The sequence below is a fragment of the Acinonyx jubatus genome, chromosome E4 (genome assembly GCF_027475565.1).
Source record: "Acinonyx jubatus isolate Ajub_Pintada_27869175 chromosome E4, VMU_Ajub_asm_v1.0, whole genome shotgun sequence".
Taxonomy (NCBI): Eukaryota; Metazoa; Chordata; class Mammalia; order Carnivora; family Felidae; genus Acinonyx; species Acinonyx jubatus.
The window spans coordinates 4,518,928-4,642,690 of NC_069395.1; the positions used below are offsets into that span (position 1 = coordinate 4,518,928).

At 56.4% G+C, this 123,763-nt stretch overlaps 5 protein-coding genes and 1 long non-coding RNA gene across 17 annotated transcripts; 1 reads left to right on the forward strand and 5 right to left on the reverse strand.

Annotated features, from left to right (window-relative positions):
- Positions 1 to 5,461: 5,461 nt before the first annotated feature.
- Positions 5,462 to 32,468, reverse strand: CFAP45 (cilia and flagella associated protein 45). Of its 5 annotated transcripts, none has more exons than XM_053209218.1 (12): positions 32,325 to 32,468; positions 26,604 to 26,679; positions 24,072 to 24,208; positions 21,553 to 21,697; positions 21,094 to 21,264; positions 19,590 to 19,768; positions 17,441 to 17,570; positions 13,182 to 13,328; positions 10,645 to 10,758; positions 9,866 to 10,059; positions 5,959 to 6,183; positions 5,462 to 5,652 (listed from the first exon to the last, which is right to left on the reverse strand). In XM_053209218.1, the coding sequence occupies exons 1-12, from the start codon at positions 32,441 to 32,443 to the stop codon at positions 5,574 to 5,576; spliced, it is 1,716 nt and encodes a 571-aa protein (XP_053065193.1). In that variant the 5' UTR covers positions 32,444 to 32,468; the 3' UTR covers positions 5,462 to 5,573. The 5 variants fall into 5 exon arrangements, with proteins under 5 accessions (XP_053065193.1, XP_053065194.1, XP_026904259.2 ...); XM_053209219.1 differs by having other exon boundaries at positions 26,604 to 26,729; positions 32,325 to 32,449; XM_027048458.2 differs by lacking the exon at positions 32,325 to 32,468 and adding an exon at positions 31,940 to 32,058 and having other exon boundaries at positions 26,604 to 26,729.
- A 15,271-nt stretch (positions 32,469 to 47,739) lies between these two features.
- TAGLN2 (transgelin 2) lies at positions 47,740 to 54,745 on the reverse strand. Of its 2 annotated transcripts, none has more exons than XM_027048723.2 (5): positions 54,588 to 54,745; positions 49,744 to 49,950; positions 49,167 to 49,341; positions 48,741 to 48,843; positions 47,740 to 48,488 (listed from the first exon to the last, which is right to left on the reverse strand). In XM_027048723.2, the coding sequence occupies exons 2-5, from the start codon at positions 49,921 to 49,923 to the stop codon at positions 48,347 to 48,349; spliced, it is 600 nt and encodes a 199-aa protein (XP_026904524.1). In that variant the 5' UTR covers positions 49,924 to 49,950; positions 54,588 to 54,745; the 3' UTR covers positions 47,740 to 48,346. The 2 variants fall into 2 exon arrangements, with proteins under 2 accessions (XP_026904524.1, XP_053064867.1); XM_053208892.1 differs by lacking the exon at positions 54,588 to 54,745 and adding an exon at positions 54,451 to 54,471.
- Positions 54,746 to 56,181: 1,436 nt separating this feature from the next.
- IGSF9 (immunoglobulin superfamily member 9) lies at positions 56,182 to 76,453 on the reverse strand. Of its 7 annotated transcripts, none has more exons than XM_053208889.1 (21): positions 76,370 to 76,453; positions 71,614 to 71,868; positions 71,192 to 71,380; positions 66,340 to 66,492; positions 65,498 to 65,652; positions 65,132 to 65,249; positions 63,023 to 63,164; positions 62,780 to 62,925; positions 62,543 to 62,685; positions 61,302 to 61,442; positions 60,764 to 60,880; positions 60,435 to 60,585; positions 60,109 to 60,232; positions 59,691 to 59,866; positions 59,180 to 59,430; positions 58,920 to 59,004; positions 58,637 to 58,813; positions 58,370 to 58,412; positions 57,196 to 58,056; positions 56,808 to 56,935; positions 56,182 to 56,643 (listed from the first exon to the last, which is right to left on the reverse strand). In XM_053208889.1, the coding sequence occupies exons 2-21, from the start codon at positions 71,669 to 71,671 to the stop codon at positions 56,462 to 56,464; spliced, it is 3,540 nt and encodes a 1,179-aa protein (XP_053064864.1). In that variant the 5' UTR covers positions 71,672 to 71,868; positions 76,370 to 76,453; the 3' UTR covers positions 56,182 to 56,461. The 7 variants fall into 7 exon arrangements, with proteins under 7 accessions (XP_053064864.1, XP_026904520.2, XP_026904521.2 ...); XM_027048719.2 differs by lacking the exon at positions 76,370 to 76,453 and adding an exon at positions 73,829 to 73,968; XM_027048720.2 differs by lacking the exon at positions 76,370 to 76,453 and adding an exon at positions 73,634 to 73,720.
- On the forward strand, positions 62,921 to 64,145 carry LOC113596246 (uncharacterized). The gene is made up of 3 exons (XR_008292976.1): positions 62,921 to 63,069; positions 63,305 to 63,374; positions 63,479 to 64,145. It is a non-coding gene; the product is annotated as an uncharacterized LOC113596246 (long non-coding RNA).
- A 2,256-nt stretch (positions 76,454 to 78,709) lies between the features above and the next one.
- Positions 78,710 to 91,158, reverse strand: SLAMF9 (SLAM family member 9). Its single transcript, XM_053209712.1, is given in 7 exon segments — positions 78,710 to 78,921; positions 79,304 to 79,436; positions 79,439 to 79,584; positions 80,384 to 80,845; positions 81,161 to 81,272; positions 86,732 to 86,923; positions 91,117 to 91,158. Coding segments are annotated over 7 exon segments (1,299 nt in total).
- A 914-nt stretch (positions 91,159 to 92,072) lies between these two features.
- On the reverse strand, positions 92,073 to 97,672 carry LOC113596198 (Fc receptor-like protein 6). The gene is made up of 4 exons (XM_053209713.1): positions 97,622 to 97,672; positions 94,542 to 94,594; positions 93,096 to 93,520; positions 92,073 to 92,697 (listed from the first exon to the last, which is right to left on the reverse strand). The coding sequence occupies exons 1-4, from the start codon at positions 97,670 to 97,672 to the stop codon at positions 92,129 to 92,131; spliced, it is 1,098 nt and encodes a 365-aa protein (XP_053065688.1). The 3' UTR covers positions 92,073 to 92,128.
- Positions 97,673 to 123,763: the final 26,091 nt, after the last annotated feature.

Sequence of the window (123,763 nt, forward strand, 5' to 3'; positions counted from 1 at the left end):
GTTTTGGGAACTGGGCCAGGGCTCGGGGACCGAGGTCAGTGCTGCAGGGTCAGGGGTGGTGGGCAAGAGCTCCTGACCCCTGCGCCTCCCCGAGCCCCTGCTCAGGCCTCCCGAGGCTCCACGATTCCTGCTGGTCTGCCCAGGAGAAGGGGGGCCCCTGGGGGGGGCCCAGATGTACCCAAATCCCTCCCATCAAGCGATGGCCCAGACTCACGGGAGCAAGCAGCACAGAGGGGTCCCCAGCCTCTAGCGGAGTGGCCTGCCCACTACCGTGTCAGCACGGCAAGGCAGGGGGTGGGAGTGGGGGGTTGAAGGTTAGGACCAGACCTGCTGTCAACGGAACCACCTGGAAAGAGTATTTGAATTCCCGATGACAAACCGAAGAATTAAGAGACTCTGATGATAAGATGGGGCGCCTGGGTGGCTCCGTCGGTTGAGCGTCCGACTTCGGCTCAGGTCATGATCTCACGGTCTGTGAGTTCGAGCCCCGTGTCGGGCTCTGTGCTGACAGCTCGGAGCCTGGATCCTGCTGCGGATTCGGTGTCTCCCCCTCTCTCTGCCCCTCCCCCGCTCATGCTCTGTCCCTCTCTGTCTCTCGAAAATAAATAAAATGTTTAAAAAAAAATTTTTTTAAAGAGACTCTGACGGTAAGAACTATGTTCACCTCAAGGAGGTCAACCGTATGCACCAGGACCCTCATCCACTGGACAAGCGGGCTGGGCCCTGAGGAGGCCGCGATTAGCACAACTTGGTCTGGTGGGGACGGCAGCGAGGAAGGGGGTGCCAGCTTGCTCCCAGGGTCACGAGCTGTGGTGATGTGCGGCAAGCCCCCTCACCTGCTGGAAGTGACCTCTGAACAGCTCTGGGGGTGACCCGTGATGGGCCCGGGGCACCGCAAGCGGCTGGGGGAGCATTTCAGTCCCTGGGAAAGAAACCAGGGGACGGTCCAGCAGGACACAACTCAGAAGAGCAGAGCCAGGAGAGCCCGCTGATGGTTACTTTTGCCCCGAAGGGAAGAGCCTTGACGGCCGGATCTCTGGGGACCTTCTCCCCATTCCCGCAGAACATTCACCGGGGTTGGAGCCAGGCCTTCAGGATGGCCACACAACTCAGACCGGTCGTCCGGGACCGCGTGCACGTCTGTGTGCGGAGAGACCTTGGGATGGGTTCATTCACGCGTCCGGTGGGACTTCGAACTTTGAACTTATAGAAATAAAATTGCCTTTTGATTCTGCCGTGTGGATTCCCCCCAACACTCATGGCGGACGGGTACTGTGGTCCCCCTCGGTGCCCGGGGGGCCGCCCCTGGCCCGCCTGGCCTGCCTGGCAGTTTCCAGGGAGGTTGTGGGGAAGCTGGCAGGGGCCGAGCAGGGCCGGGGGCGTGTCTGCCTCAGCCTTCCCCGCTAAGCCCGCCTGGCCCGCCCTCACTCTCCTCTCCCTGTTTGTTTCCGTTGCTGGGAGAGGGGAAGGCGGTGCCCGAGGGGTGGGGTTCAGGGGCAGCCGGACCAGGGCTGGCTGGGACCATGGAAGTATTAACCATCAGGAGAGCTAACTGCCCAGCCCAAGGGATAAAGGTTCCCTGCTCTCCCCCGCCCTCTCCTTCCAACAGCCCACCCCACCCCACAAAATGCTGCAAAGAGTCCTGTGTTTCTAGAATTCGAATGCTTGCCCACGTGGCTGCATGAGGTACCTGAAGGGGTGTGGTATAAAAAGAGCCCGGACTTGTTTCGTGTGGTCCCGGCAGCCAGGCGGATGCAGAAGATGACACTCGGACCATCGGGGCTGATCTGAGACCGTTTGGGTTGCCTTTTGAGGTAATGAGCATCCTGTCTCTCAAGGTGTGCAAGCCCAAACTGTCCAATCGTTTGGTTAGAGGTTGCAAAAGGGATTCAAGCGTGAGAGGGTCTCTGCGGCCCCTTCCAGATTTGAGACTCTGATTTGGTGCTCACCCCACTAGCCCCGGGATGGTCTCTCCCCAGGGGCCATGCAGAAAAGCTCCTTAGCTCTGGGCACTTTCTCACGCTCTCCACTCCCACCCGGTGCCTTGACTCCTCTTTCCAGGAGTCTCCTGAGAAAGCCACCCAAAATCTCAACCCTATTCCTGTCCCAGCCTCAAAGTCATCAAAAGGGCATTGGGGTGATGGGCACGCCTTGCCGAGAGTGCATGCAGAGCACAAGGAAAATGCAGAAGCGGCACCGGGACCGAGAGTGTCCCAGCAGGGAGGAAGCTTAGAGGGAACGTCTGGCTGTGTAAAGCCAGGCAGATCAAGAACCACCTAGCCTCTCCTGGGACTGGAGATTTCTGTGATGTTGGAAATGAGCTTCTTCCGCGTAACCTTGGGTGATTTGCTGGGATACATCCCAGAGTATGGGAGGGGGAGGAGAGGGGGAGAGGTCGCCCTCTGGTCTGGAGTGTTACCTGCCAGGCTCCCCCTCTGCAGGGGGAGCGGCCAGGATGGGCAAGAGGGGGAAACAGTGAGGGACTTTGTGGCCTCCACACCTCGACTCCTTGTCTGAGACTCCAGCGTCTCCGCTCCACTGTCACCCAGGCAGCTGTCACCCTTTCTCACCCCAAAAGCCCTGTCTGGCTTTGAACCCTCTGAGCCCCTTTCATCCGAGCCGAATCAAAGTGCTTTTACTGAGACCAATTAATGTCCGGCAGTGACCCGAGTCACAGACAGGAATGCTGAGGCTTTGGGGGTGCCGAGGACATCCCAGCACCCCGCTGAGTCAGGGACAGCCGGGCTTGGCCACCAGGGAAGGCTGCTGAGTCATGCAGCCACTTCTCCGGCAGGTGCGGGGGGGGGGGGGGGCTTGAGCCCGCCTCCCAGCCCGAGCAGAGGGTGACGCAGGGGGCAGGTAGGGGCACGGGGCCAGCCCAGAGCCGGGGGACATGTGCCCGCACGGCGGCCGCCTGCAGAGCTGATCCAGGGCTCTGAGGTGGAGCCCCACCCCTGGATTTGCCAGACTACACCCACCCGGCCTGACCCTGCGAGGACCCAAAGACCCAAGGGGCAGAGAACAGGCAGTGGGAAGATGCTCGGGAACCCAGACGACAGAGTCAGGAGCTGGAGCTTTGCTTTTCTCTTCTTTCTTTTTTTTGTTTTTTGTTTTTTTGCATTTACGTCAACAAAGACACACCAAACAGCACTTCCTGGTCCCCCAGCCCTGCTTCCGCACACGCTTCTGCCTCAGAGCAGACGGAATGCTAGAGCCTTCCCTGGGAGAAAGCACAGCCCCCCCCCCCCCCCACCAAAGGCCCGATCTCTAGCTGGTTGTTCCTGAGCTGTGGGCCCCCCGTCCCCAAGTCCTCAGGAATTCCAGTTTTCTCTCTTCCTTGTCCCCCCGCCCCCCACTCTGCAGAGCTGGGCTCACACGGTCCCCCCCTTGGCTCTGCCCCCATCCTCATGCGGCCTGACCCCACCAGCCCCCACTAACGCCAGGGACCTCTTCCCTGCCATCATCCCCCCTGCCCTTCGCAGTGAGAGGGGCGGAGGGTATAAAAGACGTAGCCCGCATGCAGCTGGCATCTGAGGCAAGCCGTCAGGAATGCCCCACTTCTAGAAGCCGACTCGGGCCGGCCCTGAAGCCTGCGGGAGCCTGTGCAGGGTGTGGAGGAATCCCAAGAGCAGCAACCAAGCCCGTCTCCCACATCACGGGCCGATTCCTGGATTCCTGGAGGGGAACGACTCCCAGACCGTCTGCACCTGCCCAGAGGTGGCCGTGTTCCCCCATCCCCGAAGCCAAGCCTTCATTCAGACCTGCCACCCCCCCCCCCCCCACCGCCGCGGGTCTAGGCCACGGCAAGATGGTCTCGTTCTTAGGCTGCGGGAGCTGCCAGGCCCCGCACACCCGCGGTTTCACGAGCAGCAGTTGTGGTGAAACGCAGACCATGCTTTAAGCCTGTGAACTCTGCCCGCTTCTCCGCACGGGGCCTCACAAGTCAGCAACGGGCCTGGAACACCCTTTCTTCCCGATCCGCACTCCAACAGGGCCCTTGCCTCCTTGGCCCTCAGATGGGTGACTCAGGAAGGGATCTGGGCAAACTCCAGGCACCCGAGGCGGCCCTTTCTGGCTTTCCTGGCAAGAGGTTGCCCCGGCACGGGTAAGGGCTCACACTGCCTGGTCCCCGCAGGTAGTAACCGCAGTTGAGGAGCCTGAGGAGCTAAACCACCACAGAAGGCGCCGGAATCCTCAACGGCGTGCGCTGAGGTCAGGGGGTGTCTCCCGTCCTGGGAGAGTACCACATCTTTCCAAGACGGGGGAGGGCGCACTCAGGGCCACTGAGCAGGAAGGAGGGAGCCCCCCGCCCCAGCAGCTAGCCTGGGCAGGGTGGGGCAGGCGGACAAGGTGCCTGGGGAGGCTTCCCTGACGAAGACGAGGCACAGGGAGAAGCTTGCCTGCCCACTCTCCCTGGGCCCTATGAAAAGAGCACTCTTGCCCGAGGCCCTTATAACCTGGCGTTGCAAACAGCCAGGACGCGCCCGGCACTGCCCTCTGCCTCCTCTAGTGCAGGGCCCATGGAGGGAAGCAAGGCTGGGCTGTGGATTCGAGGCCTAGAGCACCGAGGGGGCGGGCTGGAGCCTTCCCCACCCCCCTGGCATACAGAACGGGGAAACGGCTCCACCCCTGGGCCACAGCTCTGCAGCCCACAAGGAGCCTGGTGAGCGGGGTCCTTCCAGAAAAGGCTGAGACTATTCTAGAGGCACAAGACATTTGGCGTGGGCAGCCAAGGGAGGAGCAGGAGCAGACTGGCCAAGCGAGAAGCTTCCGGGAGGGTGGACCCAGGTCCGCTGCACCGGGTGCCTGGGGGGTACCCAGCCGAGGCAGGCGCTCAAGAAGCCTTTGAATGCGTGAATGAATCAGAGTGTTTGGGGGAAACGGGAGGCAAGCTGTTAGTCAGTGGCCTTGGGGAGCCCCAGCTGCCAGAGTTAGGAGAGAGCAGGTGACGGGGCAGCCGGGTCTGGGTGAGGAGCAGGGCCCTGGGTGGGCCTGGGGGTGGACAGGTGTCCGTGTTGAGGCACTGCCTGGAGTGTAGAGGGTAGAGCAGGAGGGTGCAAACACCACCCCCACCCCCCACCCCCGCCACAGGAGGTGGGGTCTGAGCCACAGGTGGGGGCCCAGCCCGGGTCCCTCCTGCCCCAGCCCCTCCCTGAGAGACAGCTCCAACCGCTGGCACTGAAATACCTCTAAACCAGGCGTGGGACAGGGGCAGAGCAAGGCTGTGCTGAAGGAGGACACGAAGGCCACATGCCGGGGCCCCAAGAAGCCCAGAGGACCCAGGGTGAAGGGCCGAGAGGCTGGGATGGACCACCTGCAGAGGGCACCTTTCGGTCCCCTGCCCCAGGCCATCGCGCCGCCCTCGGCCCTGGCTCCGTTCAGTACCCTGCAGCAGACACAGCCACCCCCCCCCCCCCCCCCCGCTACCAAGAAAGCTGAGCCGTTCCTTAAAGAAGTGGGATAAATTTAATCTGTACCTCTAAAATGTCTAGGCTAGCGGCAGTCATGGACGCCCAGAGACTGGGCAGAGCCTGTCCCCTTGGAGGCGTCCCCGGGGACACGGAGGCCCCCCCTCAGTTCACACAGGCGGCTGGCAGGATGTTGGCTTTGCGCTCCGCTTCCACACAGTACTTCTCAGGGAGGCCGGTGGCTCTGCAGGGGGCAGGGGGCGGGACAGGCGTGCATGGGCCGTGGGACCAGACAGGAGCAGCAGGAAGCAGGCCCCGGTGGGGGTTCCGGGACCTGGGGGCCCGCGCCCCCCATCCTGGCTCCTACAATCCGTCCCCCAGACGCGTTCCCGTCAGGGCTCCGGCCCCTGCCACGGATCCAGGAGGCCCCGGGGCCCGGAACCTTCTGCGGCAGCCCCCCCCCCTCCGGAGCCGGGAGTCGCCCCGACTCCCGCACACCCCGTCCTTGGGAGAGGGGGGCACGGGGCGGGGCGCAGGGATCCGGGCGCACCTCAGCTCCTGAATCTTCTTCTTCTTGAGGTCATCGATGCGCTCGCGCCGCTTCTGGGCCTCCTCCTGGAGACGCCGGCCCTCCTCAAAGGTGGCGATGCGGTCCTGCACCTGCTTCTGCTGGTTCTCGCGCACTTGGCGCCGGAGCTCGTCCGCGTGCCGCAGGCGCCCCGCGGCCTTTTTCTCCGCCTCCAGCCGCTCCTTCTCGATCTGCTCTCTCTGAGCCCTGGAGGAGGGACACCGGCTGCCTAACGGCCCGTCTGGGCCGGCCCGGCGAGGAGAGGCACCCCGGGAACCTTCCGGAAGGGCTCCTCCGGTGGACATGCTTCAGAGACCGCAGCCCGGCACACTGCGGCCCTTTTCTGGGGCTCAGAGACCAGAGCTGCCCCCAGGCATGCCGCCCCCTCCTCAGCCAGGCCTGGCACCGCGGGCGGGCTCCGAAGGGCCCCGTGTGCGCTCTGGTTCTCCTCCATCACTGTTCCGAAATTTTTATTTTTTATTTTTTTAATGTTTATTTATTTTCGAGAGAGAGGGAGACAGACAAAGTGTGAGCAGGGGAGAAGCAGAGAGAGGGAGACACAGAATCCGAAGCAGGCTCCGGGCTCTGAGCTGTCGGCACAGAGCCCGATGCGGGGCCCGAACCCACAAACCATGAGACCTGAGCTGAAATCGGACTGAGCCACCCAGGCGCCCACTGTTTTGAAATTCTTAATACTTTTTGAACGAGAGATCCCGCATTCTTATATTTCACCAGGAGCTGGCCCGTGCTCAGGGTTTCGCCCACTGGAAGCTACTGTTCCAGCTCTTTCTGTCGTACAATGCAGAACTCGTCTCTGGCTTGTTCTAAGATAGTCTCTCTCCCTCTCCCTCCCTCCCTCCCTCCCTCCCTACCCACAAACAATAACAATGACATTAACAAAACTGCAACGGGGATGCTTAGAAGTGACAAGGGCTGACACCTGTCGTGCAGGCTCTCGTGTTTGCGGGAAGAAGGCGGGAGCTCGCCAAATTCCCCACAGGGGCCTCCTCACGAGGGGACTTTACAGGCCCTGATTTCCCTGGCCAAGCAGCCAAGCAGCCCGTGTGGGCCAGACAGGCTCCGGAAAACTCAAAGGTACTGTGTTCACATCCCAGGGGGAGCGCGGTGCTAGGCCACCCTGGACTATCATCTTAGTTCTTTTTTATTTTTATTAAATTGGTTTTTTCATGTTTATTTTTTGAGAGAGAGACAGACAGAGCATGAGCAGGGGAAGGGCAGAGAGAGAGAGAGAGGGAGACACAGAATCCAAAGCAGACTCCAGGCTCTGAGCCGTCAGCACAGAGCCCGACGTGGGACTCGAACCCACGAACCTCGAGATCATGACCTGAGCCGAAGTCAGACACTTAACCAACGGAGCCACCCAGATGCCTCTTGACAGAATCAAAAACCAAAACAACATGTAAAATCATCTCAGGCAGGGATTCCTTACCTGCCCCCCTGCCCTGAGGGTACTCATGTCCCCGACAAAGCTTCCAAAAGCACAAGTCACTTACTCATCTCCCCAGACCCACAACACGCAGCATCGTCTCAACTCTGGGCACGTCCCTTACACCGGCGGGCACCTCCCAAACCCTGCACCTGCCACGGAGCCTCCCAGGCTGTCAGGAGACACGCGCTGGCTTCCTCACCCCTCTGTATTTAGACTCCAAACCTCCACCGCTCAGACACATCTGTGACAGCAGGAAGCCTTGCCTCTTTGCCTTGCCCTTATTTTCCTAGATGGATAAGGGTTTTCTGTTGTTTTACATCCTGCGAGACAGGGTGGAAATGGGAAGCTGCTTGTGTCACTGGAGATCCCCTGGGCTGGCAGGCAGTGAGAAATCTGAGTGGGGAAGAGCCTGGTCACTTCACGGGGTTAGGGCAGTGACCTTGGAGCCTGGGCCTCACCCCCGACCAGTTACATCAGAATCTGTGGAGGTGGAGCCCGGGCCACAGTACTTGGTGAAAGCTCCAAGGCAATTCTCAGCACCACGGGGGAGGGGAGGTCAGCTCTCCCTGCCTAGTCGGTGAGCTGAGAGTCAAAGGCATCCCTCTGTCCGGAAGCAGGAAGCCCACGTAGAGGCCATCCACAAGGTCATGCTTTGAAGTAGGAAAAGTTGCATTGCTGGCTACGGGCAGGGACATTCCTAGCGCTTGAAGACACCTGGCCTGGTGGTCACGTGGCCCTGGAGACACCAGGTCTAGATGCTAACCCAGAACAGCAGGTGAGACCGAACATCTCCGAGGGGCTGGTCTCGCTTTAATAACTGGCTGGTGCATATGCTTCAGGCAAACAAAGCAAAGAAGGGACAAATGGGTCAGGGGCAGAAGGAGGACCTTAATTTCTTTCCATTAATATTTATTAGTGCCTGCTAAAGGCATGTGGCAGTGAGGGCAGGCGTCTGAAAGGTAGTTTGGAGCCCAGGGGCAGAATCTTCGGGGCCATTAAGGAAGCTGCCTTCCTCGGCAGGCTTCCGGAGACCACGGCATGACCCTTGAGGGCAGGCAAAGGCCACCGCGGCTGGGGGAGCAGGCGCAGGGGGCCCAGGGTCCAATAAAAGACCAGGACCCCGGCCCTGGCAAGGACGGAGATTCCTACAGATCTGCTCTGCCTCTGGCGGGGGGCCCTGGGGTCTGGCATGCAACTAATGGGGTCAATACCAAGGAGGACCTCTGGCACATAGACCAGGTAGACGAGAAGGCCGGGCCGCACCTCTCAGTCTCTACTCACCGGAGCACGATTTCTGTAATCTCGTATCCACACCCCCATCGCAATTCGGTTTGTTTCTTTGAAAGCTGCTGCTATCACAGAGTCCGAACCAGAGCAAGAAAGGAGTCACTCCTGGTGAGCCCAGAACACTTAGCCCAGGGGGTGGGGTCTGGTGGCGGCAGGTGACCCCGACTGACGCCAGAGCAGCCGTGACGGCTGGCGGCTCTGGGGGTGAACGACGGGCAGGGAGAGCGACAGTTGTGAACACCTCACTTCCACTTACAGGTGGGAATTATCGCGGAGACAAAAGACAACGAAAATAAAAGGATGACGAGCTGGCAGGAAAGACAGATGGATACAGGGGAGGTCAATCCAAGTAGGAGTTGCTCACATCCTTCCCACAGCGATGGCCAACGACAGTGTTTTGTTCACCTCCAATATGTCCCACGGCGGAGCCTTGAGTTTACGTGTTGGATACTGTTTATCGAATGAATGGCAAAGACACCCCCCGCCCCCCGGAGCTCTTCTCCAGTGACTCACAAGCTTGGTGTCCGAAGCTCTCTCTGTTCCTCGTATTCTCCCCCACTGCCTGCTTTATCCTCACCCCTAACCAGCGGGGGTACGTCGAGGCAGGGGAGGGCAGAGGGACCAGATGTATACTTTTACTTACGCCTTTAATCCTCCGGGACAAACAATCCAAATAATACCCAATTCTTTAGACTCCTCCGGGTGCTGGTTTCCAAATCCCTAATCGGAAAATTCTTGGCTCCTGGGGCTCCTGGGTGGCTCAGTCGGTGGAGTGTCCAACTTTGGCTCAGGTCATGATCTCACGGCTCGTGAGTTCGAGCCCCGCGTCGGGCTCTATGCTGACAGCTCGGAGCCTGCTTCGGATTCTGGGTCTCCCTCTCTCTCTGCCCCTCCCCCTCTCAAGCTCTGTCTCTCTCTCTCAAAAATACATAAACATTAAAAGTTCAAAAAAAACCAAAAACAAAAACCTCTCAGCTCCCCATTCTTGTCTTTGAAACATTTCAACTACCCATCCATTCAGAATGGCTCCACCATCCCGGGCAAGAGGAGAGCACCTCTGTCTGTGCACCTGCCAGCAGGGTCCTCCCCCCAGTGCGGGCCATCCCTGCCGCAGGCCAAGAAAAGGAAGCCGGGGTGCCCGGCCCCACCTACCGAAGAATCCTCTCGAAATCGTCCCGGTCCCGTTGCACCTGAACGGCCAGAGCGTGCTCCTTGAAAGCCACCTGTTCCAGCCGGCTCTGGCGCAGTTTGGCCTCTGTCTCCATCTTCTTCTGCGCGTTTTCCTTTTCCTTCCTGCGCCACTCCCTGTCCGCAACCTCCTGGTTGCGCTTGGCCCGCAAGGCGTCCTGGGAAAGGAGAGGGTGGGGAGACCAGCGAGGGTGCAAACCGACCCCGAGACCCAGCGGGCACCTCAGGAAGACACCGGCTGCAGACTCCGACACGGCCTGCTTTGAGGCGTGGCGTGGATTTCTCTGGCGACGAGGTCATTGCAGGGAAGAGTACACGGAATCTCGTAGAACTTTCTGGTCCGCAGATACCCCGAGGGGTCACCTTGCCCTCCCTCGCCGCCACCCATCCCAATGCTTTCCTCCCCAGACCTCGAACACCTCCAGGCGGTCCTGCGATTGCCTCTCGTTTTAAAAACTGCTAATGACCGGGGCGCCTGGGTGGCTCTGTTGGTTAAGCGTCTGACTTGGGCTCCAGTCATGCTCTTGTGGTTCGCGGGTTCAAGCCCCGCATCGGGCTCCTGCTTCAGATTCTGTGTCTCCCTCTCTCTCTCTGCTCCTCCCCGCCCTCATCAGACTGTTCAAGTCTACGTAACCTGCATCCCCTCTTCCGCACCTCTGCCCTCCAGGGTGGTTTCGCAGGCTGTCAAAGGGGGTAGTTAAGGGAGTGGGGGAGGCACAGGGGAGCCGAGACTGAGCGGGTACCTGCTGTGCCTGGTGATCCTGCGCCTTCTCCTGCATGGCCCTCAGCCGGGTGATCTCCTTCTCTTTCTCCCTCCGGATTCTCTCCTGCTCAGCCTCAAACTCTGCTTCTCGAGCCTGCCAGGAAGCAAAGGTCTCGTAGAGCAGCCCCCACCACTGCAGCCTTGCAGAGACACGAAGCCCCCGCAACGGTCAGTCCGGGGTCTCCACTCCCTGACTGCTTTTCGGGTTGGACAAAACAAAGCTAGCGACGCACGCAGGCATCCCAAGCCCAGCCTTCACGCTCCATCCACTGCGTCACAGACCGTGTCCGAGTAGCGAGGCCAGTGGGCCGTCTCTCCAAGTACCAACCCCGGCATCCTGCGTGTCGTGTAAAACGCAGCAGGTGGGGGTTACCCCATTAGTCCCTGGGCACACGGCCAGCCATGCTTCGGGCAGTCCTGCGGGGGCCAGCAGATACCCAAGGAGCGAACCATCAGAGTCGGCGCCCTTTGCCACTTCTCGGAAAGAGCAGACATATCCCTACAATCTTCCCAAACCCGGCTTCCCAACTAGCATTCTTGGGTATTCATAAGACTAATGGCTTGGGTCGGGCGGACACGTGATCCTCCCATAAAGAATGCTCCGTAGCCATCATTCTACCTGCCCAGCCTTCTGTGAAGCCCAGTGAGTTGCCCGCTTGTGAGTTGTGCACGGGGGGCTGTGTGTCAAGCTGGCCTCGGTTTCACCTCGCCCCAGATGGCAGGGCAGGGAACTCTGGAGACTTCCACAACCAGTCTCTGCCTTTAGCCCTAGAGGGGCAGCCCCGGCTGCAAGAGCAGAGGCCCCTGTGAGGTGAGTCTTGTGACATGGGCTGTGGGCGTGCCCAAGCGCCCAACCGCTATGCCGGTCGCCAGCCTATCCCAGCTCCGCCCCCCCCCGGTGTCCCTTCCACATGTGAAGACCAGCCCTACTCTTCTCCTGCTCGGAAATCTCCGGTGACTTCCCCACCAGTCCAGGCCTCCAGCCTCCGCTCAAGGTCCAAGGGGTCCCCAACAACCGCTCTCAGCTCCCCGTCGCCTCGCCACCTCATCTCTTGTCGTGACGGCCACGGGCTCTGCAAACTGTCCACCAGCTCCCACACGTGACCGGCTTATTACCACTACATCCACCCATTCGGGGAACCAGTGGCTGAGCTCTGCACAAAGTCCACGGCATTCCAGGTACGTTCGACCCAGTCTGCTGTTGGACACACAGCGAAGCATTCGGGGTATTTTGCATCAGTCAGTGACAGGGCTTACAAGGTGCTGTAATGGTTCAGTGAGACAACAGCTGTAAAGCACTGCGCACAGAGCCCGTGCACAGACTGAGCTCCCGACGTACGGCAGCTCTGTGATCACTGTGATGCCCCAACCATCCCCGCCCCCAACCATCTCTGCCCCCAACCTCTGTTCCTGCTGTTGCCTGCATCTCCTGGCATCTGATAAGCAAGCCAAAGCCAAACAATAAATACATTAAAAAGCTTTGTTGAGCTTCATTTTCTGTGGCTTGCATTTGGAGCATACAGGTATATCCGATCCGCCGTTTTCAGAACACGCCCGCGATGCCCCCCTGCCTGTCATCCCTACTACAGGGAAGTAGGGCACGTTCTCTGTCACCACGGAGCCTCGGAGCTAGCAGGAGGGGGCACGCACATGCAGCACTGAATGCCTTTCCTGCCACCTTCAGCCCTTCCTTCTCGTTTTACCTAACTCCACGTTCTCTCCGTCTAAGCCACGTTCGCTCTGTTTTCCACTCTCCACTCCTCACTGACCCTGGTCCCTCCGGTTCTCAGCCCGGCTCCTGAGTGAGCCCACGTGGCGTGAGCCGCCTCTCCTGGATCCCCTGCTCTGCGCCACACCTGTGGTTGTGGCTTCCACAGCCACTGCGGGAGAAGGCTCTATTTTCTAACACCCAGGACAGGATGCCCAATCTAGGAATTTTCACAAGAAAGTTATGGGGCGGGTGACCCATGATTACCGGGGATATAATTACGCAGAGGCCACCAGGAATCCACAAAAACTTCACTTTCCCCGATAGTTTTCATTTTGTTCCCTGCCTGTACCTGACCCTCATCCAACTTCTAATCAAAGGTGTTAACAAGGATATAACACCCTAAATTGGGTGTCCCTCGAGCCTGCTCTCTGTTAATGAATAAGTGAACCGGCCAACATGAAGAGGAAAAGGAGCCAGGTCCTTGAATGAAGGACATCCGTTTTGAAAGGGAGGCATGGCTGCCTGCGGCGAGTCCCCTTAGATCTCAGGCCTGCCTGTCCGTGTCGTAGATGTTTCGCTCGTGGCCACAAGCCCCAGGCCTCGGAAACCTACCGTCTTCAGGGGTGCCTGGGTGGCTCAGTCCGTGGAGCGTCCAGCTTCGGCTCAGGTCGTGATCTCGCGGTTCATGAGTGCGAGCCCCACGTCGGGCTCTGTGCTGACAGCATGGAGCCTGCTTCGGATGCTCTGCCCACCCCACCCCCACCCCTTCCCTGCTTGCGCTCAGAGGAAGAAAGAAAGAAACCTACCATCTTCTTCTTGGTGAACTCCATCACCATCTGGTCGGCCAGCTTCTCCTGGGCGAGCAGCTCTGCTTTCTGTCTCTGGTTTTCGTCGTTAATGCGCTTAATCTCGGCTTGCATCTTCAATTTTTCCTGGTGCCTTCGTTCCATGTCCTGAAGGAAGGAACCTCCAAGTGGAAGGGGGCAAGACCAGGAGACACTGGCACGTGGGGGCAGAGAGAGGCAGGGGGACGCGCGCCATCTGCGGTCTAGCCACCGCCGCTGGCCCCTGGTCAAGGGGCCCTCCAGCGTCGCCGGTGACCCCTCGCAGCCCCTCCTTGCCGTCTGTACCCTCTTGGCTTGGTGGTGGTCCTGACACTCTTGATTTCTATACACTCTCAGGGAAGCAGAGGCTCTTAAAACTCCACCCGGCGGCTCCCACGTGTCCTGCGAAGTCCCACCCGCTGTTCCCGGGCTTTTCCCCTGCCTTCAATTTCCTTCTCTTAGGCAAACCCTAGCTTTTGGTCTTGACTCAATGGCGATGACCGAAATAATAAAGCGTTGCCCTCATTGAGTATGTTCTACCCGTTGGGCACTTTATGCAGCCTGGCTCCGAAACCTAAATGCACCCCAAGACCCTGAAGGGTAAAGCTTGTTATGTCTCTCCTGCAGATGAAGACACTGAGGCCCTGAATTTAAGTGACTTGTCCGGGGCCATCCAGCTAACAAACGCCAGTTCCAGAATTTTGGAACCTGGTCTTTCTAAATTAAAGTTCCAGTCTTCCCTGTCGGTTCTCTCTGCACCTCTGAATCCCCTCTGCACTCAAGACGGTGCCACAGCTCAGGCACTGCCCCGTGGGTCCCCATTCATTCTTGTGGGTTTACTCTGTCCCAGCCAGGGGACGGCAACCATGTCACATTTCCTGTCTTCCTGGCAACATGCGGCCCAGTGAGAGGAAAACAGCAAATACTCAATAAACTAGAACAGGGATAAAGGAGAACCAAAGTGAATGGCGTGTGAGCAAAAGAAAAAAAAAAAAAAGGTAGACACAGAGAAACACGATGAGTGAATGATGGCGGTCAAGGCACCTGACCCTGAGGGACGAGATCCCTTCTAAGGAAGGAGCCTGAACTTGCAAAGCCCCCCATGATCTGACGGAGCACATTCTCAGGGCCCCATGCGGAGTCTTGTGCACAAGACGGAACGTTGGAATCTGGCCCACCTATACTCTCCCAGGAATCTCCATCTCTTTGGGCCCAATTCTTCTACCCATCAACTCCCGCCGTGTGCTGTTTCCAGTTCCTTCCATCTGTCAAAGGCCAGGCCCCACCCAAGACTTCCAGCTCCTCCCCAGCCGCGCTTCTGACCTGACTCATCTGAGGCAACTCTGCGGGCTCTCCCCAAGCTTGACTCACAGCCGAGTTCAGGGCTCCCGGGAAGCCTCGTGCACCAGATCAACACAGCACTGACTGCCCCCCCCACCTCCCCCCCAGGCCTGTGATGCATGAGTCATGGCCGTCAGCGCTCCCTCACTCTCGCCGTGTCTACCTGTTCACTCACCCCACTTTTCCCCACCTGGCCCAGCGACTCTGCACCCCTTTCCCCCTTCTCCCTTTCTTCCTTTCCTTTCTATCTGCTTCCCACCAAAGCTGGGGCTGCCACTGGTACCCACGCACTATTTAATCCCTTGACCCGCTCAACTAGAAAACCCACCGACTTCCCATCCACGATGCACACAACCATGCATTGACTCACGTCTTTGCCTATTTATTTACTTTTCAGTTTGTTGTTTTTGTTGGCTCACTAGACTTCCAAGAAACTGAAGGACTTTCACTGTCTCTGATCTCTAAAGCCATTGCAAAGCAACCCCAGGAACCCCCCCCCCACTGCCCTGCTCTTCTCCCTCTTGCTAGCAAGGTGGGGGGCACTGCCCTGCACCACCCAGAGATCATAAGGCAGGTCTGAGCTGGGAGACACACGTTCCTCCTATCTTAAAATTTTTTTTTAATGTTTGTTTATTTATTTTTGAGAGTGAGAGAGAGAGAGAGACAGAGCACGAGCAGGGGACAAGCAGAGAGGGAGGCACAGAATCCGGATCAAGCTCCAGGCTCTGAGCTGTCAGCACAGAGCCCGACACGGGGCTCGAACCCACGAATCAGGAGATCAGGACCTGAGCCAAAGCAGGACGCTCAACCGACAGAGCCACCCAGGCGCCCCAACACATTCCTAACTTCAAGTCGCCTAAGAACACTTCCTGGAAGCTCGGAAAGTGCCTCTTCGAAGGACAGTACCAGTACGACGAGACACATCAAGCAACGGTGTTGACTCACGGATGCCTGGAACTTTCTCAGGGAGTCCACCAATTCCCCCTCCGACAATCTAGCCAGATCTCCCGGCCTTCCTTTCGCACCCCTTCCCTGCATGCTGAAGCCCTGTCTCCTCTTCCGGGCTCTTTCCCTTGCTCCCTGAGCCAGGAGCTCGGCCAGGCCTCTCTGGCTTCTCAGCCCAGCTGGGCCCCCTTCTCAAGCAGCTCACAAGGCTGCCTGCCCCCCCCCCCCCGCCCCAGTCTTCCTGACTCTCCCAGTGCTCCTCCCCTCACCCCCCACACAGGCCCTCACACTGTGAGGCACTCTGAGAAGCCTCCATAACTGTGAGGCTGCCCCCAAGACCCCTCAGGGACCCCCATCCCTCACCGCCATCACATCACAGGGTGGGGGTGGGGGGGAACGACAACCAGCCATCTTAACGTGGGGAATGAGGAGAAAAAGGAAAGAATGCACACTCCACAAGTTAAATGACACCCTGAGGACATAACCCGACAGGCCGGAAAGGGGGATGCTCCTCAAGTCTAGCTAGCTTGGGCGCTCCAAAATACCGGTGCCATAGCAATGAAGGCAGGAAGGAACCAGAGTTCTTCCAGGTGAAAGCTGACAAAGGAGGCCCAAGTGAATGCAAGGTGGGGACCTTGATTGGATCCTGGTTGGAGCAACAGAAGACAACTCAAGGCACCTTCAGGGAGCCACTGGGGGACTGAATGTGGATTCGGTATTAAACGATATCAGAGAATCATTGGATTCCGCTTTTCGACGAGGGGCTGTGAGTGTCGTAGCGTCCACTGGACAGAGAACGTCTCTGTGCTTCCGACACAAGGGCTGCAGCATTTAGTAGCAAAGAGCCAAGACACCTGCAGCTCACCGCCGAATAGCGTAACAGTGACAGAACGCGTATGTGCTCCGAAAAGAGACAAGCGAGCAAGGCAGACTGGCAAGCGGAAAGTCTCGAAGTCTCGGCCCCGCGCTGATGGGTGTGACACAATTCTTCCAGTTTGCCTGTGTGTATAAAAATGTTCGCAGGCAAGGGGCGCCTGGGTGGCTCAGTCAGTTGAGCGACCGCCTTCGGCTCAGGTCATGATCTCACGGTTTGTGAGTTCAAGCCCCGCGTCGGGCTCTGGGCTGACCGCTCGGAGCCTGGAGCCTGCTTCAGATTCTGTGTCTCCCTCTCTCTGACCCTCCCCCGCTCATGCTGTCTCTGTCTCAGAAATAAATAAACATTAAAAAAATTTTTTTTGGTTTTTTTTTTAAATGTTCACAGGCCAAAAAAACCGGAGTGAGGAGGGGAGAACAAATAAATGTGCCAAATGCTCGCCAGCGAGGGGCCTCTGCCTAGTCCCAGCAGACCAGACCGGCAAACAGGAGAGGATTTAAGTCTCCGTAGTTCGGGCGGGTAGTTCGGGCGGGTATGTCATCGCTTCTTCTGCGATGGATGTGCCCACGGGTTTTATTTGGACGAAGGGGTTGGGGGGGGGGGATTGTGGGGGCGGCAGGGGGAAGGCTTGGCTCTTGCACACAATTAATCACACTGGGGTGCCCTGCGCTTTGAATGAGGGAACCGCGGGGAGCCTGGGCCGTGGACCCCGCGGTCCACCTGCCCGGCGCATCGTGTCCCCGGATAATGGCAAGAGGGCTAGAAAACATCCCTACGGGCTTGCGTGTGCGAGGCAGACAGCCATGCATTTCCTTTCTGTGTCCACTCACAGACGCGTTGGTGTCGGACCCCGTGACCCGGGGAGGGGGGCGGGATGCCACGAGTCCAAGTCCCTGCCCACCCCCGCCCCCCAGCGTGGCGCCACGGCCAAACGCCTGTTCAGTGCGGCCGCGACGAGCTAAGGGCGGTGATGTGAAATGCACAGGTGCCTCACAGAAAAGCAGTGCACGCCCCAGTCCCCCGGATCTCGAGCGCCTTGGCGCCGGAGCCTCTGGGAGCTGCGCTCGGTCGGGCGCGTTACCCGCAGATCTTCCTCCTGAAGCTGCTGCATGGACGCCAGCACCTGCTCCTTCTCCTGCTCCCGCTGCTCCGCCAGCAGCGACCGCTCCTCCCGGTTCTTTTCCATCTGCTGCACGATATGTCGTCTGCCCCTAGGAGCGAACGGCAGCGCAGGGGCTCAGAAACCCGGGCCCGCGCTTCTCTGCTCCAGCCTCCACCCACACAGCCCCCACGATGGGAGGTGGCAGTCACAGGGACAACTCGACGAGCGCCCCGTAACACGTCGCCGTGCTTTCTGAGACCAGACTGTCCTGAGGGGGCCGGTTCCCTACCTTCCAAGCCCCCTTTCTTCTAAAATAATTTTTTAACATTGATTTATTTTTGAGAGAGACAGACACAGAGACAGAGCGCGGGCAGGGGAGGGGCAGAGAGAGAGGGAGACACAGAATCCGAAGCAGGCTCCGGGCTCCCGGCTGTCAGCACAGAGCCCGACAGGGGGCTCGAACCCACGAACCTTGAGATGGCGATCTGAGCAGAAGTCAGATGCTTAACTGACCAAGCCCCCCCAGGCGCCCCAAGCTGCCTTTCCTGAGATTCCCCTTCTTCGTTTGTTTGCCCACGAGTGCACCCCAGATCGCAACGCACCTTCTCCCTTTCAGTGTGTCAAGGGCTTCTGAAATCCTATCGTCGCCCCCCCCCAAGCCCGCCAGAGCAATCGTGGGGCACCGGCCCCCCCATGCTCGCTTCAGTTAGAAAGCCCACGGTCTCCTTCCTGTGCTGCCTCTTGCTGCGTCCTGTCTTGTCCCCCAGCCACCTCCCCCGCCCACTTCGCTAGCCATCCGTCTGTCTTATGCCCCGGCCCTCACCGCCGATGGACAGGGCTGGGTGTGAGCAAGCCTCTCGGCTCAGCAATGCCCTGGCTCAGCTCCACAGTAAAAAGCAGAGAACCCAGAGTCTGCAATCAGCGTGGCCGGTGACTCCCTGTGTGTCGTTGGGGTGACAATAAACCCAGAGGCGTCCAGACCCCATGACGGATGAGTAAAGGCAGGGACAATGAGGGAGGACACAGGTCAGGGTGAGCATGGGGAGGAAGGACTACGAGACTCCCATCCAGGTGGAGCCCTTGAATGGCTTCCTGACTCCAGATGAAATAAACGGGAGGAATGAGTAAAAGAGTCTCAGGGAGGCAGGGCTGGGGCTCAATATAAGGACCAGCTCAGATCATTAGAGCGGCCTAATGAGGCAGGCAGAGATTTTTTCCTTAATTAGAGCCGTTTGTGCAGGAGATTAAGAACTACTGAGCTAATAAATAAATGTTTATAGGGAGCCTACTGTAATCTGCCAGGGACCAAGAGAAGAACAGGGATGGATGGTTCCAGAAGACTGAATCAGACAGAGAGAGACACCAGCCAGTCAGTGTGGTTCAAGGACTGTTTATGGAAATATTTCTTGCCTTCCATGGTGGGTGTTCTATCTAGATCTGGGACACCATGATTCTATGATTTACCTCCTCTGGGGCTTGTCCTTTCCTGCAAAGGGAAGGGGACTGAATTTATTCATCCTAACAGGTGTTAACCACCGGCCACACTCTCTGCGAGGCCCGGGAGCTACGGAAGTGAGTTAAGACGGGGTCGCCGTCCTCAGGGAGCACGCAGTCTGGCGCGGGCCGGGGAGCCGTGGTGCGAGAAGCATAACACAGTGTGTGGGAGACCACACCACGGTGTGGCCGGGCACCAGAAGGGAGCCACCGAGCCTGCCTGGTGAAGGGAGAGGGGTTTCCGGGGGAGGTGACGGCAAAAGTGTCACACACGGAAAGAAGAGAAGGCGTTTTCCAGGGGCAAAGGGGGAAAAGAAGAGGCTTCACAGCAGGAGGAAGGACAGAAGCGTGAACTGTGACAAGCCCAGGGGTGCTGGGGGAAGGGGGTGGGGGGGATGCGCAGAGGGGACGGCAGGAAAAGGTGGGGAACGAGGCTGAAGGGGGGCCAGGTTGTGAAGCAACCATCTTGGGAATCAGCCTTGAGAAGCTCTGCGGTTCTCGGAATCCCTTCCTCAGGCTCTGAGATGCTCACAGGTGGTGATCGTGACCATTTCTCTTCTCCCTTGGCAAGGCTACCCGCACCCAAAGAGCCACGGAAGCGCCAGGGAGGGAGGCCCCAAAACCACCGCTTTACCGGATTCTCTCCTCCCTCCTCTTCCTGTCCAGCTCCTCCTGCCTTTGAATGGCCTTCTGCCGTTCCACTTCCATCATGTGATCCAAACGCCTCTCCTCCGCGTCCAGCTCTCTTTGAATCAGCTGCTTCTCCAGGATTTGGGCATCCCGGATGGCATGGCACTTGGCATTGAGGATGATCTGGAGGCGGGGAGACGACAGTGGCCCTGGGTCAAGGCACGCGGATCGGGCGGGATGCGCCAGGGGGTGTGGAAGGTGGGGGCGAGAAACGGGTCCCGCTGGGTATGCTGGACACGCGCACAGCCTCGCGCAAGCCCGGGAGAGCGAGAGCATCCTGTGCTCGCCCTCGCCTCGGCGGAGCTCCACGCCGACATGCGCCAGGCCCCTGGTCTGTGCGGTAGCGCCTTGCAGGGTATCGGGCCTTCGTGTCCGGGGGGTCATCGCGCTTCGAGAACATAAGGAAAGCTACGGACCCTGTCCTCCTTAAGATTCACTCACACACACGCACGTTACATTTCCATGAAACTTCAGAGGTTCGAGGTTCCCCCTGGGGGACCCATGAACCCCCGTATTCAGACCCTCTGTCCTACTTCTCAGGGAACCTAAGACACTCTTGCAGAGACCAAGCCGCTAGAGTTTTAAGGGGGAAGAGCCCCACGTGACACATCAGGGGACGGCCATCCGTGAGAATGAGCGAGAGAAAGTTCTGGAAAATAAAAGGAGGTGTGAGGAGAAGGTGTAGATGAGGGGGTTGGGGGTCGGCGGTGTGCATTTGCTTGGGACCCACGTGCAACTGAGAAACAAAAGTCCAAACGAGCCTCGGGTCTTCACGCTCTGGGCTAAAGGAGGCGCTTTGGTGTCTTGAGAAGAAGCCCGCTGGGGGGGGGGGGGGGGGGGCAGGGCGCGCGGCCAGAACGGAGCCAGCAGGACAGACGCGGAAGTCGCGTCCTCACCCTCATGTGCCCACCATACTTGGGAAAGCCTCTGCTGTGGGTTAGCCCGTTCACCCCCGCCAATCACCCTGCTAAGCGGTTTCACCACTCTCGCTCTACAAATGAAGGGAGCGAGGGGCGCCTGGGGGGCTGGGTCGTTGAGCGTCCAACTTCAGCTCGGGTCACCATCTCACGGTTCGTGGGTTCGAGCCCCGCGTCGGGCTCTGTGCAGACGGCTCGGAGCCTGGAGCCCGCTTCCGATTCTGTGTCTACTCCTCTCTCTGCCCCTCCCCCGCTCATGCTCTGTCTCTCAAAAATAAACATTAAAAAAAAAAAACACACAAACAGATGAAGGAAGTGAGTCCCAGGGTGGGTATGTGACTTGCTGGGGGTCACACAGCTAGCCTGTGGCAAGGCCGGTCCTCCCTCTGACTGCAGCAACACGCCCCCTCCATCAGCCCCTCACCGGTCACCCCTGCTTTCCCCACGTCCAGCTGGGGCGGAGCCTGTCCGATAAGAGGAGGGAGGGGGTGGCAGTGCGTCCTGGGGGTGCGGGAGGGGCGAGGCCCCCACCTTGCTCATGCCCCTGAGCTCCTCCTCCTGCTCGGCCTGCAGCTGGCTGGCTCTCTGCAGCAGGTCCTGGGCCCTCTCCTTGGCTGCCTCCTCCAGGTCGCTGAGCTTCCTGTTGGTTCTCCACACCATCTCCTTGTGCTTCATGATCTTCTTACGTGTGGCCACTGCGTCCTACGGGACGCAGTCTGGATCAGTGGGGGGATTGCCCTGGGTGCTGGCCCTGCTACCACGGGTGACCCAGTGTGACCCCTGGGATGGCTTCACCCCGTCATGCCCTCGGAACCCAGAAGTTTCTCCGCCTGGCTTCCTGCTCGCCCCACCCCCGCCCCCAGCAGCGTCCACACCTGGCGTGCGCTCTAGGGTCTCCAGGAAGCACACGTGGGCGCCTCCTGCCAAGGCCCCCTGACCAGAGCTCCCCGCTCCCATCGGCAGAGATCGGGGCTCGGGGAGGGCAGCTACCATGATGGCCTCCTTCTCCTTCTGGAAGGCCTGCTCCCTGGCCTCCAGCTCTTCTCTGCTCAGGACGTGGGACGCCCACCTGATGCGCTCAAAGTCCTCAGGGCTCATGATGAGGGACTCCCCCGAGGGATCCTTGGCGGGAACACTGACGCAGGGGATGAACAGTCAGTGGGGAGGAGGGGGAAGCTCTCAGCACCGCTCCGCCCTCCCCTCCTCCCTCACCACTGCCAGCGTCCCCCAGTGCCGCCCCCCCATGGGCCCCCTGGGGAGAAGGGGTCCCAGGCAAGGGACGGGCCAAACAGAGACGTTTTAAGGACTTTCGCTAAGAGGTCTGGTGCATACGTTGCCCTGTCTGTGCAGCCACGAGCCCCTGCGCCATGTGCACAGACGTGCATCCCCGCACCGGGCTGGGAGCTGACCTCCTGGGAGCCCACGCGTGCGGCTCCTGCTGCCTGTGCCGTGGCCCCACGGGTGCAGCCTGTGTGCTGGGCCACACGCTCCTCCAGGACTCAGACTCTGCTGACCGCACGCCTGGCGGCCCAGGCCGCGGCACAGAGCTGGGCCCAGAGGCAGAGCTCAAAACGACGCCGGCGACCTGAACTCCAAAAATAGCTTATTCCTCTAGGACGACTTAAAAAGGGCGAGGGGACGCTGGACAAGGTCGAAACGGATGCTGTGAGAAACCTAGGCATCCCTGTCCATCCGGCCCAGAGAGAAGCTTTGAACCCTAAATATTAATTAAAATCTCTGATCAACAACAGTTGGAGGCACGTCTGTGGCCCTCTCCTCCTAGCCGCCCAGCACATTCAACAAACCAATAGTTAATTATAATGATTACAAACAAATGACATACATAGAGGATGCAGGCGGGAGCAGCAGGGGCCAGGACTAAAGCTGCTTCTGGGTGAGGCCATTTAACAGGGACACGGCAGCGAGACGCAGCCGGCCTGAGGCAGGAAGTGAACCTCATCCCATAAAACTTGTGTGCACACGCGTGCGTGTGTATGTGTGTGAGCACGCGTGTGAGTATAAGTATGTGCGTGCGTGTGTGTGTGCGTGTCTGCGTATGCAAGTGTGTGAATCTGCCTGCGTGTATGTGCATGTGTGAGCACGTGACTATACGTGTACATATGTGTGAGCAAGTGTGAGTGTATGTGTGCAAGTGTGCATGTATGTGAGCGTGCTCAAGTGTGTGTACTGTGCGTGCACGTGTGTGCATGCATATGTGAGAGTATGTGTGTGAGTATATGTGAGTGTTCATGTGTGTGTGAATATGTGCATGTGTGTGCATGTGTGAGCATATGTGTGTGGGTGTGTGCGCACGCACGTGTGCATTGTGTAGGTATATGTGACCATGTGTACACAAGTGTGTGCTTGTGTATATGTGTGCACGCATTGTGTGTGTGCGTGCAGGCCTGTGTGCACGTGTGTGCACATGTGTGCATGTGGCAGGTGCGTGTGTGTTGCAGGTGTGGGTGTGTTTGTGCACGTGTGTGTTGGGGAGGGCCCAGGAGGAGGCCCGAATGGTGTATATGTGTGCAAGCATTGTGTGTATGTATGTGCATGTGTGTGCACGTGTGTGCATGTGGCAGGTGCGCGTGCGTGTGTGTGCGGGTGTGTGTGTGTGCGTGCGCGCGTGCCCATGTGTGTGTTGGGGAGGGTCCGGGAGGAGGCCCGAATGAGTGATGGATCCGGGACGTGGCCTGGGACCTGAAGGACCAGAAACGGTCGCATCTGAGACGGCATCCCGGCCGGCAGGACTAGACCCCTCCAGGGAGGAACGCTGCCTTGGGCCCCACCAGCAGCTGCTCTGCTGACCATAAAGGGCCATCTGACGCCAGGGGCTGAGCCGACCGTGCTCGCAGAGCCGTGTCGCAGCCGGGCTTCCCCCGCTCCGGACGCGGGCGGCGCAGCGGGGAGCTCCAGTTCTCCGAGGTGCGGCCAGAGTTGGGAGAACGGTCCCGAGGGTGCAGCCGGGCCCCTGAGCGAAAGCTCGGTTCACACTGCCGAGGGGGAGGCCTAACCCCAGGGCGCCCGCCAAGGAGGCGGCTCCAGGCAGGAAGCCAGGGGCGTGCGGGGCCGATCCCCGAGGAACTTGGGAATTCCCCTTGGGAATTTCCTCTTCTGGCCTCAGAGCCCGGGAAGAAGCCCGGGGCCTGAGCAGCATCTGGGCAGTTCCCCCTTACTTCAGATTCTCGGTGCAGCCAGAGCAGTAGGGGGGCTCGGCCGGGACCCACCGAGCACGGCCCCTCTGCCAATAGGTCCGTCAGCAGCCAGAGGAAAGGGAAAAGGAAGATGCTGGGGGTCAAGGGTAAAGGCAAGAAGAGATACAAAAAGAAGAGAAAAAGAGGCCAAAATGCCGAGGAAGGAGAGCTAGGAGGCAAACGGGGAGACGAGTAGGAAAGAAGCGGGGGCCAGACCAACTTCATGAACCCAGGGAGCCCCCTCTCCCCGCACGGGTCTTCGGCAGAAGGGCAGGCTGGGACAGGAAGGCCGGGCACCGCGCCCTGGGCACTCACATGAGTTTCCGGACCATGTCCCGGGTGACGACCTGGATGGTCTCCGGCTTGTGGTCCAAGCTCAGGGCAGCGAGAGTCTTCCGAATGGCGTGCTTATCTCGGAGCAGCACGGTAGGACTGTTGTCCTGGGTCAGAGGCTATGGGGTCAGGAAGGACGGCTTAGAAGCTGGTCAGCCCACACCTGCCAGTCAATCCTAACTTCTTCAAGGGTAGCCTTCCCCTCTTTCTTCCACCCCAGCCGGTGGCAGAGAAGGCTGGCCGGCACCCGGTCCTGTGGGGACCGCCGAGAGTTGCTGGGGCACTGAGAAAACAGTGTGGTGTTCTGCACTTGAACCTGGCTGCATGTGTTCTGTACTGACCAGCTTCTCTGAGAACAAGCCCCCCCAACCCTCCGTGTCTCGTGCAGACACTCCTGGGTGGATGGGGAGGGGAGTGCCTAGTATGTGTCCATTCCCAACCCCAAACCATCAGGAATGAAAATCTGGGGTCTCCGGGGTCCTCTCCCTCCATGAAATATTTACGAAGAGAGAATGGTCCCTCTCGGACGCACGGTGGGTTCGAGATAACACACTTTGATACAGACTCATCCAGTCTATGATATTTGGGAGTGTTTAATCTTTCCTTATGATTAATTTACTTGGACTCCCCCCCCAAAAAAAATCATATGGTGGGAGTTAGAAACGGCTAAAGGGCCTGGTAGAGACCTGCTCTTACAACTAACGTGGTGAGAAAGTCAGGGAGTCAGAATTAGCAAGAATACATATTAAATGTATGATTTTTTTTCCAAAATGTTCCAACCGTGAACGAGTCTGATAATAAGAACGCGAAACCACTGGGGCACCTGGGTGCCTCCGTCAGTTAAGTGTCTGACTCTTGAAAATAAAAAAATTAAATTAAATTAAATTAAATTAAATTAAAAATTAAATTAAATTAAAATAAAATAAAATGAAAATAAAAAAATAAAATAAAATAAATAAAATAAAATAAAACAAAACAAAATAAAATAAAATAAAACAAAACAAAATAAAACAAAACAAAATAAAATAAAAATAAAAAATAAAATAAAATAAAACAAAATAAAATAAAATAAAACAAAACAAAATAAAAATAAAATAAAATACAATAAAATACAATAAAACAAAATAAAACAAAATAAAATAGGGGCACCTGGGTGGGTGACTCAGTCGGTTAAGCGTCTGACTTTAGCTCAGGTCATGATCTCATGGTTTGTGGGTTCAAGCCCCGCGTGGGGCTCTGTGCTGACAGCTCGGAGCCTGGAGCCTGCTTCGGATTCTGTGTCTCCCCCTCTCTCTGCCCCTCCCCTGCTCACACTCTGTGTCTGTCTGTCTCTCAATAACAAATAAGCATTAAAAACAATTTTTTTAGTAAAATAAAATAAAGTAAAATAAAATAAAAGCACTTATTTCAGGAAAATTTTGAGCACAGGAGAGAATTTCACTTGTCCCAAATGCAGTAACTGTGATCCCAAGTGGAGGCAGGGGGATGGCCTCAGTGGAGGTACTCCGGGTCCTGAGCTCACTTTGCAGGGACGTCCCCGGGGTGCTGCTGCCCCCTGCTGCCCATCTGCCGCCAAGAGGGCGCAACTCAGGCGCGCCGCGGGCCGCGTCTGCCCCCTACTGCCGGCTCGGAGACTTCTGACCACCGCCCCCCACCCCCCCTCGGAAGAGGCCAAAGAAATGGGCCAGGAACGGGCATTTTTCCCACTGCCCCTCCCGCTAGCCAACTGGACGACTCCTGGAGAAGGCGGCCCTTTCCAAACCTATCTTCGCTGCAACTAGGAAACCCCCCAAGGGCCCCAAACAAGAGCTGCCTGCAAGTGACAGTGAGCTCCTCCGATTTTCCCTTGTCCGTGGGAAACTGCTGCAGGTGGGGGTCTCCTAATGGAGAGAGATGGCCGCCTTGAACCCTCTGGAAAGCCCTTTGCGGTTCACGGTGAGAATAGCAAGCGCAGACCCTCCCCACCCCACCGCTCCCCCCACCTGCCTGCCGCCCAGGTGTTCACAGCTGGTCTTTTCTCCGTCTCTCCGTCTCTCTCTCCTGGCCTCCCTTCTTCCTTCTTACCTGCTGCACGTCCCCAGTACCAAGAATATCTCGAGGCCGCTCTAGCTAGCTCTCCCTCTCGGCACCTTCTCTCCTTTGCTTCGTGTGGGCGACATCAGCACACGAAGACCTGCTCGGGGGTTTCCCAAAGCTCAGTAACCCTGCTGGCTGAGCCCCCGGGGTGGGGGTGGGGGCTGGGTTTCTCCCTGACGCTGTTCTTGGATGGAGGGGAAACACCTTACTCCCTCCCCATCTGCAAACTCGACCTTGACCCTCAGACGTCTCCATCCTGGGGCACTGACTGGGCGGCCATCTGCTCTCGGCAACAGAACCCCCTCGACGTGACACCAGATTTGACACGCCGGGCGGACGTGAGGCTGGCAGGGGTGGGGAAAGCCACGTGCCGCTGTTCCCAGGGGCTGCTCGGGTCTTCCTCGGGGGGCCACCTGGAAGGGGCTGGGCGAGGGTTACCTTGACACCTCCGAAGAGGCTCTCGTCCGCCTCGGAGCTCACGGCTTTGGTCCGATAGCGAGTTTTATTCCTCGACCTGTTGGAAGTGGTGGAAGAGGAACTCAGGATGCCAGCGGCACTCAGCGGCTGCAGGGAGAGGCAGAAAGTTGGGCCCGTCAGCACCCAGCACCGTCTGCACCCTGGGCAAGGTAAGCCCTCCGGCAGCCCGTAGCGGGGAGAAGCAGGTGGAAAACCACTGAGGGAAAGCAGCCGGGACACCCTGAAACGTAGGAGACACCCCACAGAAGCAGGGGATCCTCTGGGTAGGAGCCGGGTGAGAAGGCCTGAAGGAGGCCAGGTCCCCGTTGTGGCACCGAAGCAGGGAGGAGGAACATGGGGATGGAAGGAGGAGGACGTCATTGTCCTCCCGGTCCCAGTTTCCCACAAGGACACTCTCTCGTGAGGCCACTTGGGCTGCCTCCCCAGAAACGCAGCGTCCTCTCCACCGCCCAGCCTCTCAGCCTGAGCTCGGAGCCCCCTTGGCAACTAACACGGCTCTCTGCCCTCCTCCATGTCTCCACCAGCTCACGAGGTTCCGGGGGGGACCAGAGGACACCGAGGATGGAAAGGCACCTGGCCCACGGCTTGGCGCGCGGTGGGTGCCCCGTAAACTCCAGTGGATCAAAGGCTCCTCTACAATCAGGCAAACTGCTTGATGGTGTCCACACTGTGGCTTTCACTCCTGGGAGCCCTAAAGCTTAACCACCCAGTATCTCCCACTATTTGGAGAAGTCTTCATCTAATGAGTTGTGAGAGCTAAGGCCCATCTCCGCCAACTATAGATGCTAAAAACACCAGATACACATGCGCCTTCTGAGCCTGGGCAGAGGGCCTCGGCTTCACCGATCGGATCCCCTGAGCCGGAGAACGGAGGGGAGCTGGCGGCCCAGAGAGGTGCTGGCGAAGGCAGCAGCAGCAGCTGCACCCAGCGCCTGGGGCCCTGCTGATAAGGACGCCCACAGCAGCACCCACCAAGCTCCCCGTGCGTCAAGGGTCCTTGCCAGGCCAGGTCCGGGTTGTGATTTTGGCCCCGGTTCCGGCTGCAGGATCTCCCTTTGTCGCCGTTTTCCAAGCATACTTTCCCAGCCGGGAGCTCTCCCAAATCCCCTCAGTATATGCCCTTGTACTCAAAGTAGAGTTCTGGCCCTTGGCCTGCAACCCACGAGACTGGCTAAGACACCCTCCGCGCCCAAGGCTCAGCGAGGCTTCAGCTCTGCCCGGAGGGAAGTCTGTCCCCAGGAGGCGGTTTCTGTGAGAACTGTGGGGCGACTCCAGGCTTCATCTAAAGCTGATCCAAATCCCCCTTTGGAGGAGCCACGCGGTCCCACAGTTCTCTAAGCTGGGCCGTCTCGGGGGCACGAGCTACCCACTTTGGGTCTCCCGAGCCTGGGAATCAGCAGCCGTCCAGGGAAACGGACTCTGTCGTTCAAGGTCACCAGACCCTGGGCAGTGTGTTCTAAAAGCTCTCTCCGACCTGCCCTGACCAAAAAGACAGCCCAGGGCACCTGTTCCACCTGGATCAGGCTTTCACACCAAATCGGGAGATTATTCTCCAGCTGAGCGCACCACCTGGCTTCCAGTGGGAGCCTCCCTTTACAGCCTCAGGCAGCCCCGGGGACAGCAGAGCAGGCAAGCTTGGATTTATTAAAAGGCAAATATAGCAGGCCCCGAGGATGCCTAATAACAGAGTCTGAAGGGTTATTATATGGTAAGTGGTGAGCAATGGCTCCCCTTTCCACCAAAAATAGAATAAGAAGAAATGAATAGAAGCTACAAAAGGGAGGAGGAGGGAACGCATTGGGAGACCTGGAAAAGGTGGAAGGCGTTGGCTCAGCAGGGATGGCGAGAGCTCTGGGTATAATTAAGGGGAACGGTGTGGGGCCTGGCACACAGTAGACGCTTAGGATGCATTTGATGAAGAATGAATGAATAAAACCCGGCCAGGTGACCTCCACGAGGCCCAGAACACGCCTGGCTCCGGGTCACTACACCGCTCCGCGTTTTCCGAATCACTGTGGAAACGAATGTATGTGAGAGGGCTTGGAATACAGATGGAAAGTATGATTATTGTTTTGCATTTGTTTTCCCGGTTCTTTTCAAGGGCTCCTGCAGGTTTTTTTCTTCGCTCAGGTGTCCACGAGACTACAGGTTCCTCCAGGGCTGAGGTCCAATCCCCTCTTTCCTGCGCCCTTGGGACCCGGGTCCAGAGGAAGTCACTCAAGAGACACGAGAGCCTGCCTGAGCCTAGAAGGCAGATGAGAGGAAGGAAAAGAGATGACCACAGGAAAGTGGCCCCTGGGCAGGGCAGAGGGAAGCACTGAGCTCTCTAGGGTTGGGTGGCTGAGAAACCTCACGGGGGAAATGCTGACTTTGAAGCCACAAGCCACGCACCATGGTTAGCACAGCCAGTTTCGCCAAGAGTTATAAGGACTAGGGAGGTCACCGTGTAAAAGCACTAGGAAAAATGAAGAACCAAGCAGAAATGGAAAGTTAGATCCCTCTAGGCCAGAGACGGTAGCCAAAAGGTTCTTTCAGGAAGTGAAGGGCTGGTTTTATTTCTTGCATGACCAAATAAATATCCCCAAGAAGCTGAGCGGAGCCCACAGGGGGAGGCGGCTTCCGAAGGAAGGGAAGGAAGAGAGACCGTTAAAACTGGCTATAGCTGGGGAGGCAAGAGCGACTGGGAGGATCGGGGACCGATAAAAATGCCAGCCCCGCTTTGATATTTTCATCTTGCTGACCTAGCTGACTCTCTCTCTCTCTCTTCAAATACCATCCCACCCCAGGACCACAGGAATTTGGCCTCTGCTAGGAATCTGGGGAGAGACTCTGATGCAGAAAAATTAGCTGGTCAGTCGGATGGCTTTCACTTTGTCATCGATACAGGACAATCTCCATAATACACCAACTTTTGCAGAAAGCAGGTTATAAGAAACGTGCAAGTTATTCCTGCGGAAATGTGTGTTTGGAGGGCACACGCCCAGAATGCGTATCTACAAAAATGTTGGACAGAAACTTGGGGTGACCATTAGTATCTTAAGACGGTTCTTGTAGTGGATAGTTTTCTGCCGTGGAGCAGGTAACTATTTTTATAGATAACACACTGTATTTATTTGAGAACAAAACAGGGCCGTGGGCCTGATGCTCTGACTCTGAACACAGAAAAGTGACGCCCTTAAAAACTTCAGATCTGGTACGTTCAGCTCAAATCCAGCAAGACAGCTGAAGCATGGATGACGCGGACGGCTGTGGACTTTCTCTGTCCTGTTACACCTGTCAGCTGAACAAAGACCTTTCACGCCATCTCCTGGACGTGCTCTCCACCCCGGGTTCCAGTCCCTCTTTTCATACAGGTTCGCACCACAGGCCGGCAAATGCAGACTTCCAGCTCTTGGCCCGATTTTTTTCCCCTTCTGTGGTCTTTGGTGGCCAAGAAGGTGGGGATGTCCACGCACCAGGCACCTGCCTTTTGCTGAGTGATCCACTCAGGCCACCTCTTTCGCCAGCCGGGACACAAGGTTGGCCATCTGTACTGAGGTTCCAACCCTCCTTCTGAAGGGTGTTGCTGTTTATTGTTTTTGCAAGAGTCCTGGAAACCTGCCTAAGTGTGACCCCTACCTTCCTGCGGCCATCAGCACCCCTCCCAACCTCCCCACTCCTCCAAACACTCTCCAAAGCTAGTGAGCAGCACCATACACGCGCGTGAGCACACACACACACACACACACACAAGGCCTGCCGAAAGAGCAGAGATCACTCACTTGACCCACTACTTCTCAAAGGTGCCCACATGCCCAGTCCTGTCCAAGGGAGTTCAGCAGGCCAACCCCGACCCTGAGTGGCCCTTAGGTGAGGAATCCCTCATCTGAATCCTCTAAAGACGACAATTCTGGGGGCACCTGGGGGGCTCAGTCGGTTAAGCATCCAACTCTTGATTTCAGTTCAGGTCATGATCTCCTGGTTCCTGAGTCCCAGCCTTGAATCAGGCTCTGTGCTGACAGTGCGGAGTCTGCTTGGGATTCTCTGTCTCCCTCTCTCTCTCTCCCTCTCTCCCCAAAATAAATACATAAACAGTAAAAATTTTTTTGGGGGGTGCCTGGGTGGCTCAGTCTGTTGGGTGTCCGACTTCGGCTCAGGTCGTGATCTCGCGGTCCGTGAGTTCGAGCCCCGCGTTGGGCTCTGTGCTGACAGCTCGGAGCCTGGAGCCTGCTTCGGATTCTGTGTCTCCCTCTCTCTCTCTGCCCCTCCCCTGCTCATGCTCTGTCTCTCTCTGTCTCTCAAAAATAGATAAATATTAAAAAAAAAAAAAGAAAAAAGTGATAAATGAAAAGGGATCCCCCACTACAATACCCCAGGGAATCCTCAGATATGGGGAGCTGGTCTTTGTTGGAGACTTGTTTTATAATTAACAAACCTCTTCTGAAATTCCTACTTGGGGACGCTGCATTTGAACCACTGAGCCCTAGAAAAGCAGGGGGACCTATGGGCATGAAATGTGTCTACGATACACCCAGGGCAGCTGGTGTGCCCCAGAAATTCTAAGGTTATTTCCCACACCCAACCAAGGCTCCACCGCCTGTCCTCTGCCCCTCGCCCTTATCCCTCAGGGACCAACACAGTCCTCGCCGGAACCCAGACACCCCTTCACGGCTCCTCCCAGGCCTGGTGCACCTGTCAACCTTCAAGACTCTGTGATCCTTCCCACCTTCAGGACTCCGTGATCCTTCCCACCCCGGGGAACCCCCAGGCCTGCCACAGCAGACCCAGTCCCTCTCCAGGGCTTTTCAAACCTTTCATTCACAAATGTTTGTTGAGTACCTGCTGAGTGAACCAAGCCGCGCCCCCCCCCCCCCCTGCTATCCGCTATCCGAAGAGAGAAAACTGAGGCTCGGGGGCCCTAGGTGACTTGTGCATTGTCACTCTGCTAATCGGTGGCCGAACTGGTGCTATCACCCGTCACGTGGCCTCCTCACCAGTGGTTTTCCCACATCACGGTCCACAGGCCCCAGCCAGTGGGGGTCCTAGCCTGAGGGACAGGGACGAGAACATCCCTTTCTCCGCAGCTCCCCCGCTCAGCACCACCCCACGCTTTCAATCCCTAGCGACCCCACCCATCATTCCTCCTTTGGAGCCCCCTCAGGACTTCCCTTGTTTCTTCTAGCCTCGCTCCTGGGCCTTCCTGACCCCAGACCTCGACACCACTTCTGCGCTCCCCAGCCCTCCGCTCTCCCCGCTCGGAACCCCAACCCAGTTCAGGACACCTGAGGCCCCCCTCCTTGGTTCTCCCGGGACCTCACCATCTCAGCCGCAGGCTCTGGCTGCGCGCCTCCGCCGCCTCCAAAGCCCACACCGCCACCAGGGCGCTGGATGTTGATGCGTTACCATAGCAACAAGAGCGCGCGGGCTCCGGCCCCGCCCCCGGCCCCGGCCCCGCCCCTCGGCTCCCGCGGACGCACCCGGTGTCGGGCGCGGTCTGGGGACCCGAACCCCTAACCCCGGGTGGGAACCGTGACCCGCAAAGGCTGAGCCGCGCGGGCGCCCCCGGCTCTCCTCTCCGGCTCTGGCTGGACCGTAGGGTCGGAACCCGAACCCTCAGGGGCCTGGCATAGGCCCAGGATGTCTAGCAAACGGCCCTCCTGCAAGAGCCAGGCCCCGGGACACCCCCTGGGTTACCATGGTTACCGTTGCGCCGGTGCCCCGGAGGTGCCCGCCAACCGTGGATCAGAAGAAACAAGTTTCACAACAGGAGAGAGCCTGGTTAGACCACAGAAGACTTCCCGCCCTGAGGATGTGTGTGTCATTTCAGGAGCAGTTCCTTGAAGTGTGGGGCCTCTGACCTCCAGCTCGGAGACCGGGGAGTTTATTCAAAAAAAAAAAAAAAAAAAACGCATGCCCTGTCGACTGTCTGAATGGAAATCTACGGAACCGGCTTTGGGAAACCTGCCTTTTAACCGCTTCCCAGTTTGTGCATGGACTGTTCTAGAAGTGTTTTTAGAAGTTTGATGATTTTCCCAGTCTGGTTTGGCCTCTTATACCTCCCCAACCTGCAGGGACGAAACTGAACTTACCCGGGCAGTCTGTGTGCCCCAAGCCTCACAAAGCCTCTGCACCGTCCAAGTACGTTTTCTCCCCCAGGCCCGGTGAGCAGAACGGGGGCCGAAGCGCCATGATGACTCTGTGACCCCGTGAGCCGCTCTCCCCCTCGCAAACCTCTCGCCGGTCCCTGGCAGCCTGCTGGTCCGGTCCGAAGCTCACCGCCACTTGACTTCTGTGCTGCAAAGCCACAGGGTGCATTCGAGACACTCTCTGGGCTGAAGGGTGGTCTGCAGGGGCACGAGTGCTGTTCACAGCCCCCGGGGGAAGGCAGGAAGGGAGCTGGGGTCACCTCTAGTTGTTCTTAAAAGGACCTACTCCAGCAGGCTCCACATTCTTTCTCTGGAGTTCCCAGCCTTGTCTCCTTTGGGATCCTCAGAAGAACAAGGGGGGGGGGGCGGTGGCCACAGCCTTGGAGGTGGGATCAGGGTGGGGGTGATCCAAGCTAACATACCCCGCAAGCCTGAAAGGGGGAGCACGACCCTGCCCACAGTCAAGTGGGGGAAGGACTTTTCCAGGCACCTCTCCTCTCCCAGCCTCTTCCCAGCAGCCCCAGGAGGAGCCACGACAAAGTCAGCAGCCTGCTGACTGCTGGCTGATGCTTCCCGTAAGCCCACCGAACCCTCATCCCTGGGGGGTAATTATCCGCATCGCCAAAGAGGAGACTGAGGCCAAGAGAGATCACTGTCCAAACTCACAAGTCTGTGTTCTCTTCTCAACCCAGGCCGCCTCTCTGAAGGAAAGGTGTCAAGTCAAGGCAGAAAGGACAGGGTGACAGTGTAGTGTCAGGGAATCCCCTGCCAGGCTTTCTCTGAATATACCCCAAAGCTCTCAGTGCTTAAGTTTCAGGGCTTCCCTCAGCAGGAGCCCTTGCAAGACTCACATCAGGGCTCGCAGCCATGTGTCTCCTTGGCCGTGTGTTTTGTAGATTTTTGGATTTCTGTGAAACCTGTGTGTGTGGTTCTCCATCAGCTGCAATAGTGAAGTTGTTGCCTACTGTCCTGCTGGCGGAATGGGTGCCTGGAACATTCCCTCTGCCGGCCTGCCACGCCACCTCACCTCACACCAGGACCCGGAAAGTGCCAGCCGTATTCTCGGTGGGAATAGGTGCTGTGGCACCCAACACCAAAAGTACGTGCAAAGCAGAAGAAAAACAAGGGTTGACATTGTTTCAAAAGCCAGAAGCCAGTCTGTGAAAAACTTCCAATACCCCCCATCGTGTGATATTGTAAGTAGAGAGGCCGTTCTTCTCACTGCCTGGCCAAAACGGAAGTTCTCTCTGGCCAGGAAGAGACCCAGTAATGCAGCAAATATAATTATGAACACATCGTATGCCTCACCAGAGAGAAAGCTGCCTCCAGAGGACCTAAACTTGTCGGCTACTTCTGTTTTTCCAACAGTGATAGGAGTTTTCCTTTTTACATTCTTCTCCGAGATCATCTCAAACACATAAGCCCACTTGAACTTTTCTGAGTAGAAGGAAACAGTCTTCCCATTGAAAAACGTTTCAGGCCTTGTGTATTAGTTTTCTACTCCTGCTCTAGCAAACCACCACAAATTTCCTGCCTTAAAACAGCACAAGTATATTATCTTACCGTTGAGGAGCTCTCACTGGCCTAAAACTAAGGTGTCAGCAGAATTGTGTTCCTTACTTACCAAGGCTCTAGAGTGAATGCTTAATCCAGTTTCTGAAGCCCACGATATTCCTTGGCCCGTGGCCCACTTCCTCCATCTTTAAAGCCAGTAGCCCTTCGTCTCTGAGCACTCTACATGAGTCACATTTCCTTCTACTGGGAAAGTGTCTCTGATTTTAAGGACTCCTGTGATTAGATTAGGTTGAGCTCACCAGGATAACCCAAAAGAATCTTCCCATCTCGGGATCCTTAACGGAGCCATATCTGCAAAGTCGTCTTACCGTGCAAGGTAAATATTTAGACGTTTTGGGAATTGAGAGATGTTTGGAGGAAGGGAGGGGCCTACCACACCTTGCCAGGTAACAGTGACCTTTTAAGGATCTGAAACATTTCTTGGGAGAGAAACACAAAATACAAAATGCAAAAAAAAAAAAAAAAAAAAAAAAATTACTCAAAAAGTTGTTACAACTTGAACATGCCTTTTTTTTAATATGAAATTTATTGTCAAATTGGTTTCCATACAATTTGCGCTCATCCCAACAGGTGCCCTCCTCAATGCCCCTCACCCCCTTTCCCCTCCCTCCCACCCCCCATCAACCCTCAGTTTATCGTGCCTTTCTGAACTGCATCTTGGAAAGTCTCTTTGAAGATTTAAATAATACAAGTGAGATTTAACAGATATGGGCAGATGTCAAGAGTACATCCTCTTCAGGATGCCTGGCAGGCACAGTGGGAACAGCATGTGACTCCTGATCTCAGGGTCGCGAGTTTGAGCCCCACACTGGGCACAGAGCTTACTTAAAAAAAATTTTTTTTAATTTTTTAAAGAGAGTACATTCTCTTTCATCAACTTTAAATGTATGTGTTGAAGAACAGAAAATTTACTTTAAAATTAATGAGCTTGAGGCTCCTGGGTGGCTCAGTCGGTTGAGCGTCCAACTTCGGCTCAGGTCATGATCTCGCAGTCTGTGAGTTCGAGCCCCGTGTCGGGCTCTGTGCTGACAGCTCAGAGCCTGGAGCCTGCTTCGGATTCTGGGTCTCCCTCTTTCTCTGCCCCTCCCCTGCTCATGCTCTGTCTGTCTCTGTCAAAAATAAATAAACATTAAAAAAAATTAACGAGTTTATCCTGTACAGAAAAGGAAACGATCAGCAAAATGAAAAGGCAGCCCACTGAATGAGAGAAAATATTTACCAATCACGTAGCTGATAAGGGATTAATATCCAAAAGACACAAAGAACTACAATGTAATTGCAAAAAAAAAAAAATCCAATTAAAAAATGGGCAGAAGCTCTGAGTAGACATTTTTCCAAAGAAGACATACACATGGCCAACAGGTACATTAAAAGGGGCTCAACGTCAGTAATCATCAGGGAAATCCAAATCAAAACCACAATGAGATATCACCTCACACCTGTCAGACGGGTCATTATCAAAAAGAGAAGAAGTAACAAATGTTGGCAAGGATGCAGAAAAAAGGAAACTCTCGAGTGCTGCTGGTGGGAATGCAAATTGGTGCAGCCACAGTGCAAACGAGTATGGAGGTTCTTCAAAAACTTAAAAATAGAAATACCATATCATCCAGCAATCACTTCTGGGTATTTACCCAAAGGAAACAAAAACACTTAACTCAAAAAGATATATGTACTTCTATGTTCATTGCACCATTATTGACAATAGCCAAGACATAAAAACAACCTAAGCGTCCACTGATGAATAAATGAATACAAAAAATGTGGTACATAGGGGGCACCTGGGTGGCTCGGTCAGTTAAGCATCCGACTTTGGCTCAGCTCATGATCTGGTGGTTTGTGAGTTCAGGGCTCACCCATTGGGCTCTGTGCTAACAACACGGAGCCTGGAGTCTGCTTCAGATTCTGTGTCTCCCTCTCTCTCTGCCCCGTCTCTCTCTCTCTCTCTCTCTCTCCCTCTCTCTCTCAAAAATAAATAAACATTAAACATTTCTTAACACAACCAAAATAAAATAAAATAAAATAAAAATAAACAATAAAATTCTCTCAAAAAAAAAGAAAAAGGAAAAAATGTGGTATATATAGACAACAGAATGCTAGTCGACAATAAAAAAAAAAAAAGAGTGAAATCTTGCCACTTCTGATAATATGGGTGCATCTTCAGGGTATTATGCTAAGTGAAATAAGTCAGACAGGGAAAGACAAATGATATGATCTCACTGTTGGGGGAGGTCATCAAAGACCCGACCTCGGTTGACCCATGAGCTGGACCTGGGCAATCCGAGGCTCCTTAGCCCCTCCTCTGTCCTTGGTTTATGGTTCCGCTTGGCTTTCCCCCTCCCAGAGGCTGCTCCAAGGACACAGCCTTGAGATAATGATGCGGCCCTGAGAGCATCTGGCCAGTATATGTGACCGAACCCCGTTAAGCCTTCTATATAAACTATTACGATTTGGGGGAAGCGGGGCGGGATCTACTAGTCTGGCTCCCATCCTCGTACGTAAGTTCCCTCACTCTTCAACCTGCCACCTTCCAACCTGCAGTGCTCGTTTCTTTCTTTGGTCTCTCTCTGCCCTCCACATACAGGGCCAGTTTGAGATTCCATCCAGGAAGCTCCTGAGAGGGTTGCAGAACAACACTCACTTCTGTGTAGAATCGAAAACAACAACAAAGAAACAAAACCCAACTCAGAGGTACAGAGAACAGATGTGCGGGGATCTGTGTGGCTAGACGTGGGGAGTCAGGGCTGGGGGAATTGAGCAAAGATGGTCAAAAGGCACTAGTTCCGAATTATAAGACAAATAAGTCATGGGGTGTAATTATAACATGATGGCTATAGTTAATAATACTCTATTGTCTATTTGGAAGATGCTAAGAGAGGCGATCTTAAAATCTCTCATGATGAGGAAGCTAACGGATGTTAACTAGCTGTACAGCCGTGATCGGTTCGCAATATATACAAGTACTGCATCATTATATTGCCCACCTGGAACTGATGCAATGTTATGTGTCAATCATATGTCAACAAAAGTACTTCATAGGTTTATGAAACAAAAGCGGTAAAAATGAGCCATGAAATCAGTGCAAATTATTCTGAAATTGAGAAGTAAATTGGAGCAAAAGTTCTATCAAAAAAGGCAATTCAATAAGAGAAATAGACAGAGTTTGAATAAACAGGCACTTGGATTGTTTAATAATCCAACTAACAAGAAGAAAATCATAGGAACACATTGGGGATATCTTACATTTCTTACTGGTTTGACATAAAATATCGCCACTGATAGAGCTTGCGTAAACCCCTCTTAGTACACAAAAACTAGGACCTATGACGAGTTGGTGAATGAGTGCCATCAATTCAAAGAACATTTACGACTAATTACTGAACAATGTCCTGAAATTCTGCAACTCCTATAAGAAATTTAGCTCAGATTTTCCCAAATTCGACAATTATAAAAATTGCTATTTTGCCCACAGCAAACTGTGACATGAAAGAAACATCCTAATCTATTAATAATAATAAAAGTGTCGATCAACCCCTATCAGAGGAAAGAATGAATTATCACTGTATTCTGTCTGTGTAAAATAATATTATAAAATCACTGTCATTTGGAGAGACAAAGAATAAATAGCCAGATGGGGCCCCTGGGTGGCTGAGTCAGTTAGGCATCTGACTTCCGTTCAGGTCATGATCTCACAGTTCATGGGTTGGAGCCCCGCATCGGGCTCTGTGCTGACAGTTCAGAGCCTGGAGCCTGCTTCCGATTCTCTGTCTCCCTCTCTCTCTCTCTGCTCCTCCCCCACTCATGCTCTGTCTCTCTCTGTCTCTCAAAAATACATGTTTAAAAAAATTAAAAAAACAAAACAAAAACAGGGACACCTGGGTGGCTCAGTTGGTTACCCGTCCAACTTCGGCACAGGTCATGACCTCACGGTTCATGGGTTCGAGCCCTGCATCAGGCTCTGTGCTGATGGCTCAGAGCTGGAGCCTGCTTCGGATTCTGTGTCTCCCTCTTTCTCTCTGCCCCTCCCTGGCTCACCCTCTGTCTCTCTCCCTCTCTCTCAAAAATAAATAAACGTTAAAAAAAGATTTTTTTTAAGAAGGCAGAAAAGGTAAGGGCGACAGCTATCTTAGAGCTGAATTCAGGGAATTCACGCAGATTTTACGTGACTCTTTCAGATGTTACAATGTTTATAGTATTTGCCAGATTTGAAAACACTTCTAACTTGTCATGATTTGTTATTCTAAATAAATGTTTACTCCTGTAATTGATTTTGTCTTAATAATTTTGCCTTGTCTCACTTCAATGGGGCTTCCAAAACTCTACAAGCCTGGGGCCTCACAAAGCCGGTTCCACCCCGATAAGTAGGGAGGCGACCTTCCCCTTCTCAGCAAAACTTGGCTGCAAAGTGCAGCCATATCCGGTGGGGTCGGGGTGGGGTGCCCTTGCTCTCCCCTCCCAGCCTCAGCCAGCTCTGCCCACTCCTCCCTGCCTTCCTCTCCCACCTTCTCCCCTGCGCCCCGCCCTGTCCTGGCCGTACTCCCTGTTATGCGTCTGGGTCACCCGCCTCCTTTGGGTCCCATCCCCATGCTCCCCTTTGCTCCCGTCCTCTACTCCGCCCCTTTGCGGCCGGCCGGACTGACTCCAGGCCACCCCCGGGCCAGAGCAATCAAGGCTTAAAAGGGCTAAGAGCCTGAGGAAGAGGGCAGGTCCCCACCCCCGGGCCCCACTCCCAGGCTCCCTGACCCTTCCTAGCCAGTCACCACTCCCAAAGGAGCCTCAGAGTAAACCCTGCGTGTGGTCCCAGACCCGGGCCGCGCTGGGTCCCCGGCAGCTCCTTCTCACCCCTCTGGGCCTTGAAACCGTCCTGGGGCTTCACCTGACCCCACCCTGCCAGCCTCCAGAGGTACTCCCACCCGGGCTGAGGCCACAGGGATCAGAATTTTGACTCTGCTGGATAAGCACATGTCAATGGGAGGAGCCTGGGAGATGAGAGCCATCAAAAGAGTCATCAAGTCACAGTTAAAATGAAAAGTCTGGCCTGTCGCTTGAGCTGGTCTCCCGTCCGTCCGGGAGCCAGGAGAAGGGACAGTGGTTCCCTGCTTCTGTCTCTCTTCCTCTTTCTCTCTCTGTGTCTCTCTGTCCTTGAAATGCATCTCGGAGGATCCCTGTAGCCCAGGGATCAGTGAGGCTTCTCAGAGTGGCTTGGGGACAACTGGGCCACATACAGAGAACAGCCAAGAGAGTTCTCCTGTGGGAGAACATAGTTCTTCGTTCGCTAATGTTGTCTCTGAACTCCTTTGATACGTACGTCTTGGGACTTCTTCAAAATGGGGGCCCCACCTCCTTCCTCTGGACCTGCCCCGCCGCCCCAGCTTCTGCAGCCTCCACCCCTCTTCAAACCCAACTTCTGCTCCCCATTGGAGCAGTGACCATCTGTCTGAGGAGGGAATTCTGCAATGTTCACTCAGTTCTCAGTTTAGCACAATTTCTTCCAGGCTGCCTCACAGCCAAGAAAAGTCCCTCCAAGGGGCAGCTCCGAAGAAGCTCTCCTGTGATCTGTGCTCCCTGGGTGGCACAGCGAAGAAGGAAAGCGGGACTCATTTTGGAGCCAGACCAGCAGGGTTAGGACCCTGGCCCGGCCACTGGCAGCCAAGAGACCTTGGGCCACCTGCCTAACCACCTGGGCCTTTGTTTCCTCTTGTGTGAAATAGCCCCAAAGAGGGCTCAGAAATCCATTTGCACGGGGCCTGGTGGTTTTTCGTCCCTTCTTCTCCTTCCCCCAGAGCAGAGGGCTAAGCAGGAAGGGGGGGAGGGCGGATATCTTCATCCTCTGTAGTATAAATACGGTCAGGCATCCGACTGTAAATCCTCTAAGTTGCAAGGGTGCCTGAAAGCCTATCTCACTGCCCCCTTCTTCCTGGAGCCCTTGAACTCTCGAACCGGCCGTCAATTCTTCCCAAAGTAGAGTAGAGCCGAACACATAAATAAACGCTTGAAGGCACGAGTTGTTTCACTCAAAGTATTTGCTGCCTCCCCTCTTTCTTCAAAACTCGCTCTCCCATCCTTAAATACTGTGGGGCCTCCCTGCTGCAGCCACAGAGCCCAGGCGTGGGGCCGGGAGTGGGGAGAGGGTTTGAGGACCCCGGGGAAAGATGCTGAGCACCAGGAAAAGAGCAGAGGGGAGAGGGAAGGTTAGGATAGTGTGGGGGGGCCCGGGGTGGGGGTGGGGGGACTGGAGGCCCTGGGTCCAGAGGGAAGAAGGAGGGAAGGAGGGGAGAGGACACCGGCCAGGAGGCAATACCACCTTCGGGGCTGGGGGGGATGGTGGGGAGTGGGGCGCTGAACCTCCAGGGGACTGACAGAGACTTCTGGCCACACATCGCAGCCTCTACCTGGCCAGGGTCCCCCTGGGCGGACAGCCCCCGGGCCAAGGAGAAGGACGTTAAGCAATCTGCAGCCTCCACCCCTCTTCAGAACCACATCCCCACGCTCCTCCCTGCCCCAGGACCTGGGGCCAGCGTTTCCCCGGTGCCCTGAGTACGCCTCCACACGCCTGGCACCGGCTTCCTCTCCTACGTGACCAGCACAGACCCTGGACTGGGTGGCGGATGTTGAGATAAGGCCAAGGAGGGAAAGCCGCCAAAGTCAGGAAGTTACACAGCCTGTTTCCCCTGGCAACTCAGCCACAGTCGCCAAACAGTGCAGGGTGGGGGGTAGGGCCAACTCCCATCCAAGGCCTCGAGCCAGGGCCCTCCCAGACCTCCGTCTTCTGGTTGGAGAAACTTCTCTCTGCATCCCCTACGACAGGGCTGCCTAAGAATGATGGGGGGAGCCAGTGTAAAAAGCAAATTCAAGAGGCGCCTGGGTGGCTCAGTCAGTTCAGCCTCCGACTCTTGACCTCAGTTCGGGTCGTGACCTCACGGTCCTTGGGCCCGAGCCCCGCGTCCGGCCCTGTACAGAGCATGGAGCTTGCTTGAGTTCTCTCTCTCTCTCCCCCTCTCTCTCTGCCCCTCCCTCTCTCTCTCTCAAAATAAATAAATAACCTTAAAAAAGAAAAAGACGATGCAAATTCAAGACAGCACCCGCATCAACTCCACCAAATATTCCCAGTCTAGCAGTTCTAAAAGGACAAACTGGGCTCTGCATTTCGAGCCGGCACCCTGGGTGACTCCAATCTTGGCCGTCTGAGGACAGATGTCACTGAGAGAGCAGAAGAGGTCTGAGCAAGCTGGGATTCCTTGTGGCAGGCCTGCGGAAGGCACAGGACGGGGAGCAGCGTCGCCCAGCCCTCTGTGTCTGCTTGAGTCAGCCCCAGCCCCAGGGATGGTACGCACTTTGGGTATTTTCAGTGTCCACTGAGCGACCAGGAGTCCAGAGATCTGGGTTCTAGGACATGCAGAAGCAATTCAAAACCATGAACTTCCCCTGAGCCACCATCTGGGCCGGGTCGTACGGGGCCAAGAACCATGAGGCATTCGAAGATGCAGAAAGTGTGCAAGCACCCAGGGACCTTGAGCATGTCGCTCCCGGTGTCTGGGTTTGTTTTTCTCTTTTTTCCAAAGGGTATAAAAATACTAAAGCCCCGGCGGCGGCTGGGTGGTTCCATTGGTTAAGTGTCTGACTTCGGCTCGGGTCATGATCTCACAGTTTGTGGGTTCGAGCCCACATGAGTTCGTGAGTTCAAGCCCCACGTCGGGCTCTGTGCTGACAGCTCGGAGCCTGGAGCCTGCTTCGGAGTCTGTGTCTCCGTCTCTCTCTGCCCCTTCCCAGCTTGTGCTCTTGCGCTCTCTCTCTCTCTCTCTCAATAACAAATCAATAAACTTAAAAAAATATTTGAAAAAAATCCTAAAGCCCCACCAAGAGGGGACAAGTCTGTCCGGATCTAGTAGCTATGGGGGTCCCTTGAAAGTGCACCTCTCCGTACATCGTGGGGGTCGTGGTAGCTTTTGTTGCTGGAGGTGAACGCTGGGCCGTCAGGAAGCTCCAGAAAGTCAGAGAGCATTGGGGACGGGAACCCCGAGTCACGGGATCCAGGGGCTGGGCCTCGGGGTCCCTCCATTAGTCCTTTTCTGAAGCTGCCAGATCTTCGCTGGCCTTGGAGGGGCGTTTGCTGTGAGCTGAACTTCCTGCACGGCTCCTCAGGCCCTGACGTCTCCCTTCCTCACTGTGGCCCCGGCCTCCACCCACAGAAAAACCGCAGCTCCTGCTGGCTGCCAGTTGAACCCTTCCCGGGGTCAGCGAGCTCAGAGGGGACCCCTGCCAGGGGCAGGCAGTGAGTGTGGACGGCTTTTGCCATCAACCCCAATCCCGGTTCGGCCGCCAGCTGGGTTCTGAAGCTTCCGTTACTCTTGGCCTCAGTCTCCTCACCTGCAAAATGGGACAGAAGGAGAATCTGTGTGGTGGTGTCCAAAGCAGATACGCTGCTCCTGGATTTCCCATCCCAGAGACGACACCGCCCTTACCTGGTTGCTGAAGCCCTCTTCCTCACTCGCCACAGTCAACCAGAAGGCAGTGACCGCCCCCCGCCCCCAACAAAGCCACTCTCAGTCCAGCCTAGACCAGTGCAGTAGCCTTCTAAGGTCGACCTGCCTCCGGAGTCTTCCTAAGCCCAGGCCTATCTCTACCCTACAGCCCGAGGAAGCTTTCTAAAGAAGACACAACTCTCTTCCCTTCCGCCCCCTGCTTAAAATTCTTCAGGGGTGCCTCAAGCGCTTGAGGAAGGGTCTAAAATCTTTCAGTTGACTTTGAAGCTCCTCTGAAGGGCTGGTCCCGACTTCCTTTCTCAACTGCACTCAGCCTCCAAGCCCATGTTCCACAGTTGGGTTCCGCCCGTTCTCACCTCCAGGCAGTGCCCACGCCGGATCTCCGCCCGGAACATTCTCCTCACTACTGTGGGCCACCCCTTCAGGTTTCTTCCCGTCCTTAGATCCCCCGGCGCAGACATCAGCATCTTCCAGAGATCCTCACTGATGTCCTCCCCACAAGGCTGAGTGGTCCCCTCCTGTGGGATCACATGGCACCTATGCTCCCCTCACCACGCCCCGAATCTCATTATACCTGGCTCTTTGCTTTTGCTTTTCTAGCTCCTCCGAGGAGGCCAGAGATTCCACCTGTCTTGCCAAGGCTACGTCCCCCAGCGCCCCCAGCACCCCCAGCACCCGGTGCATACCTTGCCCTCAGTGGGTGCTCAAGAAATGTTTGCCGAAATAATTAAAGAACAAATACAAAATACAGATAAAGCTCGTAGCTCCGGGACCTGCAGAAGGTGGCAATGAATGTCAGCATCCCCCCCACGATGGCCCAGCCCACACCGAGCCCCACTCTTTTTTCTCTCATGGAAACACAATTCAGAACTCAGGTCCTGCCAGTGGCAGGGTGAAATGGTGAGACAGCCCCAGCATCCGAGGAGTTGTGTGATTGTCCCCCCATCCCTACCCCGCGACCTTGCTCTGTCCCGACCCAGTCTCTGGTTCGTACCCGACTCGGGCCTCTTTGCCCACCCCCACTCCAGGCTGGAAGGGAACAGCCCCTCACCCCCCACTAAAAGTTGACCTCTGATCACACAAGCGAGTATGACAGCACCTACCCGACCCCCAGAATCTGCTCAGGGGAGCAGATCCCTGAGATACACAGCCTCAGCTCCCCCACATCACCACTAGCCTCCACTCCAGAAATGACCCGGGGCTGCGGGAGGTTGGCATTTCTCCGAAGGCACTTACCGCTGGCTTCCTGAATGATCACCGGCTGGGCTCATATCCATTTTATCTCCCCTCCAGGACTATGTGCTCTGCAGGCAAAGAAATCATGTATTAATAATCGTCACATCCCCCGTAAGGCCTGACACAGAGAACCCCGAACGAATACATGAACTTAAAAACTGCATGCATGTGTATGCGTTCCCAGGCAGAATTGCCCACTTTCCACCTTAGGATGGGATGTGTCCTATTATCGAAAACATTCCTCTTGACCCTGAGGAGATCCCAGAGGCTAATAACCTTGGGAGTCAAGAGGATCGTTTTTCCTCGTCTAACCTAAATTTCTCTAGATGCAACCTCAGTGCGTTTTCTTTTAATATCCCCCTCTGTAGCCACTGGGACGAAAACTCATTTCTCTGCAAGGAGACAGTTACTCACTTACTCTTCAGGCTTCTCTTCAACACATTTAATCCCAGACCCTTTACAGTTCCCTCCCTGGGGCCCCGTTGTCCAGGCTTCTCCCCTGTTCTGCGGCTCTTTGGGCCTTTTGCCAAGCTCTCAAAGGCCTCCCCCCACCACCCTGCCCGCCTCGGCTGGAATGGGGCATACTGTTCTCCACGGAGCCATGTGCAAACTCACGGATGCTTACATTCTGCCTACGCACACGGACACACACCTCTCTGCACCCGGAACCCCCAGTCCTTGGCAGACACAGCCTCACAGGCGGCCTCCACACGCGGTCAGATTCCTCTGCTCCCACCTGCTCCCCGGAGCCCCTGCCCCGTGAATTCTCACACACCTAAACACACGCTCACAGGCGCAAGAGGAGGCCACACAGACCTCGCCATGCTTTTACCCCAAGGGTGAGCCAAGCTAGGCCAAGCAGGGGGAGCCATCTTCCTGCTCCTCCCCCCCCACCCCACCCCCCATCTTTCTTCTCCAGGCCTTTCCATTGGTCAAAATAGGCCTAACCTGCTTTCTCTCCACCTCCGAGGTGATTTTTCAAGGCAAGGAGAAAATGAACTGAAGTTGGCTCCTCCCTCCTCCCGCCCCTCCCTCCCATTTCTCCCCCCAAATCCTCAGTGTGACCTCCATTTGCCCAGAACACATCCCCTTCCCAACCCACCCCTGGCCTCCCCCACCCCCAACACTGGATTCACAGGTTTGCACCTGTTAGAAATGAACCATGAGGGAGCATTGGAAGCTGACAAGACAGAGGAGCCGGGTCCATCTCAGACCCAATGACAGGCTGGCTGACTTGCGACCGTGGTCTGGCTGGGCACCATGTCACTGGGGCAGGCGATTCAGGAACGTGAGCGTAGGGTGATACTCATTCATTGGCTCGACAAATATTTATCCAGCAGCTACAACATGCCAGGCACCTCGTCGCATCCACAAAACCAACACAAACCTGCCTTTTCGCGGTGTACATTCTGTGGGTGGAGAGAGAAAATAAATAAGTCAAATACACTGTGTGTCGGGTGGTGATAGGAGAAAGCAGGGAAGGAGGACAGGGTGCAGGCGGAGGGTGGGATGTGCAATTTTAAGGACGCTGGCTGGGGAAGGCCTTACGTGGAAGGGGACCTTTGAACAAAGACCTGGAAGAAGGAGGGAGCCGTGGTGAGGACGGGAGGGGGACAGTCCCTGGGCGCAGGGCACTGGGAGACACCCGTGTGGACAACCTTGGAGAATGAGGTGCCATTCAGAGGGGCTCTTGCCCTCAACCCCAGGGCTGGGACCCCGAAGTGAAGGGATGGGCAGGAGAGACAAAGGAGGCCATATTAGGCACAAAACCGCAGCCTCCCGTGGCCACGAAAAGGCAAACTGAAAACAAGGCGAGTTTGGAGGTGTCCGCGCAGGCCATTTCCAGAAGGAGGGAGGTGAAGCTTCGTTGAGGGGAGACGGGGGTTTCCCACAGAGCTTGTGGGCGGGTGGCGGTCACGGGCAGAAGCAAGGCGCACCCTGTGGCCAAGCCTTTCTCCAAACCCGCCCATGTTGGCCTTGAAGAAGGGGTTATTCCCGGGGCGGGGAGGGGGGTAGAGCTCCCTGAAGCATCGCTGAGCAAGATCAGGGCAGCAGGACGGTCAGGCGACACCAACCCCAGCGCAGGGGCCCCACAAACCCCACTGACCCCTCACTTCCGTTTCCTGGGTGCTCGCTGTGCCAGGGACGTTGCCCTGCTTTCTGCACGGGGCCAGCAACACCCTCGCAGCAACACGAGGAAGGAGCCGGTGTCTTGAGTCCTCGGGTGAGGGCCACCCCCACCTCCACACCCCTTTGGGCCATCTGTTCTTCCCCAGCCCCGCTCCTTGCTGAGCAGAACCACACAGGCCCGCGGCCAGGCCGACCTGGGCTCAAACCCACGTCCCTCCGTTGACTCCTTACGTGGCCCTGGGTCGCCCTGAGACCCAGCACGCTCATCTGGGGACCAAACGGGGGAAGCGACGCAGGAATAGCCACCTCGGGGACCGCTGTGGGAATCTGCCCCGAGAAGGCAGGGACTCTCAGTCTTGGCTCTGAGACAGGCCGAGTGTCTCAGAAAGTTGTGAGGCGTGCGGCCAATAAGCCGTAGCTGTAAATAGTTAAATCAGGGAAGGCTTGGTTTTTTACGTAGAACTGTTAGTGAATTCAGTGTTGTCTCTGCAATGACATCCCTCTCTGGCTCCGGCATCCCACAGAACCTCCACAACCAAAGGGGCAGGATGACAGCTAATCCCCTGGGAATTTGCATATAAACTGCAGCCTATCTTATCTGTGTCTCAGCCTGAGGGACCACGGCCCCCAAGCAAATACCATCTCCCCCTGCAGCATGGCGTCAGGATCAGGGGCTAATGTCCCCAGGCACAGAGCCTAGCACATAGGAGGTACTCCTTGGCAGAAGTCGCCACGACAGGGCAGTGAGAGGAGAATGAAAGTCACCCTTGGGCACAATGCTGTGGCTCTGCCCCCCTCAGGAAACAGCTGCCCTGAAGGAGAAAGCGGGGAGGGAGGTACCCACTGTGGGGGGCTGGCCCGGGGTCTGTCCAGTTCTCCGAGGAAGACCCAGGGTGTGACAGGGAGGCCGTGGGGTAAAGGCGACACCTGGGAGCTGGAAACCACAGGGCGGAACGCCCATGCCTCGGTCAGGGCCAGCTCAGGACAGCCTGGCCCCAAGATTGGTTATCTTGGTACGAGGCCGCCCACCCAGAAGGGAAGCGCTCCCGCCTGCTCTCCCAAGCACGTGGGGTCAATCAACAAGGCTTCCTCCCTCCAGCCACCACCACTGACTACTTCCTGCTCACTCAGAGCCTGTCAATTCCTCCCCACCACTGCACCCTTGGCCCCTAGCCCCCAAGCTGATCTGGCCAACTGGACAGGGGCCACCTTGTCCCAAGCCTGCCCGAGGGGCCTCCCGCCCAGCCCCACCCTCCTCTGGCTGGGGGAGGGGGCCGACCAGGAGCACCAGGTGGGATGTCCAGTCCCTCGGCTAGCTGTGGGCACCTCCCGCATACCCTCCAAGGGCAGCTGCGAGGCCCCGTCCTGAACCCCAACCTACCCTCACCTAAACCACGGGAGCCAGAGAACAGGGAAGAAAATCACAGATGGGGGTGAGGATCGCAGCCTTCCATCCGAAATCCCTCTCCCCTGTACCGATCACCACGCTGCCCCCCACGTTTCCTCCCTTCCCAGTGGAGGGCTCACGGCCCTAGACACAACCAGAGTCCATCCAAAAAAAGGCAGAGATATTTATTCAAATCAGCAAACTCAGGTTTTTCAAGCCCCAGCCACAGCAAGGGGAATGGAAAATGGGAAGCCAAGAGGACCCCTGCCAGGGGCCGGCTGCCTTGATGTGTGGTGAGCGCAGCCCGGCTGTGGCTGGGGAGGCGGCCGCCACAGGCCTCTCCCTATAAATTAGGTCCCTGCAGCCACAGCTGGGGGCGAGGCTTGCTTGCGGAAGGAAGGCCGGAAGGCGGCGTCCCTGACCCCCGGCCAAGGAATGGATTGAGGGCACGGAGCTCAGGGGTCGTGGGGAGAGAAGCCAAAGGGCAAGTGAAGAGGTATGCGGCTGGGGGGTGGCGAGGCCCCCAAATTTTGGTCCCAGGAGAAAAGAGGCCAGTTGTGGTTGGTCCAGTTTGGGTGGGTTTGAGGAAGGGAATGTATTAGTAAGCCCAGGGGGAGAGCCCGCCGTCGGGTGCCCCCCAGAGGAGGCAGGCCAGGCCCCCGCCCTGGCAGAGGGGAGTCTGCGAGCCCCAGGGGCTCTCGGGGAATGTCACTGCTGAAATATACATATATATTAACCATCCGTGGGAGGGCGGGGCAAGGCGCAGTGGGATCAGAGGATCTGGCGGGGCATCCCGTAGCCGGTCATGCCTGCCTGGGACGCCCCGCGGTTGGTACCCATCTGTAGCCCGATCACGTTCTTGCCCTCTTGTAGCTGGTTGTCCGAGAAGTTGCGAGGGTTCTCCTTGGATTTCCTGGGCCGAGAGAGAGTGCTGGTGAGAAAGGGGCTGGAGGCGGCCCCGGCGAGTGTCTTCCCTGGGGGCTCGGGTGCTGCCGCCAGCTTCGCTCCCCCCGGAGCCACCTCCCTCCCCGTGTCTCAGAAGGGACAGTCCCTTGCCGTCCCAGGAGAGCAGCGAGGACTCGGGATGGTGAGGGATGTAAACGTGCTTTGAGCGGGACCATTTTCTAGGGACAGGGACAGGCCCGGGACGCCCCGCGATACTCACTTAGGAAACCAGTTGGGATCTCCAGAGAAAAGCCCATCGTCCCGGGCTACCGCCAGCCCACCCAGGTTCATCAGCGTCCGCTGCACACATGCCATGTTCTTTCCTGGGAAAGGGAAGGCGGTGTGTTGGTCTCGGCCGTGCCGGGGCCCTGGGTGCCGGGGTTCCACCTCCACCCACGTGGTCAGCAAGCCTGGCTTCCCAATTCTTCTCCTCTTCATCCCCACACCCTCCACCACCCCAACCCCCAACACGGCCCACTCCTCCATGAAACACACACACATGCACACACACACACACACACACACACACACACACACACACACACCCCTGTCCGCGAGGTGCCAGAAACCCGCCCCCTTCTCCCTTCAAGACTGCCTAGCCCAGCCTCTGGCCTCCAGGGTGATGGCGCCCCCGGCCCCGGCCCACCTTCCCAGAGGTCCACGGTCTGGAAGATGTCAGTGGTGTTGATGCCATAGCGTTCGGCCGCCTGTAAGAACTGAGAGATCTGCTCCATCTGCTTGAAGGCCATGGTGGAGGCCTGGATCTTCTTCACGGGGGCCTGCCCCTCGGGGTACAGCCCGTTGATGAGCTCACACAGCACCTGGGTGAGGACAGCAAGGGTGCAGAGGTGAGGCCGTGCTGCTGCCAGAGACGCTCAGCCCCCACGGTTCCTGTCCTACCTGAAGGCGCTCCGCCTCCACCGGGAGGAATGCCCGGGCTCCCGCCCACCCAGCCCCTGCCTCTGAACCCAGAGTGAAAGCCTTGCTGTTCCAGCATCACTGCCTAGAACACCCCCCCCCACCCCGGTTCTTCCCTGTGTCCCCTCGGGTCTCCCTTTGACTCCACGGGAGGGAGGAAAACACAGGTCCTCTGCAAGATAGGTGCCCGGGCTGAGGAGGAAGTGGGACGGGTGTGCCCACAGTTCCGCAGCTGAAATAACCCCAGGCGCCCCCAGGCCTGGCTCTGTCCCGGGCACTTGCAGTCAGAAGGGCCCAGCTCTCACCGTGCCATCCTTCAGCCAGTTCTGGAAGTTCTCGCGCCCAGGCTGGGGCCGGCCCACATCCTTGCGGCACTGGGTGGTGATCCACTGGATCAGGATCTGCTCCAGGTCCGCGTCATACTGTTTCTCAATCTTCTGCTGCACCTCCCGGCTCAGGCCGTAGGCGGGTCCCCTGTTGGCCATTCCAAAGGGCAGCGGTGGCTGTGGGAGCTGGGGAGAAGACACGGCCAGGACCGCAGTCAGGTCTCTGCAGCCTGCAGGGACACACTCCCTATCCCCTCGAGACCCGCCATCAAAGGAGGGAACTTTCACCCTGATTCCGGGGCACAGGCTGAATTAGCACTGCTCAGAGCTCTACGGTTAAGGGGCCACACAGGCCATCTCTGGGTTCCCCCAACCCAATGACGAGCAGCCTGTTTATTACACGGAGTCCTCCCATTAGATTTCATTTGAACAGCCCCACTACTCAGATGAGACAGAAAACCCACTGGAATAGAATCTGGGCTAAATGAGGCCAAGCCTGGGGGTTCAGCTCCTCATTTGGGGTGGTCAGCTTTAGCAAAGGCTAGCTGGCCATTCTAACCCTTCAGCCCTGGGAAGGAAGATGATTTGGGGAGAGGAGGAAGACCTGGAATGGCTTGGCAGATCTCTGCCAAGAGCTAGAGAACTGGATATAACTGCCCTCACTTAGCCACTGGCTTTCACTGAGCACCTACTATTTGTGCTGGGGGTTGCGGGAGAGACAGAAGCCTTGGGTCCCAGAATGCCAACAAAGAGACCAAGTGAGCACCCAGGAAAGGGTAAGGCTTGTACACGACAAATACCGCACAGGCCTACACAGTCAGACCCTACATCACAGAAATGCAGAAGAGAGTGTGGGCAGAAGCAACCTGGAAGGCTTCCTGGAAGAGGAGGTCTAAGTAGGTCTTTAAAAGATTTCGGCAAGCAAAAGGAACCTCCCACGAGAAACCACTGGGCAGTCAAAACAAATTCTACTTTCCTTTCTAGAAGCTGCGGTGGGCAGAATCATGGCCCCCCAGAGGCATCTACACCCTAATTCCCAGAACCTGTGAATGTTACGTGGCAAAAAAAAAAAAAAAAAAAGCCTTGCTGATGTCACTGAATGAAGGGGAGAGTCCCCTGGACCATCCAGGTGGGCCCAGTGTCCTCACAGCCAGGGGTCTCTATAAGCGAAGGAGGGAGGTAGGCAAGTCAGAGCAGGAGAAGCAAGAAGAAATCAGAGTCAGGTCAGGGTCAGGGTCAGGCCCACGTCCTGGACAAGGCCCGGAGAGGGATTCTCCCCTAAACTCCCCAAGGAGGAACGCAGCCTCGCTGACACTTCGGTTTTACCAGTGAGACCTCCGGGGGGATTTCTAGAGCCGCACGATGTGCTTTAAGTCGCTAAGTTTGTGCTCATTTCCGAGGGCAGGAATAGGGAACTGACACGGGAGCCTCGGGTGGTATTTTTAGGGAAACCTGGGAGGGGAGGGAGGGTTGGGGAAATGCACAGGAGGGTTTAGCTTCATTTGAGGACCTCACTTAGGAAGAACTGGGTGGTTTCCAGACCTGGCCCGTGGGCAGTCTGTCCCCACCTACTCCGTCACTACCTAGGTCCCCCCTCCGGGACCCCATGGAGCTGTCTCAGGAATGCTACTCATACAAGGGGGAGCCAGGACCAGAGAAAGGACGGGACCTCACTTCCTGTCCCCATCCGCTCTATAAATGAGCTTCCCTTTCCATTCTGAAATGCAGCCAGCTGCCTGCTGCTCATACAGGGGGAGTCCCCAGAACAAGCACCTGTGTTCAAGGACAGGAAAGGGAGACACTCTTGCCCCCCACATCCGGCTCTAGACCAGGGCAGACTTAAGGGCTGAAGTCACTCAGGCTCCCTCTCTCCCACACACCCCAGGCTAAACAATCCTGCCCCCCGCCATGGGTCTTGGGGCTCAGGAGAAGAGTCAGGTCACAGGGGCAGAGTCACCTCAAACCCCTCTGGCCGCTCAGCCTTGGGTCTCAGGCTAGTCCCCTCCCCCGCACTCCAACATGGCTGTTCCTTTCCACTCCAGCTTATCCAGCAGCACATTTCCCGAAGGAATCCTCCCCACAAATCAGTTATTTTTATACTTCATTAAGAGCAACCCCCCCCCCCCCCCCCGCTTCCCATTCCCCCCCTTCCCCCGCCTAAAGGCTGGGCCAGATAAATGTCGGTCTGGGCCTTGACCCACATCACCAGGCGTGCACACACACACACACACACACACACACACACACTCAGCTGGGGGAGGGCAGGCTGAAGCCTGTGGAGCAAGGAGGACAAGTGTCTCTCCTCCCAGCCCAGCCCCAGCAGCCCGGGGCATGTCCAGGAGACCTGAGATGAAGGGCAGCCACCAGTAAGCCCCCTTTTCTTGGCCCAATGTCTAGACCTCTCTTCTGGGAGCAGCTTCACTACGGTCCCCTGGGCCTCAGGGCTGTGTCTCCTTGGAGCCACGTGGCCTGAGGCCAAGGGATCACGATGGCCCGGGGAGAGAAAGGCAGGAGAATCATTAACCCAGGCAGCAGGGTTAGCGGGGGAGAGCAGTGGAGAGCAGTGTCCCCTCCACAGGGGCAGACCGGACTTGGCCTCCCAGACCCACCTCTGGGCACAGGGAGAACGCTGAGGGTCCCTCCCCAACTCTGGAGACTGGACCCAGCTCCACTCTGGGGCCACAGCCTGTGAGCCCTGAGGTGCCACAGCTGCCGGGCAGAGATCTGGGAAGGGGAGGGGCCTGGGGAAGGGGCGGGGCAGCCCAGCCAGCCAGTCCACAGCTGTTTCTCCTCCCGCTCCCTGGGGTAGGCGCCAGCCGATGGGCCGCGGCTGGCCGGCTGGAACTAGAGCGGCCCACCCTAGTGACGCCCAGGGGACCTTCCGCAGCCCTCCCTCAAAGGAAGGGAAGACAGCCAGGTGCCTACTGGGGTGGGGAGCGGTGTAGGAGATGCCTGGGGCTGGGGGTCCCAACAGAGACGACCGCTGAACCACCTGGGGGGTGGGCCTGGCGCGGGAACACCCCTCACCCCCACCAGAGACCCGGGGCAGGACGCTCACCTCGCCCCACCCCACGCAGATGTCAAGGGAAAGGGTCCCTGGCTGGGGTGTTTCGTGCGGAAGACAGAGACTCTCCATTCATCGTGCACGCGGGGGAACTTCCTAACTCAGAGTCGGGGGGGGGGGGGGGGTCAGGGCCATTCTGAAAGGGCGAGATGGGGGTCCCTGTCCCCAAAGTGAAGCGCACAGGAAGCAGGCGGAAGCAAGGATGATGGACACCTGTGACCAAGGAGCCACGCGGGGCAGCCCCCCACCGTCAAGTCAGTGAGCAGAAGAGAAAGCTGAGGCTGCACAAACAGGAAGCCTCAAGGCTTGAGGGAGGAGGGGTGAGGTGGGGGCCGTTGCCATGGCTTCTGTGTACCAAACACAGGAACCCGGCAGGGTGGGGGCACCAGGCAGAGACACACACTCCACACACATGGAGTGGTGACGAGGCTCTGGGCACCGGGCCGCAGGCGGCATCCTTGGAAAGGGGCCCCTGGCTGCATTCTCAGGTGTGGGCAGGTGCAAGGGATCCCGCAGCGGGGGGAGGCGGGGGGCAGCTGCGGAGGCCATGGGGGGCATCCGGAGGAGTGGGAAGTTAGGAGTTTGGGGGCAGAGAAACAGACTCCAGGAAACAGTTCAGGAGAGGAAATGCCCCGGGAACCGAAGGCCTGTCGGGAGCCAGAGAGCCCCATACCTGAAAATCCTGGAGGGAGAAGGGCTGGGGTGGAGAAAGCAGTAGAGGCCAATCCCCAGGGGGCAGGAGAGGGCTGGGGCGCTGGAGGGGGGGTGCAGTTGGCCAAAGACGACCGCGCCGCCTCCGCGGGGCGGGCCCCCCCCCCCTCCCCAGCCTGCCTTGGCCTTCTCTGCAGCTGTGGGTCTTCCCAGGGGACTAGGGAGGAGAAATGGGGGGTGGCGTCGGAGAGGGGGAGCTGTCCCTCTCTTTGGTGCTCCGCGGTCAGAACTCGGGAAAGCCCATCCAAGCCACTGGGCCCCCCCCCCATCCCCGGGACCCTCACTCCCGCCACGCTCCTTTCTGCTCCCAGATGCCAGGCTCCCCCCAGAACTTCCCGGGCACGGGCTGCAAGGGGTCTCTGGGAGGCCTGCGGGGCCGGGAAGGCGGCCGTCCACTTCCGGTCCTGCAGGTCCGGCCCCGCCGCCCCGCCTCGCCACACCCAGGGCCGTTACAGCCGGATGAGTCACCCACAGCCCGCCGCTGGGGTGACGCAGTGGTCTGGGCAGCCCGCCCGCCCGCCCGCCCGCGGCCCCCGCCGGCTTTCCCAGCAGCAGGGGGCGCGGGGTGGGGGCCCCGGCCGGGGGGGGGGGGGGTGGACCGGAGCTCCTGCAAGCAGCCCCCTCCCCACACCACCCGCGCGCGCCGGCGGCCACCCCCCGAGGTCGGGGGCCTCTCCTCCCCAGCCCGCGACCCCGAGTCCCCAGGAAGACGGCCGGCGGGAGGAGGCACAGAGAGGGCGGCCCCCGCACGTGCTCCTGCAACCGGGAAGTGAGGGGTCGCAGGGAAGCTCGGGCGCGCGGTCCCTCGGAGCCCGCCAGCCACGCCCCGACGCCCTCCGCTCGTCAACCCCGACGGCCCGGTCCCCGTTGCGGACGGACGCCCCGTCGGTGCACCCGCACCCTCGCCTGACCTCATCGCCCGGCAATGCCGGGTCGGGGCTTGGGGACAGGACCCGACAGCACCGGGCGAGCAGAGCCGTCGTCGGACCCTCGCGCCGGCCCCGGGAGCAAGTCGCCGGCGCGGGCCCCCCGCCCTCCCCCTGCTCACCGTTGGCGGGCCGGCGCGGCGCACTCTGGGCGGGGGCTGCGGGCCGAGTGGCGCGCCCGGGCCGGGCCGGGGGTTTTCAGCGGCTCCCGCCTCGGACGGGGCGGACCCGGGGCGGGGCGAGCGCCCAGAGGCTTTAAAGGCGCCGCAGCGCCAGGGCGGAGGGCAGAGCTTGGGGAGAGGGGCAGTGGGCGGGAGGGTCTGGGGAGTCGGGCCTACGCGGGCGGCTGCAGTGGTCTCCACCCAGGAGAACCACTGTCTGCACCTGGGAGCTCACAACGTGTGCCTCGGTGGGAAGCTTTTTGCCTGGAAGATTAGCGCAAGACTGTGGGCGTGTTTACGTGGGAAGAAGCGGCTTGATTTAAAAAGGTTGGTTAGGTAAACGGAGGCACGAGAAGACCCCACCCCCACCCCCCCCACCTCCAGCTGACTAAGGTGGGACAGTACCGGGGTGCAGGCCAGGACAGTACCCGCATGTGCTCCCGCTCTCCACCTACTTCAGGCCTGGGCAGGAACTGACAGTGAGGTCATTCTTTGCCCCCGGGGCCCAAGGGGCGTGACCACTGTTGGGACCCAGGGTTCAGACCTGATTTCTTCCCCTTAGTCTCCTCCTCTCTGACCCGGCATCTCTTCCTAATCCTGGAGGGATCAGAAGAGGAGGCCTTAGGGGAGGAGGGGGAGGCTGGCAGTTCTGTGTCTGTGAATGGAGGGGAGCATAGCTTAGGGGTTGAAGGAGCACCCCTCTTCCGGCTTCTGCTGAGCAGTCCCCCCTGGGGTGGAGCCCCTGCCTACACCCACCAGTGGGGTTCTTCCTGTAATACAGAAGCTACTGTTTGGCCTGGTTTCCAAGGACATCCACCACCAGTGTCCTTCCACCTTTCTGTCCCTCGTTCCCCAATCCTGCCCGGCCCTGAGAGCCAGGTCCACCAAGTGATTCCCTGGGAGACCCACTGTTCTCACTCCTCTGTGCTTTCTGCCTGGGATGCTTTCCCTCCCTTGACCCACTTCTGATCTGCTGTACACCATGCCCACTGTGTGACCTCTGGGCAAATGACTAAAGCCTCTATGCTTCAGCAGGCCAGCCTAGAAAATAGATAATTCTACCGACCCCATGGTTACAGAAAAGGAAATGATATACACGAATAGCCTAGAGCAGTGCCTGGCCCATAGCAGGTGCTCAGCGACAACTAGCTATTACTGTTACTCCCATCCCGTGAGGAGCTCCCCAGGGGAAGCACTGTCCCCAGTTCGTGCTGTAACCACTCATTGTTTGTGAACTCCTTCCTCTGTGCTACCACAATATCCAGCACCTAGCTTTATCACAGAACTTATCACATCACACCGTAACCGTTTCTTTGCCTGCTTCACCAACTGGCAAAAACTCACCAAGGGCAAAGGCTTGACTTCGTGAACTTTGTTTTCTCAGCGTCTAGCTCAACGGTTGGTCTTCAGTAGATGCCCTCAGCAGGCACTCAATAAATGCTTTTTGAAAGGATATTGAGTGCAGCCCTGTCCACTCAGGAAGGGCCGCCTCCTTTTTAAGGGTTCGGGGCTTTTCCTACCTCCCTCTCAGATGCAAAGGCAGAAGACACACAGAAACATTTGTCAGACTTTCTTTATTCACCTGTAAAAAACCTCACCCACACCACAAACACCATCACCGTCACCACACACACTCACACACACACGGGCAGATCTAAGATCCCTGTCCCAGTCCCCAGACTCCGGGGGCCCAGCATATACACCTGCTAGCAAGCCCACCCAAGCCCACCACCACCAGAGCTGCAGGAGCAGTGTTCCAGGCCGGAGCTAGGGCTTGCTGGGGCCTCCCCTCTGCAGGCTCTGTGTGCCTTCACCCAGCCTCCTATCAGGCGCTCTCACAGCAGAGTGGCCTGTTCGGGGTGGGGCACTGGCTGTCTATAGACCGGTGGCCAGACCCTAGTGGCATCGCGGCGGCGACGGAAAGCTAGGAATTCCTCCCGGAGGACAGCACAGCGGGCCTCGGGGCCAGAAGCACGGGCAGCGTTCAAGAGGCCACCCTCCTCTGGAGTCTTCACATCTGCAAGAGGGGCGCACAGCAAGGACAGGGCTGGGGGTCACTGGTGCAGATGAGCCAAGGGAGAGCAGGAGGAGCAAGGCTGGGGCACGGGGCCCGCCTGGGAACAGACGGGGGAGACGTGGAACGGGGGGGTGCCGCACCGCCTTCCTGGGGGGCTCACGCACCTAGCTCTGGCTCAGCTTCAGGTCGGGGTCGAGGGCCAGCCGCGCCCAGGTGCAGAGTCTCCAGCAATTCCATGTCCCCGGGGAATTCTGAGTCCCACTCATAGTTTTCATCCACAGATGTGTTTCTCCTGTCACAGGGGACAAATGCGTGGTATGGCGAGAAGAACAGAGGGTGAGCAGAAAAGCCCACACCCAGAGTCCCCCAACTCAGCTTGGGCCATGGGTTTCCCCCGAAGATCCCTGGACCTCGGCAAAAGCTTCTAAAAGGAGACAAGTTCTCCTGGTCCCAGGGTGGGAGAGCCCAGAAGGCACAGTGTATTAGGAGAGGGGTGGGGCAGTCTGGGCAGGGACTGGAGCCAAGGTGGGGAAGGGCAGGGACTGTCCTCACCTCTTGCTGACTGTCACCACGTGTTCCCTTCGGGGCCACCTCTCAGGGCCGCTGGCCCAGCTGCCGGTGTCTCCCGGAGCAGGGCTGAGGTAGCTGCCTCCCGCAGAGGGGGCTGTGGAGGGGGGCCGAAGGAACGAGGCGCTGCCCCGCCCACTGCTCTGGCTGGTGAGGCTACCCCGAGGGGCGGCAGGGAGAAGGCTTGGCAGCAGCCGTTCCCTCAGTGTCCAGTCGGCCAGTGCCGTGTACAGGGGCTCTGGGGTGGCCCCGGCCCCGACCACAGCCCCAGGAAGCGCTGCCCTGGGGGACACGGTGGCGGAGTCCAGGGGCTGAAGGAGAGATGAGGTGGGGCAGGGCCGGGTATCCATGTAATCTGGGGGTGGGGCAAGCCCGGGCTCCTCGAAAGGGGGCCAGTCCCCGTCCACATTCATCTCCCGGAAGAAGGGCAGGCTCAGGTACTGAAGCAGGGGTCCTGGACCAGGCAGAGGACTGGGCGGGGCCTCGGGAGGGGGCCCCACAGGGCTGATGCCTGCAATGCAGAGGGGCTGGGGCATCCCACTGGGGCTGCTGCTGCTGCAGTCATAGGACCTGGCCTGGTGCTGGGATGGGGTCCGAGGTTCAGCTCGCTCAGAGCCTGACCTTTCTTGGGGGGTCCCGGCGCTGGGTCCCATCACAAAGCGGCCGTCTGGTCCCCGGCAAATGGGCTCCAGGGGTAAGGGGCCCCGGCTAGGTGGAGGATCCGGAGGGGGGCTGGGGGGACCAGCGGGCTCCCCCCAGAGCAGACTCTGGCGCAGGCTGGGAACCGGGGAGCCCTGGAGCTTCAGCTTTGCCACGCTGTCAGGACTGCCCGAACCCGGAGCAGAGCTGGGGAAGGACAGGGGATCCGGCTCTGTGGCAGGGAGCCAGGCCCCTTCCCAGGACCAGCCTTGAGAGGTTTGGTGAACAGAGCAGAGCTAGGGACAGCGAACAGACACCAGGACCCACGTGGTGGAGGGGTGGCAGAAAGGCGCACAGCCAACAGTGGGCAGCCCCAGGCTGGGACCTCTGCACTCCCACCCTCACCTCCTTCCAACTTCTGTTCCGCCCCTCCCCGCCCACCCCAAGGCACCACCAAGGAGGCCAAGACAGCGGGCGCAGAGGGAAGGCCGAAGGAAGCGGAGGAGGTGGAGGGACTTACTGCGGAGCTGACTTCCCGGGCGGGGAGAAGATAAGAGGCGCATCTGTTCGGGCAGAACCAGAGGTGACACCGGCAAACCTCAGGCCCTCCAGAGCCCCAGGCGCACAGCCTCACCCAACACCCGCCGGCAAACCCTCCCGGCTGGGGACAGACAAGTGCGGACAGACAGGACGCACCTGCCCTGCGCGGGAGGCGGGTGGCCACCTCCGGGGGGGCGGGGCTGGGGCGGAAGGCGGGGCCCGCGGGGGCGTGGCCTCGGGGGCCTACCTTGGCGGAGGCGCTTGCGGCGGCGGCGGGCTGCCCTGCGCCGGTTGGTCAGGCAGGCGGCCAGGACGCTCACGAGGACAGCCACGCCCAGGAAGCAGACCCCGCCCACCACGCCGGCCAGGACCGGCTGGGGCAGGAGGCCTGGCAGCTGCGTGCGGGAGGGGTACACCTCCAGGCCTGGGCGAGGGGTCACGAGGGGCGGTCAGTGCCCGCGACAGTGGGCTCAGCGCCCCCCCCCCACCCCGCCCCGTGCTTACGCTCTGCCCTCCCGCCGGGTTCTCACCGGAAGTGGACACGTTGGCCGTGTTGCTCGGATCGCTCACATAGCTGCCTGCGAGGGCCACGAGGCGGAACTCGTACAGAACGTCCTGGGGGGGGGGGGGGTCCGAGGAGGGGGTCAGGACCCAGCACCGCCCACCCCGGCTCTGTCCAGAAAGACCGTGCAGTTGGGAAGGGAGGGTGAGAAGCCCAGGTTTGGGGAACGGAGCCGGGGCCCGGAGCACCGCGGGGAGGAACCTCCCGGTGCCTGCCTCCCACACATACCTTGATGAGTCCAGGTACCAGCAGCTGCATTTCTGTGCCTGCCACGGCCCGGTCTAGCACCTCCCAGCCCTGGGAGCCTTGCCGCCCCTCCAGGACATAGCCATCCAGTGTTTTAGGGACCAGTTCTGGGGGATCCCAATGCAGGAGCACCCCCCGGGGTGTCCTCACTGCCACCAGGCCTCGGGGAGGTGACAGAGCAGGTGACATCTCAGTGGGCGGAAGACTGGGGGCAGCTGGCGTGGTGGGAAGCCCTAAGCAGGGCAGACAGGCATGAGATGGGCAGACAGACAACATGCCAACCCCTCTATTCCCCGCCCCCAACTCCATGCTCAGCCCATTCTCCCAGAGCCCCTAAAGACACCCCCGAATCACGTTCCATAAACCCCTGTGGACCGCAAGCGCCCGGCTCCTCTGCCCCCTCCCACCCAGGTGGTGCCAAATCCAGGTTTTCCCTATCAGTCCTATCCCGTCCGGTCAGATGCTGGCGTTGGGGCTGGGGGAGATCTCTCACCCTCGGGGGCAGACAAGACGATCTCACTGAAGGGCCCACTCCCCAGCTTGTTCTGCGCTAGGACGCTGAACTGGTACTGGATATGGGGCTGCAGCCCCAGCACCAGGAGGTAAGCAGCCCCCACAGGCACTGCCAGCGACACCCAGTCGTGGTGGGTTCGGTCAGGACGCTTGGCCCTGGAGGACATGAGGAAACGGGGGGACTTCGTTACTAGGAGGGCCAGGAAGCTCTGGAGTCCAGAGACCGACCTGTCCCCTCCCCTCAGCCGTCCAGGATCTCGGGACCTGGGCCCTGAACACCAAAGATCCCCCTGGAAACAGGGCAGCAGAGTTAGGGCGGGGCTGGGATGGAAGGGTGGGAGGAAGGGCAGAGGGCCAGAGGGAATCGGGTGGGGGGACAGGAGCGGCAGATCACTCACAGTGGGGTATACCAGACACTGAATCTCTGCAGATAGCCACCATCAAAGCCGGGCTCCCAGGAGACATTGGCACCCTTGGGCAAAGGCACCACGGACACATTGGTGACAACGTGTGGGCTGGTGCCTGGGGAGGGGGAATTGAGTCGGGGGGGGAGGGGAGGCTGGTCAGGTAAAGAGCTAAGGAGGGTTCCCAGGGCCTCTGACCTCCAACCCATCATCCCAGGGCCCCCTGCCCCCCATCCCCATGTGGACCTCCACAAATGATTCTCCCGTCCCCTGTCCCACATGGGTTCCTCTGGCCCCCAGCCTGCTCTCCAGCCACTAACCCAGCACGTAGACATGTGTGGAGGCGGCCACTCGGGCCACAGCATTGCTAGCGGTGCACTCCCAGCGCCCATGGGCCTCCTTGGTCAGCGGTCGCAGGATGAGGCTACTGTTGCTGCCCACCTGGGCCTGGCCCTGCGGCCCCCGGCCCACCTACGGAACCACTGGTCAGCCCTGAGGACACATGCGGCCACCCCTCACCGAGGGCAGCTCCAGCGTCCTCCCCACCCTGCCTCCGATGGCTCCCTCCTTCCCGCAGAATGACGAGGGGCAGGGAGAGGCAGGGATGCAGAGCGTGTGCGCGTGGGCAGAGCGGGGCTAGGAGCCTTACCTTGGCCCAAGAGATAGCAGGAGGGGGGTCTCCCTGGGCAGAGCAGGGGATGAGTAGCTCCCGCCCTACTTCTTGGAAATATTCTTCCTTAGGTCGTTCTAGAAAAGCTGGGGGAGCCTGCAAGCCAGATCTGGCATTGGGAGGGGCCTCCCGCACTGCCGTCTAAGGGCCGCTCCCCTCTCTGGGGCTCCCATCACACCCCATTTCCCAGGGTCTCCCTACCTGTTGTCTCTGCTCCCCGGCGGGGCTGGAGGGAAATGGGGGTCTGGGGGGCCTCTCTGGGGGGCACACACCTCCCCGGAACACCCTTCACCCTCTCCTCTGCTTCACCCCCCTTTTCCTCGAGGCCAAGGTTAGCGAGTTGGGCAGGCAGGTATCTTACTTTGGGGACCTACGCGCCCCTCACACCCCACCTCGCCAGCACCACCTCTACAGAAATCGCCAGCACAGCACGGAGTCTGACAGCTGCCGCCGCCACCGCTGGACTCCGAAGTGACTGCTCTGCCCCCCTCGCCAGGGCACCCACAGCCACCCTCACCTTGAGCAGCACGCGGGTCACCGGGGAGGGCCCTGCAGTACCGAGACTGTTGTAGGGGGTGCAGGAGTATTCTCCCAGGGCATCCTCGTTCCCCAGGGCGATGATCAGGGAGCCCTCGGGGCCCTGGGACCAGCCAGGGAGCTGCGGGGAAGTGAAAGCGGTTCAGCAGAGGCTGGGGAGGAAGGAGAAGGCCACATCCCTGCAGAGGACTCCTCCTCCAGGCCTGACCCCTCTCTGAACTCCAGGCCTACGCTTCTCTTTCCAGCGTTGCCCCCAGGAGCTGAGCCCTGCCTGCCGGGGTGTCCGGCAATCCCGGCAATGAAAGTCAGCATCTTCCACTCCAAATCCTTTCCTTTCCCTGCCTTCCCTGTTGTTTGTCAAGGGCCCCACTGTCCCCACTAACCCGGACTCCCCACTCCCCCATCGAATTGCTCACCGGATCTCTCCTCCGGGAAGGCCTCCCTCTAGGCATGAAGCCCGTCCGCGCCCAGGACCCCCTCACCTGTCACCTGGACCACTTGGCGGCCTCTGAACCCCTCTCCCTGTGTCCGCTCTGCCCTCCGTCCACCCGACCGACTCAACCCCCGCTCACAGCTCCGATGCTGTCGCACCACTGCCCAACAGCTGCAGACTTTTTTTGTAACTTCCAACAAAAACGTATCCAGTCCTCCTATCGCAGAAGCCCCCGGGGACGGGGACACTAGGACTAAAAGATGTGCGGGTCGCCCACGAGGGCGGACAAAGACCCCAACTGCTTGTAAGAACGTAATATTCACTTGGTACCCACGCCTCTCCCTCTTGGCCCCAACCCGTTTCTCTGCAGCACCGTGCACCCACGGGCATGTGGCTCCCCCCAAACTCGAGGACTCGTCACGCCCCACACGCGAGGTACCGTTTCCTGCCTCGGGGCCCTGGTTCCTGCTCCGAATGTCTGTCCACCCCCCCCCCCGCCCAAGGCCCATCACCAAGGTCCCAGAAGTTGTTGCTGATCTGTCCTCAATGAGCCCTGGCCTTCCAGCAGAGTGTCTGTGCTGTCCTACCCCTTCTAGGCTGTGCCCTCCTTCAGGACGGATGCTGTGCTCCTCCACAAACACCCCCACACAGCCCCCCCCCCCCCCCCCCCGGGGAAGGGGTGTATCCCTAGTCACTGACTTGAATTACACTGAGCTAACTCCACCCCAGCTGGCCTGCCCAGGATCACACCAAGCCACACCCTTCCTTCCCCGCCCGGAGGTCTGTACCTTATCCAGCTGCAGGGCCTGCCCATCCTTAGTCCAGCTGACGAAGAGCAGTGGGGGGTTGGCGCGGACCGGGCACCGGATCACCCCCCGCATGCCTACGGGCAGGGGGGTCTCAGGAGGCATCGCTGTCACCTGCGCTGGGTCTGGTGGGGGAAGCAGTGGCAGGTTGTGGGGCAGGAACTTGGCCTGGCCCAGGGGGAGGGAGCAGGCTTGGGGAGGGAGCCGGGTGAGGCTTACAGAGCACAGTGAGGTAGGCAGAGGCCGAGGGCGGGCGCCGGAGGCCGTTGCTGGGCACGCAGGTGTAGCGGCCCGCATCGTCCGGCTGGGCGGCCAGCAGCCGCAGGCTCCCGTCTACCAGGATCCGCACTCGGGGCTGCAGGCGGCTGCAACGTGGCACGTGTGGGCAGGGGTCCAGGCTCGCTGAGCCGGGGGACTCCTCCAAGGCTGCCCACGGGTCCCCCGCCCACCCCCAAGCCCCACCTAACGTGGAACACGTTGACGCTGTCCTGGAACCAGCTATAAGTGAGGTTGGTGGGGTACGCCTCAGCCCGGCAGGCCAAGGAAACATCCTGGGAGGCATTGACCGTGCTGTTCTTGGGGGGCACCACGATGACCGGGGGGCCTGTGGGGGAGCACATGGGAAGAGAGAGGCCTCAGCCCTGAGGTCCCCTCTACAGTTCTTCCTGCCATCTGCCCTCTGGAATAGGGGAGCTGAAACAGCCCTAACCCCTGTACCTAACGCAAGTTCCTTCTCTTCCCCAGACCAGATCCCCTTCCCACCAGGGACAACCCAATTCACCCGGACTCCCCCGCCTAGAACCTGCGTGTGCGTGTATGTCGGGGAGGGGGAGGCAGGCTCACTCTCTGCTCATTTACCCTTTACCTCCCTCCGCTGTCGCCTGCTAAATCACCTCCACGTGTCCTACCCTAATGCAGGTGCCCAACACCTCACCAGCGGATACAGCACGATCCCCGACCGAGGCTCCCCCATCTGGCCACTCCAGCGGCCATTCGCACAGAGACACCCCCTTTGGCCAGAACACAACGCTTCTGTTCAAGAACTCACAACTCCTGGGGCGCCTGGGTGGCTCAGTCGGTTGAGCGACCGACTTTGGCTTAGGTCATGATCTCACGGTTTGGGAGATCGAGCCCCGTATTGGGCTGTGTGCTGGCAGCTCGGAGCCTGGAGCCCGCTTGGGATTCTGTGTCTCCCTCTCTCTCTGCTCCTCCCCCACCCATGCTCTCTCTCTGTCTCCGAAATAAATAAGCATTAAAAAAATCTTTTTTTTTCAAGAACTCACAACTCCTGGCTCCCACCACATCAAGCTCGAACTTCTCGATCCAGCCTCGTGGGCACTCAGGATCCAACCCCTCCCGGCCCGGCCAACTGTCTTTTCATTCGCCAACCCTTAAGAACCTTTTCAGCTCAGGGTGGGCGTGTCGTGCCCCGGGCTGGCTGCACCGCCTTTGCTCTCCAAACCCCGTCTGGAACGCTCTTCCCACAGCATCTGGCCAGGCCGCATCATCCCTGCAAATCCGTCTCTCCCTTCTACCGCCCCACTGCTCTCTCCCCTCCCCGGGCTCCGCTGCCTGGGTCGTCGGGAATAGGGAATAGGAGGTGACGATCCGAGCGGGGCTGGGGGGGGGGGGGGGGGAGGGGGGGCCTATAGAACACGACAGCCATGCGGGGCGCTCCGCTGAGCACCTCCCTGCACCATTTCTTTTAATCCTCACAAGAGCCTTCTGTGCCAGGAATTACTGTCTCCACGGATGAAGCAGTGGAGGCCGAGAGGCAGAGAGAAGTGAGGGCCCAAAGTTAGCAGGGTAGGCAAGACTCGTTCAGGCCTTCCTGACCCTGGCGGGCTTGGCCGTTAACAGTTCCTCAGCGCTGCCTTCCCACAGAACCAGGGAAAAGTGACACTTCACTAACTCATCTGCCTTCCCTTTAGAAGAGGCTCCCCGAAGGCAGAGTCCAGGCCGTCTCTTAGCTTTTCTTCTAGACTTCGGAAGGTCTCGGACAGGAGTTACTAAGTGCTGATCACTGTACTCAACTGAACCTGATTAAATTCTTAACCTAGTCCTAAAATGTAGATATGAACCTCTTTATATATAGATGAGAAGCTGGGGGGCGGGGGAGGGGGGTTACACACCACACTGCTGGGCCCTAAATATCTACTCGTCCATTCACTGCTCCTTTTAAAATTAAGATGCTGGTTTTTAGAGGGGCGCCTGGGTGGCTCAGGCGGTTAAGCCTCCGACTTCGGCTCAGGTCGTGATCTCACCGTTGGGGAGTTCGAGCCCCCCATCTGGCTCACTGCTGTCAGCGCAGAGCTCACTTCGGATTCTCTGTTCCCCTCTCTCTGCCCCTCCCCTGCCTGAACTCTCTCAAAACTAAATAAAACATTTTAAAAAATTATATATATATATATAGAGAGAGAGAGATGTGGTTTTAGAGCACCAGCCTGCATTGGTAGCTCCCTTTCTCTCCACGCCCCTGTGTCCTCTCCTGCTACGTGCACCCCCAGCCACAGGTCAGAGCCCCCCCATACAGGTCCCTAGTTCCGGCCCGCAGCACCCCCACCAGAGCACCTAGCACCAGCAGCTGGGTGGCGTGGGAGGCACTGCCCTCGGTGCTGGAGGCTTGACAGGTGTAGACCCCAGAGCTGCGGCGTTCCACCCGCCGGATCCACAGCGTCCCATTCTGCACCTAGGGTAGGAGGGGATGAGGAAGGTTCCTCCTGCCCGCCCCCCTTCCCTCCCTCCCGCGGGCCTCAGACCCTGCACTTCCGAGTCTGGCCGGCAGAGGGCAGCAGCACCCCAGGCTCAGGAAGCCAATGAGGCGTCCCTCCCTGGCCAGTCTCCCAGCTCGGTCTTTGGCCCCTGGGCCTCTAGCCCCGCCCCCAAGCCTCCCCCTCACACCCTATCGGGCCCACTTAGCCCAGCCCCGGGACTCACTTGCACCTGGCCCTGGCCCTGGCCAAGATCCTGTCCTCGGAGCTTCCAAGTCACATGAGGCTGTGGGCTGCCACGGGCCACACAACGCAGGGTCACAGGCTCCAGTTCCTGAACTTCCAGCACCTGGGGAGGGGTCTCCAGGAACTGAGGGGGTGCTGCAGAGAGAGAGGCATCAGGGGATGCCAGAGGGGCTCTCAGTCCAAAGAGCAGGGACACCGGTCAGGGCTGCAGGCCTCAGCCCACCGGCCGACCCCACTGCTCGGGAGTCCCCAGCCCAGGGCCACCCTGTCTGCTGAGCTCAGGCCAAGTGAGGGTGGCACCAGCCCATCCCCACACTGGCCTGCGGACTTAGCAACTGGGGCTGTGCACAGGAGGGGTGTCAGAGCGGGGGGAGAGCTCGTGGCCCCTGGCACTGCTCTGGGGGTCCGGAGGCCTGGGTCCAGACTCCGCTCTGCCCCTAAGCAGCGGCAGGATCCAGTCTCCCCATCTGTGAAAGGGGAAGGATTCTGACCTTCCTTCCTTCTTAGGGTTGACAGAGAATTCATGAGGTCCTGGGTGAAAAGGTGTTTTGAGAAAACAAAACGCCGTCTCAACACGTGAGCCGCGTTTCGCTCAGGGCCCGGCAGCCCCCTACCCATTCCCCTCTCCCGGCCAGAGGCGCAGGGACGGGGAAGACAGAGGAAGTTCCAACACTGGAGGGCAGGCGTGGCGGTGGGAGGGGCAAGATGCAGACAGTGAGCCAGCAAACAGGAGTGTCAGCGAGGGTGGGGCCCCGGAACCACCCCCCCCAAAGGTCCTCATCGTGCGGCTTCCCCCCTCCCCACCTGCCCCCAGGTTCATACAATTGACTGTAAGGTGCACCCAGGAGCCGTTAACAGAGTCGTCCTCAGGGCTGTGCTTGTCCAGGAAGAGCACTCGGCACTCGTACCAGCCCTGGTCTTCCGCTCGGAGCCCCTCAATCCGGAGAGATGCCCCCTTCTGCAGCCGGACTCGCCCTGGGGGAGGAGCCCCAAACCCTGGTCACGCTGGTTACTCTCAGAGGTCAAGAACGAGGCCCTGTCTCCTCCAGTCACCGTGATCCAGTGGGGACCGGAGAGACACGGGTGGGGCTGGGGTCACCGAGGGCAGATCCCTCCATTCAGCCCCGGATCACTCCTGCCTTTTAGCAGCTGAGATCCAGTTTAGACCCAGAGAAACCCAGAGTGGTAGCAGGTGCACAAGACATCCTACTGAACCACAGGTGGCTTCAAGGACCGTTGGGAGAAGGGCGGTTTAAGAGCCACACTTAGGGGCGCCCGGGTGGCTCAGTCGGTTAGGCGTCCAACTTGGGCTCGGGTCATAATCTCGCGGTTCGTGAGTTCGAGCCCCGCGTCGGGCTCTATGCTTACAGCTCGGAGCCTGGAGCATTCTGTGTCTCCCTCTCTCCGCCCCTAACCCACTCGCATTCTGTCTCTGTCTCTCTCAAAAATACATATACGTTTAAAAAAAAAAAAAAAATTAAGAGCCACACTTAGTCTCCTCGCGAGTCACAGGATCTGCCCCAGCCCTGGGCGCTTCGGAGGGGCCACGTATGGCTCCTGGAGGACCCCTCCCACCAGAGCACTGGCCCTGGAAACCTCAGCAGTGTTTGGGGCCCAAGCAGGGACCCAGACCTCGCCTACCAAAGCCCCTAATCCCTCGGGGCTATTATCAACGGCCTAAGCGCCTTAGGGTGGCCAGAGTCCAGCCCAGCCAGGCAGCAAGGTCAGCAGCCTCCTCACCCCATCCCTTCACGCCCCAGGGCACCCGGGGCCCCGGCTGACTGGCCACACGGAGCTCCACAAAGCCACACGGCCACAGCACAGGCAGAGACACTCACGCCCACCCTCCGTCAGCATCCACTACGCCACCAGGTTCGGACTGAGGCTGCCCCCCACATCCCTCGGCCCCCTCCCCACACAGCTTCGGGGGTCACCGGCAGTGCCGCCTAGTGAGAGAGGCCCACACTCGGGAGCCAGGGAGACCCAGAGCCCAGCTCTGTGTTGTATTCCCTTGGGCAAACTGGCCAACTCGGGTTTCATCCGGAAAAAGAGGTTAAGACAAATCTGGCTGGGGAGGGAGGGGGGAAGGGACGCGGGGCAGGCGGGCGGCTCACTGCTCACATACCGAACAAACGGATGAGCACAAGGTGTGCAATCAGAAGCGGGACTCGATCTCGGGCCTCCCCTTACCTGGTGGCAGGTCCTCTCCGCCCACCCCCAAGCAGCGGCTGGCCCCACCGCGCACCACACTGCCCTGCCAGCACCTGGGACTGCCTAGACCCCTCTCCGTCACCGCCCACGTCTGCGTGTTCAGCGCGGCTTTGAGATTCTGCCCCCTGATCTGTTCCTTCTCTTCTGTCGTCACCTTAGTGTGGTCCCGGAGGATCTCTCGACTTACTCCACAGCCCACCCCGACGCCTCCTGGCCCCGAGCCCGCCTTCCGTTACATTCACCAGCCCACCACACCTTGACTTTCGATGTGGACAAATGAGATTTTCTAAATCTTTGGGCTGACACGGAACAACTACTGCTCTGAGACAGTCCCTGAGCACGTGCCCCCTCCCAACAACCAGCCTGTGCCCCCGACTGGCCTTCCGAATACCAGAAATTCTGAAGCTGTCCTTCTGCTTCCCTTCTACCTCCAGGGTGATCTTTCCGAAATATAATCTAAGCCTGTAGGGATATAATCTAGTGCCGTCAGGGAAGAAGAGGAGACTGAACAGGCTGAGGCTGGCGTGGTGGTCTTAGGCAAGGGACTTTTTCCTTCCAAGGATGAGGTCCAGAGGTGTGAACTCTCCAGGATGGGCGGACCTGTTTCCAGGGCTAGGTGTTGAAATCTCCACCTAGGAGATAAGCCTAGGCCTTGCGGGTAAATATTTAACACGATCACACCCTTCCACACACACCCCCTTCGGGATTCCTCCGTAACCCCCATCTGCGTGGTCACGGAGCCCTGCGACCCCAGAGTGCAAAGTCCCCTTAAGTTCCAAAAGATAGCCACTTCTCATTACGGTTGTCTTCGAGCTCTACGAAAAAAGCAAGAAGAGGAAGGGATATTGAGCACTGAATGTGGACCATGTAACATTTAATCCTCGCAGGAAATCCATTAGAGAGGAAAGGACGGACACGAAGCTTCCTTCCAAAATCCCACGGCTTGTAAGTGACAAAGTCAGGCCTTCTTTCTCCAGATGCGGAACACTTTCCAGTGCACCATGGGGTTAGGATCAAGTGACGCTCGGGGCACACAGCACTGACCACATCCAGGGTGTTCCCACTCAGGGTGTTGGTGGTCAGCGGATAACAGTTCTAAATGTCTGCGGATCTGAACATTCAAGGAGGCATACTGCGTGCCCTCCCTTTTCTGGGAGATACGGGCTGCTAGACTTGTGGCACGGCACAGGAAGATGGCCAGGGGCAGGCAGGCAGTCCTGAGTCCTCCTGAGTCCCGGGCCCCTCCCGGAGGCCCACCCTCCCCCCGCAGGGCCACAGCCTGGTAGGCTTCAGACCCTCCCCCACCGCGCCCGGCCCCGCCCCGCACATGCAGGGGTGCGTAAAGGAAGCGGGAGACACTGACTGCTCTGTCCACCTCTCAGAAGGCAGAGAGCCCACACGCACGTGCATGTACAAGCTCACATACACAGTACAAGAGATGCTCCTTGCTGTGTTCAGAGGTCCCAAGGACCATGAGGCGAGAGGACTACTGCTTCCCGGGAGCTGTGACCACAAGGAAGGTTTTGCAGGAAAAAAGGGGAGAGGCCTGGAGGGTGGAGTGTTCTGAGAATAAGAGAATTGCCTTGGGGCGCCCGGGTGGCTCAGTCGGTTAAGCATCCGACTTCGGCTCAGGTCATGATCTCGCGGTTTGTGAGTTCGAGCCCCACGTCGGGCTCTGTGCTGACCGCTCAGAGCCTGGAGCCTGCTTCGGATTCTGTGTCCCCCTCTCTCTCGACCCCCCCCCCCCCCGCTCATACTATGTCTCTCTCTGTCTCAAAAATAAATAAACACTAGAAAAGGAAGGAAAAAAAAGGGAACTGTCTTGCAGCAAACAACTCGGGACAGAGAGAAAACTCATGCCTTTCTGCCAGCCGTGCTGTCCCGAAGTTCCCAAGAAAGACAACATGAAAGTCAAAGACCAAGTCAGCGCGAGGGTTAGGAAGGCGTCCCAGCCTGTTTTATACCGCTTTTCACCACTTTGTGCTAGTCTGTAAATCCCGGCCCCTCCGCCAGATGGATTCTGGAGTCCTCAAAGGTTGGGAGCTGGGGTCTCAGGCGTGGTCCCTCCCATGTTCTAGGCCACCAGCCTCACACTCGCAGTCCCAGACCATCTCTCCTTCACTTGCCCAGAGGGCTTATGACAGGACGGCATTGTCCTTAGCAACCTCCACCTCCCGTTGCTTAGCAACTGCGGGTTCGGAGTCCCCTGCACAAAGGCCGAGAGGCCCCTTAGACGGGAGGCAGTAAGAGAGTTAATGGGCACAGGGCCCTCCCCCCCAGCTCTGACCCCCCAGACTGGCTGGACTAGCTACTGGGGGGGCGGGGGCAGGGGTGGGCACTAAGGGCAGGGGCAGGAAGAAGCCCCGAGGGGTTACCGCTCACAGTTCCCGCAGCTCAGAGCGACACGGAGAAAGGAAACCCACAGGTAGCAAAGTGACCAGCCGGCCAGCCAGCGGCTTGTCTGCCCGAGGGACCCCAAGACGGGTAGAGAGAAGGACAGCTAGGAATCCCAGGAAAATTCCTCTCCCTCCTCCGCTCCACCTGCCCCTGCCCCGTCCTCAGTCAGGCAACATTCTGTATCTACCCAGCCTCAGCCCTCAGCCCAAACCCCTCCCGGCCCAGCCCCGGCCCCGCAGAGGCAGGGAGGGCGGGCTGGTGGGCACAGCCAGGTTTTTTTTTTTTTTTTACCCCACTTGTCCTAATTGGGCCCTGCTTTCATCAGCTCTCACGGGGCTTGTGTAGACACATCCGCTCCCACCAGGCTGTTTGCCAACAACTGCCCCCGGTTTGAAAATAAACTCTCCTTCCGGCGGCACCTGCCTGAGCTCAGCCTGCCCCTCAGGGACAGCTCAGCCAATCTCAGAGCCGCTCTCAGGATTCAAACTAAAGAGGGGAAAGGTGGGGGTCCCCTCCCCCATCAGCGTCCCCAAGGTGGCCTTTCCTGGGTTTCCCTCTAAAGACTGTCTGGCCCAACAGCCCCCAGCCCTCGCCCCGGGCCCTCCCACACGCTGCCCTCTGAGGCCTGCACTAAACCGCTCAGATTAAGACTCCATTCGGGATTAGGAGGAAGCCCAGCCCTCTGAGGGAGCCAGCAGGGGTGCGGAAGGCAGCCCCGGGGGAGGGAGGAGGGTCCATACGTTAGTACAGGAGCTACATAACTCAGCCTGGCCCCATCCATTCCCTGACCCTTAGGGACCCTGGCCCTCCCCAGCCCACCCTCCGTGCACACACACCTCTGGACGGAGACCCCCCCCCCCAGCCTCTGCTGGAGAAGCACACAGGCCACAGACCCACCCACCCTGCTGCCCGTCAACCCACCTGCCAGCCGCCTAGAGCCCCCCAACTGGCATGACGCAGAGGGGGAGGGGGAAGGCAGAGCAGTTAAGAAGAGGTCTTGCCCGCCCCCCACCCAGCCCCCCTCTGTTGGGGTGTTCACAGTACCTCCTGATCCCCCTTGTCTTACCCACGTAATCAGGGTCAATTCTGGGAGAGTAGAGGCCGAACTGGATGAAGATGGGGAGCAGGAATCCAAAGCGCAGCCACTCGATGACATGTAGCGGGGGCCGGCCAGCCGGGGGCAGCAGGTCACAGCCCAGCACCGCACTGTCGCCAGCCCGGCCCACCACTGACCCCACCTCAGGCTTCCCTCGACCTGCGCGGACAACAGGGACCAGAATCAGGGCTGGGACAGGAGGCTCCCTCGGGGTCTCTGCGCGATCCCTAGGACTCTGTGAAGTGGCTGAGAGAAGCCTCGACTTCTCCAGAACCAGCGCTCTTCATCCCCTACCCCGCGTGCTCACAGAGAACCCCCTCCCCCCCGCCCCGGGGAATGCCCCCCACTCCAAGGCCGGCGGGGAGCTCTTGAGCCCAGGGAATCCGGCTCACCGTCAGCCCCCTGGCTGATGACCAGGCTGAGGACGGCCAGACCGAGGCAGCAAACCATAGCCCAGCTGCCTGCTCGGCCGGCCCCTCCTATCCACGGGGCCCAGACGGAGGGGCCCGGGAGGTGTCCACAGCCCAGCAAGCCCCGGGAGGGATGCCTTCTGATCCGGTAGCAGGTTTCAGCTCTCACTCTTCTGCACGGTTAGGGCTTGGCTCACGTAACACCTGATGCAGCCGCTCCCTGGAGCACCACCAGATCTAAACACAAAACGCAAGGCAACATGCCGAGTGGGCCAATACTGGGAACCAGAAGAAACCCCACCGTCAGAGACAGGCCAGGAGGAGAGCAAACGAAGAGAGAGGAGAGCAGAGAAGCAGGGGAGGGACGCAGACACCAGAGATCTTGCCGCCCTGGGGGATAAGGGCCGGGGTGGGGGCTCTGGGAGAACCAGGGAGCACTGGGCGGGGAGGGTGGGGCAGAGGAGTTGGAAAGATCTGAAGAGCCTTCTGGGGAAACCCGGGTTACTGACGTGCCCGGAAAGCTGAGCTTGGAAAAAGATTTGTCAGAAAATGGGAGATGAAGGGTCCCCATGGCTCAGCCTCTTCTCTGTTCTTTCCCTAGTCCTGATGCTGATAACAAGTAGCAGATCGCCAGGGAGAACCAGGATTCCTCCTTCACCCCACAGTGACAAATAAGGACCCTGCTCAGGGCTTGCTCAGGGGCACAGAGCCAGTGAAGGGCAAAACCTGGGCGGGACCCCCCAGAAAGCGGCCCCCAGGGAACCCACGCACACAATCCCTTGCCCACCTCCCCAGCCTCTGTGACTCCTGGAAGCTGGGGAGGGACGCCGTATCTCTTTCTCCACTCAGCCTCCCAACACTGCTTTAGCAGTGACTGAATCAGGCAGCGGGGAGAGGAGATGCCTCCCCCACCTGCTGGAATTGGGGGCCAGGACGGCACCCTCCAGGCCTGGGTAGGTCCCGGGACAGGCAGCTGGCACCACTTTCCCTTCATGATGCTGCCAAGCAGCCCTCGCTCCGCCAGACAGCACGACCCGAGTGCCTCACCCCAAAGCTTCCCATTCGCTCTCCTCCAGTGTCCTCAGGGCCCAGACTTTGCCAGGCTTTCCCTTCCCCAGCCCTAGAGGCATGGTCCCTGAAGCCGGAAGCCTGCCAGTCCCTAGTGAGTACAAAGTGAGCCCTGGGGTGCGCAGGGTAGGAACTCCTGTGGGCCCCAGAGGGTGGTCACAGTGGGCTGGGGGCGGGACTGCTGCGGCCTTGGGCCCCGCAGATCCAAGCGGACTCTGCTCTGGCCTCCACCCCGCTCCCGGCCTCCCAGTCCCGGACTGGCTGTAAAGCATCCCGCCCTCCCCCACCGTGTCTCTCAGCCCGACCCCTGCCTCTACTTAATGGCCCCGCGCATGTAACTCCGCACGACTCACCAGCAAACCTTCCCCTGGCTTCCCTCTGCCCGCGGCGGGCTCTCCCATTCTTCCCCGACAGGGCTTCTCCCAAACGGATGGGAGCCCCATTTCCCTCGCGGCTCAGCTTTCCGAGCACCCCAGTAACCCGGGTTTCCCCAGCATTCCTCTGCTTTCCCTATGATCTTCCAACTCCTCTGCCCACCGCGCCTCCTCCCCATGCCCTCACCCGTCTGGTCTCCCCACCAAGTGCTCCAATTCCTGCTATCCCTACTTCTCACAGCCCCCCCCCCAACCTCCCCGCAAATTCCCATTTTCCACACCTGATCTCCAACTGCACCAGGTCCTCCGCGGTTCCAGGCACTCCCTTCCCGTCGCCCGCAGAGTCCCCACCCATCCTCTCCGCGGGAATCGCCCTGCCGAAAATTCTCCGGCCCCAGCCCACAGTACTCTCCGGATACCCCACCCTCAATTCCCTTCTTCGCCTGCTCCGGACCCCTGAACTTCCCCCCCTTGCTTTTGGACACCCCCCCAGACCCACCCCCCTGCACCGACGCGCGCGCGCGCACACACACACACACACACGCGCGCGCACGCGTTACCTCCAGTCGCCTCCGGTTCTCCGGGAATCCCCCTCCCCGACCCGCCCCCCCAAAACCCCACTTCACTCCCCACAACTCGAGTTCTGCTTCCCCCGAAGAATCCCACGGCGCCCCCAGCCCCCGCCGCCTCGGCTCCCCCGGAACTCGCGAGCCCCGCCGGCGGCCGTCCCTGCCCCGGAGCGCCCCCGCCCTCACCTGCCCGGCGCCGCGCGGCCCGGCTCCCGCAGCCACACAATAGGGGGCGGGCCCGCCTCCCGCCCGGCGCCCCAGCGCCCGCGTCGCCAGGGAGACCGCCGCGCCCCGCCCGCCGCCGCCGAGGGGGCCGACCCGCGGGGCGGGGCGGGGCGGCCGCGACCCCCGAGCGGCCTGGGAGTTGTAGTTTCGGGAGGGCGGGACGCGCGGCGGCGGGCTCGGGTCGCCCCCTGGCGGAGCTCCGGGCGCCGGGCGCCGGGCGCCGGCCGGGGAGGGAGCGGGGGAGACCCGCCGCGCGGGCCCCGGGTCGCCGGAGCTGGCCCGCCGTCCTCCCGGGCCTCGCCACCCGCGAGCCCCCGCCGTCCGCGCGCGGCCGGGGAGAGGCGCGGGGCCGACAGCCGAGCCCGGCCGGGAGCGGGACCCCCGGGGGGATCCGCGCAGCTCGGGGGTGGGGGTGGGGGCCCGGCTCACGTTCCCCGCCCCGCCCGCCCCTTCCCCGGCCCGACTGGAAATACCTGTCTGCACCCGCGAGCTCCCAGGTCCCGGCCCGGCGCCTCCCGCAGGGTGCCGAGGGGACCCTGCGCCCGGGCCCGGCCTGCCGAGTCGCCCCCTCCCCGCTGCAGCTGCCAGCGCCTGCGACCCGGCGACACAGGCCCGGGGCGGGACGGCAGGACGAGAGGCATCCCAGGGCCGGGCCCTGCAGGGTGCGCGGGCTTCGTAGCGCTCGGGTCACCCGCGCAGAGACCCCGCGAGGCGGGCATGACTCTGCTTGACTCGGGAGAAAACGGAGGCGCAACCAGGTGGAGCGACTGGCCCCAGACTTCCCACCTCGGGGACGGATGTCCTGCCGAGCCCCCAGCCGAACTCACACCCAACCTGGACGTCATCAAACCCACCTCCTTAGAGACCTCAGGCCGACAGATGGCTGGCATTTCTGCTTCTCCGAGCTTTCTACTTGGTGAACTTGGGCCCCCTCCGGGATGGGGGGGCCATCATGCCTTCCCCTGCAGGCTTCATTAAGCAGCGCACCTGCCCAGGTCCTTTCCATTGACCGCTCACCCCAGCCGGAACCCCCGTGACCCCGCCTGACCACCCCAGGCATTTCATTCGTGGAATCATGGCCTCAACCAGCGTCCTGTCAGGAGAGACCCTGCAGGGTGGGGTCAAGGGCCCACACCAGCATCCCAGCCTCCCCCTCCTTCCGGATGATCTGGGCCCCAAGGGCCCACATCCTGGGCCAGGAAGCTCGCCGGCCCTCCTAGGAGTCCATTCCATCCTTAGAGAGGGACTGCTGGAAAGTTCTTCCAGATGTAAACATCTGTGGGCTTTTTGCCACAGCCTGAGGTGAAAATGTGCGGGGAGAGGGGGAGGAGGGGGGAGGCAGGAGCAGGGAGGGGTGTGGTGTCTCCTGTTACCCCTCCAGCAAATTCCCCCAAAGTGACTGCTTTACTTGACAATGTAACAGACTCACCCAGCAGTGATAGGAGGAAGTTAGTTGAGGTAGTGTGAAACAGGCCTGGAAAAGATGGCCCTTGGGAGCCTTTTTTTAATCCCTTGGGCCCCTCCCTGGCCAGCAGGTAAGATTCCCCCCCCCCCAGGGGGGGGGAATCAGCCACCCCTCTAGTCCAGACATTCATTACTGCTGTCTCCACAGTGTTTTCTTGAAGAAGAGCCCATTTCTTTCAGTTGTTAAAGTCACGTTTTGTAAACTTGGGATTTAAAACAGGTTTCCATTTTAGAAAGGTTTTGATAGGATCATTTTTTTTTTCTGGACTCATATTTTGTGAGCTGTATTATTATTATCATTTTGCTCTAGTTCACAGGTATCTTCTGGGCTTTTTGGCAAGAACAGGAACCTAGCCCTGCAACTGGCTCCTTCACCAGGCCAGAAGTGAAACTCTGAGTCCCTGAGGCTCAAAAGTAATATTTTCTTCTGGGTTGCCCGCCATCCACGCTTCCTACTCTCTGGGAAAGTTTGTTCAACCAACTAGGATTTTACCTAATCCGGGTATCAGCCAGCCCACGTATTTTCAGCCTGTTCACAAGATCAGACAATGTTGTCAGTCCCAGGGACACTTGACCGCTGTGAGCGGTGGCCCGTTTACCGGGGCAGAAAAGCAGTGTGGCTTCTCGGGGCGCCTGGGAGGCTCGGTCGGTTAAGGGTCCGACTCTTGATTTCATCTCAGGCCACGATCTCATGGTCTGTGAGATCTAAGCCCCAGGTCGGGTTCTGCACTGGCATCAGGGAGCCTGCATGGGATTCTGTCTCTCCCCCTCTCTCTGCCCTTCCCCTCCTCGCACGTGCGTGCGCTCTCTCTCTCTCTCTCTCTCTCTCTCTCAAAAATAAATAATGAAACTTTTCAAAAAGAAGAAAAGCAGTGTGATTTCTCAGACTGTCACCTAGCTGTCGGCGTGCCTGGTTCCTGCACCCAGTGAGACCAGAGGTCCAAGAGCCTGCGGTGTTTGTCTGGTTCATGCTTGAATTCTCCCACAGCCCTGAGTACATCAGGGGGGCCCTGCCTCCTCTCCAGACCCGCCTCTTACCTCCCTCTTTAACACACAGGTGTGGACCTCACTGTGCTCTCACAAATCCGTGTCTTCGGGTTCATCCTCTGTCAGGCTAGGATGTCCTTTCTCTCCCTTCCCTGGACTCCCTACTAATCCGGGGTCAGAATTCTATTCACCTCTTGCCTCCAGGGCACGGTCCTGCCCCTCCCACCTCACCCTCGCCCTCACCTTCACCAGGGCCCTGGTCACATCTCACTGTAATGACACCTTCACACACTCCAGGAAGACTTCCTTGAGGGCACACAGTGTCCTTCCTGCCTCTCCAGTGCCAGCCCAGCGCCGGACTCTTGGTAGGGCCTCGACTAGCACCCTTCTCCCTCCCTATTTGCTTTCACCTATTTCAAAGGACAGGCAAATGCTGCAAAGTGGGTATATGCTACCAGGTGGGTATTGTCCCGGCTTCCTGCAGAGCGAGAGGCCTGGGCCTCCCTGAGCTTCGATTCCACCTTCTGCCTTCCAATTCCAGGGGCCTGGGATGGTTTGGGGCCTCAGCCCTTCTCTGTCTGGAGAGGGCGTGAGAAGTACTTGGCCGAGTCCCCGGGGAGAGCCCCGGGCCAGCTGCACAGGGACTGTCTGTTCCTTCATTCACTTTCCGTGGGCCTGACCCTGAAACACAGGGAAATCCGTTGCCCTGTATGTATCTTCCCAGTCAGTCTCCAGAAGCTGTATTACAGGAGTCGGAGGAATTGGGGCTGTGGTTTTGGCCCTGAACCTCAGGCCTGTTTGAAGGTGGGACTGCTTGGGAGACCTCAGGCCAGGGACCTTCTTCCAGGGGCGCCAGGGCTTGGGCCCTCAGGGACTAGAACGGATCAGTTGCCTGCCTGAGGAGCTCTGTGGGGACTGGTCCCCAACCTCAATACCTCCTTCCCAGGCCCCAAGGGGCTCTGTCTCCTGCATAGAAACGTCACCAAGATGGGGCATCCAGGTGGCTCAGTTGGTTAAGCATCCGGCTTTGGCTCAGGTCACCATCTCGTGGTTTGTGAGTTCAAGCCACATGTTGGGCACCATGCTGAGAGTGTGGAACCTGCTTGGGATTCCCTCTCTCCCCCTCTATATCTCAAAATAAAACAAGGAAGGAAGGAAGGAAGGAAGGAAGGAAGGAAGGAAGGAAGGAAGGAAGGAAGGAAGGAAGGAAGGAAGGAAAGGAAAGGAAAGGAAAGGAAGGAAGAGAAAAGCGTGCCTGGCCCCCTGTCCTGTTTCCCAGGCTGTGTCCTTTGTCCCCACAACCCCTGTGCATCCCACTCCCTTCACAGCCTGACATTCCTTCTCTTGGAAGTCCCTTTGGAGATCAGCATCCTTCTCACTGAGAGGGGAAGGTGAGATCTGGAGGAAGGTCAGGAATGTTGGTCCCTAGTCCCTCAGACTCCTCTTCCCATGGTCCCCAGGGGCATAGTCCTGTCCCCACCTCCACAGCCACGTCTCTGGTAAGAGCCCCATTGGCTGCCCCTATGCCTGCCCCTATGCAGAGTTTCCTTGTAAAAACGGACCGAGTCTGGATGCTGAACAAAATGTCCCAAGCGAGTGGCAGAGCAGAGCCCCGAGCTCCTGCCGTCTTCCCCAGTGCTGTCACCCTATCCTACACCACCTCCTCCAAGTCACTCTCGACCCTCGACCCTCATCACCTGTCACCTGGACGGCTTCCTGTTCCCCTCCCTAATGCTTCCCCACCTGCCCCGCGTGGCGGCTGCATTGAGTGATACCCACAAGATCCGACGTGGGAGGGTGACCAACATAGTGGTTCAGCAGGCCCGGGGGAGGGTGGGGAACGTGGACGGCTTGAGGGGATCGGGAAAGAACAAGAGAATCAGCTTAAGGTCCTTTGCTTACAGGTGTGCGTGGAAGGGGTGGGCAGGAGCCGGGGACAAAGGTCCAGAGAGAAGGTCTGAGACATGGGGATCTTTAGGGGAGGACAGGACAATAAGACCAACCGCAGACAGCGGTCAGGGGTCCAGACTTCAGCTACTGGTCCAGCCGAGTTGTTGTGCCCCTGGGTCAGGCGTCAGAGGCCCTGAGCAGCTAGCGTCAGGCAGATAGGGAGGTGACTGAGGGTCATCGGGCTCGCCTCAGCCCCAGATAGGACGGCTGGAACAGAAGGAAGTTCAGGGAAGCAGGTTTGGCCCGGAATCATCCAGCCAAGGACCAAAGGCCGGCTCCTCCAGAGTGGCGGTCACCTGATTTGACTTTATTGCCGGATAATCTTCCCTCGGGGAGTATGGCCCTTGGGACACCCACCCGGTGGCCCCCTGGAGGAGAAGCACGGTGGGGGGGTGGCGGGAAGGACTCCGGGGTGGGGGAGGGGTTGGGAAGAAAGAGTGCTCAGCACAGGGGTCCCCAAGGGGCGATCGGGCCAGGCCGGGGCGAGGCTTCAGCCTCGTTTCTCCTGGGGGTCCTCATCCCTGGCATTCTGCATCTTTTCTGGGCTCAGATGAGCCAGAGCCCCACGGCCAGAGTGACCACGAGGAAGCAGAAGAGCAGCCCTTTGGCTCAGAGGCAGAAGTAAGTGGACGTGTCCAAGGCATAGCCAGGATCTGGGGGCAGAAGGAGGCAAGGAGAGCGGGGCTTGCCAGAGGGAGGGGGAGGTCCCCATTAAGAGGCAGACCCCTGGCCCAGATCCCACACAGGGGGCTCGAGTCAGCAGTCAGTTGCTGTTCCTTTTCAAGTGTCTCTGGATATACGTGTTCTAGTCACGGAAGCTCAGGAACTAAGATCCGGGGGGGGGGGGGGGGGGAGGGGGCGGTGATCTTAAGCTAAGCCAGAGAGTAGAGAACCTTTGGAAACGGGGGAGCACTGCCCCCCCCCCCAGTGCAGTGGTCAAGTCCCCCTGGGAAGGAGGGAGGTTCTGGATCCCAGGCACTCTCTTGGGAGGGGCTGAGGGAGGGAGGTGGCCACCTGTCTCTGGGGTCCCGGTACCTGCACAGAAGGGCCCGGCAAGGACTAGGCAGGAACGGACGCTGCTGACGGGGTTGGTGGCCCTGCAGGTATAGGAGAGGGCATTGTCCCCAGGTCTCCGGGACGCGCTGAGGGCAGAGCCCTCACGGACTGTCTCAGTGTCTCAGTGCCATGTTCCCAGGACAGCCAGCTGTGGGTCACATCCAGGCCCACCTTCTCTACGGAGCACGTCAGGGACACATTACAGCCACCTTCCCTGGAATTCTCAAAGCCCACCGTGACGCGAGGCTCCGACAGCCGTCCTAGATGAAAGAGGAATGTGCAAAGGCCTTCTACGTAATCAGGGGTCAGGTCTGTTTCCTTAAGCTCCTCAATAATGGGGTGAAGGGTGTGTCCCCTGAGAGTCCCTTCATGTAAACAGAGACTAACAGAACCCATCCACCATAACATCTGCTTCCAGGGTCCCCCGGGCAGCTGCTAAGGTAGACAGACCTGCCTTTGGCATTTCCTACTCCCCCCCCCCACCGCCCAATGTCTCGCCTTCTCTCTCTCCCCTTTGCACCCCACCTCCCTCTAAACCCTATTCTGCCTCCTTGATCCCAGAAAATATTGTCACACGTTCTGCGTGTGGAGGGGCGGGGGGGGGGGGCATTTATAGTTCAGTCAGCGTCTCTGCAAGATTCGAGGTAGAACATCAGTCAATGTCACAGGCACTAAGAGACTTGGTCCAGGTAGAGAGGAGACGTTGGTTAGGAGCCCTCACATCACACAGAAGGATAAAAAGCTCAGGACTAGAGGCGGCATCCAATGCCAAGAGGCAGAATCTCGGTGGGAGGGAGAGACACCCCCCCCCCCCGGCAAGGTCTGGGGCACCTGCCCCTCTCACCATGTTGGGAAGGTCCAGGGAAACAGCCTTAGGGCCCAGGGCCTCACTGCACCGGTGGCTGCAGCTCAGATCCTGGGGTTGGGCACACCGGAGACACTCTGCCTTCCGGTCCTAGCCCCTCAAACCACAGCCCTGAGTCCTGAGACCACTACTCCTGCGTGCAAAGCCCAGGAGAGCCCCAAAAAGCAGCTTTAGAATTCCCAGCCTCGACTCACGGTAGACACGGAGCCTGTAACGCTGCCTGGCGGAGATCTGGGACGTCCTCAGGTTGACCTGAGCCTTGTAAGGCCCTGAGTCCCCCCAGCTCAGATTGCTGGTGAGCAGGGAGTAGCTGGGGTCCGGGAAGCTCACTCTGCCCGCGTATCGAGCGTTGGTCACCGTGATGGTAGCCGGCTGTCCCTCTCTCCCCGGAACCACCGTGGCAAGCCTTATGCGAGAGGACCAGATGACGTCCTCGACCTTGTCATTGAATGGTACCTCCAGGGGAAGGCTGACGGACTCCTGAAGCACAGCGACTACTTCCTCGGCCTCCACGCCATCTCCAGAATCCCCGTCGGCTGCAAGGAAAGGAGGAGACGGAGGCAAAGGCCCCACCGGTGTCTCGGGGCCGCCGAGCCTGGAAGCGGGGCTGTGGCGCGTGCGCACGGCCCCCCGACCGTGCGGCTTCCGGCCCCGCACTCAGCCTCGCCCCCTGCCACCTGTCTGGCTCTAGCTTTCCACTGTGCCTGACTTGAGCACCTGCCAGGGGCTGGCTTCCGTCTGGGTCGTCCCCCTCCGGGTTTTCCCTTCGTGGCTGCTGCGGGCTGGTCCCCTTTCTAGAGCCCAGGCTTCCTCATCTCTCAGTCCTGCACCAAAGCCACACCCTACTCCTCTTTAGTCCAGAAGGGCCAAAGCATCCGGCCCCAGAGAAGGTGCCCAGCCAGCCCAAGCCCCAGCAGAACAGCAGAGCAGAGGGGAGGAGACTCTCTTGTCCCGGGACTGCAGTCTCTCACCTGCCCGAAGCAGCGGGAGCAGGAACAGCATCCGAAGGGCCCCCATGTCAGCGGCCCTGCGCCCGAGGAGGTTGGCCTGCTCGGCCCCCAAGACTATGAAGAAGACAGGCTGCTAGAGACAGAGCGACTGATTGACAGTCCCTAGGAGGGGAAATACATCCCACCCCCCAGCAGCCTCCGACTTCCCTTATCCTCACCAAGCCCTTCCCTGTAGGTCTTGGGAACTTCTCTCTGAGCCCAACTGCTGATCTGGTTCACTCCCTGACTCATGCTTCCTGTCCACCGAACGCCACTCGGACCCCACTTCCTCCAGAAAGCCTTCCTAGACTCCTTGCCCCCTGTATTCCCAACCCACCCCTCCCCCACCACCACCTGTCCTGAGCCCTCAGCATACTCTGCGTCAGCTCTCGTTTGGAAGTTCCTGTGTCGCTGTGGTCATCTGACCTTATAAGCATCTTTCTCTCCCCAGATGGACTCCAACTTTTGGGACATCTCTGTAAGTCCCACGTTAGACACAGGTGGCAACCAAGTGATATTTCTGGAATGGATGAATAAATGAAGTATTTCTCTCTTTTTTTTTTTTTTAAGTTTATTTATTTATTTTGAGAAAGGGGAGTAGGGAGAGAGAGAGAAGGAGCCCGGTGCAGGGCTTGAAGTCGTGAGCCACCAGATCATGACCTGACCTGAACCAAATCCGAGAGTCAGAGGCTCACGCGACTGAGCCACCCAGGTGCCCCTGGAGTATTTCTAGTTTACTCTTGCTGGGTCCCCACTTGAGAGACTATTCGGAGGAAGAAAACTTTCGACCCCCTTAACAAAAGCACTTTGGGCCAGAGAGCCCATTTAAGTTGTCCACATTATGGAAAGAGTAAATGGTGTGAATATGATGTGGACCAAAGCTGTAGGAAATCTGACGGTCAGAGCTGTCCAGGAGGCAGTGGTGGCCTTACGAGGTAGTCTCCACCCCTGGTAGTCAAGCTAACACTGGAAAATCTTGGCTTGTTGGACGTCGCACAACCTGTCTGGCATCAGATGGGATAACCCTTAGGGTTTTTTTAAACACTCAACTCTACGGGTCTGTGCTGTGATCAGGAAGCAAGAGCGATGTCCCCAAGACCGAGGACACAATGGGGGCAGATACATCAGTTCTGGTCAAGGGCCAGCTTTTCAAGCCTTTAGGTTGGCAGATTCAGCACTCTGTCAGCTATTTACTAAGCAGCTTCTGTGGCCGAGGCACTGGCCTGAGTCCTGAGGGATTAGCAGTGACCAAGAGTTTTAGATCGTGACTTCAAAGAGATCAGGGGCAAGGATCTGACCTCGGACAACTAACTGAGAGCTTGATGAGTTTCACCAAGGACTCATCTGGGGAGGCTAGGACAAGGGGATCTAGCAAATTTGAAGTCAGGAGGTCAGGAAAAGCTTTCAAGGAGAAACGATCTCAAGGGTAGCAGGATCTGCTGAGAGAATGAGGTGGGGTGTCCTGAAAGTTCAATTTCAGGAGCATCAAACCTCAGGGATTAGAGTTTTTTTGAAAACGTAGATCAGGTCCCAGTCTGAGTATGAAAACGTTCTTATGTAATCTTCCCATTAAAAAAAGAAATCAGAACAAACCAAAACAAAGTCACATGCATAATGTGCAGAGTTTAAAGGGTGAGTCTATCCGTTGGGGTCTCCGAGAAGCAGGTGCTGGCGTTGGGGGTGAACGAAGTTCCACGTGGGTGGAGGGAAAAGCCCATAAAAGATAAAAAGGAAGGAAGCAGGGTCAGGCAGGGAGAGGCCACCAGCACCACTGTGCAAAGCGGACAGTCCCTGCTCTGCAGCAAAGATCCCTCACCCTCTCTGCGCAGTCACAGCTGGGCCTCCCCAGGAAGAGCAGGGGCCCGGGGGGCTGTGCTGGAGGCTGTCCATCAACTGCATTCCTGCAGAGGAAGACGAGTTCTCTCTTGACGGGGATCCAGGATCACCTTCGTGGCCGCTGCAGTGAACACGGTGTGACCAGATTGGTTGGACCTGTCTTCATAAACAAGCATAAACAATATGTCATGCTTCTTGCGTAGAGGGACATAATTCTCTCTCTCTCTCTCTCTCTCTCGCACACCACCATCCTCCCTAAGCTCTCTCAGTCCGATGTGCAGAAGGGACTTCTCAGAAGATGATTTTCAAGCGCTCTGAAAATCTGATTTTCATTCTGCCTCGTGGGAACTCAACTCCATATCTGTCGCTCACTGCCCCTTCACTGTTGCTGTGGTTCAAAGATTTTATTTTTCAGTAATGTCTACACCCCCGGTGGGGTTTGAACTCACAACCCCAAGATCAAGAGTCGCACGCTCCACCGAACGAGCCAGCCGGGTGCCCCCGGCCCCTTCATTTTTGTCCAGTAGGGTGGTCTTCCCCTGCCTCGGATGAGAACCCTGGTCTTGGCTTCTGGTCTGAGTTCAGAGATGAGAACTTCCTGTCCCGTGTAATAACACAAAATTCCAACCTTAACTTCAAGTCGGTCTCCCTCTCCCCCCGCTTGGGTCTGTCTCAGGTTGGGAGCCTACGCCGGGGAAGGGGAAAGAGTGTCTCTGCTCGATGAAAGTTTAGAAAAAAAAAAATTTTTTTTAATAAAAATAAAAAATAAAAAGAGTGTCTCTGCTCGCTCCCAGCTTACCAGGCACTTCTGCCCGGAGCTCCCTGCCCCCAGCTCCTGCCCTGCCTCTCCAGCAGGGTGAGCGCCTGAAGGAGAGGTGACGATGTCCGGCTAAGTGGCTTTGCTGTCTGTGGGTCTGGCAGATGGTTAAGATGGTCTCTTCCTCTGAGGAGCAGTTTTGTGGCTTCTGGAGAGTTTCTGCTGGTCCTATCCCTCCTACCCTTGACCCAGGGCAGATGCATCTCTACTCTGGGTGGTCCTTCGAAAGGCCCTCCACAGCCCCTGGACATGTGGCCAACGTTCTGTCCCCTCTTCCCGCCCCTCCGCTGTCCCCGCTGTGTGGCACCAGAGACTCAGGCAGCAGGCTGTCTCAATGCTGGCCCTCGGTGATCTGTCATATTCCTCCCTGACAGGTGCCGGGATCTACAGCACATCGCACTCCTGCCTGCCTCGAGGGGGTCAGATCTCAGCGCACGACGCTCCCAGGCCTTGGACCCTCCCCCACGGGACCCATGTCCAACCTCCCCGAGTCCTCACCTTGACCGCCCCTCCCTTGGCCCGCGTCCTTTAGGGGGAAGCGGCGGGAACTCAGAATAAAACAACAGCTGTGTCAAAGAACTCTCTTTCCAGCGACCCACCCTGAATCCCCACCCCCGGGTGAGGGGTCCCAGAGCAGGGACCCAGGCTGCCCTTCGATCCTGCTGTAAATCCCACCAGGGGAGAGAGGTCCCCCTCACTCTGCTTTGCTCTCCTGACACCTGGCTTATAGACACGGTGGTGGAACCGTGCAGAGAGGCTCCCGGCCAACACCTGGCATGCGACAGACACTTTGGGTTCCCTTCCCGCAGCCTCTGGCCCGGCTGATTTCAGCGTTGCTGTTGGACGGCGTCGTGACGTTCCCCCCGCACCCCCCCATGCCTGCACCTCTGCTTTTCCGCTTCTGGGCAGTGGAGGGCCACTCAGCCCAGGCGCGGAGGCGCAGGGGGGCCGTGTACAGACCCCGGAGGCCACCCCAGCCAGTGAGGCGCCGACTTGGTGGCTAAACGCCCCCCTGCCCTTCCCTGCGACCCTGCTGAGGCTTGTGCTCTGTGGTTCTTCAAGGGTTGAGCCCCACTTGCCCATGGCAGTGACCCACCCTTGACACAACCGGTGTTGGCTTTCCTCCCCTCCCAGGCTCGTCTTCCTCATTCTTTCAGGTTGGCTTCCCGGGTCACCTCCCCATAAAGACTTCCTCCACCCAAGCCCTTGTCCAAGGCCCTGCTCTGGGAGGAACCCAGAGTAAGATACTGTTGTCCGTGATAAAAATAGTTGCACCCGTGACATTTAGCTCCCCGGTGTCTCCCGCCGGGTTTTCTTAGGGACAAATAAGTTTCTCCTGCCATCATAGCCCTGGGAAAGAGGGGCCAGGGAGAAGCCGGTCCTGCTCCGACGGAGGGGAGGGGCAGTAATAAAGGGTCCGACCTTTCATCAGACTCTCTCTCCTCAGCTTCTCTTCGGGTCTGGACAGATGGGGACCCGCACAGCAAAGCCATGGCCCTGGAGGAGCCATTAGCAGATAAGTCCCAAGTAAGCCACCTCCTCACGTCTCTGTCCTATTCCACCTGCCCAGTTCGCCTTCTTCTTCAAGGTCAGGGTTAAAAGCAGTGACTGAGCAGGGCTGTGAAGGTGGCAGGAGAACCCTAAAATAGCGTGCAGGTGGTTAAAGGGCGCCCAGAAGGGCCCAGAGCTCCCCCTGCACAGGGACCAGCCCTTGCGGGGTCCCTGAGGTGGGAGAGAACAGCCCCCACGCATGGCAGGGCACGTGGATCCCGCCAGGATCCCACCAGGCGAGGCCGAGAGACTGAGGTGAAGGAGCTGAGCGGGGCAGCAGAGGGGGCAGGAGGCAGCTCCCAGGGCCTCGAGGGCAGCTCAAGTGTATAAGGCCCGCTCTCCCCAGAAGGTCACCTGTCACGGCTGGAGAAATACAGGACGGGCCAGAGGTGCACGGAGGTGGGGGGGGGGGATGGGGGTTGGGGGGTTAGGTAGAAAATCTGTTTTAAGATAGGAGACAGTTGAACATATTTAAATGCTGAGGAGAGAAGCAAGCAGGAAGCAGGAAATGAATGACAGGGTGGACGCAGAGGGGCCCCCACCGCTCCCAGAAGATGCGAGGGAGCTGAGATTCAGGGCCCGGGAGGAAGCCCCAGCCTCGGGGTGCGAGATCGTCTTTTATTTTAGGAAAAGACAGCCAGAGATGGGGTGGGTTTGTAAGTGGCAAGAAGCTGAGGGGAGTCCTGTCTGGTGGTTTTAATTTTCTCGGCAAAGTAGAGGTAACGTTATCTGCTGAAACTGAGGGTTTGAGTGGGTGTGTCAAAGGCAGGCATTTTGGGAGAAAGGACAGGGTTCGAAACAGATCAGGTGACTCTGTGTCCAGGTTTCTGGGGACTGTCCCAGTTTACGCCTGTTGTCCTGGCCTGGGTATCAATAATGCCCCTTTTTGCTCTTAGGAAGGGTCCTGGTTTGTAGGATAAATTATGTGGATACCCTAGAACAGGAGCAAAATCTTACTAAAGGAGTCTCAGTGAGCTAGCTAAGCTTTATTATTTTTTTTAAGTTTATCTATTTTGAGAGAGAGAGAGAGAGGGAGGGAGGGGCAGAGGGAGAGGGAGAGAGAGGGAATCCCAAGCAGGCTCCACGCTGTCAACACGGAGCCCAGTGCGGGGCTCGAACCCACGAGCCATGAGATCATGACCTGAGCTGAAATCAGGACTCGAACGCCCAATGACCGAGCCACCCAGGCGCCCCGCTAGCTAAGCTTTAAGAGTTGAGGACCACCCTTAGCTCTTCTGGCCAACAAATGGCCCCGACGGTCCGGAGGGGGCGGTGGGGCGGGCAGAACGCACCTACAACTGTCACACTGCCTGGGCTCCTCCCTCTGCGGAGTGGGGTCCTCACCGCACCTGCTCCGCCTGCCGGGCAGCGGTGGAACGAAATGAGGTGTCAAAGGAAATGAGCCTGCAAAGGGTGACAACCGGGAGGGTCCGTGCCTGTGAGATGTGCTTCTCACTGATGGCCCGCGACTCGGAAAGCTCAAGGGCTTTGGCCTCAGGACGACCCAGAGCCCCTCTGTCATCGGCCAGGGTCTGGGGCCACTGAGGAGAATACACAGGAAGTCTCTAATGCTGGACACATGCCCAGGCTTATTCGAGAAGGTTCCCTGGCAGCACCGATCCGCCGCGGTCGGGGAGGCAGAGGGCGTCGCTGGCGGAGGCGGCCCAGCTGGGAGTTACCGGGAGTTCGCGCCCCCTCCCCACCCCCCTGTGCCAGGTCAGCCCAGCACGCTCGCTGCCCTGAGCCTCAGGTGCGCCGCACCCGGCAACTCATTCCTCGTCCCTCCCGGGCATCCAGACCCTAGAGCGACTCCCGCACACCCGCTGCCCTCGTCTTCTCCCAAGCGCCATCGAGTTCAGAACGCAGGGATCAGCGCGTGCACCGCAGAGCCGCACAGAGTCCCTCGGAGGGCCGGTTACCTCGCCGGTTCCTCTGGCCCCGCTCCAGACCCGGGGAACCAGGGGGGGGACTGTGGGGGGAGGGGCTGCAAATCCGCCTGCTGCTCCAGGTCCCCCAGGGGGGCCGCTGCAGGCTAACATCGGACCACACCGCACTCTGCCTGCTCCTCTGTTTCACTGAAACGGAGAGGAAATTCCCCGGCCATAAATCTTTGTCTCCGCGTGAGTAGGGCTCTGAGACTGCCCGCTTCTTGGGCTGGGCTTCCCAGAACAGGAGAGGGTCTCTGGGGCTTTCAGTGAGTCCTCCTGGGGGTCCCCTGGCAACTTGGGGGCGCTCTGTCCCCGATCATGCAGGGGAAGCAGGAGCGAGGCCTGGGAGCGTCCACCTGACATGGCCCGGGTCCCGGGTCCCGTGTCCCCGCTTATCCTTTGGCGGTGGCCGGGGCGGGGGGCAGGGGGAGGTGGGGGCTGTTGAAACAGAAGCTGTTGGAAAACAGGGCGCCGTCGCCCAAAGAAGAAAAGTTCAGAATCTATTGGTCTCGTCCAACCCCTTATTTTACAAATTAAAACCGCAAAAAGGAAAACCAAAAACCAGAGGTCCGGATGCTAGAGGGGCGTTTCTTGGGGGCCACACGAGGCCAAGCAGACGCCCACCCCCAGGTCACCGGGTGTCCTGCTGGCCGGAGACTTGACTCGGCTGGACTGACTTGAGCTGTAACAGAGCTACATCTGGTGATGTCCCCGCGCACAGAAAACCCGCGCGGTACAAGTTACTCGTGTTTTGGTGGAATTGTCAGTTTGCATTTGTACACGCTTTTCACTTTTAATTGTATTTGAGGCTGGAGGCGCTCAAGGAGCCGGAAGGGTGCGGAGGCCTGTGGCCGGAGGAAAGCCAAGGCCGCAGCCGGGGCAGGGCCTCCCCCCCCACCACCGAGGGTACTTTTCTCATTGACTTTAGCACTCACAGAGCAGGCTCCAAAGCCTCGCGCTTTGACGTCCCAGAATTTATCAGAATCTGGGATGCTGCCTCGTTTTATCAGAGGTGACATCGTCAAGTGGCGCATTAAACTATGTTCATCCCGCAAATGTTCACGAAGCTTCGGGTAAGCGCTAGGCGCTGCTCTGGATGCGGGCGGCGGCCGTGAGCCGGGAAATGCGGCGGCTACAGCATCACACAGGGGCTGGGGGAACGTGAGCAACACACACGGGCGAACAACAGCCGGCAGGAAGTGGCGAGGTGAGGACAGAACCACACGAAGGAACGACCCGGACGGCGGCCAGGTGTCCACTGGGCCCAGTGCTCAGACCAAACCCGCCAGCCGCAGCTGCGCCCCGACGTCTCCCGCTCGCTCGGTCAGCATGAGGAGTTGGCGACCGAAGGCTGCCGGAGAGCACGGTGCTCGGGGAAAGGAGACGGCCTGTGGCTCAACAATTTGGCCCCAACCCCCCCCCCCCCCCCCGCGCCCTTCTCCACGGTGCTCCCTCTGCCAGGCTGCGGCGGGCCGGCTGCAGGAGCCCCAGCCAGAAACCAGAAGCCACCGTCGGGGTTTACCTCTGTGACTCTGCGTGCCAAGGCCACGGCCACCCCACCTCGTTCTTCTAACACGGTAGACGCTTCCATCGGACCAGCTGGTTCTTTGGAGAGATTTTGCAAATTTCATCTTTGACCCACTGAGTAGTGATTTACTAATTTGGGATTCAGAAAGCGCCCCCCCCAGCCCCATGCGCAAACACACATGCACACGTACATGTACACACACGTATGCACACATACTCGCACATGAACACACACGTGTGTACTCACACATGCACGCGCGTGCTCGCATGCACACACCCATACACACGTACTCACACCTGCACACACTCACGTGTACTCACACATGCACGCGTGTGCACGCTCGCACACGTACAAGCACACGTACCCACACCTGCACACACCCATACACATACTCACACATGCACACGTGCACGCGCACACACTAAACACTTCTCCTGAGAAAGGCTGCAGACCTTCATTATCCAAGACAAACGCTCTCACCAGAGAAGACCTTATCCCCTGTAGAGATCCATGACACCCTATGGGGTCGCTCTGCTCTCTGGGTCAAATCCTTCTTCCCGGGCAAGAGAGGGTCTGTCTGGGGTCCTGACCCAGGGCACTGAGAGCGGCTTGGGGGTCAGGCCACCTGGAAGGGAGAGGCTTCCCTTCCCCAAGGGGGCAGCAAGCTAATAACAGAACAGCAAGGGTGCAACATTTTCTCCCCATCTGTGGACAGGGCTAAGGACAGGGGAGGCCTCAGGGATCCCCCCCCCAGTCTCCCAGAAGAGGAAATGGAGGGACAGGACAAGTGGAGCATCTCGGAGCAGCCACCAGGCCGCTCTGTGGGAGGGGGCAGGAGAGGCGGGAAGAATGACCCCGGCATGGACGAGGCCTGGCACTCGGGATGTCCAGTCGGGCTGACTGCGCATGGCCTCGTCGGAAGGGGTGTGCAGGGGAGGGGAGGCAGGGGTCCGTGCCTAACTCGACACCTTCCAGAAGCTCGCCTGGTGCCGTGTCACCCGAAGTCCGTGCCATCCAGTCCTCTTTGGAACACTGGTTTCTGAACTTTAGGAAACATCCACACAGCCCTTCCCTCCAAGGAAATATTACCAGAAACCCAGTTCGCGAAGCATAAATGGACTTTTCTGGTGGAGGCTGGGGGCAGCAGCCCCTCTCAGCATAAAACCCGATGGCAGCGCCTCGGGGCCCTGAGGGTTCCGTGGTGGCTCCGGGCTTGCAGGGGGGCAAAGAAACGAGGCATCGAGGCACCGCCAGAGGTCGAATTCCAGCCCCCCCCCCATTTACATATCAGGCTTATGAAAAGATTTCTTGGCGGGAGGGGGAACTTCCCTTTAAAAAAACCATCCCCCAGTATACTTGAAATTCTTTAAAATAGTGTTTATTACTGATTCTGTGGCTGTAAAAGAGTAAGAGAATAGCGTGTACCCTCGTAAGCAAGTCACCATGGCTTGTCCCGACAGAGGCCATCAAAGCTGGGGTGTGGGTAGTTCGTTCCCCTGGAGAATCACAAGCCGGGTCAGGCGGGTGATCAGAAAGCGGAGAGGCAAACCATCCCACAAGGGCCATGACCACTCGCCTTCTCAAGCACTTTTGCTGCAACACCCAGAGCCCGTGGGGGACGCGCGGACAACGCAGGAGTTGCCGACGGGGCGGCCGAAAGACGCGGCTAAAGACAGTGTTCGCGGCGGCCACACCGTTTCCCGAGCAGTCCTGTGATTGCGCAGATGCCTCGCCGCCCTCCCAGACCCGTGCTGTCGAGGGGAGACCCACCCTTGTGGCCCTGCCTTAGCGGGGACACAGCGCGAGAGACGCCATTTGGATAGTGACCTTGCTCCTGGCTCCAGCTTATCTGCCTACCCCGCTGGCTTTTCATCTGATTTTCCTAACCGACTGGTGTCTTCTCTCCGACGCATTGCAAACCGCGTGCAAGAGGGCGGCCCGGCCCACGGTGGGAGAACACGGTCCACACGAGACCACCCTCGCCTCTGACGCCCGCTGCACATTCCACGGGGTTCCCGGAACCACCTCAGGTTCAGTAATTTGCTAGAAGGACTCACGGAACACACTGAAAGCCTTTATGTTCGCCATTGTGCCTTATGACAGGGAAAGGCTGCCCGTGAGAGGCAGCCTCGAGCAGAAGGACACGGGCCCGGGGAAAGTACCAAACGCGTCCTGTCCCCGGTTCCGCTCCGCTCCCACATGACAACAATGAGCTTGATGACCTCAGCCCACGCGGCTGCCCCTTAGCGTCCCGCCCTTCTGAAGGCCCGGCTCGTACCTTCCGCATCCACTCCCTCTGGCGGTAGAAATGATGCCGCATGTCCCCAAACCCTCATCATAAGCCACGTTGTTAGACTGTCTGGCGGCCGAGGTCCCCGTGCAAACAGAGACACTCCTATGGGACACGACACCCCTAAGGACCAACCCAGCAGCCCTTGGCAAAGGCCAGACCTCTCCTTGGGTAAAGTTAATTCTGCACGACACAACGTTAAGTTCACTTGCAGACAAGGTGACGAGGAGGAAAGAAGAAACGCGCCAACCTTCCAAAGTGCGTCCGTCCAGGCGCGACTGGACCCCTGACCGCTGCCCGTCGCTGGAGGTAACACCCCCAGGGAGAAGCGAAGGGACACCGTGTGCCCACAGCCTCTGAGCCCCTCTGTGAGCTGGCTGTGCCGCTCGTGTGGGAGCAGGGGGCAGGGGGGTGCCCGGCCCTGAGCAGGAGAAGAGGGACATCTCCCAGCACTCTCTGGGAGGAGGAACGGCACGGAGATGCCGGTGGACTCCGGGGTGGACAGGCCTCACCCCTCTCTGCTCTGTGACCAGGTGAGGGATTCCCAGGCCGAGTAGGTGATGTGGACCCAGTGCGGTACCAGGGGAGGCCTGGCGGCTTTGCAGAAGTGTCTGGAAAGGACGTCGAGTCAAGCTCAGAGCTGGCGCCCAGGGCCCGGGGCCTCTGAGCCGGTCTCGCCAGGGTCCAGGTAGAGGTTCCTCTCTTGCAGACAAGGCAGGCCGCGGGGTGTGCCGTGTACCGAAAGCCTGTGTCCCCCCAAATTCGTATGCCGAAGCCCCCCCCCCCCCAAGAGATGGTCTTTGGAGTTGCAGCCTATGGGAGGTCACGAGGCGGGGCCTCATGGCGACATTAGCACCCTGAGAAGAAGAGATAGCAGAGGGTCTCCTCCCCCACCCCTCCCCCCACCCCCGAAGCCTAAAGAAGGGAACCCAGCATGAGCCTGACCTTCCTACCATCTCGACAGACCACTTCCAGCCTCCAGGACAGTGAGGACATATTTTCATTGTTGAAGCTCCCCCGCCCCACCACCCGGACACTTCGTGATGGCAGCCGAGCGTCTGTTAGAGGGAGAGGCGGGGAGAGCCCCACAGAGGCACGCACGGGAGAAGGAGCAGAGAGAGGCGGGCGCGGGGCCCTGTGTGCAGGTGGGCTCCAGACCCTCAGGAAGCCTGGCCCCCCTCCACTCTTCCCCGTGTGCCGGCGCCCTCTCCGTGGAGCCCGCCGCATCTCCTTCTCCCCTGTTGCTGGAGTGGACCTCTCTGCGGACTGGCCTCTGCCACTCACCCTGCACCCTGACCTCCTGCTGGGGGCTCTGCTTCTGGGCCACACCACCCTCAAGGGTGGCCCGGCACCAGGAAAGCCCAGAGTCTCTCTCCTGGGCTCCTGGGACGTAGAGCTCCGGGTGGGGGCCCCAGTCCTGCAAGGTTCTGGCATCTCTGTGGAAGGAGAAGAGGAGCCTCGAGGCCGACTTCTGGGGATGCAGCTTCGTCTGGCATCTCAGGGTCAGCGGGCTCCCCTCACGGAGCTCGGGAGAGGGGACAGCGCTCAGCACAGGAGGCGGGAACAGCTCTGGGGAGACGTGGGCCCAGGCTCAGGGGGGGCCTCCAGAACCCTGAGTCTCCAGAGGCCGGGGTCCAAGCCAGAGCGCATCCCAGGTCACAGCCCCACGCCCCACGGGAGACCCTGTCATTGTGTCCCAGGACCCGCCTCCCAGCTACGACCCACACCGCCAGAGCCTCTCTGGAGTCCCGAGCCAAAGCCAGAGGGCCGTAGGGGTCAGCTGGTCCCCAGAGGGGAAGGGTCTGGCCCAGGCTGGTTCAGGGCACTTCCTTCCCTTGGCTCTAGACGGGGGCCCTGTGGTCGCCCGGCATCAGGGGCAGCCAGAGGGACAGCTGCTGACCTCTAGAGACCAGATCCCTGAGCAGCATCCCAGCCCCACCCCCGACCCCCCTGAGCTGGTGACTCACCTTGGACTTGAACCTTGACCAGCTCTGAGGTTTGTCTGCCCAGGTATGGGACGTAGGCCACCTTCCCAGAGCAGCTGTACTGGCCGCTGCTTTCCAGGGTAGCCGTCCCCATGGACAGGGACCATCTGGTCTTCGGGGTTTGGAGTAATCTTCCGTCTTGGTAGAACTTCACCTGGGACAGGGCCTTGTTGGCCGATCCATGACATCGCAGAGTCAGGGCGTCTCCCTCGAACACGGGGTCTGGCCAGGCTCGGAGGTGCAGCCAGGCTGTGAGACACGGGAACGGGGTGGCCCCGGAGCCACACACTGCGTGGCCGTTTTCTCCCTCTGTCCCCCCCCCCCCCACCAAGCCCGCCTCAGGCCTCCCCCTGGGGACACAGGCTGCTGGATGGCACCTGCTGAGCCGCCCCGCCCCCCAGGCCTTCCTGCCAGACCTGGGCGGGGCCTCTGCTTTCCTCTCCCCTCCCCTCCTCCCCTCCTTCCTCTCCCCTGCCTCTTCTCCTCACCCTTGAGGTCACAAACTTATGAGATCATAACCTGAGCCAAAATCAAGAGTCAGACGCTTAACCAACTGAGCCACGCAGCTGCCCCAGTTAAAGCATTTGTTAATGAAGAACCGGCAAAATCAATTACGGTCCAGCCATATAGTGAAATCTACTGTGGCCATGAGAAACAAGGGGTAGGTCCAGAAATACCTACTGTCTGGAATGAGCTCCATGATAAAGTGTTAATAAAAGAAAATTAAATGCAACGTGTGGAACCACGTGTACAGTGAAACTCCATTTGTGCTTTTTAAAATATGCACACGCACATTCACACGTACATATATGTCTGCTTATGCATATGGATTTCTTAGACTATAGACAGCAGACTGGGTAAGTCACAGGCTAGGATTGGGAAGAAACAGCTTTCACAACATGCTTCTTTGTTCTTTAATTTTTTTTAATGTTTATTTATATTTGAGAGAGACAGCGCGTGAGCGGGGAAGGGGCAGAGAGGGAGACACAGAACCCGAAACAGGCTCCAGGCTCCGAACTGTCAGCACAGAGCCCGACGCGGGGCTCCAACTCACGAACTGCGAGATCATGACCTGAGCCGAAGTCAGACGCTCAACCAACTGAGCCACCCAGGTGCCCCTTCTTTGTTCTTAAAAAAAAAAATTTTCTGGGGTGCCTGGGTGGCTCAGTCGGTTGAGCGTCCGACTTCGGCTCAGGTCATGATCTCACGGTTTGTGGGTTCGAGCCCCACGTCGGGCTCTGTGGTGACAGCTTGGAGCCCGGAGCCTGCTTCGGATTCTGTGTCTCCCTCTTTCCCTGCCTCTCCCCTACTTGTGCACTATCTCACTCTGTCTCTCAAAAAAAATAAATGTAAAAAAAAAATTTTTTTTAAAGGAAAGATTCCAACCTCCCTTATTTCCCCATACGGCCTTCAGTCAAGCCCTCGTACTTGAAGACGGCCCCCCAGCCCCCTGCAGGGACGGGCTCCTTGCCCAGAAGGTCCTGGACAGGGGAGCAGCAGAGGACGTGGGAGCAGACCCCGGGAGCCAGAGTCCAGGGGGCCAATGCCCAGGCGGGAGGCCTGAGCCACATCCTTGGTGTTCTCCACCGTGTCGCAGGTGGTAGTGGAAGAGGTGAGGTTAGCAGGTGCGCTCTTTACTCAGAGACAAAAAGAAGGATCTTCTGCCAGAAGTCGGTTTTGGCATCGCATTCTCGGATTCAGTGTCCCCGTAGGATGTCCCTGGCAGGCCTGGGCTTCAGCTGGTGGGGAGGCCTGGGTGCGTCGGGGGTCACGGCTGAGAAAGGGCAGGGCGGACGCAGACCCAGATGTCTGTCACTAGGCACCGGGATGAGAGGGAGGAGCAGGCGGGAAGAGCCCCCGGGGCCACCCTGGCCTCCAGATGTGGGATATGCCACTGTGCGGATGGGCGCCGAAGCCTGAGCTCTGGAAGGTGGGGCCACCCCTCCAACTGATCTAGAGACAAGGGCTGTGCCCACCTCAGCCAGACAACGGTCCCATCAGACAGACATTTGTAAACAGCAGGGATGTGAAATAAGGGACCCGGTAGGCTGTCCATCACAGGGATCCACAGCCGGGACGGGTGTCGGGACAAGACTGGCTGCTGACCACTTCCGGGCGGACAGAGAAGTCACAGGTGTGGAGGGTCAGCGAGCCCCTGACTTTCTCTTCATGGAAAGATCTGGAAAGTGCCCCACCTGACCGTAGCTCCTCATAAGCTTGCCAGGAGCCTTTCCGCCCAGCCTCCGGCCATGCTGGTTTCAGGGTCTCTGTGCAGCCAGCCCTGGGGTACCCCTCCCCACTGTCTGGCCTCTCGGCCGGCCTCCGGAGGCACAAGGAAAAGAGGCAGATGACAGCCTCCTTGTCCTCTAAGAAGCCCCGGGGTCGGGCCGGGGCACTTTATAAAGGCGAGCTCGAGTCTGATGCCAACTTTGTGGGAAAAGCGAATCTCCGTACGGGACACCAGGTCTGCGCCTCAGGAGTAGTTACCCGGCTCTCGTGATGTTGCCCGCTTTATTTCCCTTTAACTTCTGGTTGGGCAAGTTCAGTTGCTACGTAGGAGCACCCCTACGTAGAGCAGACCTTGCAGAAACGGGACGGGAAGGGAGAAGTAGGGAGAGGTGGTCGTATTGATTACAGAGCAGGGGGCACGGAAGGCTACATACAGCTGAAGCTGCTTGGGTTCTTTCCGAGAAGCCCCTCGCATCCCATCTCTCTGGGGCCCGTCTCCAATACACGAGAAATTCCAGTGATTTCTTTCTGGTCAGTACCTTCCCCAAGTTCTTCTTTTAATATGCAAACCGTGCTGGGAAGATGAGAGGAAGCCACACCATGTCTCTGCCTGGCAACTGTCCTAATAGGTTTGTAAACGTGCAGGCAAAGTGCTGGGTAAACAGGTCAGACGGAGCCGGGAGCTCACTTCGGCAAATGTGCTTTGGCATTTAAGGCCAAGGGTTTTAAATCAGTCTGAGCCTCAAAGGGCAGGAGTGGAGAGTCAGGAGATGGTAGCCAAAAGCTACCTTCTTGACCGGAAGAGACCCTTGTGGGACTCTTTGCCGTGAATGACACGGAGAAAATAGCGTAGGCCATCTTTCCACTTCAGTTCAACTCAACAAAGATCTATTTGATTCTGCACAAGTGAGGCACTGTGCTGGGGGGAAATGAGGACGAGAAGGCGTACGGCAGGCCTCATTCCCAGGCAGTCTGGCCACACAGCACCAAACACACAGACACACAAAGCAGAGTAACAGGAGAGTAGAAGGGGGGGGGGGCAGCCCGCCGAGCTGGAGGGCTCGGGGAGGGGCGCGGCGGGAAGGGATCTGGAGGCAGCCCGGAGTGAGATAAACACGTTGCGTGTGAAGGCACCGGTACAAACAGATGGGAGATCCCAGGATGCTTTGGGAAACATCGGGGGCCGGGTCTGGGTGGAGCATGGGGCAGGTGTGGGGGGGGGGGTTAGTGGAAATAAGGGTGGGAGAGAAGATTGGGACCCTGGGAGCAAGACCAAGGTCAGGGGAGGCGGGGCCATAATCAGCAACACGTCTGCGGTTCCTTCCGTTTCTGTCGCGGAGCACTGACCCCTAGCCACCCACTAGAATGATCATTCCAGGCGCGCTTCTGGGAAGAGCCTGTGATTCCTTCTTCCGGGGACAATCTCCTCCATTCCCAGCACCCCTCCCACCTGAGACACACGCACTGCATAACAACACTAAAGGTCTGCCTGCCGCCCCGTCTTGCTCAGTCATTAGGCACCCTGACCAGGCTCCCGTCGTCGGGACTCATTCTCTGGCCCAGCACCTGCCTCGCTGCTCCCTCAGGTCTGTGACTCTCCAACCCTCCTGTGGGGTCAGGCAACTATAGCAGGTGGGTGTTTGAGGAGTGCCTGTGCTCTCGGAGTCAGAGGCACACAGTTTCCCTTTCCTAGGGAAGGAATCCCCAAGTTGTCAGGAAAAGCAAGACATCCGATCTCCCCAAGGAGAGGTTTCCTGGCCACCTTTTTTTTTTTGCATAAGTTAATCCAAGTCGGTTTCTATTACTGGCTACCAAGGACTTCGGTGGGTTCATTGGAAAGATCTTTGTTAGAAAGCAAATGACTTGCTTGAGAGGTCAAGCTTGGTTGGAGGTCAGTGTTGGCTAAGACACGGTGGGGCTGGGTGGTGGCCGGGCAGGGCTGGGGTGGCAGGTTAGATGACGTTTGAGGCCCCTTCTAGGAGGTCAGAGGCGCCCCTTCTAGTCAATGATGCTGGCCAGCCTCCTCCCTCTTCTCCCCCAAAATGAGAAGCAAAAACCAGGAAATAAGGACTCCTCACGAATTTCCAGCTCCCTTGCGGGAAGGACAGGCATAAATCCCAGCAGAGTCCCTCACCCAGCAAACCACCAGGGCGGGGGGAGGGGCAGGAGCTGCCACACTTCCCTCCCCCTCCCCCCCCAGTGGTGGCTGGTGCTTCAGATCTGCTGGAGCAAAGGCGGGGGGGGGGGGGGCCCTTGCTGGAGCAGGGCGCTCCGGCTACACAGATGATGACAAGTGGAAGTAGGAAGTCTGTGGCCTCGGCCGGCGGCATCCTGCCGTGATTGTGAAGACAGAGTCCCCCTCCCCCCACGCAGGCTGCATAATATCCCCTCCAGACATCCACCCCCTGAGCCCAGAACCTACAGATGCTACGTTATATGACAAAAAGGCTTTGCCGATGTGATTCGTTGAAGGATCTTGCAAGGAGAAGGATGACCCCGGCCGGCCCGGACGGGCCTGATGTCACCGCAGGGTCCTCCTAAAGGGGACTCCGCAGAGATCAGAATCAAAGAAGGCCAAGCGATGATGGAAGCAGAGGGAAGCGGAATCAGAGGCGGCAGAGGCCACGCCACGGGCTCTTTGAAGGTGGAAGGCGAGTCCGCAAACCGAACACACACCTGCGTCACTCAGCAGCCGGCAACCACCTCGGAGCGTGTGAGGATCGGGTGACGGAACACGCGTCACGCAGTCGCGCCGTAAGCGCTCACCGTTACAGTTATCCGCGGGGCTTCTAGAGCTGCAGTAACCACAGCGGTGCCACAAGCCACATGTGACTCTCGAGCCCCTGAAACGTGGCTGGCTGGATCTTGGTATCTCCCCTGCCGGGTAAGTACTGAAATGTGGCGAGTCTGAACTGAGCTGGCCACGAATAAAGGATACACAGATTTCAAATACTCCATGCCAAAAAAAAAAAAAAAAAGAATGTAAAATAGCTCAATCATTTTTATGTTGATTACACATTGAGATGATCAAATTATGGCCGCATGAGATAAGTCAAATGTATTATTAAAAGGAATTTCACCTGTTTCCTTTGACTTTTGCATTACTCTTACCGTAAAGTAGCTATTAGGACATTTGAATTTCTGTGTGTGGCTTTCATTACAGACTTCTACTAGACGGTGTTCTTGGAGATCCTGACCCTCGCTGGGAACCGTCCGTTGACAAGCCCCATGCGTTCAGGGGAAGTGGGACACACTCGGGCACTCGTCTGCTCCTGCTTTTGTATTTCCACGATGCTGACCCAGGGACATTCCCGGGGCACCCTCGAGGCGTGACTGCCAAGTGCAGCTACGTGGGTCCCGGGCCAGGACGGAAGGACATAACCACTTCGTCTCTGAGACGCCCGGTGAGCTGGGAGCACCCTACCCGTACGTGGTTCGGCAGGTGTCGGGGGGCCACCATGGCAGACTGTTCTTTTAATCCCTGCCATCTGCTCCAAAATGTTTACCCAACAGCCTGCCCCAGTGCTGAGATCCCACCAGGTGAGTGATGCTTTAGAAGAGAATGTTTAACCCCGTCTGGAGACGGTGCCTGGGTCTTACAACCGTTAAACCTCAGGAGCCATCAGGCCTCCGCTTGCTGCCTTATCTTTTCTGGCCCCAAGAGGGGCCTAGACCAGAAAAGGCCTCCCAGCCCCTGTGTCCAGTCTGTCCCTGACGACGCACACACAGCCCCAGGCCAAAGGCTCCGGTGCGCTAACCGCAAAGCACAGCAGAAGTAACGGAACTGGGCGAGCAGGGAGGCTCCAGGGTCCCACGTGGCTCTTGCGACCAGTCCCGGCTGTGGGACCGACGTGGGCCTCGGCTACGGCCCATACTCTTCAGGGTGAGGCTCACCACCCCATGCCTGGAGGTGAGGGGTGTGCGGGCTTCTTTACTTGATGAGCCCACTCCCCACACATAGGCCCCAGGAAGCTTCCAGACTGGGTGATGTGCACTTCACAGACTCCCTGCCCCTACCCTGGGACCCCCTCCCCTTCCCATTAAAGTCTGTGTTTCTTCTTTTTTAATTTTTTTAATGTTTACTGATTTTTGAGAGCGAGGGAGAGCGTGAGTGGAGGAGGGGCAGAGAGAGAGGGAGACACAGAATCCGAAGCAGGCTCCGAGCTGTCAGCACAGCGCCCGACACGGGGCTCGAACTCGAACTCACAAACATGAGATCATGACCTGAGCCGAGGTCAGCGCTTAACTGACTGAGCCACCCAGGCGCCCCTGAAGTCTGTGTTTCTAATGCACAGAGGATTACCGCAGATCTGACAATTCTCCTTCTGGGTATACACCCGAAAGGACTGAAGGCAGCATCTCCGAACACATATTTGTACGCCCACGGTCATAACGTCTGCATGGCAATGTCACTCACCGTCACCAAAAGGTGAAAGCCACTCAAGGGTCCATCGGCACAGAAACAAATGTGGTCCATCCACGCGATGGAGTGTGATTCAGCCTTAGGAAGGAAAGAAGGACGTTCTGACCCCTGCTACAACACGGATAGACCTCAAGGACATTGTACTCAGTGAAACAAGCCAGAATGACAGCTACGGTATGATCCCACTAGGCGAGGTCCCCAGAGGAGTCAAGTTCCTAGAGACAGAAGGTAGGTCCGAGGTTACAGGGGAGAGGGGAGGGGGCGATGGGGACTTACTGTCCAATGGGCTCAGAGCTTCAGTTTGGGGCGATGAGAAAGTGCTGGAGATTCACGGTGGAGAGGGTTGCACAACACCGTGAAAGCATTTCAGGCCACTGAACTGTGCACTTAACCGTGGCTGGCTAAAATGCTAAACTTTATGTGATGGATATTTTACCACAATTTAAAAAAAAGACAAAAGTACCTCCAAGTAAGAAAAAAAAAAAATCGGAGTTTCTAGATCTCAAGCCACAGCCCGGCTGTGACCAAGCGTATCTCCAAACCTACCGGTCTGAAAAACTCCATGGGCGCCCCTCCCCTTCCGCAGTGGAGAAGCCCCCACCGGGGAGCCCCCCCAGGCCTCCCTCCGCCCCTCCAGGCGCTCCTCCTGGATACTTCTCTGCCTGTCCTGCGAGCCCCCCACCCCCGCCCAGCAGAGAGCACGCGATCTCATGAACCCACAGGCGAGGCTGGCAGTTTGGGGCAGTCAGTCCAGCTCATGGGATGTTAGCAAACACATTTGGCTGTGCACCTGACCGCTGAGACTGTTAGTGATGAGGCCAAGGTCGGTACCCTGTTCTTATAACCCCTGATGCTCGTGTGGCTGGTTCAGAACTCACATTGGAGGTGTTCTCCAATGACCACCTAAACTCCCGGCACCGCCAGTGTTAGACCAGAAGGCCAAGGGCAGGGTTTTCTACGGGACCTGGGTTCTAGCAGGCTTATCTAAGGAAGGCGTTTGCTGGTTATCGAGCTATTGTCTCTAAGTTCCACGTGTGCCCCTACCTGCCTGTTTTGTGGTGCTGGCTGCAGGGCTCCGCGAGTTGAATTTTGTTCCTCTGCCGGCCCGTGACTGTAATAGGTTCTGCCAGGAGGGGGGCGGGATGGAGGCCGGAAGGCGCGAGTGGGGAGCACTCTTCTTCCCAAGGCTTGCTGCTCCCGGCACCTGAGCCCAGCAATGCCCCCCCTCCTGGCAGCTGCCAGTCGGGTCTCCAGCTTCTTGCAGACTCCCGGGACGAGCCTGGTGACTCCCCCTGACAGGGACCAGCCCCGGCCGCACAGCATCTTCTCCGCGATGCGAGCCCAGCTCGTCAGTGTGGGGCTCTACTCCGAGGCTAAGCACAACCCCTTCTCCGAGCTCACAGCTCCCGCTAACCCTGACCTCGTTCCCCATCCCTCATCCCCCAGCCTTGGAGGGAGGCTGCTTCCCGCACCTGTTGTCTTTGCTGCCTCCCTCCCTCACGTTTGTATGCCTTGTTAGTCCTCCAATAGCTATTTAACCAATTTCTTGCGTTAAATATTTTCTGTTAGAATACCTAGTGTGGTGGTTGTTTTTCTGGCTGGACCCTGACTGCTATGGGGGGTTAAGGTCTGTGGCAGATAGACCCTTAGGGTGACCCTCATGACTCCGGGCCTGTGGTGTGCAGGACCTGAATAATGTCCCCTTGAGCGTGGGCAGGATCTGTGACCTGCTTCCGACCCACAGAACATGGCAAAGGTGAAGGCATTTCGCAGATGTAATTACGGTCCCAGAGCATTTGACTCGGAGTTAATAAAGAGACGTGGATCTGGCGGGGGTGGGGTGGGGTGGGGGTGGGTGGGCCTGGCTTAATCAGGTGAAAGCCCTCAAGAGAAGGACTAGGTCCTTCCTGAAGTCAGAGGGATCTCCTCGCTGACCTGATGAGGAAAGCACTGCGGAGACGCTTGGGGTCCACACGGCAAAGAACTGAGAACAGCCTCAGGCTGACATCAAGGAAGAAACCATGGCCCTCAGTCCTCTGGCCCCAAGGGAATTAATGCTGCCACCAACCCAAAAGAGCTCAGAAGCAGATTTGCCCCGAGTGGAGCCCCCGGGTAAGAGCACAGCCCGGAGAAAGCTTTTTCTTTTCTTTTTCTTTTTTTAATGTTTATTTTTGAGAGAGAGAGAATGTGAGCAGAGGAGGGGCAGAGAAAGAGAGAGAGAGAGAGACAGAATCGGAAGCAGGCTCCAGGCTCTGAGCTGTCAGCACAGAGCCCGACGCGGGGCTCGAACCCACGAACCGTGAGATCGCGACCTGAGCCGAAGTCATGACCTGAGCCGAAGTCGGGACGCTTAACCAACTGAGCCACCCAGGCACCACCACCCCCACCCCCCACCCCGGCTGAAACCTTGACTGCGGTCTTGGGAGCCCCTGGCGGAGGACTCTACTAAACCTCGCCCGGGCTCCTGACCCTCAGAAACTGGGAGTCGGCGACTGTGTGTGTTTTTCACGCTGCTAAATGTGCGACAACGTGTTACGAGACAGTCAAAAAACTAATACAACGTCTGTAGGCTCTGTACGAGGCAAACGAAATGCAGTGTGAAAATTACTCAAGGAGATCCCCTAAGAAAGCGAGGTGTTTCCCTCCTAGCTGGAACTTACCCTAAAAGTTGAAGTACGTGGCTTTCATTTCGGGACCATGTGGTTCAAAAACATATGTGATTTTAAACACCGGCATCGCACCCAGCATGCCGAGATGCTCACCCAAGAAAGCTGCGATTAATGATGCAGGCGGATCTGGGTCTCCCTCTCACCTTCTCCCCGGTGGTAAAGTCGCCGAGGAGATCGCGAGTACAAGCCCCTTCCTAGTCACGGCGCTTTCTGGCTCAGTATATGCTTGGATTTACCCGTTCAACAGGTATATCGCACAATTCTCCTTTAGCTGAGCTTTTGTGTTTGCATTTTCAAACGAATAAGACATTCGTAATACATTTTGGAGAAGCTTCTTTTATAATTGAAGACACCTCGTTCAGCCAAGACTGTATTGAGCCTGCCAATAATCCATTAGTAAGAGAAATGAGAAGCGTCTCTCGGGAGGCGGCCGCAGCACAGCCCGAATGGTTAAGGACTGGGGCCGGTCCTGCACCTCCACTCAGGCCAGAAATAGCGAAAAGGGAAAACCAGTGTGTCTGTCACAAAAATGATCTGTCACTGAGACCGAAGAGATGATTTATTTTGAGAGAGAGAGAGAGCCCACGCAAGCAGGGAGGGGCAGAGAGAGAGAGAGAATCCCAAGATGGCTCCGAGCTGTCAGCAAAGATCCCGACACGGGGCTTGATCCCACAAACTGTGAGATCGTGACCTGAGCTGAAACCGAGAGGCGGACAATTAACCCACTGAGCCCCCCAGAGGCCCCCCAAAGAGATTTCTGAGTGTCTCCAGTGTAGCACTGGGCTTGACTTCTATTGACTGGGCCATTTGGCAATTCTTAAGACACTAACTCAAAACTCTTCATCCACTAAATAATCTATAGTCAGGGGTGCCTGGGTGGCTCGGTGGGTTAAGCGTCTGACTCTTGATCTCGGCTCAGGTCGTGATCTCACGGTCGTGAGATTGAGCCCCGCATAGGGCTCTGCACGGACAATGTGGAGCCTGCTTGGGATTCTCTCTCTCTCTCTCTCTCTCTCTCTCTCTCTCTCTCTCTGTGCATGTGTGTGTGCGCCCCTCCCCTCCCACTCTCTCTCAAACAAAACAAAACACTTTAAATAATCCATCAACATGGGACACCTGGGTGGCTCAGTCGATTAAGCAACCAACTTTGGCTCAGGCCATGATCTTGCGGTTTGTGAGTTCAAGCCCTGCGTCGGGCCCTGCGCTGACAGCTCAGAGCCTGGAGCCTGCTTTGGATTCTGTGTCTCCCTCTCTCTCTCTCTGCCCCTCCCCTGCTCATGCTCTGTGTCTCTCTGTCTCTCAATAATAAGTAAATGTTAAAAAAAAAAAAACAACCTTTAAATACTCCATCGTCAGGTGGAGCACACGACCAGCCCTAAAGGAAGGCAGAATTGCCCTGAAGCACTTGAACCCTTTTCGTATCTAATCCATCGATCTCAGCTTGACATTTCTTTATTAAATTGCAAATCTGTATCTACGTATCCGTGTCTGCTTCTCACGCGCTCTTTGGACCAGTTGGAACATCTTACTGGTCCCCGCATTAATTCATGAGTTGGCTGAATAAACTTTTCCACGTGGTTTCTTTTCTCTTCCCACGAGAATGCAGCTTCTGTCTGTCTGCAAACTCTGCCCCAGCCGATGTCCACAGGAGACTGCCAAACGCACGGGTCAGACACTTCAGAGAGGCTACGGGAGACAGAGGGCAGGAGGGACAAGCCTGGAGAAAGACTTCGGAGTGGCTGTCACCTCTCCCCCCACCAACCCCGAACAAGTGTGAGCCTCCCTCCTCCCCCAGCTCGGCCACTCCCCCTGCCCTTGCACAGGCGAAGGCAGGAGAGCAGGGCTCTGGGACAGGCCAGGAGGGCCGCAGGTGGAGCACCCCCCCCCCACCCAGAAGCACAGCAGGCCTCCCGAGGAGCAGGGGGGAAGGCCTGCCATGAGCAGCCGCCATAAACAAAAAGCAGCCTCAGCAAAGAATCAACATGAAGCCGGTCTGATCCCCGGGCGGCACCACCATCCACAAGGCTGGGCAGGGACTGGTCTCCAGTCTACATAGCAAGTGTTTCTTAATAGGGGCAAACACACACACTAAAAGTAAATACCCGTCTCTGCCAAGCGCAAGGTTTTTGTCCTCACGACAACCCATTCTCTGCTTCTCTGACACCAGCCGGGTGCCCTGCGATTCACTTCTTTTTTTTTTTTTAATTTTTAAATGTTTATTTATTATTGAGAGAGAGAGAGAGAGAGAGAGAGAGCACGAGTGGGGGAGGGGCAGAGAGAGGAGACCCAGAATCCGAAGCAGGCTCCAGGCTCCGAGCTGTCAGCACAGAGCCCGATGTGGGGCTGGAACCCACGAACCGTGAGATCATAACCTGAGCCGAAGTGGGACGCTTAACCGACTGAGCCATCCAGGCGCCCCATCACTTCGATTCTGACACTAAGTGCACAGAGTGGGTGCACGGAGCTAGTTCCAGACCCCACGGGTGTCGGGGCTCAGTCCCACTAGACCACCCTCGCTTCAGACGCCAGTCTCGAGATTCGGTTCCCGGCTCCCTCACACTTCCGTCCAGCCTGGCTACAAAATCCGGGATTCCCACAACCCCGCCCCCAAACAGGTCCCACAGTTTGCTGAAAAACCCCCGGAACTCAGGGAAACTCTATATCTGCAATGGCAATTCATTACTGTTAAGTTAACCGAGCAAGGAGGCCGTTAGACTGAGGCAGCAGACTGGTTAAGCAAACCCAAATCGAAGCCTGTAAATGCCTCAACGTTAAGAAATCAAAGCCTGAAGGGCACTCAGTCACAGAGAGCCCATGAGCTTTAAGCTCCGGCCAGTCTCTAATTTCCTTTCTTGCTTCTGCGCCTTCTCTGTGTGTCTCTCCCCAGCTTCCGCAGAGCGCTCCTTCCCACTTCCAAAGGTTTTTGCTCAAACAAACTCTTCCAAGTGCTAATATTCTTCAGCTTCTCTTTTGCCACAAAGCTCACAAGTGAACGTCAGATGAAGAGGTGCGGAGGGCGAGGTCCGGAGGAGTCCCGCGTGCAGAAGCTTCTGTCCCGTGTATCGCACGGTGCCACCCTCCCAGCACATGGATGTGTGTGCCAACTGGGAGGCTCCCTGAATCCCATCATTTAAGGGTCCTATGGGGGTTTTGTTTCGCAGGCACGATTGGTCAGTCATTGCCCATCGACGATAGACTCAATCTCCAGCCCCTCCCCCTCCCTGCAGGTTGGGGGTGCAGAAGAGGCGGGAAGGTCCAAGCTTCTAGTGGCCAGCTCCCATCCTGAAGCTTTCTAATGTCATCTTATTCCTGTAAACTCTCATGGGTGAAGGGGCTCCTTATGAGTAACAAGAGATACTCCTATGACTCCAGAGAACCCAAAGGTTTTAGCAGCTCTATGCCGGGAACCAGGGACAGCGATCAGATATCTTTTTTTTTTTTTTAACTATACTACCCCAAGGGATCCAGGCACATCCACCAGAAAGTCAAACATAATAGTTGTGACGGTACATCTAAATGTTATATTACCCTTTTTAGTGACGAAGATTCATACTTCACCCACCCTATGCCGGCCACAGGAGACACATGCGAAACAGAGTGACTCCATGTTCGACAGGAAAAAGGTGGAATGAGATATGTTAAGTGAAGGAGACTTAAAGGCCTAGACTTGAAGTAAAATAAAGGAGATTTCCGAGAACCACGACGTGCAATGAAGACATGTTTGCCATGAACCTAAAGTTTCTGAACAACAGGACAAGTGGCCAAAACACAACTAGGATGGGGATTTTGCCAGTTCCTACTGACCAAGTAAGCACACAGGGAGGTAGAGGACCTCCAGCAAGAGTCATTGCCGGGGTACGGTTGGCAAATATGGAATGAATAAAAAAGAATCCCCTCTGTCTTTTTAATGCCCGTGGAATAGTTTTAAAACTGGATTACATATCAAGCCACCAACACCTTTTTAAGTTCCAAACCCAGAACTTACACATGACTACGTCCTACACCACAATAAAGTAAAACTGGAAATTGGAAAAATATGTAAACTGGGGCGCCTGTGTGGCTCAGTCTGTTAAGCGTCTGACTTCAGCTCAGGTCATGATCTCACGGCTTTGTGGGTTCGAGCCCCGCATCGGGCTCTGTGCTGACAGTGAGGAACCTGCTTGGGAGTCTCTCTCTCCCTCTCTCTCTGCCCCTTGTCCTCTCTCTATCTCTCTCTCTCTCAAAATAAATTAATTTTAAAAAAGAAAAATATGTAGACAAAAAACATCCAACTACTTGGCATAAAAACACTCTTCAGAATAATTCCCGGATCAAAGAGGAAATCAAAACGGCAATTTTCAGAACCTTTGGAAAATAACGGTGATGAAAATACCGCGTGGCGACCTCAAGTGGAGATAGCCAAATCGGTAATTAGAAGCGACTTCAAAGTGTTCAATAAAAATAATAATTAACATTTGTGGAGCGTTACTACGTGACAGGCACTGGGTGGGCTAAGCACTTTTACAAGCAGTTTCTCAATTATGTCTCATAACCGATCCGGAAGGCTCTTACGATCACACAGGAGAGTAAAACCAATGCGAAACAAGCATGTAATTGAAGAGGGTAAAAGAGGAACATTAAATTAAAGCTTAAAAAACAGAAGAAATAAAGCTAATAAAAAATGGACTGAACGGGACACCAAGAGCAGAGTTGACAATTAAGCCCCAGAGGGCGCCTAACAGCAGCTTCCCATAGACCCTGGGCATCATGGCTGTGGTGTCTTCTGGAGAAATTGCAGCGTCAGCATTTGCACTCCTTTGCACGACAGCTGTTTCTGAGACTGTGGCAGGCCTTTCTGCGCATGCCTAAGACAGGCTGAAAGTGCGGGGGAATGATCGCTGGGACCCCCCCCCCCACCGCCAGCACACCCCACCTTCCCACACAGTAGCCCTTGACCACTACCTGCCAGAGCTGTGTGCGAATAACCCACTCCACCATCCCTCGGATGGGATGCCTTTGACACCTGCTTTTACCGCCCAGAGTCCCCGGGGATCACGTTCCAGTCCCAACCGTGGTGGCCGACTCAACAAGTCCTCCCTTTTGGACTGCCTTTCCCTCCCCAGGGTCACCTCCCCGCTCCCCTCCCGTGTTTCCCTGCACCAACCAAATAAACTATTTGAACTCAGCGGCGCCTGGCTGGCTCAGTCGGTTGAGCATGTGACTCCTAATCTCAGGGTTGTGAGTTCAAGCCCCAAACTGGGCGTACAGTTGACTTAAAAACAAAACAAAACAAAAACAACAATAAAAAAACCCTACTTGAATGCAAATCCTTGTCTTGGGGAAACCCTAACTGCACACCAGATAAATACTCAACACACACCAATAAAAATCTATACCTATAGAGGGAGAAAAAACAAAAGAAAGAAAGCCAAACTACCCCAAGTTAGGGATGATAGCCACAGATTAAAACAAACGATTATAACCGCACAGGTAGGGAGTAACTGTTTTTTTACGTTCTATGTAAAGCTTTTTGCCAGCTTATTTGAAAATCGGAACAAAACGGTAAATTTATGGGGAGCTGTGACTTGTCAAAGCTGAGTCAAAAAAAGGTATGTCTGAAAAAACTAAGAAGCGTGGAATAAACTGTAAATCACTGCCAAAGAACTGCATCTTCCAAATATGGTAAGTCTAGGGGCGCCTGAGGGCTTGGTCGGTTGAGCATCTAACTTTGGTTCGGGTCATGATCTCATGGTTCTGTCAGCACAGAGCCCCAATGGGATCCTCTGTCGGCCCCCTCTCTGCCCCTCCCCGACTCACACACACTCTCTCTCTCTCTCTCTCTCTCAAAAATAAATAAACATTAAAAACTAATCAAATATAGTAGGTCGACACACAGTCCCTGAACATGACAAACAAAATTTGTATTTCAAGCCAGCAGCCAGTTGTTAATGCTAGTGAAAAAAGGAAGTAGCCTCTACAACATTAATAGTTGATGAGATATATTTCAAGTCAAAAATCTGACTAAAATAGCACCAAAAGGAGAAAATTACAGACCAACCTGACTTATGCATATAGATACAAAAATTCTGAATAAAATATTAGCCAATTAAATGCAGCAGGGTGTTGAGAGAATAACATACTGCGATAATGTAGGCTTATTTTTGTAAGAATAATGTAAGGACCAAAATTAGAATGTCTATTAATATGTTATTACCCATAAGGAGGAAAATTAAAAGATTAGCTCAATAGATACTATAAGCATTGCTTACTGATACTAAAAAAGAAAAACCTAAATAACCTGCAGATGAAGACATACTTATGTAATAAGAGAAGGACTATCCATTTCAAACCAATAGGCAATGTTGTATTTAAAGACAAAACTTTAGACATGTTCCCAGTACGGTAAAGAGTAATAAACTGTGGGGCGCCTGGGTGGCTCAGTTGGTTGAGCATCTGACTTTGGCTCAGATCATGATCTTGAGGTTCAGGAGTTTGAGCCCTACATCGGGCTAGCTGCTGTCAGCGCAAAGACTGCTTCAGATCCTCTGTCCCCCTGTCTCTGCTCCTCCCCCACTCTCACCCTGTCTCAAAAATAAATTAAAAAAAAAAAAAAAAGAGTAAGAAACTGTGGTTGCTACTGCCCCCATCAGGTAACACTGTTGTGGTGGTTCCAACCCTATGCAATAAGACAGGAAAAGACATAAAAATGTATGGGTATCCGAAAGGAGGAAGTTGTAACTGCCGTTCACGCAATTGCTATCTGTAAAATCCCAGAATATTTTGAAAATAAATGAAGACCATCCTAATGAAAACGGGCTATTTCCTCAGAGCAGAGGAGTCGGCCACCTTCACTTGCTTTGGTGGAAACTCAAAGGCAGGCAAGAAACAGTGGGAACAGAGGGAAGGGTTCAAGTATGTTTGGAGAGGAGGCTGCGGGCAGGCTAACTGGATGCATCTTATGGGATTGGTTTGGGGAGCATATTTGGTTTTCTCTGGTTGGTCCTGAGTTGGAATCAGGGGGAGAAATGGGGGAGCTGGCTGTCACTGGGCAAGTCCTCACTTTGCTGAGGTGATTGCCACAGATGTTTTGGTTTGACTTCTCCGGTCAGCTGCTGCAAAGTTGTGTGTCACATGGTCATATATGATATGACTGTTGTTCCTTTATATAATTAGTCTTTCAATATCAGCCAAAAAAAAAAAAAAAGAAAGAAAGAAAAGAAATGAAAGCCAATGACAAAAGAAGGTAATGAAGTCCACTCGTAACCTGGATTTTTGCTGCTGGAGCATCTTCAAGCTGTTCAGCATCTTGGATTACCTTTCTCATTAATTCAAACAAAACAGCTTGATCCTACACCCCATGTAGAAAACCCAGCATCCAGTTAAATAAGATTCTCAGGGGACTTTATGTTTCTCCCAGTTATCTCTTTCTGCGACTCCTAGATTTCCCTGGATTCTTAGTCTTTGCCCTGAACTTGCCTCCAAAACAATTTTATTCTTCCATCATCCCTTAGCTCCACACCGGATACTGCCCCGTTCCTTCATCCGTGAAAGCACTGTTAGTCCAAACCTGTTGTATACAGCAGACTTCTTACCAAAGCAACTGGGAAAATAAAGAAGCTTCTGTGTGGCACATCAGTGTAGGTGACAACACTGACTAGAAGGCGTCATTGTCTTAAAGATGCATTTTTGATTCTTCAACATGGGGACTTCCCCACTGGCCACAATCCTTGGGTGCCAGTCTACAATAGCATCTCAGCCGCTTTCTCTCCAGTCCTCCTCCCCCCTCTCCAGACATCCCTCGCTGTCCCCTCCCCTTCCTGCTCTTGACCCCTCGCCCCCTCTCCCAGCCTGCTCACAGACACTTCAATCTCTACTCACTTTATAATAATGTCATTCAGGCCTCTTTGAGTCTTGCCAAACCAAATATGAGGCCGTGACTTTCTCAAGCAAAAATGCCCATCAAGGCAGTTGCTTAAGACACAGATCCATAAACTCTAAAGATGAGTTATGATATTCATCTAGGAGGCAGAGTTATTTTTTAAATCTACTTTTGTGTGCTCTCTTACACGATATGAATTTGCAAAAATCAACTATATTTTAGTGTAATAATTTATGGTGATAAATTCTGTTTACAATATAAACAATAAAAAAGATGCTCAACAATAAATATAAAAAGTATATTGAACTGATATAAAGAAAGATTATAAACCTATACTGAGGAATATAAAAAAGGTTTAAGAGAGACATACCGTATTTCTGGATGATAAAATTCAATATTGTAAAAATGTCAGTGCTTTCATATTAACTCATAAATTTAATGCAATTTCAATAAAAATCCCAAGGGAATTTTTTTGTTTGCAAATCTACACCGTTATCATAAAGTCCACCGTGAAGAATAACAAATGAGAATAACCAAGAAAATATTGAAAAAGAAGAAAGAGAGGTATCTGCATTGTCACCTACAGAAATGTGTTACAGTGTTAAAATCAAATTGTCTAATCTTGTTACATGAATACGCAGATGCTCATGGAAATTAATAAGATGCCCCATCAGTTGGAATTCGGCTCACCTGCAATGACCAATAAAAATAACAATAGCTTAAACACTATAGAAGTTTATTTTCTCTTATTTATTAAAGACTAAACAAGGTAAGATAAAACAATCTGCAGCTGGTAGAACATCATCAAGAACTCCATCAGCACCAAGACTTCTATTTGGCAATAACGTTCAACAAGTAGCTTCTACTCATGGTCCACGATGGCTGCCAGCATTCTTGTCATCAGGATGACATTACATTTGTCAGAAAGGAGGAAAAGACATAAAGAAGAGGATGGTCCTGGAAGTTACATATCACACATTGCCTTATATCTCACATAGCCACATGACCGTACCTCCCAGCAAAGGAGATTGGAGGGCATTGTTTCAATTTGGGGGAAACATGTGCCCCACCAAATTAGGAAGTTCTGTTACTAAAGATAAAGGGAAGAAGGGATATTGGAATGCCTCCGGCAGCGAAGCACAGACCAACATACACTTGTGGGGTGCCTGGGTGGCTCAGTCGGTTAAGGTTCCAACTCTTGATTTCAGCTCAGGTCAGGATCTCACAGTTCATGAGACATAGTTTTGCATCCAGCTCTGCACTAACAGCACGGAGCCTGCTTGGGATTCTCTCTCTCTCTCCCTCTTTCTGCCCCTCCCCTGCTCTCTCTTTCTCTCTCTCTTTCTCAAAATAAATAAATAAATGTTAAAAAATGAAACCATGAAAGAGCTAGACAAAAATACACCATCTTGGGTTTGGAAAACTCTTCAACTCTAACGCCAAATATAGAATCCATAATGGAAAAGATAAACAATTTTGACTGCAGGAAAATTTAAAACATCTCTCGGTCCCAAAATGCCACAACTAAAATTAAAGGCAAGGGCCAAATCAGGACAAAACGCATGCAGTACTAACCAGGAGAGGTACATTCTTGTTTTACGAGATCACAAAAGTCAGTAAGAAAAATATGATCACCCTAATCGGACGGAAACAGACAATTCATAGAAGTAAAACGCCGGTGAGCAAAATAGCATTCAACAAGGAGTGACCAAAAAACAAAAGTAAAAAAAAAAAGACTATTTTTAAATACTCTTATTACCTGGGGGGAGGGGGATGAAATAATAGTATCACTCAGTCTTGGGAAGGATAATTGGGGGGTTGAAGTAAAACTCATGTGGCTTGTTGGAAAGACATTGGACCATGCCAGTCAAACATTCTGAAAGGGTCTTCGGACCCTTGTAATTCCGCCGTTGGGGGTCTAAAGGAAATAATTTGAGATGTGGGCAACGCTGTGGGTACAGGGCTGTTTATTAGAGCGTCACGTGGATAGTGTAGGAACAGGGTCTCCACCTAGTCTCTGGGGGAGAGAAACTGTAGATGCTACTTCGCCACACTGGTGACTGGACCGTAAGTGGTGCTGATCGGTTTAACGTCATCTTGAGTCTTGTCCTCCCTTCAAAGGTGCCCCCAAAAATGCTCGTGTTGGAAAGCGTGAGATGAATATCAGGGTGAACACCCCGGCGATGTGAAAGACTGTCCGCCACGTGAGGGCATGCTGCTGATAGATTTTTCCCACGCGAAAAAAGGGCACGAGATTCTACACCCACAGTATAGTCTGATTCTCCATAACGTCCTCTCCCGGCCTCTGTCCCGGCTCCTGGGCTCCCTCGCGCCTCTCCACTCTAGCCCATGCTTTGTTTCAAGCCCAGCAGCACAGCCCAAGGGTGTCGTTAGGAGCACCCGTTTATTACTGGCCATTGAGTCACAGGGTACAGTCCACCGCGCAGGGCAGGAAACCACCTGCCAGTTAACATGGGACGTTCCCGGCAACAGGGACTTCCTCACTGGTCGTGCACCTCCGTACATTCTACCGTTTCCCAGTCTTGCAGAGCGTCTTCTCCATTCACTTTCCCTCTACCCCTGGGCCCTCAGGTGCCCCAGTCCCTTGAGCCGCCAGCTCAAAGTTTCCTCCTGTTCTGGTGGGGAGTAACTCATGGCTCTTTTTAGCTTCGCCTCCTCTTTCCAGAAGCCCACCGCGCACAGTATACAGACCGCGAGGCATGTCTCGACATTAAAACAAATCTTCCCTGGGATGAATTCTGTCGTCCTCATAAAGGCAGAAGCAGCCGTCATCCTGTGCCTGCATGTGTGTAAACGTGGATGTCTTTTCCTCTCCGCTTCATATTTACATGTGCTTCCGGTTACAAAAAAAGACTACAAAGCGTACCCCAAATGTTAACGATGATTAATTCTGATTGTCGAGATTACGAAAGCATTTTCTTTTCTTTCTCTTTTCAATCTCGATCTCAATCTTGATGTTTAGTTTTCAAAAATATTTATATCAGCCATGTGTCTAGATCAAGCATGTGAGAGACAGTAGACAGGCTGAGATCAAAGTTTATTGATTTTGAAAGAGAGGGGGGGGGAGCATGAGCAGGGGAGGGGCAGAGAGAGGGAGAGAGAATCCCAAGCAGTCTCCAGGCTCTGGGCTGTCAGAACAGAGCCCAAGGCGGGCCTCAAACACACGAACCACGAGCCCATGACCTGAGCCGAAACCAAGAGTCGGTCACTTAACCGACTGAGCCACCCGGGCACCCAAAGCATTTTCTTTTCTACTCATGTTGATATGGTTCCAAAGTCTTTTGCAATGAGTATATATTAAGTTTATACTTACAAACATTTTATTTTTAGGTAATCAAAGTACCGACAAAAAATTCTTTTGTTACAGAATTTTACTTCTGAAATATAAATGTCTTTTACATCACCTGAGTTCTTTTACCCACCCCCTCCCCTGCACTCACCAATACACTTAAGGAGAAACAGTTTATAAACACTTACAGAGTATAAAATACGCATTTCAAAGATGTGGACAGGCAAAGATGAATAAAAGCAAAAAAGCAACTATTAACTGATGTGCAACACGGATCCTCAGGTTCTGAATGTGGATGGAAACTGTCCAGGATTTATACCACCAATTTTTTTGGATTTATGCTGTGGGTCGCCTTTCGGCAGCATTCGATCAAACTTGTAGACGTTTGGCCGGATTCACGGCCCATGAATTTTAAGGTACAATTTGATAAAATCTCTCAATCTTGATGTTTAGTTTTCAAAAATATTTATATCAGCCATGTGTCTAGATCAAGCATGTGAGAGACAGTAGACAGGCTGAGATCAAATATGTGGATGATGCCCATACTCTGGTGGGAGGGAACAGTGGGGTGAATGGTGTCCCCCCACATTCATGTCAACCCAGAACTTCAGAATGCATCCTTATTCGGAAATGGGGTCCTTGCAGATGTGGTTAATGTATTGTGAGCGTAGAAGGGAGTAAATGTGAGACGAAAATGTGGTTAATCAGCAGGAGAGACTATACTGAGAATCAGTTGAATTGACATGAGTACCATCGAGGTAGAGGAAGTGGGACTCAGGCTCAGGTCTGGGAGCCAGTTACGCTCCAACGCTACCATACGCCCTCAAGGAGGAAAGCATAGGGGTTGGCCCTGGCCTCTGGATGAGAGAGCTGAGGCCTCCGGGGTCTGCATCGATGGGTGACCGAAGACCAGACTCCTGTCACAGAGAAGAAAGAGCAGGGGCATGGATGGCGTGTCGCTGATGCAGCCAGTGTGGCCAGCTTCTGGGTGCAGCCCGAACATTATTAGCATGGCGTGTGCCAACTTGAAACTAATCCGAGGGCCCATGAATCTGACCCATCCGCCTCACCGCCTGCCTTGCCTGTCTCAGAAAAGATTGTGAATAACTCAGGGTCAGATGCTATTTTTATATTCAATACATTCTGCATGGGAAGTATTCAATGCATAAATGATGATAATGGAAAACCTTCCTCCCTTCATTGGAGGTCGAAGTCAGTGGCCCCAGGACCGGGCAGACAGGGTGCCCAGCTGTGTCGATAAGGCCCTGGAACGCTCTTGACCTTCAGACTCAGATTGAATTACACCTTCCCCGTTCTCCGGCATGCAGACAGCAGATTGTGGGACTTCTTGGCCTCTATGACTGCACGAGCCAATTCTTACAAGAAATCTCCACATACATCTGTCTGTTTCCTACTGTCCTGTCTCTGGAGAGCCCCAAAGAATACAGGAGGCTTTAACTGCTTTGAAGAGGAGGGGTACATACAAGAGGAAGGGAAGGAGCTCAGTTCAAGGCAGCCGGGAGGTGCCTTAATTTAGTATAATTTAATATAAATGACTTTCTGCATCCTGGTTAGCGAGCCTGACCTTCTCTATATTAAGCCAAGAATCTTCCCTCTTGGTCCTGGCTGAGAAAGACAGTGAGGCTGGAGGGGAGCCCAAGAGGCTGCCCAGGAAGGCTGGCTCTTCCCAGACCCTATGCCACCCCCCGCCCCGCCCCGGGGCTGGGAGCCACCCACCCACCTTCCCAGATAGCAAGGCCTTCCCAGTCTCATTGAGCAGCTCTGACATGGGGCGGGCATCTGAGGACCCCCTGAGTCGGCGTGTCCTGGGGTAATTGTCGCAAAGGCACATTTCTTGCCCTGCTGAGTCAGAATTTTGGGGAAGCTGGAAATCATTATTTAAACGCCTCCCCCCCCCCGCCCCCAGCCAATCTAATGCACACTACGGTGTGAGAGGCACTTGGTTGATGGATGTTCCTGCCATTTATAACCACGACCTCCTCATAGCCTCTCATCCCTGCCAGACTCCAATCTGGGGCATCAGGAGAGGCCCCAGGAAACTGGGAGAGAGACCTTCGGAGGGAGATAGCCCTGTGTGGACTATCTCTGCTGGGTGCCCTGGAGCCACAGGGGCATGAGAAGGATCTGGAACCACCAGGCCTCTGGCCCCATGCTCACCATGGACACTGGCTGTGAATCAGTGCCTGTGGGCCTCAGTCCTCATGGCTTGGGGTCTTCTAGGGCTGTCTTCCAGGCAGGGAGAGAGGGCTGGGGCAGGAGAGAACTCCGGGGGCTCCCTGGGGGGATCCTGACCCACAGAGGCACCGGGCAGTGGCCAGCGGCCCCTCCCACCCCGGGGAACTTGGCCGGGCCTGGTGGGTTAGGGAGGATCTGCCCGCAGGGGTTTCAGGCTTGGCGCTCAGCTCACTCCAGACACAGGAGCCGCAGAGGTGAGGAGGGCAGAAGCCTAAGCCATTCACGGCGAGCCTGGGGCTGGGACGACCTTGGCTGTGGAGGGGACACAGGGGTGGGTAGGTAGGATTAGGATCCACATGGGGGGGGGGATCCCTCCTTTCTGGGGGCAATGCCAGCGCCACCCACGTCTTGGAGAACAGGCTCTGCCCATCACACCAGGGTCCTAGGAGTAGGTGACAGTCCTGGTTAGCTGACTGCTGGAGAGCCTGGCGCCCCGAGGGCACAAGGCCGCTCTTAGCGACGGTCCTCTCCTGGGTCCCTTTCACTAGGTGGAGTGTGGAGGGAGGCTGGGGGAGATGTTTTCCTCAACAGAATGGTCACTCATGTTCGGTTTCCTAAAATCTCACACACTTGTTCTGGATCACTTTTGAAAGCAGAACGGATAAAGGCAAAATTGAAATTTAAAAAGAAACTGAACGGTGTGGCCTGTTAAATCATCGGGTGGAGGACTGTTTCGTTGTTTCGTCCGTGTTGCAGATTCAAACGGTGACACGTCGTTTCCCCAAGTGGGGAGGGACACGCCTGGAGAAGATTAGCAGAAGATGATGTGTCTTGTTTCACATAAATAATTGCGTTGTTATGAAATGGGGAAAATCAGAGAACCCGTGTTAAGTCAAGCGGTTGAGACGTCACTTGACCTCTTCAGTGACAGTTCCCACAACTTTTGGAACAAAAGCTTGGAATACTTGGTAGTTTTCAAACGATCTTAGCTCTAAAAATGCTTTGATCGAGTGAAAGGATCATAGCTCGTTTAATGACAGTCGGCTCTGTGTTTTCACATATCGGCTCACCTCGCCCTCACAACACCATATTGTCATTGTCTTTGTCATTGCAGTGGAGGAATCCGAGGCTACGAGAGGGCACCGTCCCCAAGACCACACCGCCACCCCCAGAGCCAGAACTCAAACCCAATTCTGTCCCACACTCCGTAATCGTGTGAAGCCCTCTCCTGTGAAGGAAAGAAGGGAGCTCTGCTGATTACAAAGAATATGGAGCCTTCCTTGAGCCCCACGAACCCTACTTCTCATCCCAGGAGTTCGGTTTAAGAAACACCCATTTTCTTCTGTGAAAATGGATTAAAACTAAGAGTTTTGCCATTATATCTCGTTAGAGAACTCTTTAAAATGTTTCATCGTGATTAAAACACATGAAAATTCTCATAGCTCTCTTGGGCTCCCCCCTTCCCCAGCCCCATCCCCCGGCCTCACCCCCCAATAAATCCAGGGATTCCCAGGAGTTTGTGGATGGGAATTTTAAAATTCAAGGGAAAGTCAGGTGGGAGACCGCAAGCACAATAACGTGGCACATAGTGACATCTACTGGTAGCTTGTGGGATTGCATTCAGTTTTCTTCCATAGGAAATAAATCAGCCAGTTCAGGCTAATGCCACTAGGCTCCCGGGTAAACCCAAATAGGAGAAATTCCTGTCATACAGAGAAAGCAGAGGGGCGATCTTGGAATCGTCCAAAAACAGTTACAAGCCCAAGTTATGGTCCTGTCTTTGCCGTCATTAGCTGTATAGACTTGGCGTCCTGGCCACAGGAGCCGCGTCTTGAATCACAGGGGTGGGGGGCGCCCACGTCAGAGGCTCTATCCTTGTGTCCCTGAAGCACTAAGGGTACCCACTGGGCCATGTCAGAGAGGCAGGGCCAAGACAGGCTCCTCTCCTTCTCTTCTCCTCTTCCTCTTATCTAGACACTCCTCTTTTCGTCTCCTTACATACAAATTTCTAAAATAATATTCTGACTTCCAAAAGAATTCCGCGGATATTTTTAAGTTTCCAAAAATTCTGGTTTTGCCCCGAAGACCTGGCCAATCAACAGCAACGACATGTACTGTGCCCCTCCCCCTCCCCCCCCCCCCCCCCCCGACATTGGAAGGCCCTGTACTGACTCTTTACAAACAGGAGTCCCAGCGCCCTGCTCTTAAAGGACTTACAATTTCGTCGTGGAATGAAACAGGTACATTATCTACTCCTTCCCGAACAAAAATGTTTGCCAAAGCAATTGGGATATTTTTTCCATGTGATCGTATCTCTGATTTTATGATCCAAGTCAATGGGAGAGAAAATTCTTTTTACAGTCGGTCGTGCTGGCAGGCATCTTCGCTGCGAAATGAGTGTTTCAGGAGTCTCTCAGGAAGGACCCTTCATGGCGCTGATATCCACTGTTGTCACTATGGAACGGTGCCCTTCTCGTGGGAAGCACGCGGGATTAAGAGACTTCGTGAGCATCATCTACTGTTCTTAAGCAAAGCACAGAAGGCTCTGGGCGTCCCAACCCACAAGACAGGCTATGTATCTACAAGGGAAGGCACGTAGGAGACATCTTTGAATTTCCCATTAGATGAGTTTCCTATTCATCTTCATTTCTGAATGAATGAATCAAGTTTAATATTTAAGCATTTCTATCAGAGTATAGGGAGAAATTTACTTCTTATTGATCCAAATAAGGTAATAAGAATATTATGAATAATTAGTATTGATTAGGCACTTGCTCTGGCCCAGATCTTCACAACTTCCCCAGAAAGTACCTTCTATTTTCTATCCCCGTTTTACAGAAGAGGAAACTGAGGCACCGGGTCATTAAATAACTAAGGAAGTTATGATTGGCTGACACGGTTGATCCAGACTTTCTGCCCTTGGGGAAGTATAAACGGGGGTCACAGCACGCCCCACTGTCCACTGCTTACTCTCAGAGGCTCTGCTGTGGGCAGCTGGCACCCAGCTCTGGGCTCCGGGACTATTTGGACAGTTGAAGAACCCCGCCTTCTACACAGGGCCAGAAGTGGCATGGTCGGTGCCTGAATATTGCTTAGCATTGCATCCGATAACAAAAAAACAACTTTAAAAAGACAGTCAAGTCCTTGGGGCCGGTCTCCGTCTCTTGGCATCCTGCACAAATCTAAATGTGATCACATTAGATTTATCTAATCTAATCCTCCTTTAGGTTAGATAAAGGAGGATTATCTAATCCTTCTCGGGTTGGGCCCACCTGTATGGTGTTCAAGTCGAAGACGTGAGAGTTTCAACACTCCGACAGGCATAAACGAATCGAAGAGTTATTTTACTGTCCCCTTTTTCCTCCATCTGAGAATCGGCTGTAATTTGTGAGGTCTCCAGACCCTGCCTGAAGATGAAGCTTGGAGAGCTCCCTTGCCACGTTCCCCACCTCCCCTTCCAGCCTCTGTCCTGGCGAGGAGCAAGACACCCAGACCCCAGCCAAGCCCCTCGGGCACCACGGGAAAGCTCCCAAGGGGAAGTGTTCTCACCCTTAAAGCATCTTTGCAGCAGCGGGAAGCATAAGCTGGAGACTCCCGATCTCAGCTGGACGACGTCTGGGACCAGCCGAAGGAACATCCTAATCACTGTATTGTCAACCCTTCTTGTAATATGTGTCATTTATCTCCTCTAGGAAAGGTGTGTATAAATTTTAATGCACTGCGCTTACGGACAATAAACAAAGTCACAGCTTGCTACCCCCATGGGTTTCCCAGGAGGAAGGGGAAAGCCGTGACCCCATGATGAGCATTGGGGGGGCTTCAGGCCCATAAAGGGCAATGTGACCAGAGGGCTCCCAAAGGGAAGGCATCTCTGATTTGTGAGGCCCTAAGGCAATAAAAGTATGTGATCGCAAGACGGCTCCGTCCTTCGAACCCCAGGTACAAAACCGTAGGTGATGCTGAACGAGGACGACATATCTCAGGACTCCAGGATTAGAGAGACGGACTCCGCTTACCAGCCAGAGAAAGCAGCAGTCGCAGAAATTCTGGACAGGGAGGATGGGAAGGAAACCTCTGGCCTTCCGTCCGATGCGTTTTTCCCATGCATCCACAATGTCCTTGGCAAATGGTCGGCCTCCTGTTGTGTTGTCCAGAAACTAAGGAGAAAGATGTCTAATTTGACACTGGGGACAAACGCTTAACCCCCTCTCCCCCCCGTGGGGGCAGCTACAAACCCCAGGCTACCTTCAGGCGGGCTCCCTTGTAACCCGCTGAACAGACTACGACTTTCTCAAGGTGTGGATTGGAAAACGAAGCCACCTGTCCACCCCTGTCCTCCGCGCCGGCTCTGAGAGGCCCCACAAACGCACCGAGGGTCCACGTGTCAGTGTGAGACTCACTGTCAGCGAGATAGGCAGTGTTTCCTGGTCCAACATGACCATCCGAGTCAATGCACTTAGCACTCTCCCTTCACAAGTCCCAGATGGAATGAGGTCTGGCACAGAAGGGGACAAAGTCTTCCGTGCCTCAGGGTGACCCGGTCCAGCCCGAGTGACCCTCAGAGACTCTCTCGTTTGTGGAGGACGTTGCCACGCAGGAGCCCTCCTGGCCAGAAGGGGGACTGCCTACACGTGGGGATCCCCTTGTTACCCTCACATACCATGGCATTTCTAAGATGATTCAAGTCAAGAAGACAAAAACTTGTTTCCTTTGCTGACACTAAAACACTTCGATGGAACACATAATCTCTAACAGAACATCTGTCATCCCCTGTCAGGACCAACACAGATCTTCCTCTGTTAGGGTTAGAACCTGGAGAAAAATGACCAGATACAGAAGTAAAGGGGCCAATGTGAGAAGTGCCAGGCAAATTCAATATAACAAGGCTCATTCGGATACAGTCCAGCAAAGATTGAAACGTCGAAGATAAAGAAAAAAAAGGCCTACAGCCATCCAAGGAGAAAACAAACAGACGGGCTATTTAGGCGGAGAAGTAGCAACCTTAAACGCAAAAATGTCATCCAGCAGCAGGACAGATAGTAAGTGTGTGTAATGGAAAAGGATAGGGCAGTGAACGTAAGTGTGCTTCACCTGCACTCTTGGGCGAGAAGGAGTCACACACACACACACACACACACACACACACACAATCCTGGGCAAAAGGAATGTTCTAGAACAGCAGTCTGATTCCGTATGTGCAGGGGTCAGACGCAAACTGGGCAACGTCTTATTTCGGGATCCACAGCTGAGAGGGAGGACCACGGGCCAAACGTGAGGGCACCCAAAACACAGGACAGTGGTTTCAGCTGGGGAAGGAATGGAGAGGTGCCAGTGGAAGGAACTTGCAGGTGGCAATGGGCTTGGTGGCCGCCGCAGGGGCGTTTGTCTTAGTGTTATCCTGTGACACCGCACAGATACCTGTTGTACGCTATTCTGCGTGTAGAGGATGTTCCCAACAAAATTGTAAAACAGACTGAAAAAAGACATCTCAAGTGGAAAACGAAGAAAAGACACCAGTGAAAACGTAACTTTTAGCAGACTTAAAGAATATATCAGCTGATGTAATAAAAAAGAATTAAGCATGGGCAGTGATAGGAATATTACATGCGGTCTATTTCAAGAAAAGACCTGACAAAGCACCAAAAAGAGAGAGAAAAATTACTATGGACAAACTTCATTCATGAAGATAGATGCAAAATTCCTAATTGTTTTTTTTTTAAATAGGCAATCAGCCTAAGAAGTATGTTATTAGAGCTCATCAGATACAGTCAGATATCGTTAGCATTTATAATAAAAATACATGCATGGTTCGACATTAGCAGGTCTCTTATGATAATGTATTAAATTCAGAGAAAAGTCTCAGGATAATATCAGTAAATGCTGACAATTCATTTGGTCAAATTCAACATATTTTACTGGTAGTAACAAGAAATCAAAACATCAAGGACCCACGAAAGTATACCTCCTTGACAGAATGAAAAAATGTTCACTTCATGGGGCGCCTGGGTGGCTCAGTCGGTTAAGCATCCAACCTCAGCTCAGGACATGATCACATGATTCGTGAGTTCAAGCCCTGCGTTGGGCTCTGTGCTGATGATGGCTCAGAGCCTGGAGACTGCTTCAGATTCTGTGTCTCCCTCTCTCTCTGCCCCTCCCATGCTCATGCTCTGTCTCTCTCTCTGTCTCTCAATAATAAATAAACACTAAAAAAAAAAAAATTAAAAGTCAAACATTAGGGGCATTCCTATTCAAATCTAGTATAATATAAAGATGTTCGCTATCATGATCATTATTCAAAATTATTAAGAAGTTTTAAGCAAGTATAATAAGGTAAGAAAAAGACAATTAGGAAATATACATAATGGAAGAGAGAAGGCAAAATTATAATTTTTAGCATGACGTAATTACTTTAAAAATCTAGAAAATTATGGGCACCTGGGTGGTTCAGTCAGTTGAGGGTCGACTCTTGATCTCAGCTCAGGTCTTGATCTCAGGGTTGTGAGTTCAAGTCCTGCATTAGGTTCCCTGCTAGGCATGAAGCCTACTTAATTAAAGAAAAAAATCAAGAAAATTAACTAAAACATAATTAGCACTAAATAGAGAGTTTCTGTGATATGTTCTGTTGCAAAATAAATATACAGGATTTGACAGTGGTGATCACAACCTCAGATGCCTTCCGGCAGACAACAAAACGAACGGAGTGGACTTCACTCGGTGGGGCCTTCGTGAATACCACAGGTGATGGCTGCACGTTTTGTTCAAGAGGGAAAGTGAGCTCAGACTTGCTATTCTGATTGTTCAAGAGAATTTGTGAAACCAGTGTTCTGTAACAAATTTCCTTGTTTTTATACGCAGATAACTAACCATAGGTTAGATGTGACCACGGGCCTCCAGTGAGCAACTTTTGATCAGCACTTTCCTGTACGATTCATCTGAAAATATAATGGGAGCAAATGTAAGACAGGACAAAACTTAACTAATATTTGAATAACTAACCGTTCGAAATAAATCGAATTAAACTTCTCCTTATGTGACACCAAATAACGTCCACAGGATAAAGATTTCAATGTAAAAAATGAAAGTAAACAAGCACAGGGGAAAAATATATAGCTAAGGGAGACCTGGGTGGCTCAGTCGGTCAAGTGTCCAACTTTGGCTCAGGTCATGATCTCACAGTTCGTGGGTTCGAGCTCCGCGTCGGGCTCTGTGCTGACAGCTCGGAGCCCAGAGCCTGCTTCGGATTCTGTGTCTCCCTCTCTTTCTGCCCCTCCCCTGCTCGCTCGCTCTCTCTCTCACTCTCTCTCTCTCTGAAAAATAAATAAGAAACATTAAAACAAATTTTTAAATAAGAAAATATAAATAGCTAAATATTTATATGACCCTAGGGTGGGTAAGCCTTTCTAAAAATAACCAAAAGGAAAAAAACCCAAAAAACAAAAAACAAACAAAAAAATACAACAAAGACAGAAATCATAAAAGGAAAAGACTGACCTTGATTACAGACACTTTTTAACCATTTCGGGTCAAAAAATAAAAGGTCAGTGGCAAAGTAGGAAAAATATTTAAAACACATAAGACCAATATCCCTTAAAGAGAGAGCCGGATCCTCCAAATCAATATCAAGCACAGGATGTGGAAAATCCAGTCACAAGATAAGAAACGCCCACGGCCAATGAGTACAAGGTAGACATTCGGTCTCACTAGCAATTAAAGAAACACAAATTAAACCAATGCCATGGTGCCATTTTCCCCTATTGATTTGAGAAAGATTTTTTTTTTTTTAAATGTCTTTGGGTCCAGGTTGAAAAGGCATTTATGACCGATGGAAGTATACACAAACAACATGTAGAACGATTTGGCAATATGCGTCAAAAACTGCCACTCAGCAGGTCTATTTCTGGAAGTTTAAGGAAATCAGAATACATACAAGGACTTAGTTGTAACATGCCATTGCTGATATCAGAG

Coding starts and splice junctions, on each gene's coding strand:
- CFAP45 (XM_053209218.1), bottom strand. CDS start 32,443: ATGACACACACATCCTCAGGGCGGGAAGTCTTCTGTGGTCTAACCAGG. Junction 24,209..26,603: donor GCCTCTTCGGAGGTGTCAAG/GTAACCCTCGCC, acceptor CTGACCCCATAG/CCTCTGACCCAGGACAACAG. Junction 21,265..21,552: donor AGGAGAAGGAGGCCATCATG/GTAGCTGCCCTC, acceptor TGCGTCCCGTAG/GACGCAGTGGCCACACGTAA.
- TAGLN2 (XM_027048723.2), bottom strand. CDS start 49,923: ATGGCCAACAGGGGACCCGCCTACGGCCTGAGCCGGGAGGTGCAGCAG. Junction 49,342..49,743: donor ACTGGCTGAAGGATGGCACG/GTGAGAGCTGGG, acceptor GTCCTCACCCAG/GTGCTGTGTGAGCTCATCAA. Junction 48,489..48,740: donor GATCCCAACTGGTTTCCTAA/GTGAGTATCGCG, acceptor CTCTCGGCCCAG/GAAATCCAAGGAGAACCCTC.
- IGSF9 (XM_053208889.1), bottom strand. CDS start 71,671: ATGGTTTGCTGCCTCGGTCTGGCCGTCCTCAGCCTGGTCATCAGCCAG. Junction 59,431..59,690: donor CGTCTTGTCTGCCCCCGAGG/GTGAGAGATCTC, acceptor TGCCCTGCTTAG/GGCTTCCCACCACGCCAGCT. Junction 56,644..56,807: donor TGAAGCTGAGCCAGAGCTAG/GTGCGTGAGCCC, acceptor CCCCTCTTGCAG/ATGTGAAGACTCCAGAGGAG.
- LOC113596198 (XM_053209713.1), bottom strand. CDS start 97,672: ATGCCGCCGGCCGAGGCCACAGACTTCCTACTTCCACTTGTCATCATC. Junction 93,521..94,541: donor GGCTGGGGGGCCGTCTTCAA/GTACGAGGGCTT, acceptor CAGGTCTGGCAG/GAAGGCCTGGGGGGCGGGGC. Junction 92,698..93,095: donor GGTCAAGGTTCAAGTCCAAG/GTGAGTCACCAG, acceptor ACGTCTCCCCAG/AGCTGTTCCCGCCTCCTGTG.